At 44.4% G+C, this 121,896-nt stretch overlaps 2 protein-coding genes across 8 annotated transcripts; one reads left to right on the plus strand and one right to left on the minus strand.

Moving 5' to 3' along the window:
• Positions 1–17,885: 17,885 nt before the first annotated feature.
• Positions 17,886–41,751, plus strand: MAX (MYC associated transcriptional regulator X). 5 transcript variants are annotated; one of them, XM_087448361.1, is made up of 6 exons: positions 17,886–18,126; positions 18,851–18,877; positions 26,348–26,455; positions 33,571–33,684; positions 38,881–39,004; positions 40,249–41,751. In XM_087448361.1, the coding sequence occupies exons 1-6, from the start codon at positions 18,091–18,093 to the stop codon at positions 40,434–40,436; spliced, it is 597 nt and encodes a 198-aa protein (XP_087304487.1). In that variant the 5' UTR covers positions 17,886–18,090; the 3' UTR covers positions 40,437–41,751. The 5 variants fall into 5 exon arrangements, with proteins under 5 accessions (XP_087304487.1, XP_087304488.1, XP_004426303.1 ...); XM_087448362.1 differs by lacking the exon at positions 18,851–18,877 and having other exon boundaries at positions 17,888–18,126; XM_004426246.3 differs by lacking the exon at positions 33,571–33,684 and having other exon boundaries at positions 17,894–18,126.
• Positions 41,752–54,520: 12,769 nt separating this feature from the next.
• Positions 54,521–116,951, minus strand: FNTB (farnesyltransferase, CAAX box, subunit beta). Of its 3 annotated transcripts, XR_001390526.2 has the most exons (13): positions 116,725–116,951; positions 98,092–98,156; positions 87,127–87,199; positions 84,779–84,870; positions 76,289–76,435; positions 76,103–76,186; positions 71,861–71,947; positions 65,327–65,456; positions 62,534–62,666; positions 61,307–61,418; positions 60,351–60,465; positions 55,849–56,033; positions 54,521–54,894 (listed from the first exon to the last, which is right to left on the minus strand). XR_001390526.2 is itself a non-coding variant. In XM_014784299.2 (12 exons), the coding sequence occupies exons 1-12, from the start codon at positions 116,866–116,868 to the stop codon at positions 55,902–55,904; spliced, it is 1,314 nt and encodes a 437-aa protein (XP_014639785.1). In that variant the 5' UTR covers positions 116,869–116,951; the 3' UTR covers positions 54,521–55,901. The 3 variants fall into 3 exon arrangements, 2 of the variants coding, with proteins under 2 accessions (XP_014639785.1, XP_087304490.1); XM_014784299.2 differs by having other exon boundaries at positions 54,521–56,033; XM_087448364.1 differs by lacking the exon at positions 116,725–116,951 and adding an exon at positions 112,122–112,173 and having other exon boundaries at positions 54,521–56,033.
• Between the last annotated feature and the right edge of the window lie 4,945 nt (positions 116,952–121,896).

Consider the following 121,896-nt stretch of genomic DNA (forward strand, 5'->3'; position numbering starts at 1 on the left):
AAATGAATTTGTAAAATAAATGTATAATTACAAGTCTCTTCATTTCATCTGCCTCCACATGAAGGTAACATCTTTTTTGGTTGTGTTAGGAGGTCTCAAGCCCCGTAGGAGATTTCCTAAGGGTTTCCCGTAACAGAAGCTCAAAGACTCTTACCTTAGAAAAATCCACACAAACATCACCCTCAAATAAGCCCCGGTACAGATTGAATTACCCCCTGAAACTATTATAAACAGTAATTATTTTAACCAAAGGAGTTTAAATTACTTATACTTTGAGGTAGGTTTTACAGATAGCCCTATGTTGAGTTGAGCACAGACACAATTTTTTTGAAATAATTTATTGAGGTGAAATTCACATAATTGTTTTTTAATCTTTAAACCACCTAGTTGAGAGAATAGCTGGAAAGAGCATCTCAAGCTTTCACCTGCTTGCAAAGCTACTCCCAAGCCTACCCAACATGTGGCCTCCAGGGAAGATGTCACCACCTCACCCGCTACATGAGAATGACCTTCCTCACACTGTAAATGTACTAATTCATGCTGTATGAATCGTATATTTACTCTACGGTTACATACCGTAATAAGCAGATTTTTACAAGACCCTTCCTTGTGTACGAGGACTCATTTGAGTGAATCATCGCAGAATGTTTCTGAAGTGGGTGGAGTCCACTAAGTAGCAACTGGCTTAAAGATGTCCATCAGTATTGCCGGACAGCCCAGCTGTGAACTGGGTGTGCCCTTATACTAATTAGTACTAGAAAAGAATAAGAGGCTTCTAGAGAATCCAGAAGGTTGGGTTTTAATGGAGCTGGAGTTTGTCCTTACACGGAGCAAGATGTTTTTGTTGGACCAGCTTCCTTGGACTAGGAAACAATGTGGCACCCAGCGTCCACATGGCTAAGAAGCAGGCAGAGGAACTAGGAGGGTAGGAAGCTAGACCAGATGCCTGCAAAGTACTACTAGGTCTTTAAGAGTTAGCATGAAATTATTTTATGAGCAGGGAAACTTAGGGCTATGTATAGATCTTAGATATTTTCACAGAATTTTTAGAATAAGAAACCAGACATGGATGGCTTGATTGTTTTTATGTTGTATTATCAGACATTATTTTCTTTATATATTCCCTTGATTTTTCAAAAAATAACTTTTGTTCAGGGCCGGCCCCGTGGCTTAGCGGTTAAGTGTGCATTCTCTGCTGCTGGCAACCCGGGTTCGGATCCCGGGCGCGCACCGACGCACCGCTTCTCCGGCCATGCTGAGGCCACGTCCCACATACAGCAACTAGAAGGATGTGCAGCTATGACATACAACTATCTACTGGGGCTTTGGGGGAAAAAAATAAATAAATAAAATTATTAAAAAAATAATAATAACTTTTGTTCATGTTAACATTTTCATTTTTGTTCATATTTTCGTTGGAGTGAATAGGGGTGCATTTTATCCCTAAGGCCCTGAACAACGGCAAAGGAGGAATCGAAAATGAGAGAAGTTGAAGGAAAGATAAAAATTCAGGGAGAAAACTACCTATCATGCCAGCTAAGCATCTTCCTCTAGCTTTCCACCTAAGTCAAATCTCTGAACCAGAGACCTTCTTCCCCACCCTCAGAAAGCAGTTTTCTCTCTGCCTCCCGTGACCCTCCCTTCTTCAAAATCCATCTCATAGCCAAGACCTTTCCAGTTGGGCCTCATTTATTCAGTGTCTCCAAGTCCTCCAGTATCAGTCTTTCTTCCTTCTTATGTCCTCACACATTGTCTTTTTTTTTTTTCTTTTTTTTTGATGACGAAGATTGTCACGGAGCTAACATCTGTGTCAACCTTCCTCTCTTTTGTATGTGGGATGCCACTGCAGCATGGCTTCATGAGTGGTGTATAGATCTGCGCCTGGGACCTGAACCCGCGAACCCCAGGCTGCCAAAGTGGAGCGTGCGAATTTAACCACTACACCACTGGGCTAGCCCCACACGTTTTCTTTTTTATAGCTGCAGTTTGCCTCCAAATTTGTTTCCTCTATGTTGTTTTTATAAGTATTCTGTACCGTATAAATAATTTTTACATTGTCCTATTAGATTTGAAGTTCTTTGAGGGTTAAGAACTTCTATCTCCTTTGTAAGTCTCCACCACATCATTTACATTAAAGATTCTTCAAGAGTAAAATATCTTTATTGTGTTTTTTAAAAATACATCACTAAAAAAATTAAAACAGTACATAAAAGAAGAAAATTCATAATTTCATCCCAAAGAGATAATATCCATCAATAGGGTGGAATATATCCTTCACCACACCTTAGTCTTTGCGCGTACAAAAATTGACAAAAAAGGGATCTTACATCATATTCTACTTCACAACTTTCTTCTTTTATTTTTATGTTGCTATCCAGACCTACTTCATTCCTCTGAATAGCAATATAATGTTCCAAGGCACAGATGTTTTATAATATGATTGGCCTATTAATAGATACTTAGCTTGCTCCTAACGGACTTTTAGGTTATAAGAAAGATGTCAAGGATGACTCCCTTGTTTCAAGCTTGAGTTTCTGGATAGATGGTGGTAATGCCAATTAAGGTAGAATATACTAGAAAAGTAACAGGTCTTGGGTGGATAAATAGTTGTTTCTTTTCCCTGATTGTTTTCTCTTTACAATAATATAGCCGTCAAAATCAGGAACCAACATCAATACATTATGTGATCTAATCCTCATACTCCATTCAAGTTTCACTAATTGTCCCAATATCATCCTTTATAGCAAGAGGATTCAACCCAGGATCATGCATAGCATTTAGTTGTCATATCTCTTCAACTTGCTTCAATCTGAAAGAGTTCCCCAATCATTCCTCATCTTTAATGTCCTTGAAATGTTTGAAGACTGTAGGCTAGTTATTTTCTAGAAGGTTTCTGATGTTGGGTTTATCTGATGTTTCCTCGTGATTAGATTTAGGTTATGCTTTTTTTTGTGTGTGTGTGTGAGGAAGATCAGCCCTGAGCTAACATCCATGCCAATCCTCCTCTTTTTTTTGCTGAGGAAGACTGGCTCTGGGCTAACATCTGTGCCCATCTTCCTCTACTTTATTTATTATTTTTTTTAATTTATTTTTTCCCCCAAAGTCCCAGTACATAGTTGTATGTCATAGCTGCACATCCTTCTAGTTGCTGTATGTGGGATGCTGCCTCAGCATGGCCGGAGAAGCGGTGCGTGGGTGCGCGCCCAGGATCCGAACCAGGGCAGCCAGCAGCGGAGTGCGCGCACTTAACCGCTAAGCCACGGGGCCGGCCCCATCTTCCTCTACTTTATATGGGACGCCACCACAGCGTGGCCTGACAAGCAGTGCCTCCCTGCGCGCCGGGATCGGAACCTGGGCCGCCAGCAGCAGAGCGCGCGCACTTAACCACTACGCCACAGGGGGCCGGCCCCGTGGTTATGCATTTTTGACAGAGCAATCACAGAAGAGATGCTGTGTGCTTCTCATTACATACTATTAAGAGGTGCTCAATGTCGATTTGTCCCATTACTTGTGATGTTAACCTTGATCACTTGATTAGGTGGTGTCTGCCCGGCTTTTCCACTGTAAAGTTTCCCTTTTTTCCCTTTCTAATCATCAAATATTTGTAGGGAGGTACTTCGAAGTTATGTAAATATCCATTTCTCCTTCAACTTTCACCCACTACTTTTAGCATCCCTTTGCGCTTCTTGGCTGAATTATTATTATTATTTTGATTGCCCAAGTGATTTTCTAATTCTATCATTATTTTATATTCATTAGTTGACATTCCATGGTAAGAGAAAGCTTTCTCCTCTCCCCATTTATTATTCGTTTATTTATTTCAGTATAGATTTATCCATTCCCATTTTACTAAGTGGCTTATAATCCATTACTATTATTATCTTGATACTCAAATTATCCCAGATTTGGCAAGTGTGAGCCCCTTCAAACTGGCTTCTATGTTCTTTTGACATGTCTCCATTATTATGATAGCACTTCCTTACTGACACCAAGATATTCCAGGTTCATCTTGTACTTTACCTGCCCTAGCCCTGAAATCAGCCATTTCTCTCAAGAGCCTTGGTTTCTTTTAGTGGAGAATGGTAATTAGAAGCCAAGATCTGGGTACTGGGTGTGCTCATTGCTATTGGGGTTTTGCTCCTCCCTGAACCTCTCAGATGATAGAGCTAGGGAGATCTGTACTTCTATTTCTATTTTTGTATATGAAAACCATAAGTTTACACAGTTACCTTCAATTCTCATCCAACACCACAAGATTCATTCATTCTAGTTATCTTCCTCTCCATATCATACCCTCTCTCTGATAGTGAGACATCTGTCTTTCATTATTCTCAATATATTTATTTGATCAAGGTCCCTGTGTGTAACCTATCTTCTGTTGCTGCCATCACACCCCTGCACAGATGCCCTCATCACTTCACCTACTCTGGCCCACCCTCACCCCCTACACTGGTACAGAGGCTCTCTTCACTCAACTCAGACCCTGACAACCCTGTTGGGCCATCACCAGCCCCCATTCATAGATGCTGCCTCATTCCATTTGGGTTCCTGTATCTGTAACAGGCCACTGAAACTCCCACTACCCACTCTCCACTGATGCGTACTTTGTTTGGCCCAAGCTAATGGCCTTACAGTAAATTATTCAGAAGGAAGAAAAGGAGGTAAAGAGGGAAAAAGTTTCCCTGATTATTTTTTAATTAGTGCAAATATCATTAAAGATAAAGAAAGACAGGAACTTTTTTTAGATTAAAGGAGACTAAGGAGTCATGACAACTAAAAGCAGTGTGGGATCCTGGACCAGAAAAAGGCCATTATTGGGAAAGTGGTAAAATTTGAATAAGATCTATAGATTAATTTACATTATATCAATGTTAATTTCTTGCTTTCGATTGTTGTACTATGATTATGTAAAATGTTAACGGTAGGGCAATCTGAGTGAAAGGTATATGGGAACTCTCTGTCCTATTTTTGTGACTTTTGTAAGTATAAAACTATTTTAAAATAGAAAGCTTTTTAAAAATATATTGTATTCTCTTTAGGAAAAATTCAAATAATACTGAAGTATTCAAACTAAAAAATGAGGATGAAAACAACGAAGAAACAGTACCAATTTTACACACACTCTCCCAGAAAATAGAAGAGGAGAGAGCACTTCTCCCCTCGTTATCCTGATGCCAAAATCAAAAAAAGACATTATAAGAAAACAAAACTATGGATCAATATCCTTATGAATCTAAACATGACAATTCTTCATAAAATATTAACAAATCAAATCCAGCAAATATAAAAAGCATAATACATCATGACCAAAAAGAGTTTATCCCTGGAATGCAAAGTTGGTTCAGCATTCAAAGAAATCAACAATTCACCATATCAGGAAACTAAAAAAGAAAAACCATATGATCATCTCAATACAGTCATGCACCACATACAACATTTCAGTTAATGACGACCACGTATACAACAGTGGTCCCATAAGATTACTACCATATAGTCTAGGTGTGTAGTAGGCTATGCCATCTAGGTTTGTACACTCTATGATGTTGTACATAAGTACACTCTATGATGTTTGCACAGTGATGAAATCTCCTAATGATGCATTTCTCAGAATGAATCCCCATTGTTAAGTGATGTATGACTATAGATGCCAAAAAAAAAAACTGCAAAAAGCATTTGCCAAAATCCAACATCTTTTCACGATAAAATCACTCAGGTAACTAGGAAGAGAAAGGAACTTTCTCAAGCTGATAAAGGACATCATATTTAATGGTGAAAAACTGAATATTTTCCCCCTAAAATTGGGACCATAGCAAGATATCTGTTCTCATTCCTCCCATACAACACTGAACTGGTGCTCTTTGCCAGTGCAATAAGGCAAGAGAAAGAAATAAAAGGCATACAATTTGGGAAAAAGTGAAAATGTTATCATCTACATAGAAAATCCCAAAGAATCTACAAAATAGTGAATAGAACTAACAAGAGAGTTTAGTAAAGTCAGAGACTATAAGGTCAGTATATAAAAATCATATTTCAAAATACTAACAGTAAACAATTGGAAATTGAAATTTTAAAAATAACATTTATATTAGCATCAAAAAACATGAAATTCTTATGAATAAGTCTAACAAAATATATGCAAGATCTAATGCTGAAAACTGTAAAATATTGCTAAGAAAACTTAAAGAAGACCTAACTACACGGAGAGATGTACGATGTTCATGAATCAGAAGACTAAATATTGTTAAAATGTCGATTCTCCCTAAATTAACCTAAGGAGTCAAAGCAATCAATCAAAATCTCAGCAGGCTTTTTTTTTTTTTTGGAAATTGACAAGCTGGTTCTAAGATTTATGTGGAAATACAAAGGACATAAGACAGTCAAAACTATTCTGAAAAAGAAGAACAAAATTGGAGGACTCACATTACCATATTTTGAATCTTTTATGAAGCTATAGTAATCAAGACAGTGTGGTTTTGGCATGTGGATAGACACGTAGATCAATGGAACAGAGTAGCGAGTTCAGAAATAGACTCACGCGTTTAAGTCCTTGATTATGGACCAGAATGACGGGGTAGTTCAATGGAGAAAAAACAGTCTTCAACAAATGAAGATGCTGTAACAATTGGACATAAATGTACAAAAAATGAACTTTGACCCTTACCTTTACCATATATAAAAATTAATAAGCAAATCTATAGAAACATAAAGTAGATTATTGGTTGCCTAGAGCTGAGGGGGTGGGGAGGGGGGAATATGAAGTCACTACTAATGGGTATGGGGTTTCTTTTTGGTTTGGTGAAAGTGTTTAAAATTAGATTGTGGTGGGGACCAGCCCCGTGGCTTAGTGGTTAACTGAGCACGCTCCGCTACTGGGGGCCCGGGTTCCATCCCGGGCGCACACCAAGGCACCGCTTCTCCAGCCGTGCTGTGGCGGCCTCCAACATAAAGTGGAGGAAGATGGACATGGATGTTAGCTCAGGGCCAGTCTTCCTCAGCAAAAAGAGGAGGATTGGCATGGATGTTAGCTCAAGGTTGATATTCCTCAAAAAAAATAGTGATTTTACTATAGTATATGTATAATTATGATGTAATTATATGTAAATTTTACTTCAATAAACCTGACTTTAAAAAATGATATTGTGATAAATATCAAAGAATATTGGGGGGGGAAGCAATTCATTCTCTGTAGGAAAAATTCAAATAATACCAAAGTATACATAATAAAAAATGAAAATCCCCTCCCTGCCTTCTTCAATCCCACATCTATTAACAGTTTGTGTATATTCTTTCAGATGTTTTTATGCATACTCGTTTGTAAAAATGTGTAAATGTGATACTACGTTACACTTTGTTTTGTAAACTGTTTTATTCACTTCACTTATCGTTGTGGTCATCTTCCCATTGTTTATCAGTACGTAAAAATCTATCTCATCTCCCACCTCAGCACATCTCGCTGTCAAGGATGGAGTGGGCTCCCCATAAATGTTGGTCACCATCTCCGCTTGCCGTGAGTCAACTGGCCGGAGAGGAACAGATTTATTCCAGCAGCCGTCAGCGTCCAGAGGACACTGTGTTCTTTGGACCTATTACCAAACCAGCCAGGTCAGTTTCTCCTCCTATTTCAAAGCAAATTTCCTCTCATTCTCCTTGAATTGCCACAGCATTTGGCCTGTAATTGTGCCACAGAGGTGGGGGAAGAGGAGAGTGTGGTCTAGAAGAAAATCTTTCTATATATACAGGACAATTGTTCACATGTTATCATTCCTATTTATTTATTTTAATCAACAGCTTAGAGCTTAAACAGTTCAATTGATCCTTGAGAGACTCGTTCAAGGTCACTGGCAGAGATGGGAAGGAAGAGGGTGAGATGTGTGTGTTGTCTTCAGCCAGAAGACAGGCTGTGCCAGGCACTGCCACCCCCCCAAGCCCAGAGCGGAATGCCAGAAGCTGGGGTTCAGTGTTGGCCACTGGAAGAGACGGTTGGATTTTGGAAAGTTACATGACAGCTTCCGCAATGTTTTCCCCACTCACCCTTAGAAAGAGCGCCTCAGTGCTCTAGACCCCAAAATGTCTACCTCGCAGCCTCAGGGAACCAGCGTCTCAGACTGCTGCCCTTCATTATGCAGACCCCCTTGAACTCCCGTCTCAGTCCAGCGCATGGCAACTTCAGACTGTGCTGACCACTTAAGGGGCTCAATCCACACCAGGAATTCCCAAGCTGGGGTTCTCCAGCTCAGCCTTCTTCCAACTGGAGTGGGCAGGAAGCTTATATAACTTGACAGAGAAGGCAGCAACTATGCTGCAGTTAATCAAAAGGAGTGGCTGGGGTCATAAGACTAGGTCATCACCAAGGTTCCTCTCCATTCTAAAAGTTCTCTGTCATGTTCCTAAGCGAGGCAGCAGAGCTGTGGTGAAGAGCACGCATTTTGGCATCAGAGAGACGGGGGTTCGGATCCTGGTTCTGCCACCTCCCAGCCGAGTGATGTTGGCCAAGTTACTTGACCATCTCAACTTGGGTTTCTTCATCCTCACTAGGCTGTCAGGAGACTTCTGGGACGTGATACACGTGATGCACCTGGCCCAGCGAAAATGCTCAGAACCATGGCTATCATTATTACTATTATTAAGAAATTTATCTTACTGGGAAAACACACAAAGTTTTTCTAGATACAAGGATCCTTCCTTCTAAAACTGCTACTGAGTAGAACAGAGGAGGATGTGACAATCTGAAGAAGACAGTTCTTTTTATTTTTTTACTTTAAAAGATCACCTTATGGTGAGAACCATAAGGAACAGTTCTCAGAGGTAATTATTGAAGGAAAGTGAGAGGGGAGGTTAAGCGACTGCTCAAGATCACAAAGCTAATTAATTTGCCAATCTGTTCTTAACCTCAGATTTCTCCTGTGTCCCAGTCAAGCATTCCATTTGAGGCACTAGACTGCCTAACTCTAACTCTGCTCTGAGAAACATTGGTGGTAGAAATGTCACTTAAAATCTCTGGGTTGTATTACTAAGCTATCATTTATTAAGCACTTACAATTTGCCTGGCACTGTGCTCTAATCATTGCTCATTCAGTTCTTACATCACTTCTCTATTTTACAGGCAGAGAAACTTAGGCCCAGAGAGATTAATCACCTTGCCCAAGGCCACACAGCCAGGAAGTGATAGAGTCAGAATTCTGTCAGCAATTTAATTCAGTGGGTCTAAGGGGTCAGAATGTGTGATCCTCAGGGTCCCTCATCAGCTCTAAATCATGGCTCTATGGATCTTAGGATTCCAAAGTTCTCTGAGGCACCCAACATTTGGAGCACAAGATGATCCTCCTAAAACTCTGCCTCTTTGTGCTTCATGTGGCGGGAGGAATGGATTCACATCAAAGCAAGAGCTGGAGAGGGAGAACCAGGTCTGTCTCTTGGCAGCAGACTCTCAGCCTGACCTTCTCAAACTGGAAGAGAATACTCCTTCCATCAGACTTTCCCACATTCAGTTAGATTGGCAAGAGGTTTTCTTCCCAGAATATTCTCCAAAGACAGGAAATGTGACTTACAGCAGGATTTGGAGGAAGCCAGTAAGGCTGAGAGCCGAGAACTGAGCCTGGCAGGGAAGTCGTGTGGGTTTGGACTGAAAGAGCAGCAGCAGAAAGGCTCAGGGCTACCTGGCAGAAAGCTTTATTTCTGCCCAATGTTCTTGGCCCAATTTTCATGTGCAGGGAAAAGCAGAAGGTACATTCTGAAGAGCGTTAATAACTAGTAATCATTAGTAGCTAAAAGGCCAGCATAGGAGAGCAGTTATAAGAGTACAGGGTCTGGAATCCCACACAGCTGGATGGTATTCCCTGTTAGGTCTCTTATGAGCTGGGCTGCCTTTGGGATGTTATTTACCCTCTCTGGGCCTCATGTCCTCACCTGTAAGGTGGGACAATAATAAGAGTCATTGTGAAGACCCATGGAAAGCATGAAGCCCAATGCCCAGATCATGTAAGTGCTCCACAAATGTCTGCCAGTATTCAATGTGATTCTCAATAGACAATATTATTGCAGCATTGCTCCAAAGTCTCAGTAAACATTCTCAGCTGATTCCTGTGGCCTCTGGTGGCTAGTTTGGCAAACAATTTAGAGTTGTCTCTAAGTTGCCCTTCCCAATCCTGGGAAAATTGCTTTCTGCCTGCCTTTATAAGTGATGTGTAGAGATTTTTATTTTTCAAGATATTGTCACAACACTTATACATTGCTAGTGGGGATGCAAAATAGTACAGCCGCTTTGGAAATCAGTTTCAGTTTCTTATAAAGTTAAACATACACTTACCATATGACCCAGCAATCCCACTCTTAGGTACTTATCCAAGAGAAATGAAAATCTATGTTCACACAAAAACCTGTATGCAAATGTATACAGCAGCTCTATTTATAATCTTCAAAAACTGGAAACAACCCAAATGTCCTTCAGCTGGTGAACGGATAAACAAACTGGTACATCCATCAATGGAATACTACCTCGCAATGGAAAGAATGGACTGGTGACACAGTCAACAACGTGGATGAATCCCAAATGCAAAGCAAATGAAGCTAGACCCTGGGGCGGCCCCATGGCATAGCGGATAAGTACGCACGCTCCACTGCTGGCAGCCTCGGGTTTGGATCCTGGGAGTGCACCAACGCACTGCTTGTCAGGCCATGCTGAGGCCGCATCCCACATAAAGTGGAGGAAGATGGGCACAGATGTTAGCTCAGGGCCAGTCTTCCTCGGCAAAAAGAGGAGGATTGGCGTGGATGTTAGCTCAGGGCTGATCTTCCTCACCAAAAAAAAGAAGAGAAGCTAGACCCAAAGGCTACATACACACTGTGCGATGCCACTTCTGTGACATTCTGGGACGGGGAAAATTACAGATATAGAAAACAGGTCAGTGATGGTTTTCAGGGCCTGGGTATGGTGGGAAGGGTTGACTAGAAAGGGGCCCAGGAGAATTTTAGGGGGAGATGGAACTGTTCTCTAACTTGATTGTAGTGCTAGTTTGCATGACTGCATTCGTTTGTCAAAACTGGCAGAAATGTACCCTAAAAAGGGTGAATTTTAGTTTATGTAAATTATACCTCAATTAAAAGAAAACCAAAATAAAATATTGGCACATACATCATCTCATTCTATCCCCATATCTCCATCACCTAGGCAAGTTCTCTCATTTTTGCTGTGGGAAGGCGAGGATCACAGAGGGAAGTGGCTCTCCAGTGGAATCAGGACCCCGGGCCCTACTTGGGAGCTGCTTCCACTCTGATCTGGGGAGATGCTCCAGGATTATAGCCTCTGCAGTCAATTCTCTCTCACATCTCCCCTTTCCCATGAATGTCTAATGTTTTAAGCTATCAGTTTAAATAACACCAATAACTAATCAATTAATTTGTTAATAAAAAGTTTGGTGATCATATCAGAATTCCACCAAGCTTCAGAGAGCCATATGTCTTCCAAGGTCCCTAGTTTTGTCACAGGGAGGAGATAAAGGACACCTCTTTGGAGGAACCACGTGCCCTGGGGCATGCATGTTCATTTAATGTAAAAGGAACTGGGGGGGCAGTTTGTAGGCAAAATATTCTTGCTATGGGAAGCAAGAAGCTGGATCAGAGCTGTGGAATCTGTCACACTTCCTAGAGGTGACTTTCAAACTGCCTCTTGGAATACATTTTGCCTTTCTGAGAGTGTCACAATGAAGACTCTGATTGAATTATTATTTTAAATAAAGATTATTGTCCCATTCAACCACAAATATCTCCATTAAAAATCTGTGATTTTTGTTTTGTTTGCTCTTTGTAAATTGGGCTTTGACTATATGATGGAACATATTAAATGCAATACTATTCCATTATGTTAAAATTTCTCCTCCATCATATAAGCAAACTCTACTGTATATCACTAACAGTGATCAATGGAACAACTTCCATCTACAAACTTCCAATGTCTATAAGGAAACTAACCCTGGCGCTAACGAACAAAACATCCTCTGCTGCCTCTTTCTCATGAAAGCTATAAACGGATGCCATTGGTTTTCTGACAAAGGTGTCAAATTAATTCAAGGGTTACAAGTAAGGTATAGGCTAAACACAGATTGGCCCTTGGCATAATCTCCTCCTCTCCACCCTGACCCCTAAGTCCTCAGAATCATTGAAACACATTTGAGAAGAATTCAGAGCCCAGCATTATTAACAGGGACCGCCCTGCCAAGTACATTGCGTGGAGCGGGACCCAGACAAATAGCCTCTTTGTTTTCCATCGACCCTGGGATCAGGTAGGGAAGCTCTATGCAGCCCCCTGGCAAAGGTCAAACCAACTTCGTGATTTTTTTCCAGGTGCTTCTAGGGGTGAATTAACATTTATCCATGCAGTCTACAAAGTATGATGGTATTGAATAAACAATTGCAAGGTTCAGTCCCACACTATTTATTGTGTATCCACCACGTGCCAGCTACCATGCTAGGTGCCAGGGATATGACTCAGAGCAAAATGGGCCCGGTCCCTGACCTCATAGAGCTTACGGTCCAGTGGGGTGAGAGTCCACAAATAAGTAAACAAACACCAAATAAAAACAGATGGTGCTTAACTTAGCCCCTTCATGCTGCAATAACAAGATACCACAGACTGGGTGGTTTATAACAACAAAAGTCTCTTGCTCACAGTTCTAGAGGCTGAAAGGTCAAGGGAGTGGACAGTCTACTCTGCAGGGAGGAAAAATATGGGAGGAATACTCTGGCATCTCTGCCCCTTCCTTTATTCCCTCTTCTAGGAGGAGTGACTCATCCGCTTGCAGTTTGAAAGGAGAAACTGGTTGCCTGTGACTCAACCCATTCTCTCTAATCCAGCCTTGAAGAATCCAGGAGGACTTCCTTGAGGAGATGATGGCTAAGCCCCAGAGGATGAGAAGAAAAGGAGGGTGACTGGGAGTAGTTTGGAGGAGATACCACTCAGGGCAGAGGGAACAGCCTGTGGAAATCCCTGGAGGAAAAGAAAACATAGTCCTTTGGGGAAAAGCAAGCAACTCTGCATGGCTGGAGAGTAGAGGGTGAGAGATCAGGAGCTGAAAGATGAGATAAAGGGCCAAACTATGGAGCCTAGGCTTTATCCTGAGGGCAGTGAGAGGGATAGAAAGGTTTAATCAAGACAGTGAGGAGATTTTATTCCTGCTAGGTCAATCTGGCTGCAGGGTGGAGAAGGATCAGAAGTTCTAGCGCTCTCTGAAAATGTGAGAAGAGGAGGACAGGGTCCTTGGCTGTGCCAGAGGTCTTCCTTTTGGCCCTCCAGATCCAATTGTTCCAGGCCCCAGGTCTGAGCTCCTGTCAGAGGGCCCTCTCCATACAGCCCTGTCCCAGCTCCCATAACCACTCATTCCCTCTCCCCTGCAGGCCCAGGGGTGGGCACAGAGTCCCCATGGTGCTGCACAATCCCTTGTAGTTTCTTTACACCCTGCCCACATATTTGTAAACAAGCTCGTTCTTAAAAACTCCTCGCATGATCCTAATTTGAGTGTGCCAACTGTTTCCTGCTGGGACTCTCGTGGTTACACCCTCTCCCCCAAATAAGGAGAAAGCAAGCATATGTGACATGAGGAGAGGATAGAGCTGTCTTCCTAAGGATTATAGCTTGAGAAGTTTGCTGCTTAGGAAAGATAACCGACTTACTGAGGTAGTGGTTGTCTTTTAATAGCTCTACTGTTTTGGTGAGAATGATGCTGCTCACTTAAAAAGAAAAGAAAAAGGAAAATCATTGGAAATTCCACCTCCCAGAGACAAATGCTATTAACATTTTTTTGCTGAATATCCTTCTACACATATATACTCGTACAGATATGTTCAATTTTATAGGAATGAATCATACTCCAAATGCTGTGTCAGACCTACTTTTTCTCATTCATCCATAAGCCTTGAGTTTCGAATTGCCTGTGGAATAGTCCAAGTAGACGTGTCCAGAAATAAATGGAATATAACAATCTAGAGGGCAAGAGATTCAGTCTTGGGGTCCCCGTCAGAGAGATGGGCATGACAGCCTTGGGAAGCGGAGGATCCCACCGGGCAGAGGGTGCGCAGGGAAAAGGTGAGGGCCACCACAGAGCCCCTGGAACTCAAACCCTGACAGGGCAAGAGGAACCAGAGGAAGCAGAGAAGGAGCAGCTAAGGAGGTAGGAAGAAAACAGGAGAGCTCATGGCCTTCGAGAAAGACAAGGGTCAACAGTAAAGAAGGCACCTGCCAGATTTAGCAAAAAGGAGGTAGCTGGAGGCCTGGGTAAGAGTGATTTTAGTCAAGTGGTAGAGTGGAGGCCCAACTGTAAAAGAGCTAAGGAGAGAATGGACGTCGTCTGCTTGTCCTCCCCACTTGTTATCCCCCTCCACCCTCATCAGAGCTTTCCAAACCCTGATGTGTGCATGAATCACCTGGGCATATTGTTACAATGCACATCTGAGTTAGTAGGCCCGGGGTGGACTCCCTGATGATGTGACTACCACTAGAGCAAACTCGAAGTAGCGAAGGGCTAGATTGGGCGGCCCAGTGACAAGGCCCAGTCTCAATAAGCTCACACAAGGCTTTACCAAAGACACTCAAGCGTGCAGAGATGAAATGAATTCTTAGAGTCCTAGATTATTATTCACATCAGAAAAGTACTAGGGCCAGCCCGGTGGCGCAAGCAGTTATGTGGGCGTGCCCCGCTTAGGCAGCCTAGGGTTCGCAGGTTCGGATCCCTGGCATGCACCGAGGCACTGCTTGTCAAACCATGCGGTAGCGCTGTCCCATATAAAGTAGAGGAAGATGGGCACAGATGTTAGCTCAGGGTCAGTCTTCCTCAGCAAAAAAAAAAAAGAGGAGGATTGGCCTCAGATGTTAGCTCAGGGCTGATCTTCCCCACAAAAAAAAAAATTGAAAAAAAAAAAAAGAAATGTACTAAAAAGAAAAACTAGAAGACATTTCTGTTCTCATATGTCTAGTTCTTTCCTGAATATATGCCTTGTTTATGAAAGTCTCTCCATTTAGGTTGCTTAAAAGTGTTTCTTAAGTTCCAAACTTATGAGGATTTTCTAATCATCTTTTAGTTATTATTTCTACTTTATTGCATTGGGTCCAAGAACTTGCTCTCTAAGATCACAGTCCTTTGAAATGTGTTGTTATTTGCTTTATGGCTCAGAACACAGCCAGTTTTCATAAACGTTCCATGAGTGCTTGAAAAGAACATAGTCTACAATTGTTGAGTGCACTGTTTTATGTCTTTTAGGTCAAATTTCTTTACTGGATTGACAGGTCTTCATATTCTATCAATCACTAAAAACAAATGTGTTAAAATCTCCAGTCTCTCTTCCTGGAAAGCCTTTCCTCCTACCTCTGCCTGCTTGCCCAGGCCTCCGCCCAACAACTGGAGATTCATAGTCACCAAAATCTGACCCAGTCTCTGCAGACTCAGTCCTTGCCCTGATGGCACTGACAGCCTAAGCAGACTCACCTGATCACCAACACCTCTCCACCCCACCTCAGACCTGGAATATTTCTCCCTCCTCTGAGCTCTTACAGCATTCACTGCCTGTATAGCTAATTTAACACTTAGATAGTCTGTCTTCATTGCAATTATTTGTGTTCATAATTTACTCCCCCATCAGGTTTTAGATTCTGGGTGTGAAAAGATTATCCTAGTTTCTATAACTACTTTATTGAAATATAACTTTTTGTGTGTGTGTGTGAGGAAGATCAGCCCTGAGCTAACATCCATACTAATCCTCCTCTTTTTGCTGAGGAAGACTGGCTCTGAGCTAACATCTATTGCCAATCCTCCTCCTTTTTTTGTTTTCCCCAAAGCCCCAGTAGATAGTTGTATGTCGTAGTTGCACAGCCTTCTAGTTGCTGTATGTGGGACGCAGCCTCAGCATGGCCGGAGAAGCGGTGCGTCGGTGCATGCCCAGGATCCGAACCTGGGCCACCAGTAGTGGAGCGCGAGCACTTAACCGCTAAGCCACGGGGCCGGCCCTGAAATATAACCATTAACAAACCATAAAACTCACTCCTGTAATGTAGATGATTCAGTGGAAGACTATCTTATTTATCTTGGCATCCTCTGCAGCAATGGTTCTCTATCTATACGCACACTGGAATCGCCTGCAGAGCTTTAAAAAAATACTGCTGCCTGGTTCTCACCCCCAGAGGTTCTGACTTAATTGGTTTGGGGTGCAGCCTGCGCATCAGAATTTTTAAAAGCCCTGGAGTGATTTTAACTTGTAGCCAGGTTGCCCTACAGTGATTTGCATACAACTAGCCCCCAATAATTGTTTGTTGTACTCGTGTTAGCCCTAACTTCTAACATCCAGCTAATTAACTCACCCAAGAGCTACCTTCCCCGTCTCCCATAGAGTACATCAGCTCTTATAACATAATGGTCTGCTTATACCTGTTTGCCTGACTCAGTGTGAAAGAAGCCTAGGAGACAAAAGCATTTAGAAAAGATAAGTTTACTTGCAAAGACATGTAGATTTCAGATTTCAAAGAGTGGATAAAAAATACAACTGATATTTAACGGAAAAAATGTAAATGAAAGATTACTATGTTTACATTTGTCTCTTCACCACGGATGATATGCTCACATGGGGAGATATGTCACAAAGGTCGTGACATATCCCCAAATTTCTGTATCCAGAAGTCAGGGACAAAATGGTTTTCATTAGGGAATCAGTAATTTACAGGAAAAGCTCAAGATTTCATTCATTTTGGAGACCAAATGTAAAAGATTAGTTCAGCTACTTTGTTTATGTCAGGTCTGAAAGTGTCTTGTGATTGTTTTTTTGTGTGTGTGGGACTTGTACATTCTTAACACGGTGGCAGGGCAGTCTCATTTTTGTTTACACAGCTGTGAGCGCATGAAGGCAGGGACTGTTTCAGTCTTATACATTATAGCGTCCCCAAGCTGGCACATGTTAGGTGTTCAATAAATATTGGTGGAATGGATATGATCAACCCTCATGCCACAGTATTTAAATATGATTTTAACTGAATCGGAAGCTGCACAAGTATCCCACTTGGAAATTTTTTGCAATTCTTAATTATGGTACTCCGAACTGGGGCACTCCCTAAACTGCCTGGGCTACCACAAACTCAGAAGAGGCTTTTACTTCCACGTAAACCATTGTTAAGGGTTGGAGGTCTGTGAATTTACGAGCGTCACGTGAGCAGCAAGGATGGTCCCTCCCGATGAATGAATACAAGATTCTCGTGGCTGGCCGCGGTCCCTCAGCGAGGCGGTCATCCTGGCTGTCCTGTAACACCAGTTAATACATTGACACCTCCCTACAGCCAGATCCCAAGGGTCCCAGGGGGCATCCAGAGCCGCGCCCCACTGTCCTCCACAGCGGGATGCCCCCGCTGGCGGGTTACGCCCCAAGGCGCAATACAGAGACTCAGGCATCAAGAAGACAAAGTAAAACCAGTCGCAGCAAAGAGAGGCAACGTTATTTAGGCAGCCGGCTATTCCTCCAGAGCCTCCACCCTGTCCCCTGGGCCCGGCCCACAGCGCTCAAACAGTGCCCGGCTCCAGGAGCCCCAGCTCGCTCCACGTGTCCTGTCTTCCCAGCAGCCTCCTCTGCTGCCTCGGGAGGAAAGCCTCCTGACAACTCGCGGTCTGAGGACTACAACTCCCAGCAGGCACCGCGCCGCTTCTCTCTCCGCACCCCATCCCCCCCTCCACGGGACACGCAGGCGCTCTGGGCTCCGTCAACAAGCCCCGCTGGCGTCGACTGGCCGCAGTTCCTTATGGGATTTGTAGTTTTTCTGGCGTTAGCTGGGCCGTCAGTCAACAGGACAAGAACTACAAGTCTCGGCAGCCCCAGCGTGACGAGCCCGGTCACGTGGAGGGGGCCGACCGGGCGTGCGTGCCGCCGTTGATCCGGTGCTGCAGTGAGGAGGTGGTTCTCGCCCGTGTTGTGTGTGTGTGTGAGTGAGTGAGTGAGTGAGAGAGCGAGTGAGTGAGTGAGTGTGTGTGTGGGGGGACTCGGCTTGTTGTTGTCGGTGACTTCCCCCTCCCCTCCACCCCCCCTTCCCCGCCGTCGCTGCAGTGGCCGCTCCCTGGGCCGTAGGAAATGAGCGATAACGATGACATCGAGGTGGAGAGCGACGTGAGTCCTGGGGCTTCTTCCTTCCCGTGCGGGTTGTCAGGCGGGGACAGCGGCCGGGGCTCTCAGACGGGCGACGGCAGGAGGGGGTCGGGCAGCCGCCGCCTCCTTCCCCTTCCCCGCACCGGGACCGTCTCAGTCGCGCTCCCGGCTCGCTCCTCTCCGGGCTCCTGGCCGCAGCGGCCTTCTGGGACTGGAGGTGGGGAGGGGACACGCGGCCTCTGGGACCCCCAGTTCCCCCCGTGGAGGAGGGTGCTGCGGCCTCCCGCTCCCACCCTATCCCGCCCAAGATCCGGGGGACAGGGACGGGGTGCGCCCGAGATCCCATTGTCCGGATGTTGGGGAAAGGGACGGCGCTCAGGACCTGCTCCCTCAGTCCGCGATCCCCTCCTCCCGTGACCCGCGGATTCTGGGGGCTGAGGGAGGGCGGAGACGGGTTGGGAGTGCCCAGATGCCCGGAGCTGGGTCTGAGGGTAGAAGACATTGCTTTGGACCCCCTCCGGCCCGGGTCGGATCCCGGAAGGAGGGGCGGCGCTCGGGACCCCCCTGCCCTGCTACCGGATCCCGCTGGGGGGATGGGGGCGTGGGGTGGGGAGGGAAGGAGGGGGGGCCGGGCTGACTCCCCACCCGCCGCTTCCTTCGCCGCCGGCATTTTCTTTCTTATTATTCAATGTGAAGTGTAAAAATAACTTCTATATTTTCTATTTTTTTTTCTCTCTTATTCCAGGAAGAGCAACCGAGGTTTCAATCTGCGGTACGTCTCCTACTCTCCATTTCATTTTCATTTCCGTTCAGTTCTAGTCCTTTTTGGGGTCAGAGAGAAAAAGAGATCGTTCTATTACTTTTAATATTGTAGTAAACTCTCCTGTTAACCGCTAAGGTGAGGTGGGGCCTTGTTTTGGGGTTCTAGGTGGGGGGAGCGGGTTTGCAAATCTCATAATTCTAGATTCTCAGGTGATAAGTTCCAGTGACTGGAGGTGAGGGAGAGGAGCTGTATGCAAAGAAATGAATCGTTCCGTAGTTTTCCGATGGGGGATCTAGCTGTCACTGTATACGTAGGAAATGAGAAATAAAATTAAAGTAAATTGTAGTATTGTATTTCAGGGCAAAGTGGTCAGAAGATTTACTTTGGAACAAGTAGGTTCTAAACTATCTGCATAGTTGTGTATATCTGCATAGAAGCTGAAGCCACATGCAATAATTATCTTGAACTAAAAATCATGTGACTGCTGTAGACCTATAGAATCTAGCACAACATGGTGGTGTTCTAATACAGAAACTGGAAATGTAGAGGAGCCAGAGGTTGAGTATGAAAGTGTTGCATACAGCTTATTGTGGTCTGACTATATTTGAGTTGAAGAAGTATAAAGAAAATAGAAGAATTGTTGAAGGAAAGTGGCATTGCGGAGATAAGTTTGCTAAAAGGTGATGGTTGAGACCATACAGTGTTATCAGTCATTTCTCAGGGTTTTAGTATTAATGTTCTCAGTAGATGGTTCTATGGCTTTAGATAGACACTAATCTCATGTCTTTGGAGTCTGCGACAGTACTGTGGGTGTTCCGTGAATAGATTAGAGAAAGAAAAAAAGAATAGACGCAAAATCAGAATCAGAGAGAGGAAGAGAAATAAGTATATCAGAGTGTCTGATATTTGACAGATGGGAACAGTATGAAGTATATAGAATGGGGGTCAAAAATTCCAGGGCCTGTGGGGGGCCCAGGCAGCGAGATAGTCAGGAATCAAGTAGAGGGCAGAGGTGAGGACTAGGGTACTGGAGAGCACATGCCTTTTCTAAAAAGTCAACCACTGAACTCCAAGGGGTTGTTGTTATGTGGGAGTGAGGGCTCAGTGTTGCCAGATCTTCCTGTTTTTAAAGAAAGATTAGAAATCCAGATTTTTATGTTATATTTTTGATTTTTTAAATGATGTGTGGGATAATCAGGTTGCTTAGGGGCCTGTTAGAATTTGCAGGATGCCACGTTGATACCTCTAGTCTAAGAATTTAATTACCACAGGGTAAAAACAAGCCCTCTTACTTGTACCTGCTCTTCATTAGAGCAAGCGAAGATTCTGCAGGTTGTCCAAGCAGAGAGGCATTAAGAAAGATTTTATTTATTGAGAGCTGATATTTCCATAAAATCCAAGGATCCATTTGTTCCAGGGGTCTTAAAAATTACCCCTGGGTAGTAGTCACTAAAAATATTTTGTTTTATTTCTCCTTGAAATATCATCAGATACTTATATTTAGTTTAGACATGTATTTGAAAATTCAATTCCTTTTTTTCAGTTACTGTTATCCTTAATAATGTGAACATAGAGTTTCATGTTTGGGACTCAGTCTATTTAAAACATTTTTTTCCTCCAAGTTTCTAGTTATAAAATCTGCCCCAGGGCTTGATCAGGGTTGGAGGATAGGGATTGGTTAGACTTCTGTTGCAGAATCATTTGAATTGGAATTACCTTGGCTTTCCAGTGAGAGAAAAGTTTTCTTTGTGAAATTTTGGTTTACGGTACTTGAAAGCTTTCTGCTTCTCAAAATAGCCATCTGCATGGGTGTTGATGTAAATTGCTTTATTAAATTATTAAAATGTTCACACTCTCCTAGGATGCTAATCTCATTGTTTTGTATAGATATTTTTAGTTTGGTGTTAAGGTGCCTAGGATTTTTCCCTTTGATTTTGGGGGTGGGCAAAGAGAGTGGGTTTGATCCTTTGTTTTTAATTTGACGTCTACTTGCTGAGACTTGTAAATATTATCTGGCACAAGATGATCACAGCAGCATGGAGAGAAGCAGCAAATGTGTTATAGAAAAATTTTATAGTATATCAAACAATTATCGTGAACATGTAGAATAAAAAGGATTTCTTTTTTTTTTTCCTCTGTAAATATATCTGTTTACTTCCTGACGTTTAGTACAGATAATAAATATATTTTTTAAAATTTGGGGGGGAACTATTCTTAAGCTTTGCCTTAGTTCAGAAAAAGATGTGGACTGTGAACAACCAAATATTTAGGACTATGGAAGAACTTTTAAACAGTTATTTGGAAAAGGTTCTGTGGGTCCTAATATAAAAAGAAACACTCATTCATATTTTATAATGTCACTACAATAGGTATGGCCTTACTACATGAGAAATGTGGGATACTTAACAAGAACAGAGTTAGGGAGTGAGGCTAACTATAACAGAAAGTGAAACTGATTTGACAAATATTTTTTTCTGTTGCCTCAGTGCAAACGGAAAACAGCTTCTCCAGGAACCAATAAGCTTTGTTAAAGGAAGTAACCCCAAACAATGTTTTTATTACTAAATTCAGTACATCTCAGAATTCCACCAAGTTATCTTATTTTTATTATGTTTTGGAGGGAAAAGATTGCATTTTAAAGATAATTTTCTGGGACAGGTATATTTCATGCGAAGTGATCCTTTTGTTTGATTTCTGTTTGGGAAATTCCTTTTGAAAAGAATGAAAGTATACAAGAAGTGAAGGGTTAGTGTCTTGGTCAGAAAACCCAAGGCCTTTTTCAGCTTCTTATCCTTCATGTCAGCTGAATGTGTTGCAGTTACAGTATACTTGTTAGAGGGTTTAAAAACAGATTTGTGCAAGTCCACTTCTGGACCTTTCTGGTATGAAATATTTTTAACTTCTCAGAGCTCTTTGCTTCTTTAGGAATTGCAGTGTATTCAGAAGGGAATGAGCTTGGTTGCTTTTGAGGTTGGAATTTACTCAGACTGCTCTCTGTTTTACCTGGAATTAGTTGCGTGGCAGAAGTGCTGCATGATGAGTATACTTTGTCTGCTTGAAGTATTGACAGTAATGCAGAGATGCCAGGTTTGGTTCCTAAATATGCCTGTTTGTTACAGTAAAGGGTGTTCTTACATTTAAAAGTCTTTTTTCAAGATGCCAGTAGTGGTGAAATAATTGATCAAGGAATCTAACTTGGTTTTTAATTAAAATTTCCTGGCATTCTTACTGACCAAGGCATTCTTACTCTCTTAAATGGCTATAGTGTGATGGCATATTTAGATAATGATGTTCCAAAGTTCTTTTAGGCATCAAATTGATTAAAAAAAAAACCCTCAAAAGCACATACATTTGTTAGATGTTAGAGATGTATACCAGGCAGTTGGCTTCAAGCAGGAGAGGTGTTGGAAAGTTGAGATTTATATCTTCCTATCAAGACCTTAGTGAGTTTCTCTTCCTAGCTGTCCGTTATTTCATGTTGCAATTTTCGGGTTGCTTAGAAATTCAGTTTTATTATTCTGTTCGCTTCTCATCTATCAGAAGTGATAAATAGATCTTTTCTGATGAGAATTTTGAGGCTGTGTATTTCCAGTGTTAGTGTTTAATAAGAATAGCTTATTAATCATCATAAGCAACACTATCTTCTCTCTAAAGTGCAACCTTTAAATTTCTTAAAGGCAGTAAATGTGTAGTAGGCAACTCTAATTCCCTATATGCTGAAGATTTTCTTTACTGGAATTGAGAAGATTCCCCTTATAGATGGGGTTAGGTATCAGGTAGCCCGCAAGAAATGGCATTGTTTTGGAGACCCTTGTGCATCCTTGAGTAATGGAGCATTTGTTTCCCCATGCTGTTTGCCTACCTAGAGCTTGCAGGAAATAAGGCTGCTGACTGATGTAATGCCTTGAATGAAGATGCATTCTCTGCAATAAGTTGGAAGGAAATAATTGAAAGAAGTTCTCCTCAATTTTGAACAGATCTCCTTAGCTTGAATGAGCTCCTGCTAGTTTAGCAGCTTCTTGGTTAACGAAATCATGTTTGTTTTCAACATTTAACAACACTTAAGATGCACATGCTTGTTATTAGTGTCAGAGATGGGCAAATTGTAGGTGAAGATTTTTCTTCTGGCTGCCAGTATGGAAAGTTTGGTGGAAATAAAACTGAGAGGCTGAATAAAAATCTTGGCAGAGATGTCAAAGCTGGAAGCGATTTGGGGCTGCAGTTCCTGTTGAGCATCTGTGGGCCACTCTTCAGGATCACACAGCCCTTTAGTATTTCTGTTAGCCTGGGATGCCCTGGAAGAAGGATTTTCTGGCAGAAACAACATATTCAGTGTACTTGAAGAGCGGCAGCATCCAGCCACTCCTCATATAGGATGTATAGGGGGAGGTATCTGGGGGCCTGTTTTACAGCCCAAGAATACCTCTGTTGTCTCCTAGAATTTGTTCGGTACCACTGTTTTCGTTATCAAACATCTTTCTCAGTATAGGCGAGAGAAAGCTGGCTCATCTGAGTTGATCTTTATTTGTTCAAGACACACAATTGTTTGGTCCTTTCCCTTGTTTTTTTTTCCCCGCTAGTTTTGAGTTTGTGGGAGGATCTCAGATGCCTTACACTGGGAGTCTTCACCCAGTTTTTCGTTCTCAACTCTGAAATCTTAGCCCTTTCAAAAAGGGTTGCCAGCAAGTGGAGACAGTTAACAAAGCAATGATAAGCCTGGCCCCTGGCCCTCCATTTGGATGAAGGGGTGTGCAGGGAGCAGCAGTGTTCTTGGGCTGGGTGGATCTGTGGTTTGGAAGTGTTTCCCAAACAGAATTCTCAGCGTTGTGTAAAGGTTTTTCATACGCTCTTTCAAGCCACTAGAGGTATTGTTTAGTTCAGAGTTGCCTGGAATTAGGCATGTTCTGCATATTTTTAACTTTCTCTTTCAAATGAGGCTTAGGGAGGAGAAAAATACATCGTTGCCATTGTCTCTGAGTGCTTTAAAATTGACTCTGGTTAAGTTTGGCACCTTGGGGATGGACACGGCAGCATGGATTGGTTTAAGATTCCACTCTTCTGCTAGTTAAATTGGGCCTGGAAACACCACAGAAATTCCATCCGCTACTTTGAGAACAACAGTCCCCAGCCAGGCTTTCTACCAGGCAGTGGGCTGCTGCCTTTCCTTGTTGAGCCAACTTCTCAAACTTGGCTGGCTCCCCAGATGAGAAGCCAAGATTTCTGCTGATGGTCCACAGCCAAGTTCACTTGCAGTCTTCTAACCGAAAGACTTGTCCATTTGAGTCCTTTCAGGGCTCAGTGAATGGGAAGGGGGTAGTGCATTGTGGGGATGGTTTTGGTGTTAGATTATCCTTAGCTCCACCCCTCTAGAGCAGGCCCGAGTGAAATCAAGTCCAACTTGATTCTAGTTGTTTGAGATTTGCAGGGCTCTCCCAGAAAGAAAACAGACAATTAGAATTTTATTTGTATCAACAGGAGGGATTGTGGGTAACTCTGGTGTCACTGCTTCTGTGCACAGCTCTTAAGCTGGGAGGAGGGCCAGGAATCAGGGTGATTTAGTAGACAGGAGTATCTTGGGCTGCTGCGGGAGACCAAAGCTGGATGATTAATTTGCATGTAAATAAACCATTTTAGGGAGTGTGTAGCAAACACAGGAGAGGCAGATAGATGCCAAATGCCATCTCAGCCTTCTAAGCTGTTTAGATGTAATCCAGGTTAGAACCCAGCCCAACTTACCTGTGTATATGACTAGAGGGAACAGTAAGCTAGAAAAGGACTAGGTCCTTAAATATGTTTAATTCCTTCAAGCTATCTCATCCTGCTGTTGGAAGGCCTCTGCTGTTTTCTTGCTCTAATGTTGTATGACACAGCAAACCTACCTCTAGCCTCAGGTTATCTGGTGTTCTAAACTTGATCATTCCTTCAGTTTCCCCATAAATTTCACATATCACTAGAGTTCAGCAAACACTCATTTTACAGTGAATTCAGAGTTAACAAGATTCAGAGAGCTTTAAAAGCGCTCCAGGCGTGTGCCCTGAGAATGAATGTGTGCTATGGGGAACCATGGCCATGATGGGAACCATGTATCCGATTTAGCAGAGCTGTAGGTAAGGTATTGTGCTTGAGAGACCAGGAAGTGACTAAAATTATCACAGCTGCTCCCAGCCTCCTCTTCCTCTGTAATAACTCAGACTTGGGATTAGATAACAGAATTTCAGGTCCTTTCACCCCGCTACTCCTGTTATAGATTTTTGTCTGTACATCTCATCTAGTGCGAGGATTCATTTCAGGCATTCTTATGCTAAGCCAAGTTATTTATTTTTAAAATTCCTGGTGCTCTGTCCAGGTGGATTAAAGCTACCTGAACTTCCCATATAGAGACTTGGTCTTTAGGTTAGCTCAGTGCAACCTTGTGTATTTGGGGTAAATTCTCAGAGTATATTATTTTTCATAATTCCCAAAGTGTAGATGTGGTGGTGTTCTTGCTGTAGGTTGAGTACGCATCTGTGTTCCATTTGGAGGGAGTGCCCCTTTAACGGGGACCCGCTGCAGCTCTCTCTCTGCCTGAAGCTAGGGTATTTTGCCATTCCTTATTTGTTGGCAGTCTTCGTCCCTCTCCAGCTGATTGTTCTTTGTGACTCTGAGCAGGGCAGGATAAAGACTTTTTGGTCCGTGGGTATTTAGATACTGCGAAATAAATGTGACCTGCCACAGGTGCCCAAGGAAATTTATTCAGAGCATGTGAGTGTTAGAAGATTGCCGTCTTAAGAACTGCCTTTCTGGCACAGCCTGTGTGAGGGGAAGGCCTTGGCAGGATAGCACCTTGGATCCGCCTTAAAAAACAGGAACTCAGAATGTAGTTGGTGTCAGTGTCAGCTGTTATGATCTCGGATTCATGCCTCTCGGTTTTCTAGAGATTCTGGTTTCTCTTGTATGATTTGATGAGAAGGTCTTAAACTGGTACCTTATAGCAAGCTAGGGACCAGAACAGACTCATGGTGATGGGTTTCACATGGAAAGAAGCACTGCACCAGTGACCTGACTCCTTCCCTGGGCAGCCACTGTGGGGGATCTCTTACAGTGGGGGTGATCACGTCTTAGGAAGGGCCCCAGGGAAAACCCTGGTCACCTCGCAACCAAGGACTGGCAGTTGTTCTGTCACATGAGGAAGTTGCAGGGGAAGACTAATGTTGCAGGAGAGTCACACTTTGTCCCCATGAATAACTTTTATTTTACTTATGCATGAGCTGGATGCATCGAGCTACTTTGGATGTTCCTGTCGCAAGCCTTGCTCACCCCTTTCTCCTCCTTTAGCAGAGCCTAACTTTGGAGACTCCTAACTGCCCACCTCGACAAATCCTTCCCCGTGCAATCGCCAGGGACAGCGCTGACAGCATATACTTCCAGGCTGTACCCCACCCACCTGTTCCAAGCAGAAGGAGTGGCATTGCTGATGTGCTCTTTCTCCCGTTTTTCTAGGCTGACAAACGGGCTCATCATAATGCACTGGAACGAAAACGCAGGGACCACATCAAAGACAGCTTTCACAGTCTGCGGGACTCGGTCCCCTCCCTCCAGGGAGAGAAGGTGAGTTGATTAAGAAAGCTGAATGGCCACCACCAACTTGGAACTTGCTATGGGTCTTAGCAGGGCACTTACCTATCTGGAAGGAACTAGAGTCAGGGCTGTTCAGGTGACATGGTTTCCTTAATCTTTGATTCTTTGGGGGAGCCTCACACACCTTACCTGCTCTAGTTTATCCTTAGCAAACAGTGTCAGGTGGAATGGAGCTGCTTGTAAGACATCAGTAGGAATTATCTTTTAAAATTAGTATTATTTGTAATAAATTACTCATTCAGAAATTATTAGAACTGTACATTATAGTATAGAGAGAAGCCCATGGTATTTTGGGAAAACACTAAGGATTCTTGAGGTCAGTGATTCCCTAGACCTCCATGAGAATTTCTTTTATGTGGTTCAAAGTTAGTACTTAGTTTAAAAGAAACTTCCCAGGAACGTATGTGAACCAGCCTGGACACCAATGATCTCCTGGTCCCAATGGCTGTTATTTCAGAAGCTCGTAAAGAGCATTTTAAACTATGAGACAAAAGATGTCAGTAAAGAGACATGTTCCTATGAAATGGAAGGAAAAAATAACTGCTGTGCTCCCTTCTTCCCTGCCCTACTGGTGGCCTTCCAAAAACTAATGTTTTCCCTGGAGAGGTAGGCACCAGCTGTTTCTACATTCGAAAAACCGAGTTGGAAGCTTTGAGTAAAAAGCCTATGGGTTAGGGTCACTCCTTGGAATTTGGAGAAAACATCTGTTTGCACAGTTAGTTCCATCCTTGACACAGAATGTAGCTGGTTGCTTCCTGCAGCAATTCAGTGGTATAAGTGGCATGGAAGAGGACCTCTTTTTTTGGTTCAATGATCCAGTGTTTAAAGCAGCAGCCATTTTAAGAAAAAGCATTGCTCTCAGCTGTGCTTTGAATAGCTCTCCTGATTGAGCTTTGTGATGAGGGTCCTGTGTTGGTTTGGTTATCCAGAATCAAATGTGGAACCATTGTGGTTTCTTTTTGTTTATACTGCTGCTCTGGTAAGTCATGTACTTTATACCTTATCTGAGGTGTGGCTTTCTGTGTCACTGAAGCATGGGGTAGGTCTGACCTTTATGAAAAAAACAAAATAGGCCATGTGAATACCTAGTATTGCAAAACCAGAATTTGCCATGAGTTAAGCCTACTTAGTGTGGACTTGGTTTAATGGCCTTGGATCAAGATACTTACCTAGAATAACAACATTCCTAGACACAACACTGTCTGAGTACCACAGGAAATCTTTACGATGGGGAGAGAGACTCACCCTTTTAGTCAAAGTACACACGTGCAAAGGATTATCTCTTGTGCTTGTCTGAACTGTTGACAGTCAGTGCTTATTCCTGTGCCCTGATCTCCATTACAGTGGTGAACTGAATGACAGGAGCCACCTTCTCCTAAGTCTCCTCTCCAGGAGTGGCGCTGAGGCGTTGTTTCCCAGAGGTGGTCTGTGGACCACCCACATCAGAATCATGACTGAATCCCCCTTTCTGGAGGCAGGCCTGGGGATATGTATTTATAACAAGCAGTCAGGGGATTCTTAGGCATTCCTAAGTTTGAGAACACTTTGGGAGAGGTGGGTCATAGGAGCTCAGCTATACCTTTTACCTTATCCTGCCTATTTTACATTGCTGTAACTTTCTCCTGTAAGCCCTTAAAATCACATCCCCCTAAATCCTGTCGTCCTCTCTCTTCAAGCAAGTTGACGGTTTGAATTTGGTAGCCTTACAAACTGAATAGTTGCTCATTCATTGTGACCCATTCATTTATTCACTCACTCCATTCAACAAATATTTATTGAGGGTTTGCTACATGCCAGGCACTGTTCTAGGTACTGGGAATACAGCAGTGAACAAAACAGAAGCAGAAGCTCTTATTCTGGTGAGGAAAAGATAGAAAATAAACTAATAATTAAAAATATGTGTAGTATGTCAGAGAAGTGCTGTGGAGAAAATTAAACAGGGGAGGAAGGGCTGCAGTTTTCATTAGGGCAAATAAGAAAACTCCCTGGCAGGCAGCATTTGAGCAGAGATGTGAAGGAAGTGAAGGAAAGAATGTGTGTCTGCATTCCAGGCAGAGGGAAGGTGAGTGTAGCAGCCCAGAGGCAGGAACCGGGGAGCGTTCCTGGGCCCGCCAAGGAGAACAGAGGCCAGAGTGGCTGGAGTGGAATAAGTGAAGGGACAGTGACAGGAGATGAGGTCAGAGAAGTAGCGAGACTGGGGGAGAGGAGTGGTGGATGGGCAGGTTTCGTAGAGCCGGTCAACAGAGCCCCAGTGTGGGAATTGACCAGCAGGTGCCTTTCTGATTTCAGAGTCCTGTCCTGTGTTAGAATCCAAGTAATTCATTTTAGCATGAATAAAGGAAATGGCTGCTGGCTCTGGTTGAACCCTAACCCCTTCCCCTCTAAATTCCATGCTCTCCGGGTCCTCCTTGTCTGCCAGCACCGTTTCACAGGTGCTGCAGGAGTCTAGCAGAAGACTTCAGTCTCTCAGACTTCCGAGTTCTCACTCAATGTTGCAATTTTTTAAAATGTGGTATTTGAACCAAGGGAAATTGGCTAATTCTTGATTGGGATTGCAGTAATTAAGGTTGTAACATTATGTAAATAATCATGAATTTTACCCTGTGAGTTTTGAGGGGTTAGATCAGATTCTTGAAGGAAAGGTCTCCAGTCTCCTTTGATTTGAGCATCTTTGTGTTCCAGGTGACTTCTCACTCAGTATTTGGATTATCTGTCATACGTGTCTTAAGCCTTTTGTTTTTTAAAGAGAAACTAATACTGATTGAATTGGATCCTAACCAAGAATGGGGGATACTTGTATTAAAAAAATAGCTTTAAATGTGAGACCCAAACTCTATCTATCCTTTGTTTCCTCTAGTTCTAAAGTAAACATAAAGAATGGTCACCTTTTGCTTAAATAAAAAAATCAGTAATAACTAACATCTGTATTGCAATGTAAAATTAAATCTGCACAGCAATTCTATGAGGTGAGTATTATACTATGTACTGTAATTGGACAGTTACTGTTGCTACCACTCCTACCATCATTACTATGTCAGAGAAGAGGAGACAGGCTCAAGATCATGATCCCAGTCTACAGCTGGCCAGGGACTAGGACCCAGGACTGCCAGTTGCCAAGTTCTGTCTTTCTACCACACCATAGGGGTAGACAATCAAAGGATATTTTAAAGAACTCTTGCTTAAATACTTATATGTTGTCTTTATATTGAGAGCTTCCCCTGGATAGAGCCAATAATCTTGGCAGTATGTCATACCATGGCTACTACTAAAATACTCTCCCCTAAGGTGGCATATGTAGGTAACACTGACGTGCACAGAGTTGAGGATCATTTAAAGTTTATGAATTTTTCTGAGGCCACATAGCTGCTCTGTGAAATAGACCATTATAGTTGGCAGTCCATTTGGGTTTTGCCATAGGTCCCAGTGTTTGCAGGTGGACTCTTGAACTCTGTTGTTGGAGTCTTTTGTTTCCCTTATAGTTTTTTAGCTGGACATGGAGCCCACTAAGAGAGATGGGTTGGAAAAAGAACCATTAGCCCGTCAACCAGAGTAAGGGAGTAAGAGCAGGAAACAACTGTGGCCCCATCTTTTATAGGAAGACATTACTTTTCTTGAACAGAACTATTCTTTAAGGATCCTAGGTTGGCTACTAGAGAGTGTTGCCCAGTGGCTTGCTGGCATTAGCTCACTCTGTTTATGTGGGGAGCAAGACCTGGTGGCCAACCCATCAGTTTGCCTTAATGGGGATATAATTCTGCCCTCCCCCCATAGGTTGGCCCCACCACCTGAACCAGAGGGATTATATCCAATCACACTGTCTCCTTAGCATGGTTGACTTTAGTGATAGAAGGTTCTGTTTCAACATTGCCATTTGTAGCTATACAGTGGTTTATAGACATTTCTCATCTTCTAAGTCTCTTCTTAAATGTCTGTTTATCAGACTTTTAATTGCTCTCTCAGGCAGTTGTGCTCGGATTTCTCCTTTCTGGATGGAGCTGTGTTAAAAAGAGAGAATATAACCTAAAATGAAAATAAAAACAGGGTTTCTTCTAGTCAGCATTAAGTTTAGAATTCCTTCATTTTGGGGGAGAACATGAGGGCAGTGCCTCTGTCAGCTCCTGTCACAGACCCTGGCACGTGGTAGGTTCCCAGGATGTAGCTGTGGGGTCAGAGCGTCAGAGGAAACAGCACGCTTGCTCAGCCCTTTAAAGAAAACAGCAACAGCCAACATGGTTGTGCTCACCTGTTTAATTAAGACCCGTGTGAGTGTGGTGGAGGTTTAAAAGGTATAATAGATGGTGTCTACTCTTGAGGGTCTTACTCTCTTGTTGGGAGAGAGGATTACACCTAACAATTAACAATAATAAGATAACATGCGGAGCATCAAATCAGAGGTTAAAACACTGAGCTACTGTATTTCATCTCCATTAAAGCCTGGTTTCCTTAACAGGTAGATGTTGACATTGAATAGCAGGGAATGTAACACTTCTTATGGCTGAAGGTCAGTCTCCCTGTTAAACCTACTTGGCACTGTGACCAGGGCACTTAGCCCAGTTTTAATTGTACATATATTGGTGTGGTTACTTGATGACTCTCTGCCCATCCCCCGCACCGCACCGCACCATAATAAGTACCATGAAGGCAGGGAAAACATAATTTGGTCATATTTCTTCCTTCAGTACCTGGCACACAGTAGGTTTATTAACTGAAGGAAGACAGCCCCCTGTCCACCCTGGTCACATTACACTGGGAGAGGCTCATTTTGGTGGACGCCTTTTAAGGCAGGCGGTTCACTCAGCAGCACTCCTTCTACATCATGTCTGGGCTGCTGGAGGGATTATCTTTTAAATGAAATGTAAACCACAGCGCTACCTATTTCACCTCATTACTCATTAAGCTTATTACCTGGCCAGATTCCAACTTGAGCAATTATTTTCTTCTTAAATTTTCTACATCTTAAATTGTTGTCTGTAGTTACCCAAGTCTCCCTTAAGCTCTGGGCTCAGCAACTGTAAATGTATTGATTTATCCAGTTCTTTGTAAACTGTATTTATGTGCTGCCAAAAACCTCCAAGGGCCTTTCAGTGCTCATCAGGGTAAGGGCTGGCATTCTGTGTTCTCTAAATAAGGTACCCAACTTGCCCTCCTGCTTTTTCTCCTCCTACCCTTATTGTGGAGGGGTGTACACCTTCCTCTGTTTCCCCAGGAACGTCATTCTCAGTTTATCTGAGTTCTTTCCTTTCCTCAAGGTCCAACTCCAGCCTCACCTCCCAAGTGTTATCGGGGTTTCACAGTGAAGAGACCCACTCACAAGGGCTCCGCAGCCTGTGCCCTCTTTCCTGCTTGTGTGCCTTCATGTGTTTCTCCCCGCCTGGGCCTCCCCTGCCAGTCAGTGTCCACCGCCTGCCTTCAAGACCCATATCGAATACTTCACCACCCTGAGAACCCTGTGCTATCACTCTCCCTTTAACCCCTGTGGCCCTTTGTGGGGCCTCTTCTGTGTCTGCCTTCTTCCTGTGACGATCTTATTACCTAACTAAAGGGTGCGCTCTTTGAGGGCAGAAGCCTTGTTCATCCTTCTGAGAGTCTCCACAGTGCCCGGTCGGGGAGGCTCACTCCTGGGGAGAGGATGAGGGAGCAGGAGACTGCCTGATACTATTGCACTTGACATTTGGAGGGATAGGGATTGGTTACTAGGCCTTCCCTTTAGCATTTCTTTTTCTTTTTTTCCTCTAGCAAAGTTGCAAAAACTTTAGAAAAATAGGAAGAAGAAAAAACAGCCCCCTCTTCCTCTAACACAACTACAACCTTTCCTTTATTCTAAGATTCTAAGACAAGCACTGACTGATAGAAGTTTAATGTGGGCTACAAATACATTTTAAATATAATTTAAATACGATTAAATTTTCTAGTTGACAAGGTAATAAAGTAAAATAACAGGTGAAATTAATTTTAGTAATATATTTTATATAACCTAATATGCAAAAATAAGTATGACCTCAATATGTAATCAATATATTAAAAATTACTAATGAGATATTTTATGTTATTTTCTTGCACTATCTTAAAAATCCAATGTGAGGGGCCGACCCGGTGGCGTAGCAGTTAAGTTTGTGCACTCTGCTTCGATGGCCCAGTTAGCAGTTTCGGATCCCAGGCGCGGGCCTACGCACCGCATATCAAGCCATGCTGTGGCGGTGTCCCATATAAAGTAGAGGAGGATGGGCATGGATGTTAGCCCAGAGCCAATCTTCCTCAGCAAAAAGAGGATGATTGGCGACAGATGTTAGCTCAAGGCTAATCTTCCTCAAAAAAACAATCTGATGTGTATTTTTTACTTACGAGCACATCTCAGTTCAGACTAGTCACATTTCAAGGGCTTAATAGCTGCCTGTTGCTAGTAGCTATTGTATTGGACAGTGCAGTTCAAAGATAAACAGTACTCTTCCCCACCCCACACCGCATTTTAATATGACTGAAATTGGGTGCCTTAAGGTGGATGTCAAAAGAAACTTGCTTCCTTTTTTCTCCCCCAAAAAGCTGCTGGTATTAAATCTGTGGGTTTATTGTTAGAGTCTAAGAAACAAAGAAATGATGGTATTATCAATCTGTGTATTCCATTCTGGTCTCTTCATATGCATGCTTTACATGGGTAAAATGTTATAGCTTGCTGTTTTCACATAACATGCTTTTTTCTTAAGTGATGGCATGTTCGTATTTAGTCATTAGGCATGTTTCTGTTTCTGTTGGCGATTTAAGTTGCTTCCAGTTTTTTAATTTTATAAATAATGTAGAGATGACCATCTTGGTGTATGTGGCTGTTTCCATAGAATAGATTCCAGAAGTTGGATTGCTGGGTCTAGGGGTAAGAACATCTGTCTTTTTTGCTGTGTGTTGCCAAAATGCTTTCCAGGATTGTTTTCATGTCTTCTTTCTTTCATTTCTTACTTTTTCAAGCAAATTCTAAAGACTAGTCTTTTTTTTCCGAGGGGGTGACTAATTTAGTAGGCAAAAGGTAGTAGTTAATTTTGTATTTTGTTCATTACCTGTGAGAGTAAATCCTTTTCCACGTGTTTATTTACTAGTTGTATTTCCTCTTCGGGGAACTGTGTGCTCCTGTCCGTCATGGTCAGAGTTTGATGGGGAAGTGTCACACCTTCATTTCAAACTACCAAGGGGACAAGGAAAAAGAATACAAGGTTTGAAACATGATTTGTGTTGACCCTTAAACAAATGTCTGACTCCTGGCTTTAACTAAGCCCCTTAAAGGGCACGCTGGCTCTGCCTTCCCCTAGTAATCGACAAGACTGTCCTTTAGGCTGAGGACGGCCTGGCAGCAGGAGGCCTTTGAGGGGCCACGTGGTTGTGCTGGCTCTCACCCGAAGCCTTCCAGCCTCCCTTGTTGACATTGAGGATGGTTCCATTTTGGAACGAACTAGTTTACTGCAGACCCAGATTTATTGTGCAAATTTTTTAATTTTTGTTTTCGGAAGATGGCTTATTCAGATGCAGATGTACACTGGCTTTGCCCTAGTTTCCCTTTACCTTAATATGTGTGAAAGCATATGCAGGCTTCAGAAAATAATGGTTTTATTTTCTTTAAAATGACTAGTACAAAATAAAACAGATGTTGGTTGGTGAGTCAGGCAGTAGTTCTTTTTTCCTTTCCCAGGATATGGCATTTTGGTTCTTGGGGGGAACAAGGCAGCTGTAATATCAGCCCGGTGGGGTCTGATTTTGAGAATGAGGAGGAAAAGTGATAAATGCAGCTAAGATCATTGTTTCTCAAGTCAGTGTTAGGCCCCTAGGGAAGGGCAGTGGTGATCCTAATGGTAGCAGTCTAGTACTACTGTTCTCTTCCTTACCTCTCCCTCTGCTCTCTAAAACAACTTGGATTTTTACACAAATCCAGGTTACCATAATAAAATTAACCACTCCAGAAATGTGTGAACTCTTGCCTTATATGAAAAATTTTGAGAACCACTCCCTTAAACGAGGTTGAGTAACCTTGGACGTCATCCTGAGCATCAGTGTTAACCACTTTAAGAATCATTGGGGCCTTAAAAAGGTATTAATTAGAATCAGGCTCTTAGGTTTGAAGCCTTTCGTGAAATATGTAGTCGATTCTTGCCATAACATAAGGAGGGTGCACTGTGTTCCCAAGCTGAGTTCTGTTCAAGTGGGTGCCTCTGGAGGCTGGGTTGACCCTTTCCTGTGTCTCTGTGCTGCTGCGGGCAGGGATGCGGACAGCATGAACAGGAGGAGGGCAGGAGCCTGCTGCCACACCGGGTCTTCTCCACTGTCCGTTTTGGTTTTACCCTTCTTAGGTAATGAAGCCAGCAGTGCTGTGGGGACCTGGCATCTCCGCTCTCCCAGGCCAGGTTACTCAGTTCTCTCAAGCCATCTTGCATCTTTAGGCCTTTCCTCTCTGTTTGCTTCTCTGCTAGAAGCCTGTTCAGTTTTCACCTGTCTTTTAAAAGAAAAACAGTCTTCCTTCAGTGCTGCTATTATTACAAGCTCCATTTGTTTTGTTTTTCCGTTTCTTGCTAATTGTAAAAACTAGTCTTCATCTTTGCTTCAGCTCACTCCTGCACCCATTACCTGTGCAGAGATGATTTGCCTAACCTCTCACTTCTCTAAGGAAACCACCCTCACCAGGGGCTTCGTTGATGTCCTTGTAGACGGATCAGGTGACTCTTGCATAGTCCTCCTCCTCCTGCTCAAACTCGCCCTGCATGACAGCACTGTCCCTGCAATTCTGTTGCTCTTTTTTATTAGTTCACAACCTCCTCTGTGTTCCCAAAATATGGGTGTCTTGGAGGCCTGGGTTCAAATCCTGACTACACTGCCTACTAGTTATCTAGCATTAGGCAAGTAACAGCTCTGTGCCTCAGTTTCCTCATTTATAAAATAGGGGAAATAATAGAGCAGAAGGTTGTGTGAGGATTCCTGGCATTTGGTAAATAGTCAGTGTTAGCTGCTGCGATTCTCTTCATCATCATTTGTTCTGCTCTGTGCAACCATGGCTTTGGAACAAGATCTGGCAAGGCTGTCCAGTGTTCTTTTGCATGGCTCCCAGAGGTGAAAGGGAGGCCTGAGGAGCCACTTCGCATCAATTCACACTGCTTTGTAGGACACCCAGTGCCTCTTCAGTCCCCTCAGCCACAGTCTGTCCTGTCTCGGGGCTATGTCCAAACCACTGAAGGGAGGTCTTTCTGCTTGAAAAGTCACAATCAGAATTAGTGCCTTCTGATTGCAAAAACTAGCAGGGAAAAAAAATTAACTCAGGTCCTTACTGGGTACCCAAAGGTAATAGTCAGTCTATGGACACATTGACTTACCAAGTTCTCTCTGCTCAGTCACACTCACTCAAAGACTGCTGACTCAGTCAACTGAGCACATTTCAGAAAACAGAAACTGAAAGCCCAGGGCCGTTCCAGGGTCCATGCCATAAAGCCCAGGGTTCTTGCTGGCTTCGTGTTTACTGTTCACATAATATAAACTCATCAAGGGAAGGAAGGACCTGCCCACACCTTAACCCTGTGGCTGATCACATGATCTGGTATGGTTTGGAAAGCTGGGAGGAGAGGATTTTAGATGAGTCTAACATTTTCTAGCTTTACCCTTTTTCTTTTTCTCCCCTGGACTAGATGCACATGTAAGTTTTGGGGAATTCTGTATTTTGTGCTTTAAATATTTTCTTGTTAGATTTTACTTCTTTGAGTACCTTGGGAAGGGCAAAATAAAGTTAATTGAACCATTCTTTTGGACTTGCTAAGGGGTCAGGGGCCCCTAGAGTTGCCTGGGATGCTTCTGCTTTTGGCGGCGGATGGAGGAGGGGTGTGCTTAGCGTTCTCTGGGCCTCATGCTGGGTTTATAGCAATCTAGCCTTTGGGGACCTCTTGTTCCCAAGGCACTCCGTGTTCTAAGTATCCATGAATTTTTTTTCATCTGAAAACTGCCCTGTAATGGAAACTTCCATCACTCACAGGATCTTTTTCCCTCTTTGGTATGTTGTGCTATGCTTACTGCTCACTTTCACTTCGTGGTTTCATGTGTCAATATGTGAAGGAGAAACTGGTAGCACGCAGGCTGCTGCTCAGTCTGGTCATTCATTGAACGTTATCACCAAACATTTGCAAATGCTGCCTTTCAGAGATTTTTCTTTTTTTCCCTTGTCTCAGATGCAAATGAGTAGTCAAATAAGAGCTAATGTTGCTTTCTGGGAACTGTTAGTTGAAAAAATAGGCAAATTTAAAGAACAACTGGGATGTAAAGTACATAGCAATTAGATCAGTGACGGTGTTCATAAAATTTGGAGGGCTGGGTGGGGTCTGAGAATTTCTAGTCAGATAAGGAATAGCCATGGAGAGAAATACTGTGTCTGCAGTCACAGAGCCTGTTAATGACAGAGCCTAGAATGCACCTGCCTCCTGGATTCGTAAACTCTTCCTCACCACTCTGCCACCTGTTCTGCAGTACTTTATTTTTAATCCCATCTCTAGCGTCCAGAGAGGTAGGGTATTCTAATTAGTCCCTTCTAATTATGTGCCTTTTTTTTTTTTCATTTTATCACTAATAATTAGACCCTAATAAGTCCCTCTGGCAGAATTGGAAATGGTGTCTGAAGTGGCCTTGCAACCAGAGTTGCAAGCCCCCATTGCTAAGTACTCTCATTCTTCCTTTATAAGCTGACTCACTCAACTAAAGAAATACACTTGGCTCTGTCCCCACCCTCATGGCCTTGCCTTTGCTATTCTCCCGGCCCACAGGGACCCTTTCCCACGAATTTCACCTCCCTCTAACCCAGGGCTCACTATTTCAGATGGCAGCGTGTGTGTGTGTGTGTGTGTGTGTGTGTGTGTGTGTGTGTGTATTGTATGTGCAGAGCCAAGGCCACTGCCTGCCACACAGTAGGTAATCGCCCCAGCCAGAAGCCATCTTTCCTGTGGCCTTTCTAATCTGTACTACTCAAGTTACACTTGTCAGTACTGCCCTGTGATTTGTCTGTGTATAGATATATTTATCTCCTCGACTAGATAGTAAGTTAGCTTCTGGGCAAAAGAAGCCATGACTAATACATTTTGTTTCCCCACAGTGTCTGCTCAGTACCTTTCACATAATTCACACCAGATAAAAATGGTTGAATACAAACAATTTCCTTTTGAGGAAATTACCTTAAGGGTGCTATAAGAGGAAAGCCTAGAAATTCTAGTAATTGTGAGGACCCAGGCCTTGCAAACCTCTTTGATACCCAGCCCAGCCTGAGGTCTGTAAATTGAGATTGTCAGGATTTAGTACAAGTGGATTTAGTTTTGCTGGCCTGAGTGTGGCTTTTTCTTTGTCTTTTTCCACTTGCTGTGTTCTGGCTGTTTAGGACCTTCTGGGGTTGTAATACAGAATTGTTGAGTACTGCCCTGCCCTGAGTAAGAAGCTTTGCTATTGCTGAGGAGCCTCAGTGACATGAGTGCCACACTTCAGCTACTAGACGACCCTGCTTTGGGCTTCATTTCTCTTGGCTTTGTACCATTCTACCAATTCGGCTGGTTGGCTGCCTGGCCATGAGTAATTCTGGCCTTGTTTGCAGCCTGAAGGGAATCTTCGAGGCAAGTTTGACCTCCAGAGTAACCTGACATCCATTTTATTAACTTTGTTCCTCTGCCGGGGCAGTGCCAAGGCTACCCACGGTAGAGGTGTGGTTGCTTCCTGAAATGACCCAATCTCATACCCTTCCTGTGTTGACATCAAGCTCTGACAGCTTTCACGATAGTCTTTTCAGCCAGGAAGGTTGAAATAGTGACAAAGCAGCATGGCTCTGTTGGAAATAGTTAACACCAGTCGGCGGGTTTGGCTGAAATGTGGGACCTTGATGAAAAACTTTGTCCCCACTCCCTTCCTGAGCCTGCTCCAACCAAGATCTTACTCTCATCTTTCTGGACCAGCTCCCTGTAGTCAGGTCCCAGCAGAGAGTGAGTGGCCTAAGCTCTCAGTTAACGTTTTCAGACATAGCCAGGCTGAAGACTTGAAAGCAACCTAAAGAACCAAAAAGGGGTGGGAGGAGTACAAGTTCAGGAGTCAGACGGACCCGAGTTTGAATCCAGGCTCCACTGCTGTCTAGCTGGTGATTTTGAATAAATCATGGAACTCTCAGCCTCGGGTTCCTAGTGGAGCTTCCTCTCTCAGAGAGTGCTGGTGAAGTAAGCTGTGTAAAGCCCTTGGTGGCTTGACCAGCACAAAGAAGGCTCTCCATAGCAATTACTCTGTTTCCTCAGCCTCGTCCCGCCTCACCCTCCTGCTTCCATTCCCCTTGCTGCTGCTGCAGAAAGGCATGGTTTCCTCACTGCTTGGACTAGGTCTTTATTTTATCCCCTTTGCTTTTTCTCATATTGCAACAGGCATCCCGGGCCCAAATCCTAGACAAAGCCACAGAGTATATCCAGTATATGCGAAGGAAAAACCACACACACCAGCAAGATATTGATGACCTCAAGCGGCAGAATGCTCTTCTGGAGCAGCAAGGTGAGCACCCGAGCTCGTGGGGCAGCTGGCCCTGCTGTGCTCCAGCCAGGTCAGGGCTTCGCACCTGGGCCTACAGAGTCAGAACCAGTTACGGAGTGTGTGCTCGTAAGCAGCTGTGCCCTGCCTTTTGGGCCTGAGTAGTTGAGTGTTAGAGCCATCCTGAGGAAGGACTTGTGCCGCCAGTGAGGGAACAGTGGAGTCTAGGGGTTGGACATCTGGAGGCTTTTTTCTGACCTGATCTCTCCCCTTCTTGGGGCTCAGGTGCTCTGCCTGTGGTAGGGGTCACACCTGGCATCAGGTGTCTCAAAAGAGCTTTGAGGTCCTTGGATTGGAGTGTGCTGTGTAAGTACCAGAAACTCCAGGTGTTCAGGGACAGTGAGCCCTCCCTCTTGTCAACGGTAGTCCAATCAGGGCAGCCTATGGGCCAGGCCCATGCTGTTCTCCAATGCTCACACCCGCCTTTTCCTACAACCACAGGGGAAAGCGAGAGCTGATCAAGTTCTTTGTTCCTGGGGAATTCACTTCTCTTCCTCCCTCATGGAAGATGCAAGTAAAAGGAAATGCAAGTAACCACCTGGGCTAGTACACCTCCAATAAAATAAAATAAAATAAAATGAATGGGTTGACCTTCCAGGCTCAAGATGAGCTGAACCGAGGGATGGGCAGCGGGAGGCGGCAGCGGGTTGGTTACTGGGCCGAGTAGCCTGCATGTAGGGGCTGTGTGTCAGAAGGCCCAGGTATTCTGTGTGTATTGGTGACTTGCTTCCGAGTGTCCAGCTTGTCTTTCCAAGTGGATCTTGTACGTGAGAGCTAAGCCAAAACATTTCTTTGGCTGATACATCTTATATCATTCTTTGGTGCTGTTGTGTGGCCTTCACACCCTTGTGGAGCCTGGCATTGCTGGGCCACCTTCTCCTCTGTCATTGCACTGCTGGGTCCCACGGGGAGCTCATGTTCCTGTCTCTACACTGGGCTTCCATGGCAGGACGGTGACATCACAAGCCTTCTCTTTAGGGTTGGGTGGCATTGCAGAGTGGCTGGCCATGTCTACTGGGCCCCCAGGTCTGCCTGGGGAAGGAAGAGGGAAATAAAGTATGTGGGTGGAACAGCCACCAGAAGGGAGTTACTTCTGAGCCCCGGGGGCCAGCAAGCCCTTCGGAAGAACAGGCTGGACTCTGAGCTGAGACTCGGTCACTCCCCTAGTCTTCAGAAGGCCATAACCCGCTCGCTTGGTTGCCTTTCAGTCCGTGCACTGGAGAAGGCGAGGTCGAGTGCCCAACTGCAGACCAACTACTCCCCCTCAGAGAACAGCCTCTACACCAACGCCAAGGGCAGCACCATCTCTGCCTTCGATGGGGGCTCGGACTCCAGCTCGGAGTCGGAGCCTGAAGAACCCCAAAGCAGGAAGAAGGTCCGGATGGAGGCCAGCTAAGCTCCGCGGGGCAGGCCAGCAATAAAAACTGTCTGTCTCCTCCGTCGTCTCATCCTCCTTTCAGTTCATCTTAGAACCCTCAGAACCATTTAAGAGACTTTATTTTTTTCTCTCTCTCTTTTTTTTTTATCTTATTTTTACGTAGAAGCTCTTGGACAACAGCTCTCGTTCTCCTTCCCCATTTCCACATTTTTTTTTTTTTTTTTTTTAACATTTCCCTTCAGGAATTCCCTGTCCCCACCAGGAATTTTTAAACCAAAACACCCCAACTTGGCAGCTTTTTCTCTGGAGGACAGACGGCCGGCCGGACCTCTGAGCACACGGTGTCCTGACCGCCCACCAGCTCCTCCAGCCCTGCCGGGCACATGCTCGGAGGACTCCTGCCCCTCCCAGGCCTCTCCTCCCGGGCCACCCTCACCTCTGTCTCATAGACTTTGTGAATCTGTGGACTGCTCTACTTGGAGAAGATGACTAGTTTGGAGTGATCAGAATTACCCTTCCTTCTTTTTAAGGATTTTTTTTTTTTAAGTCTAAAAAGCTAATTATCGCTCTTTTTGAAAGACCAGATCCGTGAAGAAGTTTGTGGTATAAAAGGCAGTGGGGACAGATTTGCAGCACAGAGCCTTTGGCCTGCTTCACTCCTGCTTCTGTCAGCCAGCCTTAGGGAAGGCCGCGTGACACTCGAGTGGGATGTGGGGGGACGGCAGCATTGAAGTGGTAGCCACCAGGGGTGGTGGGGTGGGACAAGGAGGGAGGATCGGGTCGGGTAGAGGTTTTGTATCGAGGGCCAGTGATGATGTTTTGATATTTATTTCCTGCTACTGAAATTTGAATCTGAGTGAATTGTCCCTATTTCTGATGATGTCGGTATTGCAAAGCGACAGATTCATCAAGTAATGATCAAATCTTCCTTTCTTTCCGTGTGTATTTCTAAGAAATAGAGCCAACTGATTTTGTATGTAAATACCAAGAGCGATTTACCTGGTACTAAACCCGCACCCCCGTGCGGCCCCTTCCCCGCCCGCCCCGCTCCCTTACCGACTGTGCCCCCATTGTGTGATTCAGCCCTGGTGCTGGCTGCAGTCAGCAGATCCCAGTGAAGGGTTTTGTATGTTTAGGCCTCATTTCTTTGTCTTTTTCCTACTCCGTTCCCGGCATTTGCTGATTTCTAGTGTATACTCTGTAGTCTCAGTCCGTGTTTGATTCCATTCCATGGAAATAAAAAGTATGTTGTACATACTGCTGAAGAATTGTCTTGCAAGTTAAGGCTTCCCCCTTTACTATAAGACTATAAATAAAAACTTATTTTATCCTTCTTGGTGGTGGTGTCTTCTTGTTCTTACACAGGCCAAATGCTTGGGGGAGAGCCCTCTGGAGGCCACTGGGCCTGTGTGGAAGCCCGAGACAGGAGCAGAGGTTGCTTATGTGGGCTTGGAGAACCAGGAGCGACCATAAGCCAGAGCTGTTCCTCTTTTGTTCTACGGGCTCAGCTCAGCCTAGGCAGGGCAGGGGATGGATAAAGCGGTGGCAGTGACTTTACTTATTGGATAGAAGCTTTTAAAGTTCTAACAGGGATGAAGTTCTCTGGGGCAACATTTCTAGAATCCAGTTCCTGCTAAATAAATGACCCTTGGGGAATTGGTAGCCCAGAGCTGTGGGTGTGGGTTTCTCCTGGTAATGAATGCCCAGCTCAGAGGTGACTGGTGTTCTCTAGGACCTTTCAGTTTCTAAGAGGAGGCAGCAGAGCTGCCAAGGGCTGGAAGTAAAAGCCTTCAACAGCATCAAGTTAACTGTACCCAGGCTAGGGACCAGTACCAGCCGGAACTTGTTTGACCTTGAAGAGGCTTTATGGCCAGAACAAAGCTCAGCTTTGGTTTTCCTGTCTTGCTGACAGGAAATATTGCTGTTCCTAGACCAAGGGAGGGAGTGAAGTCAAGTCAGTTCTTTGATTTGTCACTCATTTTAGAATGGTAGTGCTTGGGCTCAAATCAACTGGATGGCAAACCCATATTGTCTCTTTGGTTGGTGGGAGTTGGCAGGTGGGTTGTGTTTCTATAAGAGGCAGTTTGTAACATGATCAAACCAACCCCCTCGAACCATGATTGCAATAAGGAAAACAGGCTGGGAGAGCAGCATCCCATTTATTAAAGGCACTCCTTTTCAAGAAAGGGACAGGAATAAGAAAATGGGAATGAGAAATCAGGTGATTTCACAAGCCCTCCAAGTTAGCATGCTTTCCTCCTCTTTTTCATCGTCCTTTAGTGTATCTCTTTGTATGTCTGGCCTTAATTAGAAATTCCATATTACACACACTTTGCTTGGTCTCAGGGTGGGCATTAGAACTGAGCTGCGGGTGAAGCTGTGTTGATGAGGAGATGGAAAGAGTGTGATGCTGGGCACCCAGTAGGCAGGGAGCAAACAGAAGGGGCAATCGGGCCGTCACGGGGTTAAGTGATGTCCCTGAGAGCCAGTCGCTGGCTTCAGGATATTGGCTGGGCAAGGAGTTGAGTTTTAGGCTTTTCAAAATTCCAGTAGAACAGTTGGAAGAAAAGGGCCACAACAGATAGCTGGTTCACCTGGGGAAATCTGAACCACCTGGCTGACGTGCTGAGCGGACCGGCAAGTGGTGGAGGAAGGGTGGTGCCCCTGCGAGCAGCTGCCTGGGAAGGAAAAGAAGGTAAGAAACCTGGGCTGGAAGTTGTGCTGGCAAAGGGGACAAATGAAAGTCACAGCTAAGTTCCTTCTGGTGTGTGTGTCTGGGAAGCCAGGACGTGTCCGCCACAGGACACTGGAGTCTGACCGTGGTTTTCTGTCTCCCAGCTGGGTTACGGTTGTCTCTGATTTGTTCTCGTCGTTGCGCTCGGGACAGTCCTGCACAAAGCCAGAGAACCTGGAGATTTTTGCTTGGTCACTGCAGCAGGTGGCCTCACTGAGGCCTGTCCACCTGCTTTTTTGCAGTGGTGAGCTTGATCTTTTCCTGCCTTTACAATTGCCCCAAGGGCAAGGGTCTTTTAAATGGCTGTTTTTAAAATTCTTGATATGCTAATTCCATGTGCAGAGTAGCTACAACTTCAAGCAAATAATTACGTCAGCTCACAGAGCTATCATCTGAGCCGGGAAAGGTTTTAAAAACAAGACTAGTAGAGGATAGGAGTTGGAGCCCTGAACTAGGAGTGAGGGAAGCAGAATTCTGTTTCTAATAATAGCATGTTTGATGCTTGGGCTCTGAAGTCAGACTGGCTGAGTTCAAACTCCGAGCTCTGTCAATAGCTGACGTCGGGCTGGTTCCTTCTCTCAGCCTCAGCGTCCTCATCCATAAAGTGAGGATAATAGTGCTCACTTCATGAGGTGGGCGTGAGGATCAAATGAAACAATATAATGCTCTTGACCTCAGGACTCAATGAGCACTCAGGTGCCCGCTGTCATTATCTACACGAAGCATGTGACCAGGGCTGAATCTGCAAGATGGAAAATGCAGGTCCTGCAGCCTTCCTGGGGTGTCTGAGGGTGGACTTGGTGTTTCACAAGTGCTTCCTGCCCGTGAGATGTGCCTGCTCCTTACAAGGCAGGGTGAATAAAGAGGCAGCAGGGGACCCGGCTGACACACTCTTCAAAACCACAGAGGCCCCCGTGGGGACCTTAGATCTGGTGTCAGCCCAAGTGAGACTCTGCCATTCCCTCTCTCTGCTATTCAGTGGCAACTCTGAACTTTGGACGCTGGGTGTCCTGCCCAGGCAGAATTGCTCAGAAGCTCCCGTGGTGGTGTTAACTCAAAGTGGGGTCCTTGGGCCATGCCCAAGGGTGCTTGTTAAAAGGATTCTTGGGCTCCTGCTCTTCTGACCTAAAGCAAAGAGCCGGAGTCAGTCTGTTTAACAAGCTCTCCCAGGTGGTTCTCATGCACTCAGGTTAGAATCCCAAAAGTAAAATAACCCAGGGAACAAAAGGAAGCTATTGGGGAAAGTGAGGCATAGCTGAGCTGAATTAGCAAAGTGGGTCTGAGGCCAGGCGCTTTCAGGCTCCACCTGGAGAAGGATGGGAGAGGGGCTTGTGACACAGTCCAGTTGATAGTTACTGCCTTGACGGTGTTTCCCTTCGAGGGCTGCCCAGCCACTCGCTTTTGAAGCCCCAAGCAAGAGTGATGTCGCGGGGCAACACCCATTTTTATACCACGCACCAGCTGCCCTCTGGTCACAAGGCAGGCTTATAAGCCAGCCAGAGCAAGGCTGTCTGTCAGGCCTGTGCACCAGGCTCCATTCTGGACAGCCTCTGGGAGCATGAAACTAGAGCCTTTCTTTGTTCAAAACAGTTTCTCTAGCCTGAGGAGGAAACCCAGGCAGGGGAAAGGAGTTTGCCAGCCTCTGCCTTGGACGTACAGTGGAAAAACCACAGTAAGAATGAAGACCCTTGTGAAGCACGGCTAGATCACAAATGGGCTAAGACAGAATGTCCTTCAATGTTTGGGGTTTACTAAGGCATGGGCTAATTAATATGTTCCAGACTTTCCCCGGGAAGGGGATAAACAAAAATTTTCTAGATAATTCCTCAGGTAGAAAATCAAATTGGCCAAATACCCCATTCCTGGCCCAGTTTGGATAAGCAGGCTTAACCGTATGCAGGACTGGAGTGATGGCATCAGGCAGGCCCCCACTCGAGTTCTAGAGGCTCTCCCAGCAAACCGTCATCACCCAGCTGGTAAGTGTTATCTTTGTCAGGGTCAGGGTGGGGCAAAGAGCCCGAGCAGCTGCAGAACCCGGGCCTGAGTGTTTAGGTCACAGGCTTCTGAGCCTGCCTGTCTGGATTGGTTCTGGGTGATGCCGCCCTGGTTTCCTGAGGCATAGTACGAGGACAGCAGTAGCACAAAATACCATTGTGAGGCATAAGGGTGTAAGTGTGAAAACCCTTGAACTGTGCCTGGCACTTAGTAAGTACTCAAATGTTAGCAATTCTTAGGTCTGTCTGCCATCATAGGTCCTGGCCCATGCAACCATTTCTGTTTGGGCTTTGTTACACCCCATCCTTCAATGTATTAAAATCCTTAAAAGAAAGGGGAAGTAAATATGTGTTGATTACTAAAGGGTGGTAACAAAGAGTTCCTCCTTTCTGAAGGAACTCAAGCAAGACCACGAATCTGTTACCATTTGAAAAAATCTGGACTTGGGAAATGAAATATACCCTTGCTGGCTGGATCGGAACCATTGACCATTACCACACTGGTTACTTCGCCCATTCTCTGTCCTGGTTTCAGCTTATATTTCTGTAATGCCCAGTGGCCCTCGCTGTGCTAGGGAAGCCCATCTCGTGCCTGCCCAGTGTTTCCTGAAAGGCCTGGTCACGATAGTGGTTGAGCCCCTGCTTTTCAGCCGTCCCGCGCAGGGGCCCCTTGAGCAGAGTCTGCCTGGTGGTGAGGTGGGGACAGACTAGCCTGTTGGCTCTGTGTGGTCTAATGACTGGACCCCAGGGCCCACGTGCTCTAGCTCACCCTGGCTGACCTGTGTGTGCCCTGTGCACACACACACCTAGCAGGATGGGCGTGTGTAGAAGAGAGCCAAACAGGTGGCCCTGCACAATTCACAACCAGCCGAGCGGGTTCCCTCCTGTGCCCTGTGCTGGATGCCAGCTGCACCAGCAGGCCTGCTCTGACTGCCAGGCTCTGGTCAGGATTGTTTTCCTCTGATGTCTGTTGCAGGAGGGGGCCCCTTGTACACCTACAGCTTATCCAGCACAGTCTCTGCTATTAATCTTTTCCAGTAAATTAAAGGCCAGAGAAAAACAAAGAAAGAAGAATAATAATCAAGGATCCACTATTAAGAAATCTGTGCCAGAACCTTCCACTCCAACGTTGAACATGGTGAGGGTTTGAGCCTCCTGCCAAGAAAAAGAGAAACCTGACAGCTACCACGGCAGGCCGGTGGGGAGAGGCGCACACTCCACCAGCAGGCTCCTGCAAGGGCCCAATGAGCCGTGCAAAGTCTGGTTCAGGAAGTAACCAAATGGACGTGCAGAGCTGCTGCCCACACCCCTGGTCACTCATCACGAGCCAGAGGAGTCCAGCTGGCAGTGTGGCTCCCACGCACATGCTGGAGAGCTTCATTGTTTCCTATCTCCCGGTGCCATCAACAGCTCAGAGGTGGCAGGGGCAGATTTGGGGCTAAAGGCTGCCCAAAGCGGCCAATGGCTTTGGGCCAAAAGGCCACAGCAAGGCCAGCCAGCTGAGAGGAGGTATGTCACGTCCACAGCAAACACCTACTGGAAGGCTAGTGGGAGACTTCGGGTAGGAGATCTCTGGTTCAAACAACTCGACTGTGTTTCCCATCCAGGAAATGAGTCCAGGGCCCCCTCCTCTGCAGAGAGCTGCCGTGGACACTTGAGCAGGCGTTTCCCACTGGGAGCTCCAGGAGGCCAGGCACTGGTCTCTGTGCTTGCTGCTGCACCCCTAGCGCAGTGCCCCTATCACGGGTACCCCACAGATACATAGGTGTGTGCGTGACAATGGGCTGAGGGTGAGGTAGGGACAGACTAGCCTGTTGGCTCTGTGTGGTCTAGTGACTGGACCCCAGGGCCCACATGCTCTAGCTCAGCCTGGCTGACCTCTGTGTGCCCAGTGCACACACACACACACACCCCTAGCAGGATGGGTGTGTCTATAAGTTCATTTCTGTGGACTTCTAGGTCAGTCCTGGGGTTGCTCTGCGTGAGTTCAACCAACGGACATTTGAGTGGCACCTGTTCTCAGCCCAGCATCGAGCCAGGCACTGGGGAGATTTGGGGCAGCTAATGGAGCCTGGGCCCTGCTTTCAAGAAGCTCAGAGTAGGTAGAGACCAGCCTCGTGCACATGGCACTAATGCCAGAGGAGTTGAGAAGCTGGGCCCTCGAGGAGAGGGTTGGCATATGGGAGGGGCAAGGGTCAGGGCCAGGTCATCACTTCTCCAGCCTTGATGTGCCCTCCTTCCTCCCCCCGCTGTGCAGTGGGCAGAGAGGCTGGGTGGAGGCTGCTGGTGAAGGGAAGGTGGGTCAGAGCCTCCCCTCTGCATGGGCTGGATCACCACATTCCACCACATTCACTGGCCATCCCGGTACCCAGGCCCATGGCAGCCACTGCTCCCAAGAGGGAGGGAAGGGCTTGGGTGGAGCCTAGTAAAGTGTTAGCCTTTCTCAGGAGCACAGCATAGATCCCTGGTACTCATTTCATCACCACCATCGTCATCCACCTCACAGAGGTGCCACTTGCAGGCGCTCACCACTGTCCTGTCAGGCACTGGTCAGCACACCTGGGGAGCAGAGCTCCTGCAGCCCTAGGGTCCACTAGCCTCCCTCTGAGAGAGCTGTGACATTGAGTCTGCTCTGATTCTGGTAGTGCAAGTCCCAGGCTCTTGTCATCCCCTTTGTCCCATCAGCCCAGACACAGCAGATTCGGCCCAGGTTCAGCACTTGGCAACAGGAAGTCTCACATCCAAGGTCACCAACATTCAGTACTTTTTATTTTGGAAGGAATTTAATGTGAGCAAAGGTTGAGAGAGTAGTATACTGAACCCTAATGTACCCATTCTCCAGTGTCAACAATTATCAACATGCAATACTTCTTGAAAGAAAAGGGATGAAAAAATGCATTATTATTAAAAGTAAGAAAGTGTGGGTATGTCAAAGGAACACAAGAGTCAACTGAAAGAGCCCCTAATGGCCAGAGCTGGAACCATTTGAGCAAGAAGGTAACACAGTAGTGGAGCATAACCCAAAGTATGGGTTATAAATATTCATGAGTCCATATTGATATAATGATTGAATAAATAAATAAATGGAGAATAGACAAGCTTCCCATACAGAAGAATTCCAAATAATTTATGTAGATACTCCACCCTCAAGGATGTGGGGTGTAACTCCCCATTCCTTAAGTGTAAGCTGTTCACATGGACATCTTTCTAAAGGGTAGTATGGAAAGGGGAAGAAAGAATCTTCTGGTGGGGAAACCTGCCAGACACTAGCTCACAGCATCAGTCGTGAGCCATGTTGGTAGCGTGTACCCTTGACAGGACGTGATGAGAGAGCACTGTACCTCTGTGGTCCTCCTCCCCAAGCCCAGAGCCCCACTCTAACCATGAGGAAAACTTCACACAAATCCCAAGTGAGGGACATTCTACAAAACACCTGACCAGTGCTCAAAACTGTCAAAGTCACCCAAAACAAGGAAGGTCTGAGAAACTGTCACAGCCAAGAGCAGCCTAAGGAGATGTGACAATTAAATGCAACGAGGTATCCTGGAGGAGATCCTGGGACAGAAAAGGTAAAAACTAAGGAATCCAAATAAAGTATGGACTTTAGTTAATAATAATGTATCAATATTGGTTCATTAGTTGTGACAAACACACCATATTAATGTAAGATGATGACAACAGGGGAAACTGGCTAGGAGGTATTTGGGAAGTCTGTGTACTATCCTTGCAATTTTTCTGTCAATCTGAAACTATTCTAAAATAAAAAGTTTATTTTTAAAAACGCATTATTATTATTGTTAATATTTTGCAAGAGCTGTGTTTTTCCCAGGGTGGGGTGGGGAGCAGAAGGCAAGGCAAGTTTTCCATTGAGCTGGGCTGGTGTGAGCCCTCTGTCCCCACCTGTCTGGTTTTGTTCTTGGACATGCTGAGAAGTAGGAGGGAGGAACATCAGCCGCCTGGCCCCATCCCCTGAACCTCCTGCACCAGCTGGTGAAAAGCAGAGGCAAGGTGGTTATTGCGGGAAAGTGACAGAGGATGTCCAGGAACTGGTTAGGCGTGCCGGGTGGGGATGGAGAAGGGTGGCTGCCATCGGGGCTGTGGTCAGCTCCCAGCAAGACTGACTCACCTCAGCCTTGCTGGTGAGTCACGCACAGCATCATACTCTGCACTGGAGTGGCGCACATTTGGTGCAAGGAGCGTCACTCTATGCCAGGGACTTGGCAGAGAGTGGAGGACGGGTAAGAAGGCTGAGGTGAGCCTGTCCCTGCTGTTGGCTATCACCATCCTGGTTCTGGTAAAAGATGGGGGCAGGCACACGGTGCCACAGTCATCCAGCCCTGGAGGTAACCCACGCATGCTTGGCTGCTGCCTCCCACCCCTGAGACCACCCGTTTCACTCCTTTAGAGCCCCGGGGTGGTGGAAGCACATGGGCTCTGGAGGCAGCAGATCTCCGTTCAGGTTCAGACTCCACCACTTGAGAGCTAGGAAACTTTGGGTGATTCGCTTAAGCTCTCTGACCTGTTTCTCTAGTTGTAAAATGCAGATAACACACCTGCCTCACCCACCTCATGAGGCTGAGTCAGGGATCGGATGAGGAGAGGCCGGAGACCAGGAGGAACTTGCTTAGGAGTTATTGTTTGGGTGGATGTGGCAAAGGTGGTCATTGTTCTTCAGGCAGCAGGTGAGGACCGTCATGGCCCTCGGGCTAATATGGGCTAGAGTTTCGTATGTATTAGGATGCTTTGAGTTCAAGTAATAGTAAATCCAACTCAAACTGGCTCACATAGCTGAAAAATCCAGAGGCAGAGCAAGCTGCAGGAGCAGTGTGATCCGAGTTCTGGCCATGTTTCTCAGTAAGTCTCTCAGGGAGGCTGTGTGTAGTGGCTAAAGGCTGGCTTCCTTCTAGGTAGGAAAATGGTTGTAGGAGTCCCAGGCCACATTCCACCATCCCTAATAGGCGAGAGCTGCGTTTCCCCTACCATCAAATGTCCAGGGCTTCTCTCTTCAGTCTATTTTAGGCCACATGCTTGGCTCTGAATCAGTCACTGAGGACAAGCCATGCTGACTGGCTTAGGCCTGGGTTATTACCAAACCTGAAGAAATTACTGAAGCCAAGAGGGACGGATTAAAATGACTGGCTTAGGCCAATCAGGGCCTGGCCCTGGTAGTAGGAGGGGGAGTGAAACGCATGCAAGCTTTTTGGCTGTCGCAGTTGGGGAGGGGAGGAATGGGTGCCAACAGTGTCCACTACAGGCTTCCAGCACAGTGAGACTCCACTCTTAGGCAAAAAGTAACAAGTGTTGGAGAGGATGTGGAGAAAAGGGAGCCCTCATACACTGCTGGTGGGAATGCAAACTGGCGCAGTCACTGTGGAAAACTGTATGGAGATTCCTCAAAAAATTATAAATACCACATGACCCAGCTATCCCACTACAGGGTACTTATCCAAAGAACTGGACATCAACAATTCAAAGAGACTTATGCACCCCTATATTGATTGCAGCATTATGCACAATAGCCAAGATGCAGAAGCAACCCAAGTGCCCATTGACTGATGAATGGGTAAAGAGGATGTGGTATATATACACAATGGAACACTACTCAGCCATAAAAAAGACAAAACCACCCTACTTGTGACAACATGGATGGACCTTGAGGGTACTATGTTAAGTGAAATGAGCCAGACAAAGACAAACACCATATGATTTCACTCATATGTGGAAGATAAACGTATGGACAAAGAGAACAGATTAGTGGTTACCAGAGGGGAAGGGTGTTGGGGGGTGGGCATAAGCAGTAAAGGGGCAGATATATATGGTGACTGACAATAACATACAACTGAAATTTCACGATGTAAACTATTATGACCTTAATAATTAAGGCAAAAAAGGGGCCAGCCCGGTGGCATAGTGGTTAAGTGCACACGCTCCACTTCGGTGGCCCGAGGGTTTGCAGGGTCAGATCCCGGGCCTGCACTAATGCACAACCTGTCAAGCCATGCTGTGGTGGTGTCCCATATAAAGTAGAAGAAGATGGACACTGATGTTAGCTGAGGGCCAATCTTTCTCGGCAAAAAGAGGAGGATTGGCATTGGATGTTAGCTCAGGGCTGATCTTCCTCAAAGAAAAAAAAGAAAAAAGAATCAATACATGAAAAAAAAACAAGGACTCCACCCATTGTGGAGAACGACGGTAGTTTGCCTTTCTAGCATCCATTTCCCCCTATGGGCTACAACCTTAATTTGCACTGGGGGCTTCATTCCTTCCCCATTCTTAGACTATGTGCTTCTGGTGGAGCCCCATTTCCCACTCATGGGAGAAGCACGTGATCAAGATTTGGGCCAATCAGTGCACTGTCGTCTCCTGGCCCCTGGACTGCTTCTCAGAAAGGTGCTTGGCTTGATCAAACCCAAGGAAATACAATGATACTCACAGGGAAGGAAGGCTGGGACAGTGCTTGCCGCTCTTGTCTGCTGAACTTGACCCTAAGAGGATGGACGGTCTGGAGCTATTGCTGCTGCCATTTTACAGCCACATGGAGAGCACCTGGGGTTGGAGCTCATATAGAGAGACGGGAGAAACCTACTGAGCCACTCACACAGCCAAGCTAATTCCTGTATGTTTCAGTTTATGAGTCAACACGTTTCCTCTTTGCTTTAAGCCAGTTTGGGTCAGGCTGTCAGTTGGAACATCTTATATTGTACCATTCTCCTTCCTGTTCAAAGGCAGTGAATGCCCTGAGCAGTGCATGTGGGTGGCTACAACATTTGGTCCAAACTTTACTAAGTATATTTGTCGTTTGACACTAATATTACATGGAAAGCATCCCAGCTGTGAAAGATGTGGAGGGATGTTGAATGAATATGGATGAGATTTAGTCTAGATCAGGGGTAAGGGGTAGGCAAACCCACGGGTCAAATGTGGCCCACCACCTATTTTCATAAAGTTTTACTGGAACACAGCCACACTTTGTCTATGGCTGTTTTGTACTGCAATGGCAGAGCAGAGTTGAGTAGTTGCTTGCAAAGCCTAAAATATTTTCTATATAGCCCTTTACAAAGAAAGTTTGCTGCCCCCTGGTGTAGATGGTGGAGGAATATTAGCAAATTACTTTTCCCAAAATGAATACCTGTGTCCCCAGATGGAAGCAACACCGAGTAGCCCTCCATCACAGATCTCTGTATCCCATTCACATCAGGTCCTATTACCAGTGTTAGGAAAGCAAACTTTCATTAAACTGCACTTATCCCAGTGAATGACAGACGTCCTATGTCTGCTAAGATTTCACCTATGCAGTGCCTGTATCTTAGGAGCCCTGGCCACAGCGTCTGGGAAGCCTGCAGGCATGAGAACATACATTTCCCACCAGGGCCCTTCCCTCTGAGTTGGGACGCTAAAGCTACTGGCGTATTCCTGCAGGTAGCCCAGTGACCCACTTCCATAAGGAGGTAGGATCACTGTAAACATGATGGGAATGAGACAAGGTCTTCAATTTCCATAATGGAATGTCTGCATTGTTATCTGTACATCTGACATCTGAAGCCAATGGATTCCACTTCTGCCAACAATATAGTGCTCTCAGGGCCGGCAGGGAGCTCCATTTTTAATTCCAGCTGTCAAGCTCCTGCCAGAAGTGCAGCATAGACAGTTAATACTGGTGAGATAGCCAAGGTCACATTAGAAAACCCTGGCAGGGCAGTGGCTTAACTCCATCTCTCTGCTAAGTTAAATCGCAAGGAAGCAATGTAAGATCTAAGGCTCGTCCTCAATGAAAGGCCATCATGGAACTGTTATTTAATATATGGCCTCTGCTCTCATGTGAGGTCTTCATGAGAAGTGGCTTCATTGAGGATACTACTGCTTTGTCCACAATGCAGTGGCCAGATTCTAACTTGTGGCTTCTAACTCAGAAATGATACCATGAAGAGAGGGCAGTTTAGGAATATTGTTGACTGGTATTGTTATCTCAGGAGAGTTTGTGCTGGTTTATCCATGAGGCTCCCATTCTGCTTACAGTAGGGTCTAGCAGGCTTCCTAAGTTACATGGCACTCAAGGTGGGTCTGAGATGGGTCCAAGGGCAAAGTTGAGGCCCATCTGGATTTGGAGATCTGTAGTAGTTTTGTATTTCTTTCTTTCTTTTTTTTTTTTGCTGAGGAAGATTCACCCTGAGCTAACATCTGTGCCAGTCCTCCTCTACTTTGTATATGGGTCTCTGCCACAGCATGGCTGACAAGTGGTTGTAGGTCCATGGCCGGGAACCGGACCCATGAACCCAGGCCACTGAAGCAGAGCACGCCGAACTCAACCACTATGCCATGGGGTCAGGCCCTGTATTTCTTTATTGACAGGGGAAATATTTATTTGGGGTAACCCACTTTGAATGCTGTATAAGTGCCTTCTACTTAAGGATCCACATATAAATCTGAGAATTTATCTCCGGGATCCACTTTGAATGCTCTTTGTTAGAAAACCCTCCAGACCCAACTGGGAGCAGAAAGGGAGCCTCGTGGACGTGCCAGTGTAAACTCCCCTGAGATAAGGATACCAGAAGACGACCCTCCCTTCTCCACCTGGCCAAACTCACCTACCCTTTGGGGCCCAGCTCAAGCCTCCCTCCTTGGTATAAAGCCAGCTCAGACTGAAGCAATCCCTTGTCTCTTAACCACACCAATTATTCCTGCAATTAATCTCATAATACCTTGCGGCTACTGGTGTCGGAGGGTTGGCCTATTGTTATAGTGATGGAAAGGATGCATTTCAATATTGCTTTGCAACCCGAACCTTTGTTAGCAGAGGGGCAGGAATTTCATTCTAGGATGTGGATTTGGTTTATGCTCTACTCTGAGGATACTCTGTTTTCTTCCATCAAGGAGGGTCAGGCCTCAGAGCACCCACCTTCTTGGCCTCCCTTGGGGGAAGGTCTCTCACCAGATGAGGAAGAAAGCCAGGTGACCACAGGATTCCGGCCTCTGTGACAACCCCCTGCCTCTGGCCAGGAGGTCCGCCCACCCACCTGTTGCTGAATGCCTGCCTTAGGACTCAGGAGCACAGTCCCTGCTCACGGTCAGGCTGAGGAGACAGACAGACACATAGACAGACCATGAATGCATGCCGAGTGCTGTGACAAAAGGAAACCGAATCGCTCCAGGGAGCTTGGGAAACACAGAGCCTTCCCCACTCCTTCAGAGGCAGTCCTCGACTGCAGAAGGTGTGTGAGGGCGGAACCCGACAGTCCTCTTCCTAATCACCAACACGCATGGTCTGGAATCTCACAGGAGGAGATGGGCCATCTGTGAGCAACCTTCAGTAACTCCTAACACAGGGCATTCTGAAGGCATTTTCTTGGTACCAGTCACAAATAAGAGACATCGTAGAAAATGTTATTCTTTTATTATTTCAAGGAGGTAATACATAGCCCAATACACCAAAGCAATAGGGAATTAGAGGCAGCAAATGGCCAGAGTTTTTGAGAAGAGCCTCCTGCTGCATCTCTGAGCCCCTGGCTGCCTGCAGCCCACGGCTGCTTACGTGAAGGCCAGGTCAGCGACGTGGAGCTTGCTCTGACCATAGCAGTGGACAGATGACCCAACTCAACACCCCACTGACCGAGAAAGGGTTCCGTGTGGGCAGCAGAGGCCCTGCCAGCTGCACACGGCGGGCAGCGCTCAGCCTGCCATAGTCTGGTTTACATGGCTGGTGCCTTCGCAGCAGCCAGCTTCTTTCCCACTTGGTCTTCTTTCTGTGAGCCTGGAGTGGGCAGGGTGTGAAGAGATCCTGAGTCAGAAATTAAGGTGCAAGACTTAGTAGTGTTAATACTCTGGGTGAGAAGACAACACTGTCTTTGAGGAGGGTGGCTGGGAGTTGGTGGAAGGATGGAAACATGCAGAATGGCCACAGGCTGCAGGCTGTGCATCTGCCTTGAGGACATCAGGGGGTTTTTCACGGTACATGATGGGGTGGGGTGAGAGGGACACAGAGTTGAACCAGAGGTTCATTTTCCACTCATAATTGGTTTCCTGGTCTAAGTCACCACACCTGGGGCCGAAGCAAATCCTGCCCATGCACCAAGCGCGACCTTGGAGAGATGTGTGGCTCAGTTCTCCAGCTGGTGGGGAGGGACTCACAACTCAAGGAGACTTTTCTCCCCCAGCCCCAGCTCCTTTCCCTTGCAAATAACCAGGGTGGGAGGTGAGAGCCTCGGGTACCTCCTAGGGAAGCCCCACTGGGGTTATTTCTGGAAAATTCATTTTGGTGGGGCCCAAAGCTCCCCCGCCGCCCCCCCTGCTTGGCATGGAGCAGACTTATTTCCACCCACAGGAGGGCACCTTCCTGGCAACTTAATGGTGGCGTGCAAGTGAAAATCGCAGCAGTGACTCTGGGAGCTGAAATACTCATAGACGTGATTCATTCAGTGTGACTGTCCAGGCTGGAGAGCTGGTGGGGAGGGGCTGCTTCTTCCCAGCATGCACGGTTCCCCAACCAACCCTGGCCAGGCCAGAGCCGGGCTTAGATGCCGCACGGGCCGACAGATTTTTGGTTTGACAGGAGTGGAAAGAATTTTTAAAAAACCATGCCACTGTGTTCTCCAAACTCAGAGCCATTGCTTTTCTTTTGTTTGACAGGAAAAGACAAAGAACCACAGCTCCACAGTGGCCAAGGCTTGTGCCGCACAGAATGCAGAATGTATCAAAACGTATAAACCTTGGTCTGACTGGGGAGGTGGGCGAACACAGAGCCGCGGGACCCCGTGTCCTCTAGTCGGTGGCAGGCTCTGCTGTTGCCTCATCCTCATGCTCCTCGAAGCCTGGGACTGGCTTCTGCAGAAAGTGCATGGTGGCCTGGATCACCTTATCTGGTCCAATATTGTACACAGGGTGAGTGGGCTGCTGCGAAGAGAAGAACAGATGCCAATGAATCACCCTGTGGTCCCTGGAAATATGCACGGCCTTTGACCCATTAAATGCACTGGTAAGAATTTAGCATAACAAATCGTCAGAGATGCTCATGGAGATTTATCACACAAGGCCCTCATGTGCAAGGACAGGGTACTGGAAAAACATTTTATGGCACATATGGCACATGGGACACAAAGGAATATTATATAGCCATTAAAAAGCATGCTTTCAAATATTTAATGATATGGGCAAATTCTTATAAACATATTAAGTGAGGAAAACAGGATGCACAATATTATCCCAAACTTACTTTTTAAAATAGTGTTTGTAGATATGCTGTATATAAATAGACAAAAGTTGGACATATACCAAAATAGGAACAGTGATATGATTGAGTGTTTTACATTTTCTTATTTATATTTTTATATATATTCCAATTAATAAAACAATGAACATGTATTTATATTTATAATCAAGAAAAAGGGTCACAACTCTATTATGCAGTAAAGGTGTCAGGCCATATTTAAAGTATTTTATATTATTCCACTACATCACAGAAACCCAAAAGAAACTTTAGGTCTGACACAGGGCACAATCCTAGGCCCGTATTCAGGACCCTTCCACTCAGGGAGAATGAAGAAGGAGACATAATTGCAGGAGAGATTTAAAAATTTTAAGAGAATACTATGAGCAACTTCATGTCAAAAAATATGAAAATTCAGATAAACTGAATAATTTTATAGAACAATATAAATTTTCAAAATTAAGAAGAAATTCTTTAAAACCTATGTGAATAAATCAAAATAATAACAATTGCTTATTCTGCTACCACCATTCTCCCCCAAAACACAGGCCTAGATGGTTGCTCAGGCAAGTGTTATCAAACCTGCAAGAAATAGATTATCTCTAACCTGTACAAACTTTTTCAAAGACTAAAAAAATTAATTAATTAAAAAATAGGGAAGGAAGATACCCATCTAATTTTCTGAGATTATGATACTATCCTGAAACATAAACTGGAAAAGAATAATACAATAAAACAGAATTTTAGATAAGTCTTTCTCATGAACATACATGCAAAAAATCTTATATAAAAATACTAGTCAAAAATACTAGCAAACTGAATCCAGCAGGGTATTAAAAACACACACACACACACACACACACTCTCACACTCTACTATGACCAAGAAGGGCTTAACCCGGGAATGGAAGATTAATATCAGAATATTTATTAACAAAACATACCATATTAGATTAAAGGAGAAAAACCTGATGGAAAAAAAGCATAAATAAAATTTAACACTAGATTATGACTGAAACAAACAAACAAAACCAGGAATAGAGGGGAACATCCCTAACCTGATATGAAGTATTTATCAAAACTCCACAGTAAGCATCCCACTTAATGGTGAAATTAAGAAAAAATTATGTAAGCCTTCCCATTATAACTGGAAGCAAGACAGGAATGCCCTCTGTTGGTACCTCCAGTCAACACTCCATGGGGGTCTCAGCCAACATACAAGGCAAGAAAAAGAAATAAAATTCTCAAAAATCAGAAGGGAAAAGGCAAAACTGTCCTTATTTGAACATGACATTATATTCTAAATAGAAAACCTAAGAGATTCTACAGACAAACTATTACAACTATTAAGAGAGTTCTGCAAGGCTGCTGGATACAAAATTAAAATAGAAATATCAATAGCATTTCTATACATTAGTAACAACCAGTTACCAAATATAATGGAAAAAATAATCCAGTCACAATAGACACAAAAACTATAAATTTCTTAGACATAAATCTAACAAAAGATGTACTAGTCCTTTATGGAGAAAATGATAAAAGACCACTGAAGGACATGTAAGAAAATCTGAAAAATTATGTTCATAAATAGGAAGCCTAATATTGAAAAGAACTTAGTTCTCTCCCATTAATCTTAAATTCAATGCAATTCCAATAAAAATTCCATTAGATTTTTTTGTGGAACTTGATAAAGTGATCCTAAAATTCACAGGAAAAAGGAAAAGGCAAAGAACAGCCACGGCAATTTTGAAGAAGAAGAACGAGGTGGATGGGACTTGCTACCTGCATTTAAGATTTGCTTAAGACAGTGCAGACAGGCAGACACACCAGAGGAGCAGAAGCGAGCGTCCAGAAACAGTCTCCTCATATACAGAAACCTGAGTGTGTGACACACGGGACACACTTCAGCAGGAAAGGTTGTAAATGTCCACAAATGGTGCTGGTCAACTGCTTATCCACATGGAAAAAGATAAAATGATACCCACCCCTCACCACAGACAGAGATTAATTCCAAGAGAATTAAAATCTAGACGGGAAAATCAAAACTTAAGACTGTTTAGAAGAAAATATATTTATGACTTCAGGGCAGGGAAAGATTTCTTAAGTAACCCTCCACCCAAAAAACCCCTCAAAAACCAAAACAAGTAAAATTGTTTAATGTTTAACATTAAAATCTCCTATTTAACAAAAACACTGAAAAAGAAAGACAAGTCTTTCTTTGACAAGTCACAAACTGGAAGAGGTTCACCACACACACACACACACCACTGACAAAGGATTCGTATCAAGAACACACAGTGGCTGGCCCCGTGGCCTAGTGGTTATGTTCGGCAGGTTTGGATCCCGGGCACGGGACCTACACCACTCATCAAGCCATGCTGTAGTGGCGTCCCACATACAAAATAGGGGAAGATTGGCACAGATGTTAGCTCAGGGCCAATCTTCCTCACCCCCCGCCCAAAAAAAAACACAGAGAACTCTTACAAATACGTAAGAAAAGGGCAAACAATTAAAATTACAAATCAGTAAAAAAATGAGCAAAGGATCTGAGCTGGCAGCCAATTCACAGAAGATATAACACAAATGGCAAAAAACATTTGAAAAGATGCTCCACCTCACTAATAATCAGGGAAATACAAAACAAAACTGAGACACTGTTTCACATCCACCAGATTGGCAGAAAGGAAAAGTCTGACTACGGAGCGACTCCTCCTACTGCCGTGTGAGTGTGAAATAACACACACACGTTGGAGAGTGCTCAGTGCCGCCTCGTGAAGGTGAGCATGTCCTCTTCAACCCAGCAAGTCTCTCCTGAGAAACTCACACAGGGCTGTTCACTGAGACCATCTCAGGGTTAACCCACAGGAAATGAGACAAATAAATTGGGGTACATTTGTACAAGGGAATACCACACAGGAGTTAAAATAAATAGACCAGAGCAACACATGAACACAGATGAACCTCAGAAGTATAATGGTCAGTGAGAAAAGCAATGCAGAGTAAGTGGTACCACAGGTACTGTTATAAAAAGTTTGAAACCTACAAAACAATTCTCTCTCTATTGTTTATGGATACCTACATCTGTAGTAATAGCACAAAAACATGGCAGGCATGATGAATGTCAAATTCAGGACAGAGTTAGGCTGGGGAAGGAGGAAGGTTGCAGAGGAGGTCAATATGGAAAAATGTTCAGACTTGAAAAAGCTGAGTGGTTGTTACTCTGATTTTCTCTGACTAATTGTGAGGCTGGGCATCTTTTCATTCATCTACTGGCCATTTGTGTTTCTCCTGTTGCAACTATTTCATGACAATCTGCACGGGCCCCGTCATGTGATGGCTGTGGATGATCCTACTGGATTCACATCTGGGCTCAGGAGCGTCTCCTGCGGCCAGGCTGGTCTGGGGCTGGACGCAGTGGTGAGCATTCTGCCCACGTGGGGTGACAGTTTTTGAGGGAAGCAGACAGAAACAAGTTAAACACACACATTACAAACTGTGATGAGTGCTATGAAGGGCACGGACAAGGGGCCATGGCAGAGCATTTCGGGGTGATCTCATTTACAGACGGTGGTCTGAGAAGGCTTCTCTGGAGAGATGGCCCGCAGGCTGAGAGCTCCAGAAGACAGAGGCAGCCATACAGCGAGGGCTGCGTGGCTGCAGATGCTGGAAGTTACTGCCTCTGAGGAAGCTTCCTTGGAGAGGGAACTATCATATCATAAGTGGTCCAGGTCCTAGACCCTGGGATAAAGGCACAAAACCTCCGTCACAGATTGGACCCCTTGCCTGAAACCTTGCGTTTGCTTCGAGGAGCGTCTCCTCCACAGTCACATCCTCACAAATGGACTGCAAACCGAGGGAGAGACTGCGAGCTCACCGGCCTGTCCACACAGGAGATGCACAGAGCCAGTTCTGCAGAGCAAGAGCAGCTGCTCTGCTCTCCTGGTAAGCCCCCATCCTGGGGGACCTTGTGCAGAAGGAGTGTTGAGCGCCCCCATCCCACCTTACCAGAGCATTTTCGGGCACACCCAGGACCACATCGTGCAACATGGCTCCGCTGCCGAAGTGCTGGGCTATGGACAGGCCACTGAGGCAGTAGCAGGTGTGGTAGAAGTCTCGAGACCTGCAAGAACAGGGCGGCTCTAAGCAGGAGCTCCTCTGCTCCCCACAAACCTCGCAGTGCAGCCCTAACAATGAACGCGACCACACACCCAGACGCCTGGAGGCACTCACACGTCCCACCCTGCCCTGCACACGGGAGCCTGGTTTTCCCCAGCAGCATCTTTCAGAGCCCCACCCTTCAGCCCTGCCCAACAGCAGGAACTGTCTTTTTAGAGTCAGTCCCTCCAGCTGCTTCCGGAAAGGGCTCTCCCAGGTAGTGCTAGTGCTAAATTCATGTATTTTTCCAAAAAAATACCAAAATATCTAGAAATGGGCCAAATCCTTCCTGATAAACTGCTGGGGGCCGGCCTTCAGCTGGGGCTCCCCTTGCATGCCGAGGGCAGGGTGTGTGCGCACAGAGGGGAGCAGCCAAGGGAACAGGACTTATTCGATTTCCCTTTTTCATTACGGCACTAAAGTTATTTAATCTACTCTGTAATAGGTGTCGTAATTATCATCTCCGTTTACGACATTCAGGGGTTTTACCTGTATCTTGTTCTATTTAAATCAGTTTGGTTTTTAAAAAAGGAGGAAAGAAAAAGCTACCAACCTGGCAATCTGTTCACCCATCTGGGGAGGGGGTGCATGTCAGTGGGGAGAAAGGATAGGCCAGGATCGATGGCACTCGAAGTGGGTGCTCGAGATGGGGGTGCTTCTGCCCACGTCACACCAGCACTGAGCAGCTGGATGGACAGGGGCACCCTCTGTTAAGGTCGGCACCTGCTCTGTGTGGCTCTGAGGAGGCCTGAGGGGCACACCCTCTCCCCCTCCCGTCCCTCCTGTCCCAGACAGAAGGCACTCACTTGCCAGGTTTATCCAGCAGCCCCCCGGCAGGGCACTGGCAGCACATGAGAATGTACTCCTGCAGGGCCTGCTGATGGAACATCCAGTGGCTCATGCTGAGGGCAGGGTCACCTGTGGAAAAGCACAGGGTCAGTGCGGCCGGGGCTGGCGGAGGTCCAACAGTGTCTCAAGGACGTCTTTGTATTTTATTACTCAATGAAAAGTCAATGTCTCCCTCTATTCTTCTGGGACTAATTCTGAAAATTACATTCTTGGGACACTTGATGTCTTCACCCAAGTCCCACGACATATCCCTTCTCCTGAAGCTTGATGTGAGCTAAGAGCATCAGCTCAGCAGGTTCATCTGCTCTCACATGAAATAAATGAGAAGAAGATTCAGGAGTCAGCAGGTGGCCTGAGATTTCAGGAGATGATAAGGGCAGACTCCCAGAAGTTCTGCTTGCTATTGAACTGCTTTGGTTTTAGTCCCATTTGAGACTCCACAGACATGAACACGGATCTCTCCACTCAAGTGGTGCGGGTGCGACAAACTTGCATTCAGGATTCTTCAGTAAATTTAAAATACAGTCAGTCATACATTGCTTAACGATGGGGCTTTGTTCTGAGAAATGCATTGTTAGGCGATTCTGTCGTTGTGCGAACATCATCCAGTGCACTTACACAAACCTAGATGGTGTAACCCACTACACACCTGGGCTGTATGGTCAGTACCACTTATCGGACCACTGCCGTATGCGCGGTCTGTCGTTGACTGAAACATTGTTATGCAGGGCATAACTGCGTAACATTTCTAGTGGCAGCAACCACACAGCCAGCCAGACGTGGTGGGCCTTTTCTCCATGAGATCTGGTTCTCTGCCCCTTTATGCAATTGCCTTTTCTGTCACTGTTGCGACCACGTGCACAGCATGGATTTTCAGTTCTGACATGAGCAATACAGAGCTCTGCCCTGGAAGCAGTGCACACTCAGCTGAGGTGGCAATCACCGTGGGCCCAGGACAGGCACCCGCTTCCTCCTAGTCACGGCCACTCTGAAGCAGCAATGACCCCTAAACCACTAGAACTAAATCCTAGTCTGCACATGCATGCCTCAAGGCAGGAGGTTCCACACGGGGCGCTCCAAATCCAGGACAGACAGAGCTCACTTCAACCCCTCTAAGGAAGGCCTCCTGACCTGTTCAGCGGCCAAGGAAATCACCTAGCCCTGCCAACAGCACCCCAACTCACCTTGAGCGTGCAGCGCGCGGTGGAGCAGGGGCAGGAGGCCCGCCTGCCAGAAGGAGTAGCAGCCATCCACCAGCTTGTTGCAGCGGCCCTGAAATCCGCCTTCAAACCGCATCTGCCGGCTGGTCACCCATTGCTGAGAATGAGACAGAGAAGAGAGAGGCAGCTATAGGATAAAAAAGACACAAATTCCAGCAAGACAAGCTCTCCAGAGGCCAATCTAGGGACTGCGTGTTCCCATCTCTTGGCTTCCTGGCACTCGTGTTCTGCAGCTGTGGCTTCGTACTTCCTTCCCCTCACTGCCACAGACATCGAGGGCACCATTTAAGCCAACTCTTTTGAGGAAACCAGTACTGATCGTTGCTCTGCGCCTAACACACAACTAACCGCCTTTTCCAGGGTTCCAAATAGGTTCTTGTGCTGAGAGAATAAAGAGGCCAAGTTGGCCGTAAGGTGACCTGCGGAAGTCTCTCAATAAACAAGGCTTAACTAGGAATTTAAGACAAGACCACCAGGGGCTCATTTCTAATCACTATTCCTGCTCAGGGAAGTTTATTAAAAGCAGATAAATGGAACTTTGTGCTACATCTCATCAGATGATCTCAAACTGTTCCTGACTTTTACTTGGCACCTGAGGAAATTCATCCAAGCGCTCTTAGCAAGTCACTCACAGGACTGAAAGCAGAAGCCATTAGTCCCGATTACCAGTGATGGCTCTGTTGGTCTAGCCTCTCTGCTTCTCCAGGGGAACCTGGTTGGCTGAAGAAAAGCTTTTACTTTAAACCTCTACAGTGGCTTTTGATGTCATTCAGTGGTCACACATGATGCCACCGTTCCTCACTTATCTCCAAGTTTTCTAAACACACTCTACTACTAAGATCAAGATAGTCGTGGGTTTGGCCTCCAGGAATGAGCACAAGCTTCTGGCTGAGCAGATAATGACATTTCCATTTCCCTCCCAGCTCTCCCAGGCAGCTCCAGCCACCAGCCATGGACTCACAGAGCTGCCCACCGAACTGAAACGGGCAGAGGAGGGTATTTCCCCTGGACTTAGTTCTTACTAGACTGATTTCCTGAAAGTAGCCACTAAGGACACTTTGCAGAAGGGGCATCCAGCCCTCCTTTAAGTTAAATGTTGTAGAGTGTAGATTATACTCCTGTTCAAGGCAACACCCACCCACAGAGAGTCACAAATTCTTAAAAGAAAGACACAGAAAACTGCCCTGCAGGTACAGGCACAAATATATCCCCAGTGGGTCTTAAAGGAACCAATGCTTTAGGGACGATGCCATTTAATGAGAGTAGGCTGAGATTACTCAAGGAAACAGTGCGGACCACCTTGTTTTTTACATATCCCAAGTTTAAGTGTTTATAAGCCAGTCTCATTAATTGTTTCCAGTGCCTAAGCCCATGGGTTTATTCTGTTTCCCTTGGCTACATGAATTCATAAAATCCTTCAGATATGGGTCCTAGTTCTCCCAAAGCAAATGGAGGGGAGGGAGCAGTTTGGGTCAGAAGGACAGAACATTTATTGAGCGCCTACTATCTGCCAGCCTGTTTATATATGTTCTCTCCTTTAACCTTCAAAGAACTGTTATCTCCACCTTATGAAGGAAAAAAAATTGAAGCTAAAACAGATTAGACAATTTTCCCAAGGTCACATGGCTAGGAAGTGGCAGAGACAGGGTTCAAATCTAGAATATTGTCCTGGTGACTGAAGCATTCGCTAATTGTATTCCTTATTTCTGCCTGGGAGATGGGTCTTTTATGTTTCATGCCTTGTTGGTGATCAGATTTTGAAACAAACTGATAAACTCTAAGTCTACTGCACTAAGTTTCCAGTTCAGCATGACCCTTCAAGCCTTTAAGAACCTTCAAGAAGAATATGCTATAAGAGGCCTCCTAAGAATGAGGACAAAATGCTGCTGGTCACATCTCTACAGAGTATAACAGAAACTCTCTTGGAAGCTCCTGATGGGTCTCATGATGGTTCCTATGATGGGAGCCTGACACCTGAACTTGGGGAGAGGAGATGAATGTCAGTTGCAGCTGGTTTGCTTTGAGGTCATGGTCAGGGAGTCAGTGCTTCCCCCAAAGACGTCTCCTTGGTGCTGCGGCTGTGTGCATGTTTGTGCACCAGGCCTCCAATGATAACGTAACTATGATCTAGCGACTCCCTGAAGCTGACTGCTTTCTGAGTTCATCTGAATATCGGTCAGGAGCGTGGAGTCCAGACATAAATGCTTGGGCTGCCTGCTCAATGCAATGACCCAGCTCTGCTCAGCTCATTTAAATGTAGTTACTAAATGTTCACATAGTGTGGTAGGTAATAAAAGCTTGGCTTAAAAATGCCTCAAAGCTTTTCTCATAACTTTTTCTCTTAGGAGATTCTTTCTAAGATACACGATAACCTCTAATTTTAAGAGACTGAAGCTATACTTCTCTTGGAAGTATGAGGAAGGTACTCTGGCTTACACCAGATATCTGAGGGACTCAAGAAGACTCTGGGGTTGGCCTAACACACCATGTAGAAAGTTCAGAGCAGGAAGATGGAAAGGCGGCAAGAAGGGAGCCAAAACTGAGAGCAGATGTTCACTCCTTCCACTTTCTCAGAACAGGGCTGAGCGCTCCAACAACTCTATCTAAAGCTTCATCCAGGACTTTCAGTTCCTGAGCTCAAACAGGAACTCTGTTAGTCCTTCCCACCGCCAAACTGTCCCCGCAGCCTGCATGTCTGAGTAGTCACATCACCAGGGGCCTGGGGCCTGAGAGGAAGATGGATCAACAGGCACTTACTAATAAGCTCTTCAAATTCAAGGAACGTTCCTTCTTGAGGATGACCAGTGCAGCCAGGCCACAGAAAGTATAGCCACCATGGGCTTCCATCCCTGGCACCCCGCCAATTCCACCTTCCCAATTCTGACACCTAGGAGGAGATGGAGAAAAGCAGATGGAGGGGTCAGTGTCAACCAACGAGTGGATGGGCACAAGTGCAGGACCACCCTAATGGCGAGGAATGAGTCTGCTCAGATTAAGGCCTAAACCATCACAACTATGAATGGAAAAATGCCAGCTAATTAACTTTTGGAAATGCCTTTTCCTCAAAAAAAAAAAAGGAAACTCAAACAGTCTACTTATGTAACAAACATAGTACCTCAAATCATTACTTTCTGGAAAAAGTTATAAAATCATACATATAGTATGATAACCATCAGGTTAAAATGAAATTGAAAAAGAATTGCTGATTCTGGTTATCTTTTAGTACAGGGCTATTGCTGATATTTTTCCTCTTTATTTTTCTATATTTTCAAAAAGTTTCTACAGTGAACATATATACCTTTATAACTGTTCACGATAAACCTTTTTTTGATTATAATTTCCTATATACAGTCATGTGCTGCATAAGGACATTTTGGTCAACGATGAACTGCATATATGACAGTGGGCCCAGAGGATTAGTACCATAGAGCCTAGGTGTGTAGTAGGCTGTACCATCTAGGTTTGTGTAAGTACACTCTATGATGTTCACACAACGACAAAATCTCCTAACAATGCATTTCTCAGAACACATCCCTGTTGTTAAGCAATGCATGACTGTATTCAAATTACTCATTTATTATTATTACAATTATTATTATTTGGGGTTAGACTATATATTAAGAGTGTATTTTCTGGTCATAAAAATATGCATAATCTTTGGCCTAGCAATTTAGGGTCATTTCTAGGAATTAATCCTACAAAATGAGTAAGAATGTGTCCAAAGACCAGATTTTAAGCCTGCTTACTGAATTCTCATTTACAACAGTGAAACATTGGAAACAGCTCAGAAGCTCAGCAGGCAGGGACTGATTATATAAATTACGGCACATCTGTACCACAGGATACTGCACAGTCATTTAAAATGATGCTATGGGAGGATATTTAAAGATGTTCCAAATAGATTACATGAAAAAAGTTATAAAATGATAATGTACTGTATGATTTTTCTGGAATCCTGGAAAGATATACACCAAAAGAGTGGTTTGTGGGGAATTACAAGTGGTTTAGATTTTCTTCTTTTTGCTTGTCTATAACGAACATGTTTTATCTGTGACATGAAGTTTTCTTTCAGTATATTTTCATATAACAACATAGAACTTTACTTCCAATGATCTCCAAGTATGAACATAGCATCACACTCTCTACAGGTGTGTCTCCCTCACAGTCCTGGCTATAGCACAGGTGCGCAGGTGGATGAGCACTTCATCCACGAGCTGGGAAAACTTCTGCGTGGGAGAGAAAGGAAGCGGTAATACCTCCTGTCTTCAGGCACCTCTCCCTTGAGGCCTGGCATCTTGAGAACTCACAGGCCTTTTGTAGAGAGGCCCCAAGCCCAGGGAGGTCAGAGCGCAGAGTCAAAAACTGGCTACCATTCCCTGTACAGATTCTTGAGCATCCTCCATCCCCCAATCTCACCACCACCCAACACACTCACTCCAGCTTTTCTTTCCAGTGCATTTGGCTACGTGGAGCATAGGAACAGCTCAAGTGTGAGAGGTCTGATGAGTGAAGAATATGCATGGGACCTGTTAAAATTTCTCTTTTTCTTAACTTACCCTTTAAAAATTGTTTTGAATTAAAATAAATTCAAGCAGTATAAAAAAATAAACAACAAAAAGTAATTCTCCTGCCCACCCTGGCCTCCTAGTCCCTCTCACCAGCAGTGATCACTGTCAGTGTCTGTGTCTCAGTCTCTTTCCCTCTGTACACACACACATACACACACGTGCACGCACACACAGATGGACACCATATACATATTTTTATTCCAATTTCCCTCCCTCTGTTTTTACACGCACGGGAGCATTTTACATGCATGGGAGCAATTTAGTAAAATTCTTTGGGAGTGTCTTCTGGCTAAACATAACAGACTGAACACAAGAGCCCAGTAAAATGAAAGTAAAGGAATTTAAAAAGGGATAAACCCACAAGGGTAAAGAGAATAGGAGAGGATATGAATACAGACAGGAAATAAAATTTTGAAAGCTAGAAAAGGAGAGAGATAAGAAGTAACTGACTTAACAGAATAAAGAAACCTAAACCAGCCCAGGGGAGGTAGGGAGGAAGCCACAGAAAGCAAGGTGATATGCCCCAGTGAGAGCCCCAGGGGCTGGAGACACAGGTCCCTCTAAAAGTGGGATGCGTTTGAATCAAGTCCACTGGTTGCACATTTATTTAAGAATCAGTTAGGGGCCGGCCCACTGGCATAGCGGTTAAGTTCACGTGCTCTGCTTAGGCGGCCCAGGGTTCGCTGGTTCGGATCCTGGGTGTGGACCTACTCATCGCTCATCAAGACACGCTGAGGCAGTGTCCCACACGGAAGAGCTACAGCTCTAGAACTATGATATACTACTATGTATTGGGGCTTTGGGGAGAAAAAAAAAAAGAAAAAGAGGAAGACTGGCAACAGATGTTAGCACAGAGCTAATCTTCCTAAAAAAAAAAAAAAAGTGAGAAATCATTAAAAAAAAAAAAAAGAATCAGTTAGACCTCCAGGGACCCTGCAGAAGGACTAAACCCAGCAGAAGATGGGAGGTTTTGGGGGTTTAATCAAGAGGATCTGAATTCCAGGATCTGAATTCTCAGCACAGCTGAGAACAGGAGGGAGGCTGTGCTGAGCAGGGGGATTAAGTGAGAGTCTACAATCTGAACACAACACCCCAACCCCTTTCCCTACTAGTATTTCACAAAGCTGGTGGCCAACTTCATACTGCAACCAGGAATCTGGAAGATTCTTCTCTAGGGAAAATGATATGCCCAAGTTAAAAACCCTACAGACACTGATATATGAGAATTCCCCGATGAATGGCTGGATCCTCGCCCATCCTGGCTCACAGAGCTCCCATCAGCCCTTTAGCACCTGACTCCTAAATATGAACTCCAGACATTTGAGCAAAGTCACTAATATGAAAGAGAGACCAAAACAAACAAAAACAAATTGGAGGAAATAATGTAGGGAGCAGAAGTAAACTTTTTAAAGTTATATCTTTAGATAAAATATTATATGAAATAAAAACACTGCAAGGATAAAATATCCCTGAAACAAGAACAGGAGAGTATTTAAAAAAGAAGTATTCTTTTTTTATAAATAAGGAAAAAGTAAGCTCCAGAAAGTTTAGAACAGAATTGCAGGAAAAAAACCTCAATAGAAGGATTAGAAGATGAAGAAAAGGGAGTCTATCAGGAAGTACAGTAAGAAAGATTAAAAGGTGGAAAATGGGCAAAAAAATTTTGGAAAATTAGAAAACTAATCCTACTTATAGGATGTTATAAAAAGAACAAACATAGAAAATGGAGGGGAAGAAATTATCAAATAAATAATATAATAAAGTTTCTTGGAACTGAAATATATGTAATTCCAGATCAAAGATACCTGCTGAGTGCCCAGCATAATGACTGAAAAAACATCCATATCATGGTTCAACAACACAAAGTTTCCAAACAGTGAGACTAAAGATTCTAGAAACTTCTAGAGAGGGGGATGGGGTGGGACAGAGAGAGAGAAAGAAAACAAAAGCATACAATGGATTGGGAACCACAATGGCATTGGGAGACAGGAAAGCACAGTGGTTACCATAACAGGCTGTGGTCACTTAATTTCTTTGTATTGCAGCTTAATATCAAATTCAATGTCCCACCATTTGACATATAAGGAAACTATGACATAGAGAAGTTAAATAACTTGTCCAAGGCACAAAGCTAATAAACGATGAAACTGGGATTCAAACCCAGGCAATCAGAGGTCCACATCTAGTAAGTGCCTAACAGACTAATCCTCCTGCAAATAGCCACCCACACTGGACAAAACACACAGAAACAACTTCCCGCGGGCTCAGCAGACTGAAAAAGGCAGGCAGATTTCGGTGGGGCTTTGAAAGTTGGAGCAGACAACAGCAGGCAGGCAGCGCATCCCCTCCCCCACCCCTTTTTTCTTTGTGGCTTGCCCTGAGGATGGCTACAGTCACCCACTGGTGGCAGCAGCAGGTCAGGGGGCAGGGGAGGGAAAGTGAAACTAATAGAAAGCCCACCATCTTTCTGGCAAGAAGAACCAGGCTGACAGAAATCAAGGAATCCCAGAAAGAGGAGAACCAGAGAAGGAAAACCCCAAGTTCCACACTTAAACTTTGCTCAAGTTTCTACCTGACCCCTGAATCACACACACATTGGGCAAACTGCGAATAGCTTCTGACCAAAAACTAATCCAAGAGCTGAGCCACTGCCCAATGCAGGTGTAACAATCTGCAGTCTGAGTCTAACCAAGTTGACTGCCTGCTAAAATAAAAACACCAACACTCTTTAGAGCAATCTAACAGAATCCAGTCTCCAGGACATAACATCACAATGTCCAGGATACAATCCAAAATTTACCTGACATATGCAGAATCAGGAAAATGTGACATGTCAACTCCAAGGTACCCAGATGTTGAAACTACCAGGCAAGAATTTTAAAGCAGATATTATAATTATACGTTTACTTCAGTGAAGAAAAATACAATTGTAATGAATAAAAAGATGGGAAATCTCAACTGAGAAGCAGAAAGTATAAAAAAGAACCAAACCTAGGCAGCCTAGCTCAAAAGCTTATACTCTCAACCTCTAAACTATATAGTTACCTTACTATTGAGTATCACACACCAAGTCCTCAGTAAATGCTGGTTATTATTATTACCAGCCTGTTTAACAATGACACCAGAAGCCAGAAGATAATGAAGCAACACTTAAAAATTCTGAAGGTATACGATTTATACAGTTTTCCAATTTAGAAATGTCTAACCAAATAAACTATCAGTCAAGTGTGAGACTAGAAAAAAGATATATGCAAAATCTTAAAAATGTATTTCCCAAGTGCCCTTTTTTGGGATCTATTGGAGTATGTGCTTCATTAAAATGAGTAAGTAAACCAAGAAAAAGGAGGACAGGGGCTTCAACAAAGGAGAGAAATGAAGTGAATTTCATGCTGAAAGGAAGCTTCTGGATGCCTGCTGTGCAGCAAGTGAGAGCAATCTGTCCAGACTGCAGCAGGAGGGCAGAAGCCACCAGGAGGGATAACTCACAACCCACACATGCACACACACACACACTCTCACACACACACACGAGAACTGATACATTCCCTGAAGTGTTTGACTGTATTGAGAGTAACTTTTATAGCTCTGGCAGAAAATTTGGGGATGAATTCATGAATTCACATACATTTAAAAAAAGAGGTAGTGATTAATTCCAGGAAAATAAGAGTTATACAAAAAGGTAAATATGATCATAGTACATCATCTGCTTTAGCTGTAAATTATATTTTCATAGTAGTAAGTACTACTTTGACACAAATAAAAATGTAAAAAAAAAAAAAACAATACAGCTTGGATATCATTCCATAATAGTACATACATATCTGCTATACCTTTTGTTTTCTTTTTTTAAATTATGAAATATTTGAAGCATCCAGGAAAGTATAGCAAATAACATATAGAACATACATGTATCTAACACCTAGCTTTGATTTAGCCATATACACTTCAGATCTTTTTTTTATTTTACAGAAATGAACAATTAGAGACACAGTTGAAGTCTCCTGCATAGATGCGTAGACCTCTCCTGATCTCATTTCCTTTGTGCTCTCCCCCAAAAGTAACCACCATCCTGAATTTGGTGTTTATCCTTCCCACATGTGTTTTTGTATTACTACATGTGATTCTTCCCATGAACAACAAAGAATTGTTTTGCATGTTTGCAAATTTTAAGTAAATGTGCTGATCTGCATGTTTTCTTTAACATCCTTTTTTTTTTTACTCAACGCTGTTTTTGAGATTTATCCATATTGATACATGTAGCTCTAGTTCATTCATTTTAACTACTATGTGATATTCCAATGTGACTATACCTCAACTTACTTATCCATCTGGTACTTATGAACATTTAACCTCTTTCTAGCTTTTTGCTCTTATACACAAGTCCTATGCTTGTCTCTTTCATACAAGTGTGTGAGAGTTTCTGTAGGAGTGGAAATTATTGGGTCATCAGCAAGAGCAACTCTCAGATATCACCAAATTGCTCTCCACGTGGTCAAATCCATTTAGGCTCCCACCAATACTGTTCACCCAAGCTTTTGATCCTTGCCAATCTAAACTATAATACAACATTAAGGAAAATTTGGGAAAAAGAAAACTTTTAAAGTATTCTTGAAATGCACAATCTACAACTCTAACATTTGGGTCCTTTTCCATTTTCGTTATTTTTCACAAGTCGTGACCACCTGCTGTCTCAGAGGCCAGGACAAACCCCAGCTTCTCTCACCTTGCTATCCATTCAGCAGTGCCCTCAAAGAGATCTGGAGTGATGATGTTGGTCAGAGAAGCTACCGAGGCGGCACAGTATGCACTTCTGGAAGGACAGAAATAGAGGGGAAAAGTGTTAAGCCTTACGGAAGAGCCTAAATGAGGCTCCCTGGACTTCTGGGGCGGACTGCTCTCTCTGCCTAATAAGCTGTACTGCCCTCCCGTCCTCACTCCTGGCACACGGTCAGTCCTCCGGGTCTCCCACTGAGAGGCTGGACATTCTGTTTGGATAGAGTTGCTCACAGCATGGCTCCAGTGAAAGAACATGACATTCTCTTCTCCCTACCTCCACATGGTCAAATCTACATCAGAGGAAATAACGGCCACATCAATTCGTGTCAAAAGTGAACTTAGCTCTTCTTTCAAAGACCTATACTGGTTCCTCAAACTCCCTGGAGTCATCCAGGTATTTGTGATAGGTTCATCCATTCAGATGTCAGCACTGTTTTAGAGCCAGGATTTGTATCTGTTTACGGCATGGACACATTAAAGGTTAACTATATTTTTTCTGCAACAGACGCACTCCAAAGTAGGCCACCAAACCCTCATGGCTGCCTAGACCAGACAAGAGGGACAGGAATAGACAGGCCCACTCAGTACATTCCTTTGGCCTCTAGAGGGAGAAAAGCGCTTTGATTTCAAGCCCCCCCCTCCACCCCCAGTACACACACACACACACACTTTTAAACGAAAGAGTACGTCTATTTTTTTAATGTGATCCTACTTCATGTGGAATAATTCTTGCATTCCATCCTGCCAGCCCTAATTCTTCTCAGGACACACTTTATTTCAGCTTCTCCCTCTATTATGGAACACATCTACAAACTGTCTTTCCTTCCTTTCTACAGTCTTTTCAAATATCCAGCATCTCCGCTCCATTTTATGTTGAAGACAAAAACTGTTTGTTCTAATTCTGCTGACAAATCCTTTTTCTAAGGGCTCCTAAGGAATACAATAGGGAGGAAAGACAAAGGTCTACTTTCCATATTATTCGGTATAGACATAATACTAAGCCAATCTGACTGAGGTATTCCAGAGAAACCTCTGCAGAAGCTGCAAGCATTATTATCCTACAAGCAATTTTATCAGCCTACTCACTCTGGCTAAGGCACAGCAAAGGCTGAGTTACACCAGCAGGCATCGGAAGCACGCAAGAGTCCTACGTGCCTAATGTCATCATTTACTAGAAGCTAACTTCGAAGGTCTGATCTAATTTCCTTCAGGTCTTGAGCCTCTCAAAGGCGTTCAAAAGTATTTGCTCCCGAATCCTAACCTAACCTCTGAGGTGTGCAGGCAGCCAACAACGGCGTCTGCCTCTCTCAAACGGGACAACTGAGACGTGACGTCAGAAGCCACTAGTCCTAGATCTCTCACTGAGACAGGGAGGGAACAAAATACACCTTTTTCGTGCAGTTTCTTCCTCTCTCCCTCCATCCAGTCATCATGTCTCTCCAATCTGTCCACTACTCTCCATCCTTGCTGCTGTCACCCAAATTCAAGTCACCATGACCTGGATCCATCTCCTGTCTGGTCTTCTTCCCTCCAGCCCTGAAACCAGAGGACTTTCACTAAAACACTACATCTATTCACTGCACTGGAGAACTTCTAATAAAATACGAATCAGATCACATCACTCCCTACTTAAAGCTTGTTAGAGGCTTCCCACTGCCCTTAAAATAAACCCCAGACTTCTTAAGGAGACTTTAGGGCCCCTCAGTCTGTTCCCAGCCTGTCCTTCCAGCTCCATTTCTCCCACTGCCCCCGAGGTCCTCTACACTTCAGCGACACTGAACTTCTCCTTTCCTGAACACACTCTACGCTCTGTCACCTAGGTATGAGATAAAATGCCAAAGCAATCTTGCTAGGGTTTTGTTTGTTTTTGCCTAATAATCTCAGAAAGTTTTAAAAAGCTAAATTTCAAGACTGTGTGTATTTGGCTGGAATATCTATAGAACATGAATGAAAATGTAGTGACCGTGAAGAGAAAAAAAATCTTTCAACCTTTTCCATAAGAAGCATCAATACAGTACTGCTTTTCCTCAATAGTTATATTGGCTTCACTGGCATATACAGTGTTAAAAACAAGACAACAGGCCCAAAATAGAGTCACTTATGCTAAGCTTCAAGTCACCAAACCGAGACAATTACAGTTCGGCTCTCCCAGAAATGGAATCTTAAACCAGTCAATCAGGAATTGTCTGGTCAGCACTAGTGAGGTCATCTGCCTGTCAGACCCCCGCCGTCCCCTAAAGGAAAGTGACCTTGTAATAACCAACCTACTATTTTGGCCTCCTATCACTTCCTTGTCCCGCTCCCTTCTGCCTATAAAAGTCTCTCAGTTTGTACAGCTCCTCAGAGCTCATTTCTATCTGCCAGATTGGATGCTGCCCAATTCGAATTGGTTTCTGCTCAAATAAACTTAAAAATTTTAATATGTCTCAGTTTATCTTTTAACAACAGATACTGGAATATTGTGATTTAATAACAAATATATATTTGGTCTTCTTCCTGGTTCCTGGCACAGAGCTTCTAAAACCCTTGGAATTTCCTGAATGATGGGGGTGACAGGAGAGTCATTTATTATTCAGAACAAGCCCCATTCAACCATACCTGAGTTATGCTAATGAGGTGACTCCTGGAGGATGGGGGCTGGTTGCCAGAGGAACCAACCGTGTGATTAGAGGGTTGGAACTTTTGGCCCCACTCTCCACAGGAGAGGGGCTGGAGACTGAGTTAATCACCAAGGGCCAATGATTTCATCATCATGCCTACATAATAGAACCTCCATAAAAACCCTAAATGAAGGGGTTTTGGGAGCTTCTGGGTCGGAGAACACATCCATGTGCTTGCTGAGAGGGTGACACACCCCATCTTCACTGGAATAGAAGTTCCTGTGCTCCTGGTCCTTCCAGATCTTGCCCTCTTCATCTGGTTGTTCATTTGTACCCTCTATAATAAAACCCGTAATAGTAAGTAAGGTGTTTCCCTGAGTACTGTGAGCCGTTCTAAGCAAATTATCGAACCTGTGGAGGGGCTCATGGGAACCCCCGATTTGTAGCCAAGTCAGGCAGAAGTGTCGGTCACCTGGGGACCCGCTACTGTGACTGGTGTCTGAAAGTGGGGGGCAGTCTTATGGGACTGAGCCCTTCGCCTGTGGGGTCTGTGCTAACTGTGGGTAGTTAATGTCAGAATTGTTTACTATGAGGGAGAAAACCACATGTTGGGTGTCAGAAATGTTGTGAGTAGAGAAACAGTTTTTCTGGTAGATACCTAGCCAATTTTTTTTGAACAGACAGGTTACAGATAGAAGAAAATTCTTTATGAAGGCCTTTACAACCTGGTTACCTCCTTTTATGTGCAATGTGTTTTATGCTCTAAAACTTTCATGTTTTTTTCTTCCCTATACTGTCAAATGAATAGTTAAGCCAGAATATTAATCAACTTGTGTAGAAGCAAACACATTTACAAATAGGCAGTAAGATGGCTTTGCTATCGAAACCTCATATAAAAATGTATTTCTCAGACTGAATAATAAGAATTGGGTATAAAATCTCAATGATCCACTGCCTTTGAGAAGAGACTTAGTGAATTCCCTACAAGCTTCATAAGCAATCTCCATCAGGTGAGTCAGCTACTTGCTAGGTATATCAGACAATTCTGGAGTAAAATAATAATTTCAAGACAACTGGTTCCAGTCAATTAATGCAACTCTATTTCACTGCATCCCACTGACCCCTAAGGGTTCCTGCACCTCCTAAAGCAATAGTCAGGCAGGTGTTCAACGTTCTCATGATTTCATCAAATTCATTCAGATGACATTTACTGAGTCCCTACTGGGCTTTCTTCTCCCTTCCTATCCCAGAGATGAAAGATTATATTACACTATACAGTTATTATATATTATGGGATATCATTTTATACCAAATACATTTTTAATTTTTAAAAGAAAAGCATTTGATTTTGCCTCCGTCTTACTTATACTTTGACATTTATATAAAAGAAGGCAAGTGATAATGACACCTGAGGACGTCTGTCTCCTATCTGCAGTGATTATGACACTGTGTCACTGAGATGTCATTCTGCGTGTTATTCTGCATGATGAAGCAGCGGGTTCCCCGTGGTGTTCCTTGAGTCTGGCATCTCTAATGGCAGATAAGCTCTAGAATCTACTGATGCAGCAACCTGAAAAAAACCCACTCACCTCACATCCACCTCACCTCCAACGTGCATGAGAAAAGAGCCATCAGGTTGCTTCAGCGAGTACAAGTACTGAAGAAGCTTCTCTCTGAGAAACGAATGGGAGAGAGGCAGGAGATGGCAAGGGTCAGAGCAGGGTCAGCAGGCAGGGAGCCCTCCCGGGTTTCCTCACTGTTGGCTTTGGCTGTACCTGTTGATGACGTCATAGGCCTCCTCAGTGCCGATGATGCACAGCGCATTGACTGCAGCATATGTGGGTGCAAGGTGTGGGTACTGGCCAGGGCCGCCTCCAAAGCCACCTTCTGGGCTTTGACACAGCTCCAGGAACTGACACACACTAGGCACACAGCCAACGGGAAAAACAAAGTCAGAGAGCATTAATGTCAAAACACTGAATTCCACCAGAGTCCGTGCCTTTCCAATGTTCCTGTCTCCCTCAAAAGCGAAAAAAACCTTTCCTTCCACCTACTGAATATACATTGAATATAGTTAACCCCTGCAAAGGGCCTAACTCTCTACTATACTATACTCATCAGTACTGTACACCCTCCTATGAGTTTTATATTTAAGCATTTGCCTAGTGGTGAAGCGAGGAACATAACGCCGGGCAGAAACAAATAGCCTTTCATAGAACTGAGGGTAAGGCTCATGCTTCTTGATCAATCTTTTCCATACTTTCACTCAATTTGCCACCTTGGATCTGTGGTACTGGCCTCTTTCTCCTTGCCTTTGGGGCACCTCCCAAAATTCTGCTTACAGTTGTGGTGGTGCCCAATTGCTTCTTTCTACACTAACCACCCTGGTCTAGATCCATCACCAAGGCCTGCCAAGAATATTTAGAGAGATGTCCTCCCACTCCCACTGCCACCAAAGCCCCTGCGCTGCTGATTTTTATTCCTACAACTGACAAATACAAGCTTTTAACAGAGTCTGCCTCCATGCTTAGGAGAATGAAAGAGAGAGAGGCTTCTAACACGCTCACTTCAATGATGGCAAACTTAAGCACTGCTGACTCGTATCACAAGAATGCATCACAGTCTGTGGGTTCTTGGAGAATTTTTCACACTAATCGACTGATGCTCCAGTTCTCTCACTGAGGGAGACTGTTTAGGGAGGGTTTGCCTTCAAGCCCCTGCCTCCAAGCACGGCATCAGTTTACCCAGACATTACATTCTTGCCTCAGGGGAAACCAAGAGAGCCCCTATTTGTCCAAGATCCTCTGAAGTTCACCAGAAAGGGGTGCCCAGGAAAGTTCTGATGGTCAAGCTGTTTCCCCGTGACTCAGCCAGAATCACAGGCTTCCTATGAGGACAAGCCTCCGTTTAAGAGAAGAAACTGCAAATCTGTGCCCTTCCAGTGCTCAGACAGCCTTCTCTTCCTGGGCTCTTTCACCTCATTGTTTCTCATCTACTGCCACCAGAGAGACCACAGAGTCCAGTCAATCTCCACTCAGACACAAGTTTATTACTGCTTGTCCACAACATATTTGATTACTTTTGATTTCAGATCTTCCATTATCTGGGCAGGAACAGTGATAGAATATGCTGCTGACTTGCTATTGGAGTCCTGAAATTGTCACGGTTTAAAAACAATACACATTCACTTCTATTTGCACCTAAAATTTTACTGTAGGAAACACAAGGATTGAAACCAAAGGTGATAATCAAAGAGAGACAGTTTTGTGGCATGTTTTTAATAGCAATTAATTTTCAGAGAAAATGAGTTTGTTTCTAACATATTTTCCAAATCTTCATCACTTCTTATTACACTACCCAGAAAGAAATAGCTACTAAACTCATGTCCTAACAAAAGTTGGCTGCACTAGCATACAAAAAGGTTTCTATATCACAAAAACAAAAGCTTTTAGCTGATAGAAAACTTAACAGCACATTAAAGAAAAGAAAAGAGAGTCACCTAGTTATCCATTCCCTTTCCCGACTCCCAGGATAGAATCAAGTCAAATGCAACACTCCTGTAGCCTACAGTCTGGAATGAGCTGGGATCTGAATGTACCAGATACCTTTAAATCATTCCTCCACGCCAACCTCCCTCAGCTGACAGCTATCTGTCTGTCTGTGGGACTATGCTGGGGAATTAGGGATTGGGCTTCTCTTGACTGTCACACACTTCCGTATTACAGAACATTCTGATCCAGAGGGCTTCCAAGAACTTGCACCTTAAGGAACTGGCAAAGTGACCACAAAGCTACCAGGTGTCATCAACAGAATTCCCAGCAATTGTGAAAACCAAAATGTGAATGATACTTCTACCTATCAAAAGGGGGAGAAAAACTTATCTTAGAGACCAGAAAGTCACCAACTAATAAAAAAAATCACAAGCAGGAAACATTGTGCAAACACCAAGAGTAACACACTTTGTGAAAAACAAGTATTCATAAATCATTAGTTTAGTCATATGACTAAATGATCTAGTAGATCAGTTTTCCTGCAAGTCAGCAAGGCATTTCATTCTAGCTTACGTGACAGTTACCAGCAAAGTGGGAAACTACCTCCTAGATCAGGGATTTTCAAACCCAAAATGTGTGTATCAGAATCACTGGAGAGCTAACAAAGAATAGAGACCCAGGCTTGCTGAAGCAGGATAAGAGCCTGGGCCTCTATATTTTTTTCACCAAATTCCCAGGTGATTTGGATACACACACACACAGTCTGAGTACCATAAATTTTGGGTGCACAATTAGAATCACTTGGGGGATATTTAAAAAAAAAAAAATCCCAATGCCAGGCCACATCTAATATGAATTAAATCAGAATCACTCAGGGTGGGACCCAGGCGGGGATATTTTTTAAAACTCCCCATGTGACTCCAATGTACAGCCAAGTGTCGTGCTTCTCAAACTTGAGTGTGCATAGAAATCAGCTGGGGATCTTGTTAAAATGCAGATCTAATTCAGTAGAGCTGGATGGGCCTGAGATTCTGCATTTCTAGCAAGCTCCCAGGTGATACCAATGCCACTGGTCTGGGGACCACATTTTGGGTAGCAACGCAATAGACCTGCCTGTCCAACAGAGAGCCACTAGCCCCACGAGGCTCTTTAAATTTTAAATGTAAATTAATAAATTTAATTAAATTTACATTTAAAATTTAGCTCCACACTGCAATTGCTCATTAGCTGCATGTTGCTAGTCGCTACCACAAAACATAGAAGACTTCCATTATTGTGGAAAGTTCTATTGGACACCACTGCTCTATCATTCAACCATTAAAGAGTACATAAAACTTGTAATTGGATCAAGTTCAAAGCAAGAGGATCAAGGATTTACCTTCAGCCTTGTACGGAGTTTACTCGGACTTTTAGGTGATGGCTGAGGATGACTAAGGTGGCTGACTCTGGACATCACTGTCACCAACTCGGATCAAGGACTCAAAAGCATGTACAGTGAATAAGCAAATAATACAGAACAAGCAGGCAAACATCTCCAAGGTGAGAATTCAAGTCCAGAATAATATAAAATAAATCAGAAGCCAATAAGAATAAAACAAATGAAATAGGTACAAGTAGCAAGTGTTACACTTAGGGACGGCAGGAGTGGTGGGTGAGGAAGCATATAAGATGGGAAATGACTAGGAATATAGGAGAAAAAGGACAAGCGGGTAGGGTCGACGAGTTGTGAACAACAATAACAAAAATGCTTGTTGGCAGCATCGTGAACAGTGTCAGTCAGAACTGTATCTGGCTCAAGCCTCCGTTTTCCAACTCAAAGGAAGTTCAGATTCGAGTTACAAAAATGGCTAAATATAAAAATTATTAAAAAGCTTAATACTACAGGCAACCACAGTGAGGAAGCTACCCAGCAAAATACCTCAAGTGTACAAAGGGTGATTATACAGACTTTCTGGTAAATAAACAAAAATTGAAGCTAATCTGCAGCAAGAAGAATTTAGACTAGATTTAAGAAAAACTTCAGGGGCCAGCCTGGTGGCGCAGCAGTTAAATGCGCGCGCTCCGCTGCGGCAGCCCAGGGTTCACAGATTCGGATCCCGGGTGCGTACCAACGCACTGCTTGTCAAGTCATGCTGTGGAGGCATCGCATATAAAGTAGAGGAAGATGGGCATGGATGTTAGGCCAGGGCCAATCTTCCTCAGCAAAAAGAGGAGGATTGGCCACGGATGTTAGCTCAGGGCTGACCTTCCTCACACACACACAAGAAAAACTTCTTCACCCGAACAGGTTCCCACAGACAGACTTAAGGCCTAGAATAAGTTACAAAGATCATAGCTTTGGGGGCCAGCCCAGTGGCTAGTGGTTAAGTTTGAATGCTCCACTTCGGTGGCCTGGGGTTTGCCGGTTTGGATCTTGGGCGCAGACCTGCACACCGCTCATCAAGCCACAGAGCAACTAGAAGGATGTACAGCTATGACATACAACTATCCACTGGGGCTTTGGGGAGAAAAAGGGAAAAAAAGAAGGAAGATTGGCAACAGATGTTAGCTCATGGCCAATCTTCCTCAAAAAAATAAATAAATAAAAAATAAAGGGGATGACACTGCCTAATTCTCACCCAGGCTATCTTTAGACAACAAAAAAAAGATCATAGCTTTGGAAACAGGAGCAGTCATGCTTGAGCAGAACGGCTTAGGAGTAGATGCGAAGGCAAGGTGAACGGGCTGATGTCAGGCTAATACGAGGGAGAGAAAATCTCCTTCCCCAGCAGAGGACAGCAACGAACAGGTGAAAAATGGGCAGGCTCCCCTGCTGATTCCAGGAGGCCGTGCTGCCTGTGTGTGGAGTGTGACAGGTTGTTTGACTCTTCACCAGGTGCCGGCAATCCTCTGGATGCCGCTGTTTTGGAAGTATGGTCAAGTCTAAAGTTGCTTATTTTAGAGCGGGGTTTCTCCACCTTGGCACTACTGACATTGTGGGCTGGATAATTCCTTGTTGTGGGGACTGTCCTGTGCAGGACATTAGTCAGCAGCATCCTGACCTCCATCCACTAGATGCCAGCAGCACCTGGCCAAAAAATGCCCAGAAGACAAGTGACTACATATGGTATCCTCATTGAAAAGTAAGGAAACAGACAAATTATATCTAAATTTAAAAATTAAAAGTGAGAGGCCAGCCCCGTGGTGTAGTAGTTAAGTTCGCGCACTCTGCTTTGGTGTCCCGGGTTTGGATCTCGGGCACAGACCTACACATTGCTCATCAAGCCATGCTGTGGCAGTGTCCTATATACAAAATAGAGGAAGACTGGCATAGATGTTAGCTCAGTGACAATGTTCCTCAAGCAAAAAGAGAAAGACTGGCAACAAGTGTTAGCTCAGGGTGAATCTTCCTCACCAAAAAAAAAAAAAAGAAAATTAAAAGGAAAAACATTTAAGGAGCTATTCAGGGGACAAGCTACTAATAACCTTTTGAAAGAGAAATAATAAAACACTGACACATGAAAATTTAAATCTAATCTTTGGAAAAACTTTATAAGCAGAAAAGTCCTAAAACAATTTTTAAGTGAAAGACAATTTTTAGATCTTACAGAAGCTAAAAACCTAACTTAACCGTGCAGTGGTCTCCCTGTAACTTTCATAACACAGCCTGTTATGAATAACACACGCATGGGACTCTCAGTGCTAAAATCACTAACAAAGCAAACGTACTTAGTCTAGTTTCAAAATATTAATTTATTTTAGGTAAACACACGTATAACTTGTGGATACAATCTCTTAAGAGAGGCAAGCTCAATTCCTACTTATGAATATATTATTCTTGAAAGGCCTGATACCAGCAGTCACAGTAGCTGACAAAAATGATTTTGTCCACTAGAGGGAACTCAGCTTGTCATACTATTCACTAAACAAACAGAAGCACAAACATGAACCAAATAGGAAAGCAAGAGAAACGTGTGTGTGTGGCGCACTAGGTAAGGGCGTGGCGAAAGAACAGGCAGAAAAATAATAAAACTCCAGAGCTAAACTCTGCCTCTGGATCACCTTAATATTTGTATATAAAAAAGAAGAGAAAAAAAAAACCTGACCACATTTTCAAAGCATTTCTTTTCCCCGTGCAAAATAAATAAAAAGGCAATACCCTATATCAGGTAGTCCAAAAAAGAATCCCCACATTTTTACAGAAGTAATTAAGATTTTTCTATATCTTACTAAAAATAGCTTATTTCCCTAGAGGTCAGAGCTACGAGGCTCTGTGCATAACAAATATTATCTGCACCTAGAATTAACTGCCTGCTAGACACAAAAGAAAATACATTATTGGAAAGTCTAAGAAATTCTTTAAAAGTTTGTAAAATCAATGCTCAGAAGAACCACAGGTAAAGCTTTTAAGGCAGCTGTGAAGCAGAAATTCTTAGTCATTAACTATCAAGTGGTTCTTGAAATTAGGACAAATCAGCTTCTTAGTTTTAAAACACTCTTTTAATTACAAAACAATAAAAGTTCATCGTAGAAATTTTAGAAAACACAAATAAGCTTAGAAAAGAAAAAAATCTTTAACCCCACCATCCAGAAATAACTACTACTATGTGCACATATATCCTTCCGGTTTTTTTCTATGCGTATAACCATCTATATTTTTATCTATAAAAGTTGCATTTTTAAAACTAAGTTTTTTTCACTTAAATCATGAACATCTCTCTATAAATATACATTTTTATATACAAATATACACATTTACATATACAAATGTTTTTATTGAGGTATAATTGACATATACCATTATATGAGTTTCAGGTGTACAACATAATGATTTGATATTTGTATATAGTGTGAAATGACTGACAATAAGTCTAGTTAACTTTTCAATTTTTAAATGGCTGCATAGTATTTCATTGTATGTACTGCATACTCTACTTAAATTTTAAACACACTTTAAAGCATCCCCTACTGTTGATATTTAGGTTGTCTCCAATTGTTCAGTGTGAAAAGCCCCAAGGGGTTCTCTCTTCTTATCTGGTGTTTCCACACTTATTTTCTCAGCAAAGTCTTATCTATAAAACACCAAGCATACAACCTAGAAAAAACTCAAAACCGATGCTGACCCAATTTCTTCCATCTCAGGAACCCCCTTATCACTCTTTCCTCTTCAAATCAGTCTATGTCCTCCTCTAGGGGCAGCTGTACCTCACTCTCACAGGACCTCCTATTTCTTCTTCCTTCTCTCCTTTATGACTTTCCCATTCTCCTAGCGTACATCCTGACTGTGTATGTGTCGGGGAGAAACTTCCCAAACAATCCACAACCCCCAACTGGTATTTCAAAAACAAATGGGCCTTGGGGGCCGGCCCGGTGGTATAGCGGTTAAGTTCACACGCTCCACTTTGGCAGCCCAAGGTTCACGGGTTTGGATTCCAGGCACAGACCTACGCACCGCTTGTCAAGCCATGCTATGGCAGCGTCCCATATAAAGTAGAGGAAGATGGGCACGGATGTTAGCCCAGGGCCAGTCTTCCTCAGCAAAAAGAGGAGGATTGGCCACGGATGTTAGCTCAGGGCTGACCTTCCTCATAAAAAACAAACAAACAAAACACATGGGCCTTTACTCTGACAACTAAATTCCTGTTATTGCAGAAACTGTGTCTGACTTTACTTCCAGAGCTAGAAGAAACTAGGTTTGCAGCAGTATCATGATGAGGAAGACAGTGCATATTTCCCTCTCCCTCAGAAAGCATCGACGCATCACGAGGGTTAATGGCCTAATCTTCATTATCTTCCCTCTCCACATTCATCACAAGACACCCTGCCCAGGAAGGCAAGAATGAGAGGTTATTATTAAGACAGAATGAATGAGACAATGCGCAGTTCTGTTCTTCTGACCTGACGATGTGACCCAGGCAGGGGCTCTGTGACCAGGGAGGGGCACAGGCTAGCCTCCTCGCCTCCTGGCACAGCTGCCCCTGGGGGCTGCGGAAAAACGAACCTGGCTCAGGGGCCTCCCCTCCCTCAGGAGCACCAGGGAGCAGATGAACTCAAGATGCTGCTGTGGGGACACACTCTCTCTCGGTGAGAACTGGGGCGTTATATCCAATTCCTGGCCGCCCTTTCCTACCCCACGTATCCCTAAGACTGGAGTGATGATCAGTGTCGTCTTCTTTAAAATATAAACTGTGATGAGCTTCTAAGGGTGAGGTGCCACACTGAGAACACCATCTGAACCAGCAGTTTGGGAAGAATCTCAGTTGCTTAGATCTCCAATCATAAATCAGAAGTTTGAGAAAATTGTGAGTCACGGCATTTGCACACCAAGATGGGAACACTTCCAGTGCCATCAAGAGCTAACTGTCCCCCAGCACTGGGGGAGGGACTTCTGTGGAGGTGTTTATGGAAGGCAAAGACATTTTTGTTCATTGGGTTGGCACATGCCTCCCCACAGAAGCTATTCAAATGCATACTGTACTTTCTGGCAAAATCGTGTCTCTCAGAGTTGATGATAAAGACTTTTCTCAAAGACCAGAGCAAAAGCCAAAAGAAAAGGCTATAGAAGAAGAACTTCTCTTGGGAGTTCAAAGTTTTGTTCTACCCATGAGCTTACAAGAGGCTTCTAAAGTGGAGGAGTTTCAGGAAGTTACTGGAGGTCAAGAGAAGGGCAAGTGCTTCTTTGTAGCACCCTGTGTTTTCCATTCAAAACAAATAAAACAGAAACAAAACAAAAAGAACCCCAAACTCAAAATACAATTTCAGAGAACACCCCAGATGCCCCGAAGCCAGACTCACTCAGTCGCCACCATCTGGGGGATGGGCTCATCTAGCAGTTCCAAGCTGTGCAGGATCCAATAGCAGAGCCATGGGCGGCTGGCATCCAGACACTGAGAAGGGACAGGGGAGAAAACACACCCCTTATTCAGAATCATTCCAAGACACTACTGACAAGGCAACATCTGTCTCCCTCTCGGCAGCCTGGCAAGGGGGGAGGGCACCCTATGAACAATCAGTGAATGAAGGACATTTTGCTTTGTGGCCTTAGCCAGGAGCTGAAATGACCATATGTGAGAAAAGGACGATGGGACAAAGAAGTTTACCTTGAATCCAATGGGTCCCTCCCTGACAGGCGTCTAAGGGAGGCTGAGATGAGGACTTCCCACATGCCAGGAAGTTAAGTGCTGCTATTTTCTCAGTGTAGACCCAAGGAGATATCGAATCTCAAGAAGGGATTTCCTGGATTAATTCCTTCATTGAATCAACAAATATTTTGTATCTACTTGTGCTAAGCACTGTCTTAGATACTAGGGGCACGATAATGAATAAAATTCCATTCCTATTCTTGACATGCTTGGCATACAGAATGTATGTGGTTATCTGTAGAGGAAGAAGGCACTAGACACATAAGCACAAGTTACCTTATGTCTTTCTGGAACAAGGCGGAACATATGCATATATATACCTGGATAAATGCTGTAATGGGCAGAACTAGAGTCCTAAAGGAGCACATGGCAAAGACTGACTAATTCTGCCTGGGGGGCTGGGAAAGGCTCCCAAAGGTGACATGTGAACAGATCTTGATCCTAACTGAAGCCATAAACATGTATGGAGCATTCAAGGCTAGGCGGGCAAGTAGTATTACTGCCCTAGTTTTACAGATTAAAAGTATATAAATGAGGTCCAGAGAGATGAACTTTTTCCAGATTACAAAGACAGTAAATGTCAGAGCTGACAACAAGAACCCAGATTTCTGGACTCCCAATCCAGCGCTCTTTCCATTGGCACAAGCTGCCCTCTTCATAAATGTGCTATGGCTAGCTTGCCACCTGGGGGGCAGTGGTGTGTTGACCGGAGACACTGCTGTGGATTTGGCCTGCCTGCTTTTGAGTCCTAGCTCCTCCTCTTAATAGCTATGTGCATTTGAGCAAATTACTTCATCTTGCTATGCTTGTTTCCTTATCTGTAAAAGATAAAGACACAGCTACCTCATGGAGTAGTTGTGAGGATTAAATGAGATAACGCCTGGTAAGCTTTCCCACGCTGTTCAAGAAATTGTCAGCTGGTATGGCATTAATCGTATCAGGGCTGACTGGACTCTAACCATTGAGAACTTGAGTCAAGGATTGAAAACTTTGAGCCCAAGGCCAAATCTAGCCCGTGGATGTGTTCTGCTTGTTCCTTGTAATGTTTTGCTTGTTTAACTGGCCTTGGTTTCAACATTTAAGCATTGAGAGATTCACATAAAAATGTGGATTCCTGGCTTCATTTGAAGAAAAAAAAAAAAGAGAGAGAGAGAGATCTGGCAAGCCTGGGTCTGTATTCCTGGATGGCAGCAACTGGCAGGAACCGAATGAAAGCAGGGGGCCTCCAGTGTGCCTCAGTCTGCCCTCAGCCCACTTTTCTTATTTATGTTGCTTGGGTCTACAGGCATTTGAGTTGGCCAATCCCTGCCACGAATAACCAAATGTAGAACCCCAAAACAAAAGCACATTAAAAGCCGGGCTGCTCTGTGTCAAGTGGGGCAGGAAGATTGGAGCCCTCGGGTTCACAGTCACACTCTGCCTGCCACTCAACCCCATTCCCAACCCCCTTCCCCCTCCCTCCTCCACCACTGCCCCCACCCGAGGCCCCTCTGTGGAACCCAAGGGCTCTGAGGAACAGGCTTTACAATCCACTCTAAGTTCAGGCATTTTACAGTGTTAAACTGTAGGAGTACTCTCTGGGATTTATACACTGATCCTCTAGCCAGTACAGAAATTAGATCAGCTTACAGAGCAAAGGGTTAGGGATAGACAAGTAACTGCCTTTTAGTGAGCTGTCAAGGGTTGTCTAGAAGAAAGCACAGGAAGCCCTCAGCTGTTGGTCTAGTGGAAAAAAGCCCACCCCGCTAGCCCCCGCCGTCTATGGTGCTCCATTGGCTCTGAGGGAGAGCAACACTGGAAGGGATCCGCTTCTGCCCTTTCAGAAGCGGGAGTCCCAGCTCCGCAGGACCCGGCTCCCGTGTACCTGGTTCCTGCCAGAGCCACATGGTACAAGGAGAAGCTGCTACAGGTCAGCCCCATAAGACTTCTACATTCAAACAGAAAAAAGGAGAAAGATCTGGCTGATATTTGATAGGAAGAGTTCCAGGGCAGCGTGTTTACCTCATAGGCATCTGTCAGCTGTCGAAGGCCTCTTTTCAGATAATGGAAGTGCTTCTCCCTCTGCAAAACAAGCCTGCAAAGACAAAGAGCTTGTGAACCTATTCTAACAGCTTATGCTTCCACCCCACTGCAGAACACACGTGTGCACACGCACACGCACACACTCACTCAGCTTCAGGGCATCCCCCCCATAGTCAAGGAATGGACAACCAGCAACTCCTGTAGCACCCAAGGGCGGCTAAACCAGAGAAAAGAGGCCAACGTCTGAATGTCCCTAAAGTGTCTGGAAACCCTGCCGCCAGATGTTTTGGGTGAGATCCTCTCCTTCACGGCAGGTGACTTTCGGCTAAGTGAAAGGCCACAATGAACAGACACAGTCAGGCAGTGACAAACCACCCAGAAAGTTCCTCCAGGGTCTAAGTGAACAGATATCTCCCCATCCTGTAAGCAATTTAAATCTGAGCCTCACCACCTCCCTGACCCGTCAGCCTCTGTCATTCCAGTCATTTCTTCTGCAGCCACTTCTCCAAGGTCGGTAGTTCGCACCCCGCCTGCCCCTCAGTCTTCCATCCATTATTCCCTCCCCGGAATTCCTCCTCCTACGTGCTGCCCCACAGCCCTGGCCAGAGGATCCTGTTTGAATGCTGCAGCCAGTCGCTCTCCTTGGCACTGAGGTCAGCGATACTGGCTCTAGGAAGGAATGTGCCGCCAGGGCCACCTGCACAGGCAGGACAAAGGACAGGGCTGCACTTCTCGCCTGGTCTCGCAGAAGAGGCCTGTGTGATTATGGAAGGAAGCAAAGAAGAACAGAATGGCAAGACGTTCACTGTGCTTTCTGATTCCAGAAATAAAAGAAAAATCATTCTCTTTCCTAGGTAGTCAACTCAACAACTGTTTATTGAACTCCCACTGTCCTGTGCACAGGATAAGATCATTAATGTAGTCTTTACCTCAAAAAGTCTTCCAGTTCAGTACTGGAAACAAGAAAAGGACAAGTGGCTACGATACGAGGAAAAAATGGTTAGGTTTCATAAAGAAAAAACAGACAAAATACTACCAAGGCTCTAAAGGGAAGGAGGGACAGGTCATTAAGAAAGGAATGATCAGGAAGGTTGTGTGGAAGAGACAGAATTTGAGTTGAGAGGCCCTTGTAGAGGGAGAAAGTTTTTACAAGAAGAGATGGTGAGGATGGGAAGACATAGGGGACAGTTTAGCCAGAAAGAATGGAAACAAAAAGGTACAAACCAGCGCTGTCCAAAAGCACTGTCAGCGATGATGGAAAGGTTCTTTATCTGTGCTATCCAATAGTAGCCACCAGCCACATGTGGTTACTGAGCACTTGAAATGTGGCTAGTGTGACTGAGCAACTGGATTTTAAATTCTATTTAATTTTAATTAATTAAATTTTAAACAGCTGCAGTGGCTAATGGGTACTGTACTGTGCAGCACAGGCATAGTGTGAGCAAGAGGAGTGACAGGTGGGGGATTTGGCCTGCATATTAGGAATGAAAGACGAAAGGTTGAAAGGGCAGTTGAAGCCCTTTTTACAGGGGTCTGGGATACCTGCTGAGGAGTTTCTACTCAATTTAATAGGCAGGGGGGGCCGTGAGGGTTTTGAGCTGAGGAAAAAAATGACCAGAACTGTGCTTAAGAAAAATGATCTGACAGCAATAGGTATCCAATCTGTGTTTACAAACTGGACTGGATGAAAGCACTAAGTGGGGAGGGGGATGAGGTGGGAAGACGCTGCTCAGAGTCAACAGGTGGGAAGTACTTAGAGTACTTAGTGCTCAAACTAGCGCACGACCCACAGTAACCATGGTGACCTATGGTAAGCTGACTTCTGGACAGGTGGGCTTCAAGGCACTGGAGGTGTACTCAGGTAAGGATGTCACCACACTGTTGGAAATACGTGTGAGACTCAAGACAGGGATCCAGGCGACAGAGACTGGGAATCACTGATCTGCACACAGGTGACAGGTGAAGCTGCAGGAGTAGAGCACAGAGCAGAGAGAAAAGTCTGAATGCAGAACTGGGGGAAGACCCACCTTTAAGGGCCTAGAGGACAAGGAGCCAGAGGAGAGGAACAGAGAGCATTACATAAGCAGGGCAGGGTCATGTCACAGGCAAAACAGGAGGAGAGGATCTCACAGAGGGACTTAACAGTGGCAAATGCTGCAGCAAGACTGAGGGAAAGAGGAGAAAGTGCCTGGTGACCTTTGGGAGTTCAGGGAGTGGGGAGGGAAGATCCCAGATCACAAAGAAGAGGAGAAGGCCAGACTCGATTTCTCTTGCAAGGAGGTCCGGGGTCAGGACTCAGTGAGCACCTACTCTGTGCAGGCCGAGTGTCCAGTCTGGGGTGGACGCTGACTCTGCTCCCCAGAGCTACGGTCCAGACGTGGACACAGTCAAGTCAACGGCGATTACAGTCCTGGCTGACGAACGCTGTGATCAGCCAAGTGCAGTGGGCTCTGGCAGCACCCAAGAAGTCTCGGAGGATCCGAATGAGCTTGGCGAAGGACACAGCATTGAGTCAACAGACGAAGGAGACCTGAGGACATGAGTCAGCAGGCAAAATGAAGGGGACAGGGAAGCTGTTTCAGGCAGGGGACACTGTAGCACATCCGAGTAAGTTTAGTTCAGCCGGAGCAAAAGCACAAAGTAACGAGCAGGGAGAAATCAGAGTGGAGAGGTACAGAGGCCTCAGATCACGCAGGACTTATAAATGCACTGGGAGTTTAAACCAAAGAGCAAACAGGAGTCACTGTGCTACAACACGGATGACCCTCGAAGACACGCTGCTAAGTAAAAGAAGCCAGTCACGAAAGATTACACAGCGCACGATTCCATTTATATAAAATGTCCAGAATAGGCAAATTAATAGAAACAGAAAATGGATTAAGTGGCTACCAGGCGCTGGGGGGAATGGAGGAACTGGGGGGTGATGACTAAGGGGTACAGGGCTTCTTTATGGGGTGATGAAAATGTTCTAAAATTAACTGTGGTGATGGTTGCACAACTTGGTGAATATACTAAAAACCATTGAATTGTACACTTTAAACAGATGAATTATATGATATACGAATTAGATCTCCTTAAAGCTGTTACAAAAAAAACAAAGGCAAATAAAAATGTTTTTTAAAAAGCGAGTCATTGAAGTATTTTAGGCCTGGGAAAGACATGGTCAGATCTGCATTTTCTAGAGCACACTAGCCGAAGCACACTGAATGGACTGGGGTGGGGAAAAGACTAGTGGCAGGAAACCACACCCACGACCTAAGTGTGTCTGCGGTGTCTGTGGGGGGAAGACAGACAACCGAGCGACAGCCTGAGGGGGCAACGGGGTGAAGGCAGGTGGTTCAGACAGAGGAGAGGAGAACATGCTTGAGAGCAAAGGGGAGACACTGAAAATGCAAGAGCCCAGAGAAAATCCATCAAGGGAGGTCCCTGGTGAGGAGAGGGGAGGGCTGGGGTGGAGAGTTTAGCAGGAGAGGCGAGTCTGGCAATAAGCAAGGATTCTACACTCTTGGAGACAGAAATGATGAGAGAGAGTGTGAAGTCAGACAAATACAAGACTTTGAGTGGGGAAGAGAAAACCAAGGAAACATGTGAAATGGCCTCAATTTTCTCAGGAATTAGGAGGCAAGATCCTGAGAGAGCTGTGGATTGGGCACGGTGGTGAAAGTGTTAGGAAATCTACATGAGGTGAACAGAAGGATTATAAAGCAGCACTGAAGGCCGCGCTGAAGCCAAGTAGAATAAACTTTTGGGGAAGCCATTCAGCAGGCACCGTTATGTGAATTTTTTCTTGGAAAGCTTGCTGGAACCCTTTAACAGGAGCAGTGACGGGTGTGCTCTGGTAAGGACTAGTAAGATGGGAAGAGCAGAAAGGCAGAGGCGTGAGAGACCGGACGAGATCACGGAATCAGGGAATTGCTGCGAGAGCTCACAATACGGGCTGGCCCCGGCTGAGCAGGCTGGGTGTGGCCAGGACGGGTATGATGGACAAGAAGAACCAGGAGGGTCCAAGAGACCACTAATGAGGGCAGGCTGGGACCCACTCGAGAAGCGAGGGGAGGCTGAGAAACCGCAGCCAGGTGAGGGCAAGCCCAGAACGTGGAGGCAGAACTGACTTCTAACTCTGAAAGGACCCATTCACAGAGGGGTTTTCCATAGGCCAATTCTTTTCAATCTGAAAAACAGTCAAAGGAATTTGAATATGCCAAATACCTTGAGATGCTAAGCCACGGAGGCGAGAACACTAGCCACCTCACTTAGAAATGTCAGGCATTAAAGGTTTCTTGTACAGGAAATTTTGAGACCCTAAATACAATGCTGGGGAAACGGACCAGGTGAGAAGGGGGCTGTACATACTGGAATTACCTGCTCGGTACCCTGCCCACTCTACTGCCTTGTCCTGGGGAGAGCTCACGATGTCTGCAGCACCTGTGCCCAGCACAGAGCAGGCTCTCCACAGCTATTTGTCGAATGAACAGAAGAAAGAATAAAGAATGGGAAGGTCAGCTTCTGACAGACCAAAAGAGACTGTTCTCCCTGGATATTTGTCCCTTCAATTTAAAAGATGACAAATCTCAAAGGGGAAGTTAAAATGTGATCAAACAGGCCAGGAGAGGGGTGAGGAGACTGAAGGCTGCATCTGCTCTGGCCCAGGGATCTGCTGTCAGCTCTCTGTGTGTTCACACACACCCCACCGCAGGAGAACCTCAACCTTCCCTGTGGGACTCAGTACGAATTAGCTGAATTAAGCACTAGACAAATCCTTTCCCTTACTGGAAAAAGAAAAAGAAAAAAAACCTGGAGAAGGAGCCCTTTTCCTTGTCTTCTCAGCACTGCTCTCACTTGACAAGGGCTTTCAGTCACTAGAAAATGAAAGACCTCAGAGGCAAATGCTCTTCTGCCTGTAGAGGGTAAGACTCTGGCTCACTCCTCAGGATCCAGAAGCGACACTACCTGAGCCTCACCTACCCAGAAACATCTAATTGAAGGAAGTCTTAGTCACCTCTTCTTTTTTCTTTTAGTGAGGAAGATTAGCCCTGAGCTAACATCTGTTGCCAATCCTCCTCTTTTTGCTGAGGAAGATTGGCCCTGGGCTAACATCCATGCCCATCTTCTTCTACTTTATATGTAGGACGCTTGCCACAGCATGGCTTGATGAGTGGTGCGTAGGTCTATGCCCAGGATCCGAACCTGCGAACCCTGGGCTGCCAAAGCAGAGTGCACGAACTTAACCACTGTGTCACCAGGCTGGCCCCTTAGTCACCTCTTCTGCAACTCCGGGCTGGTCCCCAAGGACAGGACCTGGGGCAGCCCAAAGGGGGCTCCCCAAGAGCTCTCCTCCCACCTTGAACCACACTCACAGCCAGGCCCCAGGAGTCCTGCTGGGAGGAAACTAATGAGTCCCTTTAGCTGGTTTCACTGAAGAGCAACTTCACCACAAGCAGGGGAAGAGAAACTCCTTTCAACAACTGGGTCCACAAGGGAAACTGTTCTCTCTCATTTTTATCCACTTCATCATAAACACACACACACTAATGCTAATACACATATGCAATTCCAAAATCTTGGAAAGGGTTTCTTTGAGAGTTTATCCAGAGCTTCAAGGGCCACAATGCTAACTGATTGAATTTTAACTTCTCCTTTGAGGTTTATGATTCTTTTCTTTTTTATTTATTTTTTTTTGTGAGGAAGATCAGCTCTGAGCTAACATCCATGCCAATCCTCCCCTTTTGGCTGAGGAAGACTGGCCCTGGGTTAACATCCGTGCCCATCTTCCTCTACTTTATATGGGACACCGCCACAGCATGGCCTGACAAGCGGTGCGTCGGTGCGCGCCCGGGATCCAAACCCAGGCCGCCAGCAGCAGAGTGCATGCACCTCACCGCTATGCCACGGGGCCGGCCCCTATGATTCTTTTAAATTGAAGGGACATATATCCAGTTTCTTTTGGTCAGCCAGAAGCTGTACCAAGAGCCTTACTGTTACGGACTGAATTGCGTCCCCCAGCATTCATGTGTTGAAGCCCTAACCCGCCCCTCCCCAGTGTGACTATACTTCATGACAGGGCCTTTAAAGAGGCACTTAAGGTTAAAGGAGGTCTTGTGACCTTATAAGAAGAGAAGAGACACCAAGAAGGAAGGCATGCAGAGAAAAGGCCGTGTGAGGACACAGTGAGAAGGGGGCCACCTGCCAGCCAAGGAGAGGCCTCAGGAGACATCAACTCTGCCAGCACCTTGATCTTGGACTTCCAGCCTCTGGAACGGGGAGAAAGTAAATTTCTGTTGTTTAAGCCACCCAGTCAATGGTATTCGGTTGTGGTAGCCCTAGCAAACTAATACCCTTTCCATTCCTTTATTCTCAACTAACTTCTGTCCAAAAATCTTCTCTGTGTAAAGAGTTAAAAAAGAAAAACTAGATCTCTTTCCCTTTCCCTCCTGAACACGTCAGCCCTAAAGCCATTCAGCTGGGTGGAGCAGAACCAGCTGGGCTCTGCGAGGAGTGGGGCGTGGGAGGAGATGCAGGGTGTCACTGCTCACGGGGACGAGGAGGGCATCTGTGTGGCTGTGCAGAGGGGGCCGGGAGTTTGGGACACACAAGAGGAATGATCAAATAAGAAAATATATTAATGATACGGGGAGTCAGGTTCCATTGTTGGAGTAGGAACTTACATGTGTACTGTGCTGCAACGAAAATTGTAAATACAATGTAACTGTATTGGGTTTCAAGACCCTACACAATGTGCCTCCAACTACTACTCTCCAGCCTCATCTCATGTCCCCCCTGATCTCCAGTCCCACTGTCTTCTTTGTTCTCTTCAGTCTCAGGACTCTGGCTCATGCTGTTTCCTCTGCCTGGAACATTGCCATCACCTCCTAAACTGGCAACTCCTGCTCACCCTCCAGGTCTCAGCCTAATAGTCATTTTCTCTGAGAGGCCTTCTGCCATAGACTGAATGGCTGTGTCCCTCAAAAATTCATATGTTGAAATCCCAATTTCCAATGCGATGGTGTTAGGAGGTGGGGCCTTTGGGAAGACATCAGGTCATGAGGGTGGAGCTCTCATGAACGGACTAGTGACCTTATAAAAGAGACCCCAGAGAGCTTTCTTGCCCCTTCCACCATGTGAGGACACAGTGAGATGATGGCCGTCTATGAACCAGGAAGTGGGCCCTCTTCAGACACCAAATCTGGTGGTGCCTTGATCTTGGACTTCCCAGCCTCCAGAACTGTGAGAAATAAATATCTGTTGTTTAAACCACCCAGTTGATGGTAATTTGTTATAGCAGCCAGAAGGGACTAAGACACCTTCCCTGACTTCTCAACCTAAATTACATCCTCCCTGTTATCCTCTCTCGGAGCATCCCAATCTATTCCTTGACACTCATCCCAGTGTAACTATGTATTTCCACTCACTTGTTTAATGGCCACTTCCCCCCTGAGACTGAGAGCCCGGCAGGGGCAGGACCTGGGTCAGCCTTGCTCGCCCTATTCCCAGAGCCCAGCAGAGGGCCAGGCCTTTTGGAGACCCTCTGTCTAGTGTTGCCGAATGAGTGAAAGAATGAATGACACAATGAATACGGCAGGGCCAGCCCCGTGGCTTGGTGGTTAAGTGCACGCACTCCGATGCTGGTGGCCCAGGTTCGGATCCCGGGAGCGCACCGAGGCACCACTTCTCCGTCCATCCTGAGGCCGAGTCCCACATACAGCAACTAGAAGGATGTGCAGCTATGACATACAACTATCTACTGGGGCTTTGGGGGGAAAAATAAATAAATAAAATCTTTAAAAAAAAAAAGAATGAATACGGCAGAGTGAATCACAGCCAACATACTTCATCCCCCTAACCCTGGATCATCCCTGAGAATCGTGCCTTTAGTCGAGACAGATAAGAGGACAGGGATTTAGTCCATCATTGGCTCCTGGGAAGGTTTTAAACCCACTAAAGCCAGGGGCCTCTCTAGTCAAAAATATAAGTAAGAAGTCACTTGAGGGACGGTGGGAGGGAAGATGAACTTAGATTTCTAAGGACCTTGGAAAGAGCAACAGTATGCAGGACTGCATCTTCAACTGCTCAAGATTTGGGAAATTCTAAAGTAGCATCATATATAGAAATGGCAGGAAAACATGGAAGCGAAGCAGGCACCAGTGTGAGAACTGCTTTGAGAGCTTTAACTCAGAGTATTTTGGCTTCATGGCAACTGTCAACACTTAACTTTCAGTGGTCCATTAACACAGGGGCATTATCAATATTTCTCTCTTCCAAGGAGCACCAGGCCACTTTTTCCCAAAACAATTTTAAAATCATATGTGAGTGTGTGTCTTTATGCATTTCAGATTTCTTACTAAAGCTAACGTAACAAATGGGAAAACGGTGGTAAATTCATAAGTGCGTGGAACAATGCTAACAACCATGAGGAAAGAAAAATTAACTTTCATGGGAAAGCAGGATGCTAATAAACAAAACTGTGGAAAGCATGGTCCAAAAGCTCCTTGGGACAGACCACCTCACTCCAGGACAGGATGCATGTTTCACAGTCTCAGAGGGAGAGGAAAATCATTTCTGGGATGGGGAATAATTGTAGAATGTACCAACATTCAGCTTCAGCCTTGAATTTGAGCCAAATCTGCTATTTGGCTGTGGCTCTGGAAGGCTGAATAGACAAATGCCTCCCTCAGCATCATTCCTGGCATCCCTGGACCTGTGCGTGGTCAGCGGTCCTGGGAGTGTGTGTGATTCTATCACATTCGATCAGCATCATGACCTCAGAAACACAAACAAGCCATGTCATCTAGATTTATTGCTATTATCTGAACATTCACTTTAGCTAACAAAGAAGATTTGTTCCTGCATTATGTCAGACTTTTAAAATTTGGCTACTGAAACACTGAAATTGTGATGATAATTTAAAATTTTGATAAATTTTCAGATTTATTCTTATATCCTAGAAGTTCGTTCTATGATGATAATGTTTGGCCTCAGCCATATATTGACACGTTGATTTATATACTCAGCCGTTCAGCCAAAATGTGTAACATCTCTAATAGTAATTAGCATGCTGTGACATAATAAGATGCTAATCAGCATCCTTTAAAACACTCATTTTCAAAGGCAACAATGATAAGATGGGAAATGTCAGATTCCTGAAATAAACCCAGAGCCCTGATATATTCTATTTCCACAAAGGATCCAAACCCAGGAGGAACATTTTTGTTTTCCACCCACACCTGACCTAAGACCTCTGAATCAGCGGATTTCACTCCTTCATTGTCCTCTACCACCAGTCCCCAAACACAGCTTCTTCTCCCCGCCCAGGCTATCACCTCCCATTCGCCCTCACATCTCAGTAAGAACCAAAGAAAAATCCAAGGGCTCTATTCTGATGGTGGGTGAAACAGGAATGTCAAATGATGGAGGTCCCTTTGGAAAAACAGAGGATGTGTGTCCACAGAGCCACAGACGTAGACAGTGACTCAGAGCCCAGTCAGGTGAGTCACAGGGGAGGCGAGGGCTGACCACAGAGCCCCTCCTGAAGCAATCCCCCCCTCACCATCTCCAAGTCCCGCCACCTCTAGGGATGCTCAGCTGGTGCGCACAGAGTCGTTCTCCCCGAGCCGCTGAAACAAACAGCTCCATTAGCTCATCTCCAGCTGTGGCTCATGACAAGAGCAATAGTTCATTTACTGAGGTCTGAGCTTTGGGTTAAATAGAGAGATTCAGTTTACCCGTTTGGGGCAAGACTACCTCCACTAGTTAGTTGATATTTTCCTTTTTACCTTCCCACCTGTCTTTCCCTTTTCCCAACTGCCTTTTCCCAATTGTTTTCTGCCTCAGCTAATCAGAATTTTCAGACAGAAATGTTTTTTCAAGGAAATAGTGGCAAAACAGAATGGTAGCAAAAAAGACACAAAGCTAACTCAGGCTAGAACCATTTGTGACATTCCACTAAATAGAAGTACCCAGAACCTGCCTTGCCAGGAGCTAGTCTGTTAGGTCTCAGAAGTCAGCAGACAGGATGAAGATGGTTGGGCTGGACTTCAGACCCCCTCAGCCTCCCATCCAGAGTGCATCAGCCAGCAGCCTAACGACACTATGGTCAGAGGGTGTCAAGAAAGCACTGTATCATTAAGATAAAATGACGACCACATGCAGTTTTGGGCTCCTGATCACTTCTGATGGCTGGAAACATGACATAGGATGGTTTCAGAAAAATAATTTGTGACTAGAAGAGAAATGCTAATAAAGGCATGAAATAACCTTATGAAATTCTAGTGTGAAATATGACAAAACTGGAAAAAAGAGAAAATAAAGGTTCAAATTAAATAATTAAATAAGCTTCTGCTTATAATCCCCTTTTTGGAATTTCTGACATCAAAGAGCTTGGAAGATTTCAACTTGCTAAGCGCCAAGAAAAATAAAAGGAATTATACTTCTCAATTGAAATTTCATCCTTGGGATCTGCTGTACAATTACCAATAAAGGGCCAGGTTGGGAGAAGCTCCAACTTCTCACATTTTCCCAGTCAAATAATAATATACATCAAAGGAATCCATTCTTGACCATTCCCCCGGACTCTACATCTGTTTCAAAGTATAATATGAAAAAGAAAAACTTGAGAGTTCTGATCTGAACACCAAAGCAGCAGGTCACAACTAAGCAAGAGAAACACGAACTTCCTCTTGCCATCTTCAGACCTCAGAGTTCAGGCCTTGAGGGGCATCCCCACGTAACACCTGCAGCTCACATCAAGCTGGCGTCTCCTCTAAACAGCACTCTAATACAGGAAGGAGTTGGGGTCATAAGCACATCTAGGTAGCCACAAGTTCACGAAACACCAGTCTCACAGCAGACTTATCCCCTGAGCTTGGATACGCTCAAGGAGGAAGGAAGAAAGGCTCCCACAGGAGGTGGTGTCTCCCTGATCCCATCAAACTCCTAACCACAGCTTACCTTGGTACAAAGTGGTTGAACTTGTAAGAACTGAAGACCTCTTGGATCTTTTCTTCTACTTTAGCCTGGTGAGGATGCAGGAAATGGGAGAGAGAAAACAAATACAGATGAGACCTCTATCAACTTTTTCTTCCCATTGCCACAAATGCCTACTGGCTACATTGCTTGGTGTGGTTTTGGCCTTCATAGTACTAGAGGACTGCATTCAGGGGCTCTGCGGGATGACAGGCTTAGACAATGGGAGGGAGAGAATGCCCTGTACCATGTTGGCATCACAATCGACTTCTCCAGTAAACTAATCCATAATATCCAAACTAATGGCAGTTCTGGAGTTTGGCACCTTGGCACCAGTTACTTAGGGAGCAGACGAAGACAGATGCATTTTGCTTGAATGATTGATTCTTGCCTGCTCTATGAAGTTGTTTAAGTGTTCATTTAACTGGCTATTCTCAAACACACAATTAATTCCTGCCAAGGGTCATACTTCTTATTGTCAGACTGAACAGTTTAAATACACATTGAACAGTACTGAAATCCCCTAAGGTATTTACATGAATATCAACCGTAGGAACACTAAAGAAATAGCACATCTGGTCATCGGTCCTATGTCACACACAGGACTCCACAGCCCCATAAAACAAAGGATCTCAGAAAGTCAGGTCACAAAAGAAACCAGATCAGGGGCTGGCTGGGTGGTGTAGTGGTTAAGTTCATGTGCTCCGCTTCGGTGGCCCAGGGTTTGCGGGTTTGGATCTTGGGCGCGGACCTAAGCACTGCTTATCAAGCCACGCTGTGGCAGCGTCCCACATGTAAAGTAGAGGAAGGAGATGGGCACAGATGTTAGCCCAGGGCCAATCTTCCTCAGCAAAAAGAGGAGGACTGGCAACGGATGTTAGCTCAGGGCTAATCTTCCTCACCGAAGAAAAAAAAAAAAGAAACCATATCACTTGTGTCCTCTGCAGACCACAGCATACATGGTCCCACAGTGCAGCTTCTGTAAAGAAAGCGTATGGTAATGGGGGAGGGCTGGTTCACAGGAGACAGGGTTTCACCTTCAGTGGCATTCCTGCTCTCTGTGGGGAGGCATGTCCTCGTTGAGATTTCAAGATACATAATAATGTCCTCTCTGAGAAACTTCAAAAATGTATTATTAATTTCTGCAACACCCACAGAGTTAGAGCTTCTAATCCCTTTGACAGGGGTGCAGGAATTATTTGTGATGACGAGGGGAGCAGAGATGTGAATCACCTGAAATGGCAGCCAATCTAAAATTCATTGATATTTGGTTTTAGGATATGCTTTGGTCTTTGCCTTTGAACATGAGTTTGAGGGATGATCTGGCTAAGAATTTACAACACTTCAAAAAACAGACTGAAGTTGCTCTGAGAACCTGACTCAGGCAGAATATGAAAATTGTCCCAGGGCCGGCTCTGTGGCTTAGCGGTTAAGTGCGCGTGCTCTGATGCTGGCGGCCCGGGTTCGGATCCCGGGCGCGCCCCAAGGCACCACTTCTCCGTCCAGCGCGAGGCCGAGTCCCACGTACAGCAACTAGAAGGATGTGAACCTATGACATACAACTATCTGCTGGGGCTTTGGGGGGAAAAAAATGAATAAATAAAATCTTTAAAAAAAAAAAAAAAAGAAAATTGTCCCAGGTTCCTCATAATTGTTTTTCCATTCCAGACACGCACACAGGACTAATACCAAGTCCCAGTCATTCCTTCCTATAAGCTAAAAGGGATAGAAAAACATACAAGAAACATATGTCAGTGAGACCATTAAATAAAGATTTGCCTACAATATACTGTTATAGCTAAGGGAATTGATGAATTCTGAATGAAAACCAAATGGAAGGGCCGGCCCCGTGGCTTAGCGGTTAGGTGCGTGCGTTCCACTGCTGGCGGCCAGGGTTCGGATCCCGGGCGCGCACCAATGCACCACTTCTCCGGCCATGCTGAGGCCACGTCCCACATACAGCAAGTAGAAGGATGTGCAGCTATGACATACAACTATCTACTGGGGCTTTGGGGAAAAATGATAAATAAATAAATAAAAATTAAAAAAAAAAAAAGAAAACCAAATGGAAGGAAAACTCACTTCCTTTACTCAAATACAAGCCCATTCAAATCTATGACTTAATAATATTCCAAGGCTAATGGATGAGCTCATCTCCTCCTTAGCATTCTGACACTTAGACCCTAGGAAGAAAAGCTTCCCCGCAAAAACTCCTTAATGAGAAGTCCTATCTTCAGTCCCGCACCCCAGGCAACATGAGTAGCCAAGTACTACATGAGGCAAATGGAGGTTTATTTCTAAACTAAGATTCCTGACAGAAACAGAAATGTCATACTGCAAAGTAGAAAATGCTTAAAATATTTCCAACATAGTGTCATTTCTCTTTGGATTTCCTAACCACTCTTCTTCAGAATGAATGAGTGATATTCCAATGCAGTTAGTAAGTGACTCACGTCTGAAAATCTAAGTTATGAATTCTAATAAACACCTGAGTACTACAAGTCAGCTGTTCATAATAATGGACAAATAACAATTCACTTTATTTTCTCTTAAGAACTGGCATATTTTTCTAACAGCTTTCTTGAGATATAATTCACACACCATTCAATTCACACATTTAAAGTGTATGCTTGACTGGCTTTTAGCATATTCACAGAGTTGTGCATCCATCATCACAATCAATTTTAGAACATTTTCACTACCACAAAAGGAAACCCCAAACACCCTAGCAGTCACCCCCAATTCTCCCAGTCTCTGGCAACCACTAATTTACTTTCTATCCCTATAGATTGCCTATCCTGGATTATTTCATATAAATGGAATCATGTAACATATGGTCCTTTGTGACTGCCTTCTTTCATTTAGCACAATGTCTTCAAGCTGCATCCACATGGTAACGTGTACCAGTACTTCATTTCTTTTTATTGCTGAGGAATAGCCAAGTAATATTCCATTGTATATGGCTACAACATTTTGTTTATCCATTCATTAGTTAATGGGCATTTGGGTTGTTTCCACTTTTTGACTGTAATTAACAATGCTGCTATGCACATTCTTGTACAAGTCTTTAGATGGACATATATCTTCATTTCTACCTAAGTATAGGTATATACCCAGGAGTGGAATTGCTGGATCATATGGTAACTCTATGTCTAATCAGTTGAGGAACTGCCAGAGTGTTTTCCAAAGCAGTTGCACCATTTTACATTCCCTCCAGCAGGGTATGAGGGTTCCAGTTTCTTTTTATCCTCACCAACACGTTATCATCTGTGTTTTTGATCATAGCCATCCTAGTGGGTAGGAAGCAGTATTTCATTGTAGTTTTGATTGCATTTCCCCGGTGGCTAATGATGTTGAGCATCATTTCATGTGCTTATTGGCCATCTGTATATCTTCTTTGGAGAAATGTCTATTCCGATACTTTGTTCATGTTTTTAAATTGGGCTATTTGTCTTTTTATTACTGAATTGTAATAGTACCTTATATATTCCAGATACAAATCCCTTATCAGCTACATGATTTGCAAAAATTTACTCCCATTCTGTGGGTTGTCTTTAGGAACTGGTGTATTTTTTCATAGAAAAAGATCATCTCAGAGCACACAGTGTAGTTTTTAGAGGACAACTTTAAAAATAATACTTAGTGGGCCGGCCCCGTGGCTTAGCTGTTAAGTGCACGCGCTCCGCTACTGGCAGCCCGGGTTCGGATCCCGGGCGCGCACCGACGCACCGCTTCTCCGGCCATGCTGAGGCCGCATCCCACATACAGCAACTAGAAGGATGTGCAACTATGACATACAACTATCTGCTGGGGCTTTGTGGGAAAAAAAAAAGGAGGAGGATTGGCAACGGATGTTAGCTCAGAGCCAGTCTTCCTCAGCAAAAAAAGAGGAGGATTAGCATGGATGTTAGCTCAGGGCTGATCTTCCTCACACACACACAATAATAATAATAATAATAATAATCCTTAGTAATAAGCCTGCCATTTTTTTTTGACAAATAGTGATAGATTAATACAGAAATCAAAAAATACTCATCTGGGGAAGAGAAAAATCAAAGTAATCCCCAAAGCGTGCAACATCCTTTTTGGTTCGTGCTTTCTCTCCCTGTAGCCTGTCAGCGTTATATAGAATCTGAGTACATTTGTTACTGGGAAGATGCAAGCATTCTTGGAATGTTCTGATTGGCATAGCAGAAAGAAAGGAAAAAAGCTAGTTGTATATAAAAAAGTTAACACAGCAGGCCTGAGACTGCTGTCCTTAGAAAGACCTGCTTGAAAGGCTGACCCTTGGCTGGCATCTGGTAACCTGGATTTTGGGAACGTTCCCATCATTCCCAGACCCGATAAGAGTGGGTCCCTTGGGGGCCGGCCCGGTGGCGTAGCAGTTAAGTTCACACGTTCCACTTCGGCAGCCTGGGGTTCACAGGTTTGAATCCCGGGCACGGACTGATGCACCACTTGTCAAGCCATGCTGTGGCAGCATCCCATATAAAGTAGAGGAAGATGGGCACGGATGTTAGCCCAGGGCCAGTCTTCCTCAGCAAAAAAAAAAAAAAAAAAAAGAGTGGCTCCCTGTGCCTAACTGTACAAATAACATGGTTTATGCTGAACAGCTACTTTTCTTCTGGGAGTCTGGAATTTTGCAAAGTGCTAGACAGAGGATACCTATGTGATCAGCCCCCAATAAAAACCATGAGCACCGAGTCTCTAACGAGCTTCCTTGTAGACAACATTTCACGTGTGTTGTCACAATTCCATGCTGGAGGAATTAAGCCCATCCTGTGTGACTCCACTGGGAGACGGCTCTTGGAAGCTCGTGCCTGGTTTCCTCCAGACTTCACCCCACGAGCCTTTGCCCTTTGCTGATTTTGCTTTGTAGACTTTTGCTGAAATAAATCATAACCATGAGTACAACTACATGCTGAGGTCTCCGAATCCTTGCAGCGAATCACCCAACCTAGGGGTGGTCTTGGGGACCTCCAACACATTAGTAGATTTAGAAATTTAGCCTTTGGGGCAGAATTAAGGGAAGTAGTTCATAACAACTGCATAATCTATAAGGCAAGATTTATAATTAAATTCCTTTTAAAAATGTATCAAAATCCTCACTTTAAATATAGGAGAAATTAGGCTAACTATTAAAAAAACAAAGTTACCTAAGTCATGAAGAACTCTGAACACTATATAGCTCTCAACTCAGAATTCAAGAAAAAAAAAAAAAAATCAGCTTCAATACAGGGATGCTAGAGCATGTCCACTTTCCCTGGCCTCTCATTTTATCTTGAACTTCCATGCTTCCTTTCCACCCCAAAGGAATGACCATTCTATTCTAGGTAATCTCTCATTTCTGCATGAGAACCCCTACAGGGAAGGCAGTTACCAACTGGGTACAATACAAAGGCTGATTAACAGCCCCTTAACAACAGATAATTTTCTTTTGCATAAATAGCAAAGGGCCCATAGGTTCAGTTCCCTTGGGCACAGGGCACACAGTTCATGATCACGTTAATGAAAGTGATACGGCTCTCTTGGGAAGAGGATGACAGCCTAAAGGATCTGATCTGTTTCAGAAACATTGCTAAATGAAATGTTACAAGGAAGGCCACCAGAATTAGTCACCGGAAGACTTAGTCCCAAGGGATTAGCTCCTCAAAATTTTTAAATAGCCTGAAATAAAGGACCTTTGATTGGATCTTGATTCAAAACACACACACACACACAAAGGATATAAAAAGAATCTTGGGACAATTGGGGAAATTTAAAAATAAACTGGATATTAGATGATATTATAGAATTATTTTTTATTTTCTTAGGTGTGATGTTATTGTCCTTATGTAGAAGAATGTCATTCTTAGGAGACGCATGCTTTATTATTTAGGGGTAAAGTGTCATAATGTCTTCATCTTTCAAATATTCAGGAAAACAATTAGTCATATAAATGCATACACGTGAGTACACAAACACACACACACACACACGAAAAATTGTGTGCTGGATAGATGATTCATCGGGTTATCTCTACCTCTGCCCTTGACCACACTATTTCACAACTCTGTAGAGGTACAAGATAATTTGTAGAAAACTGATAGTAATGTGAATAACTTCTGTCCACAGAAATGCAAATTGTATCTGGTAAAATGCAATTAATTATCACCCTATGGATATTGACCAGTTTCGCATCCATTTGTAAGTTCATTTCAGCAATATGTATCTGACTGTAAATGTGTGGTAATTTGAGTTCTCTTCTGAACTATTGTAACATCTTACTGGTTCCATGAGTTAAATAAAATCTTTGACGTGTTTATTTTATATTTGTATGAGTTATGACTTTATCCTCTTTTAAAATTTACCCTTTAACTGTTGATATGAGGGGGGAAGACTAGGTGGAGGGTAAACAGATGCTGTCAATTTTCTGTATATTTGAAAATGTTTATAATAAAAAGTTGGATGAAATTATTAAAAATCAAAACAAAACACTTAATGCCCAGATTCCACCATGACTACTTTATCCAGGTATAAGAAATATTTTTGAAAAGTCTAATACATCTGCATATACACATAATGCACTTACATGTATAGTAGATAAATAAATGCTTAAACCAATTAGAAAGTGTTTCTGGCAATTTAAAAGCAAATACTCTTATGGCTGAGTAGTATTCCATTGTGTATATATACCACAGCTTCTTTATCCATTCGTCCCTTGATGGGCACTTAGGTTGCTTCCAAGTCTTGGCTATTGTGAATAACGCTGCAATGAACACAGGGGTGCATGCACCTTTGCAAATTGGTGTTTTCAAGTTCTTTGGATAAATACCCAGCAGTGGAATAGCTGGATCATATGGTAGTTCTATCCTTGATTTTTTGAGGAATCTCCATACTGTAATCCAGCCATTTGTGACAACATGGATGGACATTGAGGGTATAATGCAAAGTGAAATAAGTCAGAGGGAGAAGGTCAAATACCGTATGATTTCCTTCATTAAGTAGTAGATAATAACAACAATAAACAAACACATAGAGACAGAGATTGGATTGGTGGTTACCAGAGGGGAAGGGGGGAGGGAGGAGGGTGAAAGGGATAATTCGGTACATGTGTGTGGTGATGGGTTGTAATTAGTATTTTGGTGGTGAACATGATGTAATCTATGCAGAAATAGAAGTACAATGATGTACACCTGAAATTTTTACAATGTTATAAACCAATGTTACTGCAATAAACAAAAAATTAAAAAAAAAAAAAAAAAAAAGCAAATACTCTACATTGAGACACTGACAGAGTCTCTCCTCGACCCAACTTTAGTCAGCCTCCTCTGAATCCTCTTCCCAACTAGCCTTCGACTTTTGTACTTCTGTGTCCACCTTTGCATCACCCAATTTTAGCAAGAATCCTGCTAAGTTAGTTTAACCAGAATCTCCCATCCTCAATATCTGATCATCCTCAATATCTGATCGGGTTCCTCATCCTCCACCATCCCCCAGTGATGTCTGGTCACCCTGGCCTGCCTTCAGGAGGAATCCTGTTAGGTTAGTTTAGCCAGAATCCCCCCTTACCCCTGATGATTCCTCTTAGTAATTTTCCATCCATCAATCCCCCCACCTTGCTCCTTGGCTATAAATTCCCACTTTTCCTTGTTGTATTCAGAGTTGAGACCAATCTCTCTCCCCTACTGCAAAACCCCACTGTATGGTCTTCCTTGAATAAAGTCTTCCCTTAACGAGTGTCATGAATAATTTTTCCTTTAACAATACCACGTCATACCAACCAGGAGGATGACTAAAGACGAAAAGATGGAAAACAACAAATGTTGGCGAGGACGTAGAGCCATCAGAGCCCTTTTTCATTGCTGGAGCAAGTGTAAAATGTACAACCACTCTGGAAAAGGCCAGCGGTTTCTTATAAAACTAAACATACTCCTATCCTATGATCCAACAATTCCACTTCTAGGTTTTTACCCAAGAAAAATCAAAACACATGATCATAAAAAGACTTCTACAGAATGTGTATAGCAGCATTATTCATAATATCCAAAATCTGGCAGCAGCTCCATTGTCCATCAATAGGAGAATGGATTAAAAAAAAACAACAGCAATCCATAGTATATTCATAAAAATATCATTCATCAATAAAAAGGGACAAATTACTGATACATGCAACAACATGGATGGACCTCGTAAATATGCTGGGTGAAAGATGCCTGACACAAAAGAATGCATACTGTATTACTCCATTTAGTTTGGAAGAGGTAAAACTAATCTATAAAAAAAAAATCACAACACTGGTTGCCTCTGGGGGGGCGGTGGGAGTGGGGACTGACTGGGAAGGAGCATGAGGGAACCTTCTGGAGTGATGGTGATATCCTATATCTTGATAATGGTTTGGGTTACACAGGTGTGTGCACTTCCCACAACTCAGCGAACATGAATGTACACTTAAGATAACACATTTTATTGTGTGTAAATTTTATCTCAGAAAAAAGAACTGTAAATAAATACTAAGCTCTAGTTAATAACACGCATATTAAAGTATTTAGGGAGAAGTGTATGGATGTCTATAATTTGTTTTGAAATTCATTAAGAAAAGATGGATAGAGGGATGAATAGATGAATCAACATGTGATAAGGCAAGTATGGTAAATGTTCAAAGAATTTAGGTGATGAGGATACTGGTATGCATTATAAAATCCTTTCAACTGTTTGAAATTTGTCGTAATAAACTACTAGGAAAACAACCAAATACTTTATTATTGTGAGAGTTTAAAAAATATAATACTTTCTCATCCTTCCTCTATGTTCAAGGTGTCTGGAAGACATCCGTAAGCAAAGTTTCCTGCCCCTGAGGAGTTTGCTTTGTGCTCACCCATACTACTTAAACAAAAGCTTGTTGAAGAGCAGAGAGCCCCCATCAAGTGGAGTCTATGAGCAGGTTGGTCCAGAGGCAGGTTTTACCTGGAACCAAGCTAAACTTGTTAAAAATGTAAACTCTCAGGTCAGAGACCTACAGAATCAGAAACTAGGGGATGGTGCTACCCGACTACTTTTAACAAGTCCTCCGGAGGATTCTCATGCATGCTAACAGTTGACAGATCAAAGAAGGTTTTTCAGTAATGGTAATGGTCACTGTAGATTTCAGCTCAGAGCCTGATGCTGGAGTTTGGCTTCAAATCGTACTTTCTTAATTTATAATTATTAATTGGCATTTAAAACTGCTCACTACACTTTTCTTCTTCTTAACTAGTAAAGGATAAACAAAGATGAGAAGACAAAACATTTCTCTGAACAAATAACCTAATATTTTGAGTGCAAGATTCAACAGGAGATCAGAGTTGACCTGGTCTCCGTATCCAGCTAGTGTCCCTGTCTATCAAGCCTGAGATCCCCTATGAACTACAGGTTCTCAACCCTGGCTGCATATTAGAATCACCCGTGGAGCTTAAAAAAATACTGCTGCCTGGGTCCCACCTCCAAAGGTTCTGCTTTAATTGGTCTATGGTGTAACCTAGGAGAGAGGGGAGGACAAAAACCTCCCCAGGTGATTCTCACAGTCAGCCAGGGCTGAGAACCACTGCCCTCACTGTCAGTTCCTTTTTTAAAAAGAATGTGTTTAAACATCAGGTGTTCTGGAAGTAATGAAGGAAAACTAAGTTTAAATCATAAACCAAAATGAACACTAGAAAGAGGTTCCCAATGGCCTAGAGATCCACAATTATGTTTTCAGCAGTAACCCCTCCTCATTCAAAGGACAGGTGCTTATCATTACTCTGCTATAATATTTCAGGATTCTCCTCTAATAGCATTCTTTTTTCTTTTTTTGTGTGTGTGAGGAAAATCAGCCCTGAGCTAACATCCATGCTAATCTTCCTCTTTTTGCTGAGGAAGACCGGCTCTGAGCTAACATCTATTGCCAACCTTCTTCCTTTTTTCCGCCAAAGCCCCAGTAGATAGCTGTATGTCGTAGTTGCACATCCTTCTAGTTGCTGTATGTGGGACGCGGCCTCAGCATGGCCGGAGAAGCGGTGCGTCGGTGCACGCCTGGGACCTGAACCCAGACCGCCAGTAGTGGAGAGTGCACACTTAACCACTAAGCCACGGGGCCGGCTCTCTAGTAGCATTTTTCATTAAAGAATTCCTGACAGCCATGCATATATGAAAACTTGGTATATGGCAGAGATGGTAAAACCCAATATCAAAGGAAAAAACATGGACTATTGAGTAAATGTTGCTGGTAGAAAAATTAACTTACTACTTCACACGCTTAAAAAAAAATTCTAAGTTGATTCATGAAAAACTTAAGTCAAATCATTAAAAAAGCATACAGGAGAATATCTTTATATTCTTGGGATAGAGAAAAATTTCTTCAAAAAGCCCAAACTATAAAGAAAAAGATAAGAACATAAACAGAAGCAAGGTTAAAGGCAAACAAGAGCCTAGATGAAGATATCTGGAACACACGTAAAAGATACTTTCTCAAATTGAGACCTCTGACAATGTCTAGTCTTGGAGGGGGCGTGGGGAAACAGAGCCCCAGGACCACACTAGTTAGTTCAACGTTAGAGCCACTTTAAAGGGCAATATGGTAGCAGGTACCAACACTGAAAGGGCACAGACCCTACAACCCAGCAGTTCTCCCTCTCAGGTAGAAATCTACCTCGAGAAACTTCTGCACATGTGCACAAGAAAGTGTGCATAAAGATGCTCACTGCAGTATTGCAAATAATAGTAAAAACTTAGATACAACCCAAATGCCCATCAACAGGGAGGGTATGGATAAAATAGAAGACTCTATTCTATACTGCACTATACATCTAGGTCATCCCGTCTAACTACTACATACCACATACTATAAACTACGGTATACTATATATACTATAGTGTAGAAAAAATTCTGCACTTTAGTGGAAAACTACGCGTTGTCGATAGCACACCCTTGCAGGCTGTCTGATTCTAGCCCTGTTCATTGTCTTTGAACTATTTTATGTAAACGTAACTATTTTATGTGACAATTTATGTAAATTTTTAAAAGCAATGCACAAATACAGAGCTTACAGACCCATAAAAGAATTAAAAGTGAGAAAGTGGAAGGATACGCACTCAACTCATGATGGAAGTTGCTTCTGGAGAGGGTGGGGGGCAAACTGAACTGGGGGTGGGGTTAAAGGAGACTTTAGCTATACTTATCATTGTCTTCCTTTAAACACATAACTGGAAGCAAACAAATAAGCTGTTAGCAACCGCTAATTCCAGGGTATAGGAAAATGGCTGTTATTATTTGTACTTTTTGTTAACTGTAAATTTCTTTAAAAAAAAAAGATTCAAAAGCGCTTAGTTTTGTACTGCCTTATCACCCAGGCTTTCCCACACCTATATAGATAGGCCCCAACACACAAAAACACCATGTTCTGGAAGTTCGTTGGTAAGTCAGCTAATTAGACCTTATTCATTTTCCCATCAAAACAATGTCATACCTGACAGTTAGGTTCCCAGGCCGGCTCTCCCAAACCCATTTAATGTATAACATGACGGTTAATCCTAACAGTACATCTCTCACTTTCTCCAGAAATGAGGCATTGGTCACTTAGGATATAGCAAAAAGGGAACACGCGAGTTCAGAGTTAAGTCTACTAGCTTGTGGAAATTTACCTGTGACAGGGCACAGCCTAGGTGTTTCTATGGAGATAATATCTTTAACTTTGCTGAAGTCAGATTATACATATTGAGGAGTACTAGAATATGCCATCCCAAAATACGCCTCTTTGACATATGGATTATTTTGAGCTAAAGGCCACTGATAACCAGGAGATGCAGGAAAAGCTCTAAAAACAGGGCATAAATTTTCTTTCTGTAAAGGAAATTTCCTTTTGTAAAGATGTCTCCTTCTCTGTACGAGGAAGTGGAGGACTCCCAACAACTCTTATCAGTGAAGAAGGCACTGATTTAAATATGCATAACAAACCTTACTGAACAACTCTTGGCTCAACATGCTTTTCCTCATCCCCTTGTCACCAGACATGGACCCTAACCCGTTTCTCTTGCCCTACTTAAAAAAATCGGTTATGTTAGATCTAATTCTTTTGTCTTCTTTCACTGTGCAGGTGTTCTGTTATCTAACACCTTGGGGTCTTGAGCTTCTGCAGTTTTCAGCTATGCTCCAGGAAGAAGCTCTAGGCAACCACCACCACGGACCCAGCGGCGCTGAACCAGACCAGACCACAACTGTGCATCTGGCACCTGCACAGATAGGCTGAAAATTGTACCAAAGGAACCTGCCCCCATTAACATCGTAAATTCCCCTCCTCTGGGAGAGGCAAAGCAGCCTAAGATGGTATATAAACCCAAGTTCTAACCACTCCTGTGGGCTCCCACGTGTAGATACGCAATGTGCATGTTAATAAACTTCTATTTGTTTCTCTCTTGTTAATCTGTCTTTGTCCAATCTAACTTACAGGGCCCCAGCTGGCGAACCTAAGATAAGTAGAGGAAAAGATTTATTTCCTCCTCTACTATATATTTATATATATTTATATGTATATATATGCACATGTATCTTTAAAATATATAATAAAAACTAATAAATATATATTAGTATCTGCATGTATATGGTCTGTATATATGATATAAACTAATATGTATATTAGTTTGTGTTTTTCAACAATGGAATCCAGGGGCTAGAGACGAAGTGATGGCACTCAGTCCTCAAGAGTTAGGTGCTAGGACAACAAATAAATGCAGATCTAATTCTCTGCCTGCATTCTGGACAGCTCTGTTTAAAAGACATCCCATGGAATTTTTCTGAAAATCCAATTAGTAGAAGCACAGAATAATTTCCATTCACAGATGAGTGATCAAAACCGACTAATGCATTTGGTACTTTCTCTTGCACGGCTTCTCTCTAAAGCCAATCTCATGATGCACCAACTTTCATATCATGGACTATCACTTCCCTTCTTCCGCCTCTCTCTGCCAGAGGAGGACCCTTCCAGAAACCAATTTTGCTGCCTGAGACTCATGCTAATACTGAAGATATGATAAAAGAATCATTAACAGATTAAATACAAGATTTTCATTAAAAAAGTTATCCCTCAGAAAAAACAACTCACTTTAGAAGCAATCCTTACAAAGTAACTCTTGCTGTGGGGAGTTCTTTTCGTTCTTTATTTTGAATACAAAGTACCAGTGGGGTTTGACACATCAGCCTAAAACAACCTCAATGGAGATCTGGTTTGAGCTGTTTATAGAGGTCAAATGATGCTATCAGAGAAAGAAGACAAATTTAACACAGATTTAGCAATGATTCCTGGGTATGAACTCACACTTCCATGTGTAAGTTAAACTGCAAACCCTTTGAAAGATCACTTTAAAAAGTAATAAAGTGGTTAAGTTGTGGCGATCATAGATACACACCAACTGGACACACTGTAAAAGAATGCTAATGTTATGCAAGCCAGTACTTGTAACTTGGGATAAAATATTCTTACCCACATTCAAAAGGGATGTATCTCAAAAAACTGAAAGTGTAGTCTAGAAAAACATATTGGCTGATCCAAAACGCGGCTCCAGCAATGATAAAAATACTAAGGTCAATGATACATATAAAGAGTTTGAAGAAAAATGTTTTATGAATAAGGAGGAAAAATAATATTTCTATATTAGTGTGATTTTATAAAGTACGTGATTTTACATAGGTAAGCGTACCTAAATTTAAAATGTAAATTTTTTAAGTAGACATTTGATTTATTCACCTACATACCTAAAGTACATGTACTTTCAAGTTGACCGAAAAACATTATTTTGGACTTTAATAGGGAAAATGGGAAAATTTTGATATTCAGAATTGCCTTATAGTTGGGCAACATGGTATATGCTGAATTTCAATAAAATAAAATTGATTCACATAGCTAGCCTACTGACCACTTAACCAAGCAAAGCTCTGGTCCCTTCTATCAGAAGCATGAAAAACTGTTAAGTTGGATCATAGTTAGTGACTTGTTCTACCTCCAATAATCTTGCAGAGACCATACCTTGAAACAAGTCAAGTCCCGGACCTCCGACATTCCCTCCTTCAGGATCTCAGTGGCACAATGCCCATCACTTGAAGCCAGCTCCTGAACCAGGCTCTCCATCCTCCCCTCCCCACCCCCACCTCCCCACCCTCATTGGCCCTGCCCATCCTGCTGACCTAATTTCCTACCACAGTCAACCTGCACCCTCCATTCCCAGGAAGCTGGAGTCTTCCCTCAAAACGGCTCTTCCCACTGGAATGGTTGCCCCCCAACTCCATCCTTTATAGCCCAACCCCAGTCCCGCACAAAGCTGTCCTGACTGCCTCAGCCCGCAGTGACCGGCTTCCACCCGCTATGCAATTATGACTGCATATGCAATGCACTTAATTACATGCTCTTGTAAGTTATTCTGTAACTGCTTCAGGCATATTCTTTTTTTCTCTAAGACAAAAGAATTCTGAGCGCAGGGACTAAGACTGATAATGCTTCCATATTCCTTTCAGAGTTGACTGTCACTTGACTGAATGCTGTCTAATGACATCATGTCATTTCAAGCGGAGGATGCTTTTGCCTCTGTTTGAGAGCAAACTAAAAGAAAAACAGGCGTAGTATCTTCTGTAAAGTGTTTTCGGCAAGGCTGCTACCTCTGAGACTGCCCCAGTTTGGCCACTGGCCTGAATCACAGAGTGTTTGCAACAGGGCGACTGCAGATGGCACAAAAACGGAAGACAACCACTAACAATACAACCACACGTTGCTTTCCAGAGTCATAAAAGGTTCTCCATGCATCAGATCTATCAGCACAACAGCTTGTCAAAGTAGAGACCTTCAAAAAACGCCCAGATCCTGACCTCTCCTCATGACCTCCACCAGCACAGCCCTGAGCTAAGCCGCTGTCATGTGTTACCCGCAGTTTTGCAACAGCCTCCTAACTGGTTTCCCTGCACTCACCCTCCCTCCTCACAATCCACTCCCAACAGTGACCTAAATGAATCTGTTGAAATGCTAGTCAGATTGTGTCAAAACCCTCCAATCGTGGATCAGTCTGATCCTACCATCCTGGGAGGAAAAAGATGGCACATTCAAAGTGGGTGATCTGAGCAGAGTTTACAAAGGAACTAGTTCCAGAGGTGTGGGCAGGTATAGCAAAATCACAGAGTGCAGTACTCTGGGGCTGGCAGCACAGGGGTACTTCTTCTCCTCCTAGACCTGAAGGTGTGAAAAGGAGTGGAGAGGGAGACAGAGAGCTCCATGGAGGAGACACCTGACGAGGCGTGACCTTAAGTCCGAGAGACTCCAGCCCACACGACCCTGCAGGAAGGGAACGAGCACACCAAGCCCCTTCTTGTCCCTCTCTCACCCCATCAGTACTCCCCATGGCCAAATACAACCAGAGCCCTGAGGCAAGGGAGCCTGTCAATGCAGGTCCACCTTCTGGGGCACATCTCCAGAGCAGGGAGGAAAAGGGGAGAGTGAATCTGGGAGGTAAACGGAAGCTATGCAGCCCAGTGGCTCCAATCTCAATCAGGTACCTCCAGTGAAGGTACACAATGGCCCACACGGCCCTGCACGCTCCAACCTCATCTCCCACTCTCCTGTTTGCTAACCTCTCTCCTCACAGTGGCTCTCACTCACCAGGCACACTCCTGCCTCAGGTCCTTTGTACTTGCTGCTCTTTCTGCCCAGGATGCTTTTCCCCCAGATACACGCATGGCTTGTTTTCTCTCTTACTTCAGGTCTCAGCTAAAACGTCAGATCTTCAGAGGTTTTCCCTTACCACCTTATATAAAAACCTCCCCTGCTCCCACCCCGCCCATTCTGGGCACACTCTATCTCCCTAATCCTGCTTTAATCTCCTCCACAGCACTTCTAACACTAGATAGACAGATGGATAGACAGATAGACAGACAGACAGACAGATGGATAGGATTTTTTTTCCTTTTTTAATTGACTGCCTCCTTGGCCTAGAACACAAGTTTCATAAATGCATCAATTTGCCCTTTTTTGTTCCCTGCCTTACATCCAGTGCCTAGAATAGTGCCTGGCACATAGAAGGCACACAAGTATTTGTTAAATGAATAAAAATGAATGAATGGAACACAGGGACCCATAGCTAAGGCTCTTTCCACTGTTTATAGGTTTAACTCCTAATATCAAATTATTGTTTAACAAATAAATAGCCTCCCAATAATCAGATAGGAAGCAGGTGAGCAGCATTGGTTTTATTGGCAATGGCACAAAACTGAGCTGTCAGTAAATCCCTATAAATAAATGGAAGCTTTTGGGGCCAGCCTGGCAGCATAGTGGTTAAGTTGGTGTGCTCGGCTTCACAGGCGCAGGGTTCGCGGGTTCGGATCCCGGGCGTGCACCTACACACAGCTCATCAAGCCATGCTGTGGTGGCATCCCACATGCAAAAATAAGAGGAAGTTTAGCACAGGTGACTGGACTCAGGGACAATCTTCCTCAAGCAAAAAAAGCAAGATTGGTAACAGATGTTAGCTCAGGGCCAATCTTCCTCACAAAAAATGAATAAACAAATAAATGGAAGCTTCAGTCAGAACCAAAAGAATAACAGTAGTGTCTTCTGTAAACAACTCATCCTAGCAAGATTGGTATTTCTCATGAATATATCATCATTAACCTACCAACCTAGTACTTCTCTAAACCTCAGTCTTCTCTCTGTAAAATGTGTCAGGATTGAATGATACAATGTATGGAGAGCAGTCAGCACAGTGCTGGGACCCTATAAATGGACACCATGACGATCAGGAAAACACTGAGGCAGCCATGAGAATGAGATACTACATTATCTTTCTACTATCTGGAACTGTTTATCCTAGATTTTTAAAATGTGAGCTGGAGTAACAACATGAAAAAGAAATATAAGACGTTCTGCTATCTACTACACAGTTGGGCCTAGATTTGAAAGACATCCTCTAATACCAGTGTTCCATTTCAGAGCCTGGTTTCCACACCTGGCCAGACCTTGGCCAAACCTTTTGCAGACCAGTACCTTTGCGCAACCCCTTCTGCATCACTCATTATGCCTAGGCACTTAGAATTAAAGTGCTACTGTTTTCCTGGTAGGAACTAGACAGGAGCACTCTCCTGAAGAAAGCAGCATAGGAAAAAGAGAGCAGATCAGTAAAGCTCCTGATAACGCTCCTGTTTTTGACTTCCCCTCTAACCATGGAAGTCTCTGTTCTGGTCTGTAAATTAACAGACCAACACCTGATTCCCTTTTCTCCACTAGCATCTATCCATAGCCTTATCTGCTGGGTCAATTCAGTTAACTACATAACAGGTGACTCCACAGTCTTGGGTCATATAAAAAGAAAAAGGCTCGACCACCAGTTAGGAATACTGCAAAGATCCTGTACGGTTTTCAGTAACGGCAGATTTCTTTGCAATCTTTTGCAAAAGACTCCTGTAAAAGGACACACTGGTGGCCTAATGAAGCTGGAGAGCTAGATTCAAAAGGTAAGCTTCCTTTCTACCCTAAAACCCACAAAGCTTAAACTCCAGTTAAAATATTCTCTCTGCTACCATGTGTATAACTGTGTATTCCAGCCCTTGTTTTTTACTATATTTATATCATAAACATACAATATAATAATCATTACTAATTTTGCCAAAATAGAGGCTTCCAACTTCAGATATGAAAGTCAAAGCAGGTCCCTCCAACGTTAAGCCTAGAGACTAATCTTACTAAGAGATTTTATTTTAGCAAGCAGCCTGATGCTTATTTGTTAGTACTAAAAAGAATCCTCCTGACCACCTCTCCCAGTGACAGATGGGCAAACATTTCCACAATGACTTGGGAACAATTCTAATTGGGAAATGAGAAGAAAAACAAAACCATAGTTCACTGCTATTCCTCAAACACTTTTCAAAGTGATCGGTTCGATCCTACTTCGACGCTTCAGTGAATGAATGACAAGAAGTCCAAAACTTATACTTTTAGTACAGCACATTCCAAACCATACTGTTTTCCTGTCTGCCTTCCGCAACCAAGCTGTGCCATGCACATGGCCAGGCGCTGTTTTATCTCTTTGTATTTCCAGCGTTTAATACTGTGTCCACACACTGCTGGTGCTCAAATGATTGAATGACTACCAAAATGCCCACCCACGAGGCAGGCCCCAAACCCGGCACTGTGGGTCAGAAATTAAACAGATCATGGAATCGTACGACCGCAGTCTGGCCCCTTCTCTTCCCCTATACGTCCCCAAACTACGAGCCGTGTGGGCAAAGTCACTATCCATCCGAGAACCTCCCGATGTCCCGGCAGAATGGAGTGGGCTAGTCTGACTACCCGGGCTGCTGAGTCCTCCACGCACAGAACACGATTCTCTCCGCTCCCTAAGGCAGAGCCGACCCAGGTACTGTTCTCTTCTCCAAGCCCAAACCTGACAACGACCCGTCCCCAACCTGGCCCCATAAACGCTCCACTCCCCAGCCTGAGCCCGGCCGCCCAGAGCTTCCCAGATGCAAGACGCCGCGGTGCACTGTGGGAGTCGTAGTTCTCCGGTAAGTTTCGCACCGGGGCGGCCCTGAGGGTGGAACTCTCACTCCCAGAAGCCCCCGCGCGGACGCCTCGCCCGGTCCGGCCACCTCACCTGTTCTATGGACGTGACTGTTTCCACCGAGTCGTCTTGCAACCGCTCCCGCGCGTGCTCGGGCCTCAGACTGTACAGCGGCTCTGACCAGACAGGAGAGGAAGAGGGAGGGCAATAGTAGGTGAAGGAACTCGGAGAAGCCATGATCAGGAGAGCAGCGGGCGGTGTATAGGACTCAGCTTCGGCAAACAACAACGCGCATTGAAACTCGAGCGGGCTAAGGCGCTACGGAGAGCAGTTAGAGTCAAAAAGATTTTGAACGCGAATCTCTCTCCTCCCACCTACACATCTTCAGGAAGTGAGTTACTGGGATGCTGCCGCCCCGCTTTGGGCAGAGGAACTGCTGCAAGAGGCTCAGCTTCCTGGCGCGCAAGGAAGGAAGGATGTGTACATCTGAATTTCATTTCAGAGAGATGATGTAGGAGGCCTTGGCTCGTTAGGCAAATTAAAACACACACTTCTTTTCAACATTCTGCTAATTCCCACTTAATTGTAATGGCAGTAGTTTGTAGTTTCTGGGGGCCCAAGAACCCAATCAGTATAACTTGAAAAGCATTTCTGACAGCTCTCCTGGTTGCCTTAGTCATGCTATTAGTAGTAGAACTATTTATTGTGTACCTTTGGGTATGAGACAGCCTCCCAGGAGAAGCCAGCAGCTTCTCAACAAAGGAATTGCCATCTCAGTACTCAGTGATGGAGGGGAGGGATGCTGTAATTTTCTCCTATCCCCTTGGGGGTCACAGTGCAGTAGCAGGAACTAAAATGCAGTAGAAGAAACAAGTAAGTAGAAGTGAAACAACCAAGGACGTGTTCATTCATTTATCAGCAATTTTTTATAGAGCACTGACTGCATGTCAGGCACTGTGCTAGGCCCCAGGAATACAAAAGTGAACAATCAAGGCCCCTGCCCTCGGGAACCTTACGGTCTAGTGGAATAGACAAAATTAAATGGATGAACACAATAAATATATGAAGACGTGATAAATGGTATGAAGGAAAATAACAGGTTCTAAGAGAGACTAAAGGAGGAAGGAACTAATTAGATTGGATGGTCAGGCCAACCGTCTCTAAGTGACATGTAAGCTGAGACCTGAAGGATGGCAAGGAGCCGTCCATGTGAACAATGTGGGGAAGAGCTCCACTAGAGGAAGGAACAGCAAGTTTGAGAGAACACACCACAAATATATACGTTGTATGTTTGAATTAATTCTGGTATTTAATCTGAAAGTGTTCAGAATAAACAAAATTCTTACTGAGTGGGGTTCACCAGCATAAATGCCTCCATAAAAATGCTCAAGTTGTGACTTTAGGAAAACCCTGCTACCTTTGGACAAGCAATAGAAGAGAATCTCTTTCAGGACCCACATCAAAAGGGCTACACCGAAATTACAACATCAAGAGGTTAAACTACTTAGAGTGGGGGATTTGTGCAGGGTGTGGGAGAACACAAGATGGTAACAGACTTTCCAGATAGACTTGGACACAAGCTCAACTTCCTGCTCTGAGCATTTTACTGTGTTCCCACTCAATTCCAAGTCCCACGCCGAGGACCCAGGGAACCGTGGTGTGATAATCCCCGTTCCTCTGTTCTCAGTCTCTGGTGTCAAGGAGAAGCACTCAGAAAGATTCCAAGGATAAGGCTGGGGTGGCCTAAAGGGCTCAGGTGGGTAAACACTAGCACCATGCCCATTTTACTGGTACTATTGCTGAGTTAAACACTGGAGGTGCCAGAATGTTTCCAAATCTGGGAATAAGTGGGACTGTGTGGGTTAGGATCAGGGAAATGGCTGCACAACATGAACTGTCTCATTATACTTCCTTCTTTGTTGGCATCTTATTGTCTTTCACTTAGCACTGTTTTGGAAAAAAGGTGCTCTGATAAGGTCTGGGTCATATCTAAGGATTCAGCCTTCTTTGTAAAGAGTTGCTTTGCAGGCTAGAAATTTAAATTGAGCTACTGAAAGAGTAGCTGGAACAGTTTTGTAACAAATTGTTACACCTGCACCTGACGCAGTTGCAAATCGTGTTCAAGAAATAGAAATCCGTTTCTGAAATGCAGTCTCCTCTGCTGAGGGATCTGAAAGATGTTAATAGGGGCGTGGACTCTCCTGCAGGAGAGTGTCTGTTCATGTGCTGGGCATTGAGCTAAGTGCTGAGGAGACAGTGGCGAACCAGCCAGACATAGTCTCAGCCTTTACGGGTCTCATGATTTACCAGAAGAAACAAACAGTCATTACCGAATTGACTATTTCATTACAGTTGGAGGAAGTGGCATGAGGGAGAAAGAAGCACAGGGTATTGTGAGATTGCATAACAGGGGAGACTGAAGGTAGGCTGGAAGATCAGGAAGGACTCAAATGAGGAAATGAGTTAACTAACCCAGGATAGGGAGACATCCCAGGCACAGGAAACCCAGCGCCAATCAAAAATCAAGTGAAACAAGGAATGAAAACCACGAGGTGTTTGTACTCTATGTAGCATCAGGAAGATTGTTCAGCAATGGCCCACCAGTTGTCCTTCCTCTGGATTTAATAAAACCACTCGTTCAAGAAGCAGAATGAACATAATAAATATTGGCTGTATGGCAGAGAACGATGTACTCACAGGAGAAAGTCTCAGTAATGATCATTAATAGCAACTCCAGCTTGGACTGCAGATGGTTTGGGTTTATTTTACTCACATACCTGATATTTTTCTAAATTAAACTGTGACTTGTAATTGTTTCTTAAAAAATTGTATAAAATGTGGATAGCGCTATTTTGTACTTTAATCAAGAGCAACAAGAAAAAAATTAATGGCCTAAATGAACCACTAGAGGGCGCCTCTGATCCCAGAGTAGGCTCACAGAGGAAGCTTTAAAACTGCGATCTTGCGTGACTCATAGAAGCCCATATGTCGGCATGAATTGTTTCTTTTAATATCTTGTGAAACTGTGTAATGATACATATCTTGGAAAGTTTAGAAAATGGAAAGAACTCATCTGTTATCCCGCTAGGTAATTAATTTCCTCCCCCACATTTACTCCTCCACCAGCATCTGGCCTCTTACTCTGCGGTCCCATCCCTCCTGCCCCCTTGGATGGAATGACTGCTGGGCTCTTACCTAGGCTAGCCCCTCCCCCTCCCCTCACGCCCCACCTGAGGATGTTACTCCTGCAATTCTCCCTTGCCTCTCCTACAACATCAAATTGTCCCTGTCCTCCATCATGCCCATCACCCTCAAACAGGCTACTTCTCCATTCTTGGAGAAAAAAAAATATATGGCCCCCAGCTACCTCCCCATTACTCATTTCCTCCCTACCAATTCCTGTCTCCAATTCCTCTTCTCCGTCTCTTGAACCTGTTCCAATCTGACTTCTGCATCTGTTCTTGTCAAGTCCCAGTTAAACTCCACATTGCTAAATCCAAGAACCATTTCTCAGTTCTCATCTCCTCTTCCTACCTGACTTCCTAGTAACCTTTGACACAGTTGATCATTCCCTTCTCCTTGAAATACCTTCCTCTTGTTGTCTCCAGCACTGGCTTCTGCAATTTCTTCATCTCCGTGACTCCTTAGCTGTGGAGCAGCTCAGGGTTTTCTGTCTACACCCTCTTGCCTGTGAGCTCAGGCAGTCGCAGTGTTTTGAATACCACCTGTAGATTGAAAACTCCCTCATTTGTATCTCCAACCCGGATCTCTCTCCTGAACTCCAGAGTTCACATCTAACATCCTATTTTTATTTCCACTTGGGCATCTAATAGGCATCTCAAACTTAGTACGTCCACAACAGGGCTGCTGGTTTCCCTTCCAAATCTGTGCACTTGGTCTTCCACATCTCAGTTATGGTAACTCTATCCTTCCACTTACTCCAAATACCTTGGAGCCGTCCTTGATGCCTCTTTCTTTCACTCCCTGTAAATCTTGTTGAAAATACATCCAGAATCTGACCACTGCTTACTGATTCCACTGCTAGCATCCTGGTCCAGGCACCATCATCTGCGACTTGGATTCTTACACTTATCTCTTTTTTTTTTTTTTTTAAAGATTTTATTTATTTTATATTTTTCCCCCCAAAGCCCCAGTGGATAGTTGTATGTCGTAGCTGCACATCCTTCTAGTTGCTGTATGCGGGACTCGGCCTCAGGATGAACGGAGAAGTGGTGCCTCGATGCACACCCGGGATCCGAACCCGGGCCACCAGCATCGCAGCGCGCGCACTTAACCACCAAGCCACAGGGCCGGCCCAAGATTCTTACACTTATCTCTTAACTGTTCTCCCTGTTTCCACCTTGTCCCCCTATAGCCTAATACAAACTCAAATCCAGACTCAACCTCTTTCAATGTAAGCAAAGTCACCTCTTGGCTCAAAGCCCTCTTCTCATTGCACTCGGAGTCAAAATCAAGGTTCTATCATGGCCTAGAAGGCCCCAATTACCTGGCCTCTTCTCCTGTACTCTCCTGCTTGTCACTCTGTCCACCCACACTGGCTTCCTTGCTGTGCTGTGTACACTGCTGGTACACACCAGCCTCAGGGCATTTATGCTTCTCCGCCCTCCTCTGCAATGCTCTCCCCCAGGTACAGACAGGGTTTGACTTCTCACTTCTTGTGGCCTTTACTCAAGTTCCCCAGTCTCACTCGAATTCCTTTTCCTTGAGGCCTTTCCTGACCATCCCCCATGAAATCGCAGTGCCCTCACCCCAAAGTCATGCTCTGTCCACTCTCCTGAGCACTGACCACCAGCTGACAGACCTTATATTTTATGAGTTTATTTTGTTTACTGTTTCCCCCCACTGGAAGGTAAGCTCTCAAGGTGGGGATTTTTGTATTGTTCTTTTTTTTTTTTATAATTTTATTTATTTATTTATTTTTTCCCCCAAAGCACCAGTAGATAGTTATATGTCATAGCTGCACATCCTTCTAGTTGCTGTATGTGGGACACGGCCTCAGCATGGCCAGAGAAGCGGTGCGTCGGTGCACGCCCAGGATCCGAACCTGGGCCGCCAGCAGCAGAGCGCGAGCACTTAACCGCTAAGCCAGAGGGCCGGCCCCTTTTGTATTGTTCTTTGCTGATTCTCTGGCACATAATAGCCACTGAGTACGTTAAATGATTTAAATGATTTCCAGTCATTGTAATAAACATTTGAGTACTTGTTTGTTTAACATACTGTAGAAGAGAATGACAGTGAACAGAA

Source organism: Ceratotherium simum, chromosome 24, assembly GCF_057802395.1.
Source record: "Ceratotherium simum simum isolate JZ-2026a chromosome 24, ASM5780239v1, whole genome shotgun sequence".
NCBI lineage: Eukaryota > Metazoa > Chordata > Mammalia > Perissodactyla > Rhinocerotidae > Ceratotherium > Ceratotherium simum.

What these genes read in the sequence shown, in the direction of transcription:
- MAX (XM_087448361.1), top strand. Translation starts at nt 18,091, where the DNA reads ATGAGCGATAACGATGACATCGAGGTGGAGAGCGAC. An exon ending in CCTCCCTCCAGGGAGAGAAG is followed by an intron (nt 26,456 to 33,570) that starts GTGAGTTGATTA and finishes TTTATTTACTAG; the next exon opens with TTGTATTTCCTCTTCGGGGA. An exon ending in TGCTCTTCTGGAGCAGCAAG is followed by an intron (nt 39,005 to 40,248) that starts GTGAGCACCCGA and finishes GTTGCCTTTCAG; the next exon opens with TCCGTGCACTGGAGAAGGCG.
- FNTB (XM_014784299.2), bottom strand. Translation starts at nt 116,868, where the DNA reads ATGGCTTCTCCGAGTTCCTTCACCTACTATTGCCCTCCCTCTTCCTCT. An exon ending in CCGCGCGCTGCACGCTCAAG is followed by an intron (nt 61,419 to 62,533) that starts GTGAGTTGGGGT and finishes GCTTTTCCACAG; the next exon opens with GTGACCCTGCCCTCAGCATG. An exon ending in GTGTGCCCGAAAATGCTCTG is followed by an intron (nt 56,034 to 60,350) that starts GTAAGGTGGGAT and finishes TTCTCTTCGCAG; the next exon opens with CAGCCCACTCACCCTGTGTA.